The sequence below is a fragment of the Daktulosphaira vitifoliae genome, unplaced genomic scaffold, assembly GCF_025091365.1.
Source record: "Daktulosphaira vitifoliae isolate Bord-2020 unplaced genomic scaffold, ASM2509136v1 Scaffold_3, whole genome shotgun sequence".
Taxonomy (NCBI): Eukaryota; Metazoa; Arthropoda; class Insecta; order Hemiptera; family Phylloxeridae; genus Daktulosphaira; species Daktulosphaira vitifoliae.
Genome location: NW_026099574.1, coordinates 24,445,230 through 24,589,408, shown reverse-complemented (window position 1 = coordinate 24,589,408; position 144,179 = coordinate 24,445,230). Strand labels below are relative to the sequence as shown.

Below are 144,179 nucleotides of genomic sequence, written 5' to 3'. Positions count from 1 at the left end.
GACTAACCTAATTAGGATTTTAAAAAATAAACAAAGATTTTCCATTTTTTTTTACTATTTTAAAGTCGTTTAATAATTCTAAGCAATTCATACATTTTTGTTTTTATTACTTAAAAATTTATTTTGGAATTAGCAATGGTGATAACACATTTTACATGGGTATAATAACTAGTGATGTAAAATAATGGTAGTAATCTTTTTTTTAAAAATAATCTCGGGAATGTGTCTTGAGAATATTCTCAAAACACGACAAAATTCTTTTAACTTGCTTTTGTTATATTTTACATTATTGTAAAGTATAAGAATAGAAGTTTATCTAATTTTATGTTTTCAATTTTACAAACACTTATAAAAAATTGAGAAGCCATTTTAAAAGCTATAAAATAATTTTTTTACTCAAATGTTCTTTGAAGAATTTTTTATATTTTTGTTATTATGCGTCTATTGCCAAAGTTAAAAGATAATTATTTTTCTATCGTAAATTTTTGATAAATATTGATTATTTCAACTAATTTTCAAGTATGATTAAATATTCTCAAAGAAATTATTTAGTTATATTTTTTTAAAGAATAAATTTCCCCATAATAATCCACAGAAAAATATTCTTAAGAATATTCACTTTACCGAGAAAATTAGTTTGTTACATCATTAATTACAATGCTCTCTATTTAATTAAAAATAATTTAGAATCAATTAATATACATTTATTAATTAATTATCAACCTATAATTAAAATAAACATTTATACAAAATTAATTGTGTCCGATTATATCAATCGGACACAATTAATTTTGTATAAACGTATTATTAAGTATTATGCCAACATAAACTGATTAATTAGTTAAAGATGTTAAGTTTTGTTTAGAAACGTACTCGTATAATTTGTAGATTTATATGAAACGAGGAACGCAATCTGTTTTTGTATGTATATGTTTTAGAAGGAGTCATTTAACATGTTAAATGCAAGAATAGTGTCCAGTAGTCGCTGTCACGAGCAATGAATTTCCGGCTTAAATGTAAAAGCTATTGTGCTTCGTTGATTACAGCAAAATGCAATACGGGTATAGGTATCTTTTATGTTCAACGTACTTGAAATAGCAAAGTAAACTGATATTAATCAAGCTCTTTATACTTGCGAATGTAGTAACAATGAAATAATAATTTAAATAATATGTTTTAAATAGAATTCCTTAATTAAAAATATCAAACTAAACCTCAATGATAATACAAGACTAATGACCAGAAATTTTAATAATAGTTAAAATCTGAATAAAGACAATTAGATTTTTAAGAAAAAAATGTATGTTTAAATAAATATTGAAAATGTAATTTACAGTTTGATCAAATTGAACTAATTTTTTTTACAGTTTTGCTTATGAAAATAATAATAATAAAAAAATAATTAAAATACATATTAAAGTTGTTAAGATAAAATAATGATATGAAATAAAAACAAAAAAATTATATTTATTATAAATATGTTTATTTAATATCTATTCAAACAACTTTGAGAACCGTTATATCAATTAGTTTGTTGAGAAAATATTTACCTAATATTTATTATAACTCGTAAAAATGTTATTGTTCTTTTTGAAACAATTTAAGTTTAATCAAAATAAGTAAGTACTAAAATCGATACTGTAAAAAAAGGTGTTTTATAAACATTAGAAAATAAATTGAATTACATTGGGTTTCTATTATAATAAAAAGTAACCTCCATTTTTAACTTGCACCTAATTTTTGAAAGAAAATGTTGTTCTATTAACGATTTGGTAACAATAGTTAGTTATGTGTATGTTTTGAAATAAATGTTTATATTTATTAAAAAAAAAGAAAGCTTAATTGAAAATGACAGCATAGAATGTCTACCAACCGTGAATTTTATGCAATAGTGTTGTTCTAATTAACATTAATTAGATAATTGTATATATTAATAATTAGAAGTTAGTCTCCTAGTTACAACATGAGATCTTTTGAACAATATTTCTAATGAATGAATTCTTTGAGTTTATATGTATAAATACCAGTTAGATTATATGTAGTGCAAAATGAGTTGTAATTTATTTGTCATAACTACGCTTGCATAAATTTAGATTGAAAAAATCACAAATAGGTTTTGGACGTGTCGACAAACATTAGAGAGTAACCAACTTTTATTAGTCATCTCTCGAGTACAATTATTCTTTATGTAAATATTGTTTTAGGTAAATATATTTAGAAAGTGTACGAAGAATCTAAAACAATTAGTATAAGAGCTGTGGGTTTTTGAAAAGCTGTTCTAAGTTTAAAATAATATGAGTAATTTGTCAGATATGCGACATCTGTTAAAATGACTACTTTTTTAGTGTAATTATTATACATAAGAAATGTTATTAATGTAAAAGTTGTTGCATTTAAGTGAAACTATTTATATAATTATAATAATGTAATTATGTGGGTATATTATACATAGGCAATGCTTGTAATGTCAGAAAATATTGATTATTTATGTTAACTAATATATATATATATACAATAATTAAACAATTAGATTTAATTTGGTCCCACCAATAAATTATGAGTATCGTGTAGACGATAAGACTATAAGAATTTCCATCTTTATCTTTAACAATGAATAGTATATTTTCAATCTTTGATTAACTATATAAGTTTAATATCCAATTAGAGTAAATGTACAATTGCTTTGTATAAATTAAGAGCTTTTCAAATAATATACTTAATCTTTTATTGCGACGGTACTTTACATGTTTTAATGCATTATTATTATTTGAGGTAATTTATTATAATGAGGGTATAATTTTTTTTAAACAAATATTTTCATCTTTTGGAAATAAATATATACATTAAGCAAACATTAACAATAAAAAAATTAAATTTTACATGAATATAATTTTTTTTTTAATTATCAAATGGTTAATCCTTAAATTTCAAAATTTTTAATTAACACATTGATAAAAATAGAATTTCATATTACTAATGACGAATAATTAAAAATGAGATAACCAAAATGAACAAGTAACGTTTTGGTTTCCAAAAAATAATAATTAACATTAATATTTTATTAATGACCAAATATATATCACTCACGTTTACCGTGTTTATTTTAACTGTAATAATGTATAAGTATTCACGTCGGTGTTTTCACATAACATTTTAGTATCTACAAAATGATGATAAAGGGTCACTAGTCTCCTAGTTCATCAGATGAACAAAAAAGCTTTGACGTTGAAAACAACAAAACATTTAAAAATTGTTAATGTTATATTTTAAATTTGAAAATGAAACAAGAATTTCTAGTATTTTTTAGTGATAAATTGATGTTTTAAATGAACTGACGAAATTGAGAGACGTTATCTTGGCAATGAACACAACAAGCGAAGTATATTGAACAATTGTATGAAGCCCCTAAGGATACATTTAATAAATGTATTACATTGGCGTACTAAACTTGGTAGGAATCTTTTGTGCATACTCATTACATCTATAATTTAACATTCTGCTTTTGAAATTATGAAGTACATTGTAATATAACTTGTACATTGCGTCGATTTCCTTTCGGATCTAATGTGATTTCTCGGTACACATCAAGTCAATATCTATTTATATTATGATCTTATCTTTACTTATACGTGTATTACTCGTGACGAATGAAATATGTTAACATGTGTCACGTGTGTTATTTGCAATTTGATTGTCAATTATTTGGTCAATGGAAATTATGTGTCGACGGTTGATTAAAATACAACCGTACTTGTAGCGATTCGTTTGGTTCAGCTGATAAACTGGTTTGCTAAGTGTGCACAAATACATAAACGAATTTAATTCTGGAGAGTTCTGTACCACGTGCGAAATTGCAGCATGTTCACTGCGGTAAAGTTTACAACTCAAGTAGGAAACTCAGCATGGGGTCCAGTGTTGATGAAATTGACCGGTAGGCAACTGCTGAAGTGAATTGATTTTTTAATAGTAACAATACGTTTTCGTCATGCCCCTGGCTGGAGGAGGATATAATACAACTTGCAAGAAGCACAATTGGCGGCCAACGCCGCCGACAAGGTCATTGCGCTATTTTATTTGCTCAGTTTATTTAAAACGACTGTAATAATATCATTGCTATCATTACAATTATCTCCGTACGTATGTCATGAACACGTCACATGTGCATACAGTCGGCGAGTGAGACAGAGCACTAAGGAAATCAACAATAATGTTACTCGGAACTCAAACAATCGATGTGTCTATACAATGGCGCTAAAAACTTTTTTGCATCCACTGTATAGAAACCCGTATATGTACGCTAATACAATAACACCATAGAAGCTCTACCGTGTGATGATTTTCGAGGTTGATGCCGATTACAGTCCGTGCCCATAGATTATTACGCGTGTGCGTTTGTCTGTGTGGGTGTCACTTGAATCGGTGCAATGCACTTTGGTATTCGTGACCGTACTTTATCCTAAGGTCCAAATCCCAATTATGGATTCTATCCTTAAGTTCTTCTATTTTTTATATCTTCATGGCCCGGCGTCATGATGTGGGAAGCTTTCAAACAGGCGGAAAATGTCAGTATGGATATCCATTAGGTCGTTATAATTGAATTTGCGATTGTCATAATGCTCCGGCGCCGGTGGTACTTATTATTTGCATAATATTTATTACCTACCAGAACGACGAATCTTATAATAAAACGAAATGTGATCGATTTCTATGTTAAAATTTGTACACCGAGAGTTATATGCCCACATAAAAAACAAGACGTGTACATTAAGCAATAAATTTATCATTTATTAAGACAAGGACTAATATTTTGTATTCATTGCTTTGTGTTAGTATGTTTCGATTGGCAATTTAAATGGTCAGATTACTGAATTACTCGAAAGTATAACTGTCAAGTATACATATTTACAAAAAAAAAAATATATATATACTGTCATTTAGTTATGTCCGGATAGTGGATTTAAAACTTAGTGCTTTCAGTTGAATTTTACACATATCTCTTTGGCGATTTAATTAATTTTAAACCAAATGTGTCCCATAAAAATCGTGTCGGACCTTATTAATTTTTTTTAACCGATTTAAACTACGCTACGTGGATTAATTAAGATTAGGTATTTTATAAAATGTCCATTTTAGTGTAATAAGGATAGATTTAACATTTCGTACTATTTTTTGTTCGGATCTCATAGCAAAAGAGATTTATTAAACGAAACAAAATTAATTTTAAGGCTAATGGATTTTTGTTGACTTCACATTTGTTAGCTTTTGAAGGCTATTAGTATGCAGTGTTCAAAATTAAATATTTTGATAGATATCTACAATTTTTTAAAAATCTTTAATTTTATTTCTGATATTGCAAATATTTAAATCGATATATAAACCATAAGATTTCTATTGTTGACTTTTCTGGTAGTTGTAGATGACATTATAACGGTAATAATTTTATAATTAATAATATATAATGTATTAGATCAAATAATACCTTTCAAAATAAACAAAAATATAGAAAACAGTGTTTGCTAAGTAGAATCAGATCATACCATTAGATATTACTGTCACAAACACCTCCATTATAATGTAATAACGCTATAATTATCGACTGGTATTTCATCTCATCATAATAACCGATCAAAAATTCATTTAACTGTGACAGTGAATCCTCCATCCGTCTAGAGAGTGGAACTTGTTGCTGTTTTAGAAACGCATAATTTATTTCACTAACACAGATGACATTCGTTAAACGTGCTCCGTTTGCCATCAAAACTCCGTTATGACAATTCCATAAACGTATGTACGCACACGTAGGTCGCTAGATGATTGAATCAGTTTATTTTGGTATACGTTTGAAGAAGACAGGTAGGCGTACTTAGTTTAATCTTTATTAAACACGCGTTCTATCAATAAAAAACTGATTAGCCTATTAAACGCATTCAACAAATTCTATTTGACTAAATAGTGAATTCTTTCAAATCAATCAATTAGAATAGAAGCCAGTTTCCATCAAGAGTCGGGATTGACATTTAAATTTAAGTGCTAATATTTATAGTTCATAACACCTATCCAGTCACAACCATTCACTGATATTTGAAATATTAAACATTGATTTTGGTTAGGTACAATGTTGAAGAAAGTCAACAGGAAAAAAGTCAAGTAATGTGTTCACGTTATTGTGAAATATTTAAAGAGCTGATTTATTAATGTGATCAATAGCGAGAATAATATGTTGCCACTCTCACGACTGTGCTATGCTACACGGTAAGAATTGCGAAATCTGACAATCTGGTTGACATTAAAATCGAACGATAAATTAAAATAATCTGTCCGCATTAACTACGACGTTGATACTTCCATTGTATATTAGATGCTAATCATAAGGTATGCGCCGGATAAAACAAATGAGAATTAAATGTATTTTTTTCCAGGCGGAAAATCAGTTCTAATTGAAACGTCTATGCTTGACATATTTATAATTTTAAATTAAAAAATATAGCATAGATCAGTTGATTTATATTTTATGGAAAAATTTCTCATAACTTCTAGTAACAAAATATATAATTCGAGTTTGTTTTCAATGTTTAAGGTAAATTTGTCAGATTCCTTACGCAAAACTTATTTAATAACGCGAGTCAAATTCTAAGCTGTTAGTACTATAAGAATAAAAGTTATTGAACTCGAAGGACATCACATTATGTAAAAAAAATTGACATTATATATCATCTAATTATCTTAATACCATAAAAACTTTCAAGGAAACGCATTACAAATATTACAATGGGATAGTTGCATGAAAGAATTGCGATTGTGTTTCTCTACTAGACAAGATACGAAAATAATGAAATTTAGTTTGAGAATAGTTAATTAATAAACATTTGATCCTACTAGGCATATGTCGTTTCCTGAATGTGTGAGCTAAGGTCACTGTAAGTAAACATCTATCAACAATAAAAGGATTTGGATCAGAGGTAATAAAAAAACTAAAAATAAATATTAGCCAATACGCACACTGGTTTATTTGTTTAGAAGTCACGGGTGAAAGTTCAACGTTTCACATTCTGCAATGTAATCCCATGACATTATGTATCTGGTGTTATCATAAAACACACTTATACATTGTATTTTATAACATAAATTATATTCTAAGTATCTGTATGCATCGTCGACCTGTCAACGCGTTGATTGAGCTACTCTAGGCTGTTGAATTAATCACAAAATACACCAATGAAAGTGCATAAAAGGGCGTATTTGATTTTGACCATTGTAAAGTATGATACAATACACAACATTGGTAGTCATACTGACCTAGATTGCAAGGTTTAAAAATTGTATTCATATTTTAATTACTTAATATAACAAAAAAGCGTTTGATTACGTTTACGTATGTCAAGTATTAAATTTTTAAACTTGAAAATTAAGGTTTAAAAATTTCCAACATCAGAATATTATGTACTCAATACTTTTAATTTTTGTTCGAGTATTAGTAATATCTGGCAGCTTTTCAATTTATTGCTATCACTTTGTATAGCTTCTTAAAATTATTAATTAAAAAAACTATATTTAAGTAGAGCTAATGATGTTTAGTTGAAATTTATTAATTTTTTGATAAATTCAGAATTAGCTCAATTGTAAGTGGATGTGCATTGTAGTGTTTGTTTTATACGACTTGATCAACTAACATCTTAATGACGAAAATGATAATGTGTTTCTATTTGAATGTAAATAAAGTTAATTATTGTCACTACCGCTTTGCTCTATTTTCATGAATATTCGTATAGGAAGTTTAATCATTTAATGGGGTTATTTAAGTCAAATAAGTAAGGGTATTAACAGCAACATGAGCATAATAAAACACCTCTGCCGCGTCTAAACAAATTAATATATTTTTCTCAGTTAAATCTATAGTAAAAGTTGTCATGCAAAATGGATTAATTAATAATTATATCTGACGATCATTGAACATAACTCTGTTTAAGTTTACAATTATTGCATTAGATATGTAAGAAACCCTCGTACAATTATTAAGTTATGTCTATTCGTTCGAAATATGTATTTTATTGTATTTATTATTTTTGCAGATTTACATGTGTTTATTATTTGACATAATTTGTATAGTTGATGAAAATTTGTGATACTTTTATTGAACGGTTTTGATATCATAAATTGTAGATTTTTAATGAAATACATCCACACAAAATATGTATTAATATATTTCACTATCTATAACAACCATAATATGAAAAGCATTGGTAAGGATTTCATTGATAGGTTATTGTGTTATATGGAATAAAATATTAATGATGAATAGATTATACTTTACACGTTTAACGTTACAGGTCATTCGCGCCAATGACGAATCGCTAATATTTATGATTCACTGGTCCATTGAAACGTCGTTGAAAAAGATCGACCCAATGAGTCTTAGACTACTGTTGAATACCTCGGCAAAAAAACTCCAACGTATACTGCACACTGTGCATGCTAATAAGTCATCCGTCGATCATAATTGTCATATAGGTAGGATGATCCAAGGGCACAGGCGGCATAACACAGATTTGCGATGTGGCTTGACGTGGTAATTCGGAGGAACACTGAGGGGAAAGTTGTTATTTTTTGTTGTTGTAGCCCGATTTTTGCAATATTTATCAGATTACCATTATAATAATAAACACCCGGTAGTTAAATAGAGCGGTATATTTATTAGATTCAAAATGAGTTGGCAATAGAGACAGCCGCTGTCATTTTTATGCTTTCTGATTTTTCAATAAAAAAAAACAAATGTTATACATAGTAATCACTATTGTTATTCGTTTGGAGACTATTTCGAAAGTTTTAGTTTTTAGTTATTTTTGATAATATTTCAAAAAATATATATATTATGTTTATAATTCTTCTTTATTTTTCTATATTGAATCATATTTACAATGAATTATTCACATTTCAAAGAATGTTTTACATTTTAAAGTACTCTAGTCAGTCATATTTTTCGATATTTTATTAATTTAAAATTATAATAATGAAATATTTATTGAAAATGTAATCATTTTATGTATATGCAATCTATTAAACTATAACTAACAAAGCTTCTTTTAAAAATCCAATTATGACCATGTGAACATTTTTACTGTTCCATAGTTTTGTTGAAGTGTTTAAAATCAATATATTCATATATTTTGTGAAGAAACCCGTTATAAGTATAAAACAGCTCAGGGTTAAGATAAAATAAGTGGCCTTCAATTTTCATTGTCTAGATTTTAACAACCTCCGTGATTAGGTCACCAAAATGACGCATTATAAATTTTATCTAGTAAACATTTTTAAAAAGATAAAATAGATCTAGGTGATACTTTACTTTGAGTGTAATATTTGTTTGTAACACTCGAGTTATTTATTTCAATATCTTGAAACATTCAGTAGAAACTATAGAAATGTGCAATAAAGTTTTTGATAGAGTACCTTAGTTGTAATCCAAATATCCGCCAACGTTTTAAATTATTACCACAAGAGAAGTTTGCCAGTAGTACATTTATTAGTTATTTAATAATAAAGTTTCGAATGAGAAATGGATAGGCGACGAAAAAGAGCCAACTAGATAGAAAATTAAGAAATATCAGCTGTAGACTACAAATTTAACGTTACATCTCAGTAATTAAATAAGATTGCAGTATTGAGTGTTGCCATACTGATAGTTTTTATTTCTCGTTTACTTTTAAATTGAAATAAATTTGGTAAGTTAGTGAAATCGTAAATCTTTTCAATTATTGTCCTTTTCCGTTGGTGTGGTTTTCCGTTCATGTATCGTTTAAGACGACTTGGTTTTTCCGGTTACAAAGCTTTAGGCTTTGTCCGACCCGCGCGTTTCCACTGCCAAAATTATATTAACAATGACTGGTAGGTGAATAGTGTTAGAAAGAACAAGATATGGAAACTAGAAAAAGTCTCAAAAAAATCTTCATGACAAAGGAATATTAAAAATAAAATGTATGTGTTATGCAAGTTTTTGTATGACCAACCTACACCCGTCCGGGACTAGCGTGAGCGCTGGAAATACCACTTCCGAAATGTACATGGCGTGGGTACGACATCTCAACAATGAACGTTATAAAAATGTGCTATCAAAGTAGTAATAATAATTCACTAAACAATGGAAAGAATAACTTTGAAAAATTAAATTTCGTTTCGTCTTACTAATTTGAGTTTTCATATAACATTTTTCATATTTTTAGTTATTGTATTAAAAGAAATTAATTTGTATGTAATGTCTTGAGTTTTTTTGTTGTTATATTTAGTTTGTAATATTAAAATGTCAGACATTTTTTAGGTAACGTGTAAAATTTCATTATTAAAGTACGATCAAATTTAAACACAATAATCTGATATTTATTGTCATTTTTTCTCAACTCCGGAACTCTTTTTGTTTATTTTTTATTGTAACTCTATTATGGTTACTTAAAATATTATCTCTTGTACGAATTTTTTTGTTCTGCGAAACAATGAATTAGTAGAATTACTTTATAACCACAATATTAGTGCGGTTGGAAGTATAGACTACCACCCTGAGATGATTAATCCCAGCAGCCAACCGCACAACAGGTTGTCTAGTATTGTTGGTGTCATTTAGGGACATTTTAGTCATTTACTAATTACATACTAACTTCAAGCTGTCGTGGAATTCATTTAAATATATAATTCCAACGTTTAATAAGTTGTAAATCACCGCAGTTTTATTAAGCTTTTAGTTAATCACTTTCAGAACAGACATTAAAAATATCTAGTAATGCAAATGTATTTATATTAAGGTAAAAAGAATTTATTTAAAATAAGTATTGCTATTTAAAATTATTTGTATTTTTATAAAATTAAACTATGACCATTTTTTCACTTTCTAATGTCAAAGGTGATTTAGTATTTGCTATATTTTATAAAAAAATCTTTATCAAAATACTAAAACTATTATAACTTTCTTGAGAATTATTATTATTTTTTAATTCTTTTAAAATGTTGATATTTGAATCCATTCTTAAATAACAAATTATGCATGATTATCTCACTGGATTTGTATGTAATATATAATATTTATTGATACTGTATAATCAATAACAGAAAGTAAATGAAAAAGTATTTTCCTCGAGTTCCTGTCAAATTTAATTGTATTACCAATTAGAACTGAAATGAATTTTGAAAACAGATGACAATGGGCAAACGAATACACATCAACAGATGACACTGACGAGTGGTGTTCGTTAGGACAAACATTTGGACGATTTATTTTTAAAACATCTGGAGAAATGTCATCAGATGATAATGTTATATATGTGTTGTTTCAAGAATTAAATCGCTTAGAACAAGAGAAATTCGTGTTTTTCATATAGTCGAGTTTTGTTTAATATGTAATTACAACGTGTATATTTTGTTATATTTTAGAAATATTCAGATAAGCCGTGGACCTTATAAATCCACTCTAAGCTATAACATTTGTATGCATCCAAGAAATAACAGCTTCCGACTGTCGGGGATTTAAGAGATTGTAGCGCGCTAACGTTCGAAGGGTGAAAATAAAATAAGCAACAAATCTAGGGAGGGATTTTTCCGGTCGGTTCAGGCTAATGATATTTGAACCCTGAACGCGAGTTTAAAACGTCTCGTCGCATCTTATTCCAACTGAAATATATACATTATTTCCCTTTACGTACCTTTTTCAAACTTTTTTACAAAACTTTTCGTCCGAAGACAGATTTGACCAAACAGCCAAAGTAAATCCCGTTTTTTCCTATGGACTCTGGACAATGTGATATCGAGATATAAACAAAACAGCGTAACGCACGGTCTATTAATCGGTTAAATACAATTTGTTTTTAATTATCGAAAAAATAACTTGTTCCAAACCGATCGAGTTCGGCTGATTCCCTTTGATTAAGGCTCGAGTCGATCACGTGCGTGTGCTGTGCACTTGTGTCGCGTGTGCCGCGCTGTCCGGCCGAACGTATTTCGCGTACTGTCCGGATCGGTGCGTGCGGCGACAGTCTTCGGCGAGAGTTCACCGTCCCCACCGATCAGTCGCCCGGGCGGCCCGATGCAATCACAATATTGTATACATTACTACTACTACTACTGCTATTGTAAATGTGAGTATTGTTATACAGAGCGGTCCGTCGACGATGACACGAACTTGCCGCCCCATACGGTAACCGATCACTTGTGCAGAGCCGATGCGACCTGTATGCGGCCGGTGCAGCTCTGCTCGCGGTTACCCTGAACGCCCACTCGACGGACCAGTCGCGCGGCTCTCCTAAAATGGTCAACACGGCAAGATCAACATGCGCTCCACGTATGAAACGCTGTGGACCGGTCAACGGGCTCGGCATTCTCGCGTGTTTTTTATTACCTGTGGTAACAATTCATTTGCTCAACGCATAACTGTGTTGACTATTTAGCGATTTTCGTCTGGTCGTCGAAAATATTAAAATTGTATTCGCACTTAAAACGCGAGTCGCGCATTCACATAATGTCTTGTGCACATAACATTACGTAACACGTGCGTTCGACACTTTGGTTGGGCACCGTCAATTGTTTTAGTTTATCTAGACACGGGAAAGAACCTCACGCCGACAATTAATGGCACTTGTACGTCAGCGAGGGAGATGTTTTTCGGTCTGACCTCTATTGAAACTTTATCAATGTCCGAACAGATAATACGTGGGCATCTTCATGGCGGGGGCAAAAATAGAAACTATTGCTCTTCGTGTTTATCGTGCAAAGTCATTTATATTTGTATTCATTTTGTTATGTCTCCCCGTCCCTTTCGATTGTTGTTATGAGCGATTTCGATCTAAATCGAAACTATATTCATTTAATTATAAATAAATTATAAACTATATTTAACTGATGTGTTACACTTGTAGTTAATTTTTTTTTGTGTGTATCATCGCAAGTATCATTCGACAGGGGACGCGGTTTAAGCACACACATGCGATATGTCATCGTTTATTGCTATTTTCCAGTTGACCAAATCCGTTGCACAATTATGTCAAAATGCATCGAGGGTTATTACGATCACGTTTTAAGTTGCAATCGAATCACATAAAGATCGAACGATAACAATTTATTGTGAACGTTACCCCCCACCGCGTGTTTGCTTTGTATTTGTGAGTCTGCAGGGATTTAACAGGTGGCTACTGTTATCATATCGTTAATGGAAGACGCGTGGGTCTTCAATGAGACAATTGGAAGAGGATGGTTGTTAATAGGTTTTTATCGGGAGCGTCCGATTTTGGGTTCACACGATCCGCCTTTGGGAAATGTGTGTATATTGTAATTGAAATAAGTTAGTCTAATAATCAAACTAGTGTTTATTGTTGCATGTTTTTTTTATATTAAATTCAGCGTCTTTCCGGTTCCAAGATGTGACTGACCTCCACAATGTTATTACTGCCGCTAATGCACCGTAATAATAATACGAGAATTTTTATATTTTGCTCTATTAAATATTGAATGTTAATGTAGAACGTCAGGATACTCAGGGGGTAATCGCCCCAGGAGTTTTTTTTTTTTGAGGTATCGTAATTTTCTATGTAGTGTTCTTTTCGACTATTCCGAGGTAATTATATTAAATGACCCGGAGCATTGGGGAATGGAAAATTCTGAACACGCTATTAAACTATAGAAAATATTTAGCTGTTTCGGCTTAAATGTGTGCTGTTAAGTGAGTATATTTTGTCATAAAAATTCTTAATCACCTATTCAATTGTAAGTATCACGTCGTAATAATGGAACGATAATTCATTTAACTGATCAAATATTTTAAAAATATAATGTTTGGACTACTTTAGTATTGTGTATATTTTATGGCGGGGGTGTGGTACTATGCAAACTTTTTTTACTAAAATAATGGAAACTTTATCTCCTTATTGATTGTTTCTTAAAGAAAAATCAGACGTCTCGATATATTAACCATGTTATCTTATACCCATTGTTCTATCTGTATTTGGCAAATGTTACAGGTCACATAGATCAATGAGCAGAATATCAGACGGAGTAGGCAATAACAATCCGGTTGTTGTACCAGATCTCGATAGCGAATGCACCTACGATGTGTCTGCGTACGAGAGGAGTGCTGTGTATGATAATACTCATGTAGACGTCCTTTAATTTAAATATACTGTAATAAAATTCTGAACACGCGGAGATTGTTGTGCGGCGTCTGCTCGGGTAGCCTCGACTTGTCACTGCATTTAAAAAACAAAATAGGTAGCAATTATGCGGCTGACCGGGTAATAGTAGCCATACGATTCACTTCCAATCACAGACCTTGGTGACCAATTAAGCGAGAATTAATAAATTTGCGATTTTCCTACGGGGTTGGTTCGAACGGACCCTTAAAGCATCAATAAGTTTTTATATTCTAGAAGTTTTAGCGCCAAAATGATTCATGCGACAATCATAGTAAAACGATACGGAGCTGCAGCGGTTGGCTTTTTCAGAGACTTTAACGAATTGCCCGTAAATGGTCGACATTGGCATCTGTAGTATTAACATTAATAACGTTACACCGCTTTATTGCAATTGGAACGATTGTTTAATCGCCATCCACTCGGCTAACTATATAAACTATATTCTGTATTATTAATAAATGCATGTATAATATTAGCATAATATATAAATAACTCGTATAAGACATACGTGTCGTATACGCATTCTCTATTATGAGCGCGCGAGAATTGTACAAAACGATTGTGTTAAAACTGGTTTTCTGTACGCCCACGCGCCTGATTATGTGTACTGCACTTTTGATATCGTATTTCGCAGTCGTCGTATTCGTCACCATAATAATAGTAACAAAAACGGAAACGGCGACGATAATAACTGTAATTGTTTGAAAATGGGAAAACTCGAGTAACGGTTTTATGCGCGACAAATGGACTACGATATTATTACGCCGTTGTTGTTTTTATAAAAGGGTTCAAATTATTATTCCAATCGTGATAAGAAATATTCATAAGAGTGACTGTAATGTTTTTATTTTGGTTTTTAGAATAACAGATATGAATGATTTGATTTGTATCAGGTTAATCGTCAACAAATTATTTAAATGCTCCGGCGTTGCATTATTCAAATTTAAGTTTAGATTTTGAAGAATTTGTTACACAAACAAAATTGGATATTATACATGTATTACCAGTCTGTTATTATAAATTACTCATATTTATAAAAATATGCTTATATATTAATGCCCAAATTTATTTCGTTGTTCATGTTTTTTGATGTTTAAAGCAAAATATTGTTTTTAATAAACGTGTGTTAGAATTTTTTTATTTTTATTGATTTTTTATATATGTCTTGAGTAAATTATTTTAATTTCCTACAGTTCAATCTATTTATTAAAGTTAAATAGTGTCAACCGTTATAACTTAAAAGCTGATAGAAATCAGCCGTTAATTCTTACTGTAAAACGGTGTCAAAAAATGTCTTAGGGCTGAAAAAATTTTATGGAGTTTATCATGAAATAATTAGAAAACTTGTACATATTACATTATCGTGCATATTAAATTTGTTAACCATTATTAATAGATATAATAAATTATAATTATAAGATGCAATTATTCAAATTGCTTATGTAGAATTCTATAATATAAGGTTTAATATTGTACAATGTATTTATTCTACTTAAATAATATCTTGGGTATATTAAATATAAAATTGTATCAAATGGTGTCAAATTTTTCAATGTAAATATGTTAAAGTAATTAATCTTTTATTTATATACTTGATTTAAATCAGGCATTTTTAACTCAGAATTACAATAAAAATTAACCTTATTTTTTGAGTCTTTCATTTATATTTTTCAATATCTCAAAAAGATCTCAAAATGATCACCTTGAATCGATAAGTTTACATTATATGAAATTTACCGGTTAATGACTTCTTTGATTCTTTTTCAATTACAAAAAGTTTTAAATTTTTAGAAAAAATTTTCTTAATCGAGAAACTTTGCGCCATTTATTTAATCAATAATTTATTAAAAGTCATAAACTTGAAATAAGTGATAGGTAAAGTAATAATAGAATAATAGTCCTAGTTCATTGAACTATTCAAATAGTTTATAAATTATGATTAACATTTTATTCATGTTATTAACATAACGGAAATTTCAGGTGTAATAATACAAAATAGTACAAGAGTGGGCGATTCTATACAAACATTTTACATCAGTAATTGCTTAATTGCCTAATTGATAGGTCAGAATAGATTTTATAACGTAAACACTAGCAATAATAATTTATGTATTTTATTGTTATTGTGATGTTATGAAACAAAACAATGTAATTGTTTGTTCAGAGATAGACACATTTATGGAATATTCATGATCTTATAAAAAAAAATCAATGATTAAGGAACGGTTATTATTAACTAGCGCTTTTATAGTAATTTATTATTTTTATTTCATTATCTACAAAAAAAAAATAGCTTCCAGTCATATGTTTATGGATGTTAGTATTGTTTTTAAAGCGTTTATTGTCATTATATATGAAACGTTATGGCACTTCCGTTCAATTATTTTAGGAATATTGAATGTTTAAATATTTTGCTTTTTTTCTAAGTTGTTATAATAATTTTATAACCTTTAAAATTTTTTAATTATGTGTGATATGAATTTACTATTGAAAGAAATTAGGAAAGTATTTATATCAAATTTTTTTTTGACATTATACTTAAAATGTAATACCAGTATATGATTTTAAGTGACAACATTTATTTAACGCAGTTTATACATTAATTATTAAATACAGTATACTTTAACATAAGCTAATTGTTAAGATCGCAGAATGTTGTAAAAGCATCCAACACTCTTTGATACACAATTGTATCCAAAGCTCCCGAAACATTATCTAAATTTAACTGTATAAGCATATTGGTGAAATTAATTACGCACTGTAATTTTTAGTTGTTGATTATTTTAAGTATTAAAAAAAATAACATTCATTCCAATGTTTAAGGATTAAGTATCGCTAAGAATGAAATTTGGTATGACTAATATTGACCTCATTGATTAATTGGTTATGGATTTTTTTACAAGAGTAAACAACATCTGTTTTCTTCCTAAGAAAAGTCTTTTGGTTCCATACCCTATTGTCTTCTCACAAATGCGTGCGCAGATGATCAGTAAATATTGAAAATATTAGATTATAAATATGATGACAATCACAGTGCTTCATTTCTAAAAACGTAATATGACGTAATACAGAAACACCAAAAGACTTAATTAATTAAATAATTCATTGTAATATCATTAAATAATAATTAAACATATGTACTTTAACGAAAATCGTAACTTTGTATATACTATTATAGTATTAAATATGAAGGTTTTAATTGTTTTGGTTAGTAGTCATTATTACTTTGCCATTACATCTTAACAATAGTGCAAACGAAAGAACGTTTACAGTACTGTTATTATCACGTAAGTTCTACCGGTATCCTTATCGTATGTGAAGCATCTGGAACAAACGAACCGAATTGAAGAAAAGTATTTGTCGTTGTGTAATGGTCTATGGTGTCGACAGTTTTGCGGTAAATGTACAGCACATACGCATATTACTTTTGGTTCCAATGCACATAATTTCATTAACCAGGTCAACCATGGTCAGTTTCTGGGATATGATAAAATAATATTCTTTGTAGCTGACATCAACTCCGGCGAAATCGACATTAGTCTTCTGTTAGGTTTATTAATTGTCGATACTACACGGTAACCGTACAACATTTCATTGAAATCGTTATGAACGGATGCTCGTGGGAGGAAGTTTTTATACAACCGACATGACCCATTAATGAATAGAGTTTGCCAAGGTACGCAAATGATGAATAATATTTTGACGATACTTTAAATGTGTTTTATAATCATGCGTTTTAAATTCAATTCAGAGGTTCGGTAAAATGTTTTGCTTTTGTCACTTTTTACTTGGAAAAGTTGTTATGGGTTAATTGAATAAATCATATTTCCCTGAACGTTTAAACATTTTCGAATAAAAAGTTCGTTTGTGTGTGTTCAATTATGAAATTATTGCTATATATTTCATAAAACCCTCAAACTTAGTCTTAATGATTAAGTGTAATTATAAAATATGTTTGATTGCATTATACGTCTCGGTAACTATATCCTTTTACATTAACCTATTCCAATAGTAATTCCTTTGCTTTAGGAAATGCTACTCTGTTTAAAAAATAACAAGTTTATCAATATGAATTTACATCAAAATGTATATACAATAACATTTAATTAAGGATTTTATGAATAGAGAATATGAGTTATGTAAACCTTACAGCAACAGGAGTGATGAAGTTCGCGCAAGGAATTTCATTTATGTACACAGATAACATCATAATAAACTCTTTTGTTCTGATTAAAAATAAGTCATTAGAATTTGTACTTATCTTGGCGTAATTGGATTGCTATTGTTTCTTAATGACTATCATTTTATTTTTTTTTCTTATAGCGTATTAATAATAAGTTCATTTAAACGTATAAAAGTATACTTTGAGCAAGTAAAACAAAAGATAAATCGGTAATTTTTTACAAATAATTAAACAACGACAAAAAATAAAATTAACAGCGTAATTTCAGCATCCATTATTCATTAGTCCTAATGAATAATTAATTACTAACACTTTTAGATTATTATTTTACGTACTTTATTTTTGAATCTTAAGTTCAGATAAAAATAAATTTGAAGTAGTTTTAACGAACTTAAGTTAAAATGTTTTATTAAACCAAGAAAGCTTTCTAGATTACTTACCTGAAAATAATGTTTCATAATATATCTTGTGATAAAGTTATTACCGTTTTGCTTTTGTGCTTGTATACTAAACTACAATTAGTAATTTTGAATTATATTAAAAGTTACTACGTTAATATACCACAGAAATAACTACCAAGTAATTTATAGTATGAGTTCTCATTTGAGTGTTTGATAGTTCTTAATTAAATAAACGGCTTATTTCCAGTAAAGTTGGAGATGTTTAATTCAAATATTCTGTTATTATAACAATAATATAAAAGCGTTATATTTTTTTATAAACATATATAAATGCTTGTTAAAAACAAGAAATATCGTTTCCATCTGTGTATTTTCAAATTATTAAACAAATGGAACAACTTTGAAATATTTTAAGTCTATATTTAATTAAAGATTTTAAATAATACCTCGATGAGTGATTACTGTGGATTAAACTATTATCAGTTACAAAACAAATCATTTAAATTTTATGTTTGATTTATTTAGAATTTAAGCTAACTTATAATTGTTTATAAACAATCATGAGTTACATGAGATAATTACTATAGTTGTTAACTTCTATAACATAAGTATTTAAAATAAATGATTTTATAACTAAAATAAGTATACTTCAAAATCATTCATTTATAGAAAGTTTCATTAAAATAATTTAATACATGTATTACAAAGCTATAACAATATACAAAAGTAAAGTTCAAAATTAAACAATTTTATTTTAATATAATGTTGTTTATAATGCAAACCAAATACACCTGAGCGTAGGAGTCATAGTATTTTTTATTTAACTCAGAGACAGCTATGATTATTTGATCCCGCACTTGAATACATCATAACAACATTTGCTTGATAATTAATCATAATTTTTATTTGAATTTATATAACCCAAAGAAAAGATGCAACATTTTAATTAACAGTGGATAGTTGCTAGTATTACATTACTGACTATACTTGATTAATTTTTAACCAAATAATCATTTTTTTAAATTTATATCGTGAACATTTTTTCCTGATTATATAAAATGGAACTTATTTTTTTATTTATGGCATCCATCATCTCTTTTAGTTTTGGTATAGTTTAATTTAGTGTATGAAGTTTATGCGTTGAATAAAGAGAAATGGCAGTTTGTGTACAAATTTATTGCTTATTATTTAAAATTAAAATTTTCTTTTTGTCGCCAATTTACCATTCTATTAATTTGATAATAATTTATGTTTCTACGCGTACCACTTAATATTATGTGCGCCTGAGCAAGTTTACTGTTAATATTCCAGAAAATAATGTTTTTAAAACATCGTAAATCGTATTTATACAATTCAAATATTTGTATTAGTATCAAAGTATGCGACTTTTTAAGATTTTATCAATACAAACTTTAAAATAAAAAAGTTTCATGAAAAGGATTGAAATGAAGTATAATCATAATAGTATATCTAATATTATGTGAAAATTTAACATGAAAAAATATAAATTAACGTAATATTACGATTAGTGTTTTTGTTATTAAACCACACAGAGAAATAAAAATTTAAAAAGTATACATTTAAAGAATATTGAGGAAGTCATAAAATAATTTTATGATTATTTTCTAAGCATAATCATTATATTTAATAAGAAAATGAACATTAACCTTTCAATAAAAATAAAATTATTTTTTTTATTTATGAAGGATTTATCAAAAGTAATGATTATGCGTTACATTAAATTTAATATTTTTTACTTAATTATCTTACCATAAATTTAAAAATATTTGGTACAGATACAATGGAATTGAATTAAATTAAAAATATGATAAGTCATTTAAAAATTAAATATTAAATGTTAATAAGTTTTCATAATTCACCCGTATTGAAAATGATTTCATTTTTAACTATAAAAAAGTTATACAGGGATTTACCTTAAAATCATAGCCGCCAATTGAGGGACTTAGAGGGGCTTAGTCCCTCCAAAATTTAAGAAAAACTATATGTATTATTATAAAAAATTAGACAATTAATGTTTTCATAAATTTTGTATATAAGTGCCCATGTGAAAATTTTATTAAGAATAAATAATTAAAATAAATTCCATAATCGAAACAGGACCTTTTATTAAAAAATATTTTATTATATTTCACTGTGATAGTTTTATATTTCTTACAATAAAAAATTCTATTTGAACAAGAAAGTCATGTTGTTATTCTTTATGTTACTTTTTTATCAAATAGAAAATATAACGGTTTTAGGATAATACAAAACGTCCAAATACTGTTATGTCCAAACCATATTTCGTCCAAAGTATTACATCTAATAAACAAAAATCGAATGACCATTTACGTCCAACAAATTTTTAACCTATTTTATTACAAGTCCAGTTGAACATTAATTTTATTATTTGGCTACAAATAATGTAGTATACATTATGTAACAATAATAATAATGCTATATAAACGGCATGTGGTATAAATAATATACTCCATAATTATTTTGTAACGATATGCATTGTTTTTTAAAATTTATTTGCGTTTCTAATATTTCATTGGATCAACGATTCACTATGTCACTATGTCTACAAAAAATAAAGTCTTATTGATTTATGGTGGGTATTGTTATCATCATCATTCATTTAATAAGGACAATATTAAAAAGTATTGGAGATGTAAAAAATAACCGACGCCATGTAGTTGGGATTATGGTGAAGAAAAAAAAGAAGAAGATTGGAAATGTGAAAAACGCCAGTAATGCAATGCTCGGCGTATAACGAATACAGATTTGCAAAATCTACTGATACTCAAATGAGATTTAACTACCCATTTATACCTGTCAAATGGTGCTGAAATTCAGACGAGGAAAGTTGTTCATCGTATTAGAACATCAACTAGCAGTGATCCTAATTTGGCTCCTCCAGAAATAATAAGACAAGGTATGGTCTTAATAATGAAGAGGTGTAAGTTATTATACCAGACAGGAACCACAAGACGTAATGTTAATAGACAAAAACATAGATCGTGACCAGCAATACCTAATACGCTGACAGAAGTTGTATACTTATACTTTAACAAAACGAAATAAATCATTTTTAGTGTATGGCAGTGGAAATAATGATCCTTATACATCTAATAATATTTGCAATAAACGAAAATATTAGATTACTTGCAAGAAGTAGTACTATATTTTCTGACGGAACTTTTAATACTATACCCCGACAATTCATGCAGCAGTTTAAAGTTCATGGTATCTACATGGACAAAAATTTACCAATAATGTATACTTTGGTAGCTTGTATAACTAAACTTACTTATAGTATAATTTATCGTGAATTAAAAAATCCTGTACTGCATTTTAATGTAACATTAAATCTATATTAATATGCAGTGAGGAATTTTGAGTCTGCTAATATTAATGCTTTGAGAAATGTCTTTTATGATATCAACATAACAGGAAATTTGTTTCATTTGGGCAGTCATTATGGCTACAAATTGTCTGTAAAGGACTTAGAGAGTAATACTTAAACTACAGTGAATCAATTATAAGAAATAATTGATTAGAATTTATGGGAACCGAATCATAAAATGGCGTGGCCTTCTTTGTTGGTCCGACCCTAAGTGGGATCCGTTGTCTGGGCTGTACCACATGGATGCAGGGAGACACAGAATTGATGGGATTACCTTTTATAAAACTACAAAGTTTAATTGAAATATTCATTGATTTGATGGACTAAATCAACAAGGAACTTGATGAGTGTACCAATCATATCGAAGTTACATACATTGGCGGAAAGTTGGCTCGTAGTCGTAGACCAGATATAACAATCTACCAATTGTTTTGTGAAAGGGTTTCATTCAAAAGTAGTAAAATTATTTGCATCGGGATGTAAGTGGCCAGGTAATAAATAAGTCTAAATTTAATAATTAAGATGGTTTTAAAAATATTTTATAATTATTATTAACTAAATCAAAATTAATATATGCAATTAGGCTTCGTCTAGCTGGAACTCTGTCTCAGATCCGATGCTATCTATCCTTTGAGCTGTCCTTACAGGTAAGCCACTGATTCCGGTAGAGCTACGCCAAGCGCGATATGTGTTATGTAAAAAAGAATAATTCCAAAAGCATTTTACCCGAATATTATTTCCACTTACTAAACTTACTACTAAACTGAACAAAAATTTAAAAAATAGTAATATGACAACAAAATACTTATGTGTATTCACAATTATACTTCATAATAATCTATTAATTATTATTTCAAACAACAGACAAACTTAATAATTATTAAAAACAAGTTTTAACACGTGTTATCATGGATAACTACAAACACTTTCATTTATAAAATTTAAATGAAATTGAAATGCGCAATACAAAATCATAACTTAAAATGAACAAATTTCCATGAAATTTTCAGGGTACCTTTAAAATGTCTCTAAGTAGGCCTGATAAAAATTTCAGGATTTAAATCGAAAAATGCTGGCGGGAATGATCGTTTTTAATAGAAATTTTTAAATACTTATGCTGCGCTAAAAATAATGTTCAAATTTTAAGAGTAATTGTACTAGAATAACGTCGTCGAGTTCTTTCGTAAAAAAATAATTAAAAATAGTACGTTGTTAAGTAATTTTTCCAACATTGGCTAATTTTTCAATGTTTTATTATATAATACGATTACTTTACTCACAGGTACTGGTAATAATATAGAACTGGTCAATTGCTGTACAATCGTCTGAAACACACTTATTCATAATAATTTAAATATAAAAATAATACAAAATTTATAATTATCAAAAATAGGACTATATGTTTTAATGACAAACAACAAAATTACACTTGTGATAATTAATAAATTACAAAAACTATTTGCCTTTTCGCTTAACATAAAGTACAAAAACTATATGTCTTGATGGCGAAGAAAAAATGTAAAATTAGTAATTATAATCACTGTCAGATGTCATCTATACATGTTCCAANCTAACATAAAACTATATGTCTTGATGGCGAAGAAAAAATGTAAAATTAGTAATTATAATCACTGTCAGATGTCATCTATACATGTTCCAACTATGCTACATACCCCCACCCCATTGTGCCGTGTCGTTGATACGCCACGTATTAAGATATTTTATTTGGCCTTAATTAACCAAAGGAAGTATGTTGTGATAAATCTGTATTTTCCTATTTTTTTTATTGATCTAAAAATGTCGTTTGAAATATTGTTACATGAGTTACAATATGTAATGAATTTACTTAAAAATTAAAACAAATTATACATTATTTAGCATTATGTGATTTTAATAATCATTAATAATATTATTTTATATTACATTTGTTTTTATTTTGTTAAAAATACTTGTTTTTTCTTAATAATTAATTCTTAATTAATAAATTACAATAACAATTTGCCTTTTCGCCTAACATAAAGTACAAAAACTATATGCCTTGACGGCTAAGAAAAAATATAAAATTATAACAACAAAAAAACACTTAACCTTATTAAAATACCAAAAGGAAAAAAAAGAAGTGACAGAAGACGTGCTATGCCGTACGATTTGCGGGACGTCGCTATTACCAAAAACAAACGATAACTTTCATATCGTTGCGATATTAGCCACCGCGCACAACCGCTTGATTGACAACATTATGTTAATAAATTGTTTTACATTTTTTAATAAGAAATACTAAGTAGAATATCACTATGGAATAAGAAGTTGATGTTGCTTTTGGAATAATCCACTAATTTCTTCAAATTAAACACTATTTACAAATTTGCATCGAAGCGTTTCTTATGATATTAATTTTCATCACTGTCAGATATCATTTTAACTTGTCCCAACTATGTCACATAACCCCTTCTATGCCGTGACTTTATCACTGGGCTTATTTTTCATTATTTATTATTAAGTACAAATATAAGCCTAATTTAACAATGGCGTACATTTATACTTCAAAAGTTAATTGGTTTTTACATCATTTATTTGTGTTATAATTTTTGTTTTCATAGCTTTCTTCAATTTGTAGTTTACAATACATCTTCAATTGTACCTGTAGATAGATATTATTAAGAGTTGAAAAACTCAATTGTTTTATTTACTTTTGTAATTCAAGTGTTTGATTTATTAGATTTTAACTTTTCTTTTTCGTCAAAAAAAAGTTAAGATGAAAGAGTGAAAACTCGAAAAGTTTCCAGGTATAATGTAACGTAACTGCAAAAAAAAAAAACGTGAGAGAAACTTTTCGGATTGTAATATCGTATTTATAATAAAATGGATGTTTCACTAAAAGGTTTATAAACTTTTTATATCATATCATGAGGTTTTATGTAGTCAACTGTTTTCAAATGGAATATATATTTTTTCGAACTGAAACTTTAAATTATAAAAATTAAGTACTTGTTTTTTTTAACAAGTTAAATGGTAATTTAACATTATGATTTTTTGATAGGCTTTTTTGTAAGACTATTATAATTGTCCTTCACCCTGAGATCAGTTGACGGCTGGAGAATTAATTAATCGGCTTTATTGACCACAATGCATGAATGGACACTAATAAATGCCACAAATACATTATTAACATTACTCTCGCGTTGGTCAACTAAATGATTGCTTCCCGTTTCACCTAATACAGAATCGTATATAAGTTCTTAATAATTCATAAATCATCATCGAGTATTAAATATAGTAATTTATCACAATTAATCTTAGATAGATCATCTATTAGGGCAAATTTATGACTTAGTTATGAGATCATTAATTGTCTGAAGAAATTTATAGTTTTTACTAATTATGCGATTTTTTCAAGAAACTTTTTTGTATTCATAAATTGAGTTTTTATTTAAAAAGAGAAATTATAAAATTGAATCAATGTATCAATTTATATAAAGAAATATATTCTGCTTCCCAAAATCTTTAAATTAAAACCGTATTATAATAAAAAATAGTTGAAATATGTATAAGTGTTAGTATGTATAATTAGTTTTTGGGGTATTACCCCAACTCGTACATAATCAAAATCGGTGATCTTAAAATTACAATTAAGAACATTTCCAAGAAATTTTTTAATAGCTCCATTAAAAATTTTGTATGGATAATGCTAGTTAATTTTTTTTTAAATATGGTAAAACACTATTATAAAAAAGGTCAAATTTTGGATTTAACATTTATAATAATTAGTTGTAAAATAAGCAGTCGCCCTAACAAGTTAACCTTCTTCATTTATTTCATATTTTAACTTATTTTCCCTAAATCAATCAAATCTTCTTCTTTCCAATACAACTATTGGCCTCATTTTACAAATTAATTTTTTAGTGTATTTTTTATTGTGGTATAAATTATTGATGTTTAAAATCGTCATATTTTAATAAGAACAGTTAAAATTGTTATTTGTTTATAAAAAGTTAACAAGAATTTTTTTTTATTTTTCAACATTAATTTTAAGGCGCTCGTAGTCAATTTACAAGCTTTAGTGTTCATTGTATAGTAAATATTATATTGGCTCTGTTAATTAACTGAGATAAAAGCTACACAAAAAAATGTTATTAAAGGACTACTTTTTGTAGTTTATGTAGTTAAGTTGAATGGACTAGTCATTGGGCTTATTAATAAAAGAACAACATTTTTTTAAATTAAATAAAAGTTTTTTCGGTAACTATCATAATGATGTTTCAGCAATTTAATAAACGTAGTTTATATTTTTTCATAAAATAACCGAATCGGTGAGAAGTATATGCCTTTTTCACAATCGCGGGTAGTTTTGGGTTTCTATAATAATACAATTGAACAATAGACATTTTTTATTACATTTCTTAAGCGAATACATTTATATTTAAAATAAGATTTTTAGTTATTTTATTTTTACGTAGTTTTTTAAAGGTTTGGTTAGGTTTTCATTTACATTTGAGAAACACAAGATTATAAAGATGTTACGTTTATTTTAATATATGAGAACCTTTTTGAATTATAGTTTTCTACAAATCGATTTAGATTCCTGAAGGATAAAATATATTATACAATATTACTCAAGGCTTGGTAATCAACTATAAAATTGAACAAACATTTTAGTTTAGATGAAAATGATTGGTCATATCTTATTATTAAATAACAAAATCCATTTTCTACTAATAACATTTATACGACTGCATCCTCAGTAGTCGAATGAAGAGAAAATGAAGGATTGCTTTTAATAGAACGGTCTTCAAAATTTTATGGCCTCTCATTATTGATTAAAGAATATCTTGGGTTCGTAAACTTTACAACTGTCGTTGAAAAACATTTATACATAAAATCATGTCGGTTTACAAAATTAAACAATAATTACAAAGTTTGATTTATTTATTTATTGATAAAAAATTTTTTTTTCATTTTAAAGTTAATATTACCTTTATTTCTTATTTATTTCAGAATTGAATAAATTTGTATGCTTAATTATTTTGATTAATTAACCCTATCTATTTTAAAAATATGAGATTGAAATGTATTGTTTTAAATTTAATATAAAAACGTTGATAACGTTAATTGCTGCAAAAAAGTGCTTTAAAATTACACTTGTTAACTTTAATTTATTTTGAGTAACTTTCTTACAACTATATCCAAGTTTTAAAGATGCTACATTTTTCTTTGTAGTCATCGTCCAATTTATTTTCGTTTTTCATAACATTCTTTTAAAATCTAATATTACACAGTTTTCTTTTAAAACTTATCTCCAAACGTTAAATGACTCTAAAATAACTTTGCAATTTAGACTTTTTCAAGACTCTGGATAACATGATTTTAAGAAAAAAATCTGTAAATTGTATTTTTGTTTTCAACGGTGGAGGGGGAACATGAAAGTAAAAAATATTGAGTGGAATAAAGTAGTATAATAAATAGTGTAGTGACGAAATTAAAAGATTAATTTTATTTAATTCACAATACTTAATATTTGTGTATTGTTTTAAAAATGCTGATTTTGTAATTTTTAATCTCTTTAAGATTTGAATTTTAATTATATAAAATTTTTCTTGTACTAATTGAACAAAGCAAGTTATCACCAAAAATAATTCTTCTCTATACAATATATATATATATATTGGGGTGGTCCTTATATATACTTAATGATTTTTTTTTTTTACTAAATTTGATGTCAAGTGATCGGAATTTTGTTTCATAAAGCATATAGAAAATATTGGTGAATTTTGAGCGTCCTAGATCAACCCCTTCACGTGCCTAAAAGCAGTTAACAATTGAAAAAACAATGTAGGAACTTAGTTTTTTGTGTATATCTTTTCAATTTGTATATATAAAAAAATTCACAATAAATTTAATAAATTACAGAATTAATGATGCAGTGAACAATAATATAAAGAAAAAAGGTCTTTAAAATTGTTTGTTATATTGATTGTTCAACGTCTAACTAATAAGACCTATTTTATTTTATTATTCGTGAAATCATAGAATTTTTTGGTTTTTAATGTTTATCTCTATAAATATTACATCTAAGAAAATATTTTCAAAAATATATGTATAAAAAAAAGGTAACTACGTAATTTTTTGTAGTACTTCAATTTCACTGAAAAAAATTGAAAAAAAAAAATATGAATATTTCAATATATTTTGTTAAAAACTATTATTATACTAATTCAATCGAACAATTCCCATTTAACTATATCTGCTTTGTCAATGTTGAAATGCTATCTTGGTTATTTGACATTAATTACTCTTAATGGGATTATTTATTGGAAATTATATTTATTAAACCTATAGCCTTTAAAAATTGTAACTATAAGCTTTGCGTTTATTTTAATCAGTGGTTAGCTTAACTTATCTAAGTAGTGTATCTAAAAGCGTGTAGTGTTTTTTAAAACGTAATAAAATGTTGCGAAATATATATTTTATTGATAACGTGTGGAGTGAAATTACTGGTAATAAATAACCTTCGAACAGAGATTGCCTAAGTGTTTTATTTTATAATATGCGCAACTTAAAATTAAATTTGTATGACAGTTCTATTCTTGTTTAAGACAATGTTGATATTTAGGGATAGGTCAAGAATAACTACACTCGAATATTGTAATATTATAAAGAAAATTAAAACTTTATACGAAATTTGGCGTGGGTTAGATAAAAATAAACATAGAAAAAGTGAAACTCAAAAGAAAAATGAGGTTGATTTTGAAAATTCACTAAATGATTTATTTAATATTGCTCATATAAATGCAATAAACCTTATTAAAAACAAAAAAGACAGGGAATTTCTTATTCTTCAAAGACAAAGAGTTGGTTAAATTGCAGGAGTAAATAAAAAATTATCCGGTATTGAAAGATAGGAGTGTTGAACACGAGAAACGACAAGTCATGTTGAAAAAATATCAATAAATGAACTGGATAAGTTAAAATACATTAAAATATAAATGTGTAATTTAGGAATTAAATTATATAAAATAATTAATATTCAATATTATATATTTCGTAAAATGTATTAACTACTCTTAAATTTTTTAAATAATTTTTTTTATTTATAGGTCTATCTTGGTTTTGATCAGACTGAAATATTACCAGACCACTATTCTGACGATGAAAATGATGTAAATGATAACTCAAATGAACCACTTCAAAAAAAAAAAAGAATAAGAGGCAATAAAGACTTAATGATGAGCCAATTAGCATCAGCCTTAGATGAGTGTAAGGTCAGTGACAGAGATGCAATACATTTAATTGCAGCCATTGCTGAATCATTTAATATTGATATAAATGATTATGTGATTAATCGTAGTTCGATAAAAAAGAGCCGCGAATATTTTCGATGTCAAATAGCCAGTGATATTAGAAAAACATGTACTTCTTTAATTTTCCTTTTTTTAGTAGTTCATTGGGATTTAAAAATACTTCCTAAATTAACTGGTACAGAAATTGTTGACAGGTTACCAATAATTATTACAAAGCTGTAAACTGAACAACTTCTCGGAGTACCTGGACTGACATCAGGAAAAGGTAGTGAGATTGCATCTGTTGTTTATGACACTGTAAAAGATTGGGAGCTTCTAGAAAAAGTTCAAGCATTTGTATTTGATACAACGGCGTCTAATAGTGGTAGTTTAAATGATTCTTGTGTATTTTTAGAACAAAAGTTAAATAAATAAATTTTATTTTTTGCGTGTCGACATCATATATTTGATATGATCTTACAAGCTATATTTTCGTACTCTAAATTAACAGCAACGTTTGGTGGCAGATATCAGTATTTTCAAAAACTTTAAAAATAGGTGGAATGAAATTGATCAATCAACTTTTTTATATTTTCTAGTAATATAGAGCTCAAAAACACATTTTAAAGTGTAGCAGATAATATTTTAAAGTTCTGTACAAATACTTAAAATGAAAATCTACCAACAGATGACTACAGAGAGTTTTTGGAATTGGTAATTATAGTTTTAGGTGGAATACCACCTAAAGACATTAATTTTTAAAAATCAGGCGCTTACCATTGGACTAGATGGATATATAAAGCTATTTATTGCCTCAAAATGTTTATGTTTCAATAACAATGTTAAATGAACTCGGTGGTACTCATGCGGGTTCGATAACGTTCGTTGTTTTAGTTTGTCTTAAGTCAGGCTATGTCGAGGAAAAGGAATAAGGTGAGTGGACTGTATGATTTAATGTAGAATTAATTTTTAAAACATATAAAAATTAAATGTATTATACATAAATCATAAAATCTTATAGACACCAATGAGGATGGGGAGGTAGTTAATACTAATGCCACAATGGCGCTGATATAAACAAATAATAAATTATAAATGTGAGTAAATCTTAAGAAGAAGATGAGCATCATTATACCTATCGGCTAATTGAAACGGCTAATGATAATTTTTAATATTAAAAGGATCAATTGAAGTCGAATGCAAGTAGCTGACCAACGTGTACAATATGCTGTGAATGGTACTGTGATGTTTTTCAGAAAATATATAGACCCAACGGCGATATACTGAGCGCACGAGGGTGCAACAATCGCAAAGGTGATATTTTACTTTTACAGCAAAACGTATACCAACTTAGGCGACCCTGCCTTATATCATAACAAGGTTTCAAATCAATACTAATTTTTTAATTGAAATCCAGAAGGTTGAAGTATACATAAACATTATATCAATGGAAAAAGTATTTGTAAAGGCATAATAGTAGTTAACGATGCAACAAAACAAGGAGTAAAATTGATGGAGGAATTTAATAAAAAATTACTAAAAATGTAAATAAAAAAAAAATACACTTTACATGTAATTATTTAGAATTCAATTATTATTGTATTCTCTATTACTATTTATTATTTGTAGACCGGTTACCGACTTTATGTATAAAAATGTTTTATTTTATCATAATATCAAGTTAAAAATAGGAGTATCCATTTATAAACATTTAATTTAAGATTTTTTACCCTGAAGGGTAGAAAATAAAATTATTGAAATAAATATAATTAGAATTTTTAAACCAAATTAATTTTTTCTTTACAAAAATTAAATGTTTAAGTTTTTGTAAAAATGAGTGTCATATACAAAATCACTTCTTCTTTTTCTGTGGTTATAAGGCCACTGAGGATCATACCATTTTGCACTCAAACCTCCATCTTTCTTTATTTGACGCTTTTTCTTTTCAATCCGAACCTCCGCCAAGCAATTCAACGTCTTTCTTAACCTATCATCTTGTTTTGGGTCTTCCCAACGGTCTTTTTTGACACGGGTTTTGTTATATTACTGCTTTTATCAGTTCATTACCGTTTTGTCAAGCATGGCACGCCTATTGTAGTTTTCGCTTTTTAATTACGTCTAATATATTTGTATTCTAGAATAAAGTCTCCAGCTCAGTATTTTTCCTCCTTCTCCATTCTCAACTGATGCAATCCCTACAGGCTCCGATATTAATCTATCAACATTAACTTTCACCGTCGTTTCCATTACACATACTGCATTTAAGTTTCTTAGAAAAATGGAATTCCTTCAGGATGTTTACCATACCTTCCTATTAATACAGTCATATGTTTTTTTGAAATCTACGTAGAGGACATGTAAATTCTTATCAAACATCCATACTTTTTGGATTACTTGCTTTCCTATAAACATTTTGTCTACTGTTGACTTTCCTATTCAAAAACCACCTTGATAGTTTCCGATTGATTGTTTTGATTTTTCTTCCATTCTGTCTAAAATACAATTGGATAGTATTTTATGTTATATTTTATAACGAAATGCTTCTATGGTTGTTGGAATTTTTATAATCTCCTTTTTTATATATTGGACATATTATCGCAGTTTTCTATTCTTCAGGCTATTTTTCTGTAATCTAGATTATTCTAATAAAATACCATATGTCCGTCTACTTACTTAATTTCCTCTTTTCTTCAATAATTCTGCCTGTAATCCATCTCGAATGGAATGATTACTTATTACTTTTTATTTGTATTTCAATTTCTTGTAGTGTCTATTCTGGGCATTCGACGTTATTCTTATTTTAATGGTTGAAACTAAATACCTCTTTCATCGCAATTTAGTAGTTTGTAGAAATAGTTTTTCTATTATTGCTTCCTCTATAGCTATTAGCTAACGATCGTTCACTTAAAAATATCATTCAGTTTTTCATATTTTCTATTAAGCTTGTTTATTTGTTGTTTTAACTCTCTAATTCTTTGTTTTTGATTTTCTGTCTTTTCTGCTATGTTTTATAACAAATTTTCTCTTTTCACGTCTAAATATATTGTATACTTCTTTTTGTCTTGTTCTAAATTGTCTAATTGTTGATAACATCTTCTAGCTATTTTTTCTCCTATCTTTCTTCTAATGATCATATCCTCACATTTCGCAATGAATCAAGGTTTTCTTGTATTCTTCTTTTCCTTAACGTTGTATTAGACACTTCTTTAATATATTTCTTTAACCCTTTCCAAATTTTATCTTAATCCTCTATTTCTACTAATGCTTTTTGATTTAACTTTATTGATTTTTATATTATTATGTGTACTTGTAAATATTTATACTAGGAAAACTTGTATTTTTTATGTTCAGTCCTTTCCCTGTTGCATATTATATGAATATCTGACCATTAATGTTGGATTCTTCATGTAAATTTGGCCTCCTGTGATTGTTTTGTATTGTGATTTCTGTCCAACTTTTGCATTAAAATCTCCTACATTTATCTTAATGCTTTATGTCGAAGAGTCATACACATCTTCCAGCATGACATAGAATTCCTCCTTTTCATCATCCCCTTATCCTCTGTGAGTGATTGTGTATTGATTATCACTATGTTCAAATCATTTGTTTTTAATGTAAGAGTTGATATCCTTGGATGAATGTCTTTAAACTATTTGACTGTATGTACTATCGATACATGTACAACAAAATTCGTATCTAACTTGTATCCTTTTTTACAATTTCTCAATGCTTCCAAAAGGTATTGTCAATTATAATGTGAAGGAATTCCCCTACAACAACATTACCTTTTTTCCACTGGACTCACCAATCTGAGGCTTTCTAGAAGTAGGAGTTTGAGGCACCAGGTACGTTAAAACTGTACCACTTTGTGCCCTCCTGAGGGCGATCAATCTGTAATATCTACATGATTATGCTTCCTAATCAATAAATTGAAATAGTTCGAAATGTTGACAAATATTAAAATGAAATTGTAATAATAACATTTTTAGATTTTATTATATGAATTATTATTTTTTTCTTTTGAATTTGAAATTTTATGATAATTTGATAATTAATAATAATTTCTTTTCTTAGAAATAATTAAAATAATTACAAAAAATAAAAATTTAATCTGTTCAATTTCAGGAGAAAAAAAACAGTGGAGTCATCAGTTTAAATCTTATAGTTTAGATTGTTGTAAACATATTTTATAATTACAATTAACTAAATCTTAATTAATATATGCAATTACTTTACTCACAGGTACTGGTAATAATATAGAACTGGTCAATTGCTGTACAATCGTCTGAAACACACTTATTCATAATAATTTAAATATAAAAATAATACAAAATTTATAATTATCAAAAATAGGACTATATGTTTTAATGACAAACAACAAAATTACACTTGTGATAATTAATAAATTACAAAAACTATTTGCCTTTTCGCCTAACATAAAACTATATGTCTTGATGGCGAAGAAAAAATGTAAAATTAGTAATTATAATCACTGTCAGATGTCATCTATACATGTTCCAACTATGCTACATACCCCCACCCCATTGTGCCGTGTCGTTGATACGCCATGTATTAAGATATTTTATTTGGCCTTAATTAACCAAAGGAAGTATGTTGTGATAAATCTGTATTTTCCTATTTTTTTTATTGATCTAAAAATGTCGTTTGAAATATTGTTACATGAGTTACAATATGTAATGAATTTACTTAAAAATTAAAACAAATTATACATTATTTAGCATTATGTGATTTTAATAATCATTAATAATATTATTTTATATTACATTTGTTTTTATTTTGTTAAAAATACTTGTTTTTTCTTCTAAATTAAGTCCTGTTCACTAATTTATAAATTTATAATATTCATAAGTTCACAATCTACATGTTTTTTATAAAGAATTTTTTTAACCAGAATAATAACTGAAACTTTTTCTATAATTTATTGGTACTCACAAAAAATGTAAATAATAATAATTATTATTACCCTTATATAAGTATCTCTCTAGTATGTCAGTCTACAAATAAAAATGTATGTTGATTTTGTTCTTATATATTGTAACGTCACAAATTCGAAGGTGGACCGTTTATGATTTTTTGTTATGTCTACTTATTTATTTTATCGCGCGAAAGAACCTTTTTCTGACACAGCGGTGTCAACCACTCATTATTTTGCCTCTGACCGCTAGATAAGGCGATAAAAGAGAAATATAATTAAAATCGAATTGTTTATCAGTATTGATCCCTTCCAAAAAGACTGGCCGTTATCGATATGAAATTGCCGTTAGATCGGTGTTGACTCTTCTCTATTCTTTCTTCTGTCATTGACCGTGCTAGGGTGCACACATTTGTTGTTTTATTGACATATTTTTCAATGATGGAGTAGAACCTCCAACGGCGAACGGCCAGATCTTTTCGGCGAAGCATCCAGACCATCGGATGGGTCTCTTCGGAGACCGGGTATCGTTTTCTTTTTTATATTATATTTATGTAATGAGCTATATTTTATTAATTATTTTATTGTAAATTAACTTAATTTTGTTTATGTGTGGAGAGCACGTGTTTCCCTTTTCTTCTAGCCAACGCTAAGGAGCGAGTNTTTTTCTTCTAACCAACGCTAAGGAGCGAGTGTCCAGACCGCTCCTGGTGTTCTTCATTAATTTCCGATTAACATTAACGGATGTGTTCCAATACCGTCCGTGATGTTTGTAATATTATTTGTTTAAATATTTTATTTTATTTGTATTGCCTTTATTTGTAGACATGGTTTTTGATGCATTCGCATTTTTGTCCATGTTTAACTTAATTTTCTTTTTTTAACAATTAAATTAAATTTCCTTATTATTTTCAACTGTAATATTTATTTTATTGCGCGAGTAACTTAATTACTCGCGTGTATTTATCCCTATTACTTAATCTAGACACGGGCTACGGTATGTTTTACATATCAACCACATACAACTTTGATTGGCATAATTGTGTTCTATAAACCACGAGGCATTATAGTAATTTATACATATAACGACATATTAACTTAGATTATACTTTTAATTAACTTAAAATTAAATTCCACCTATGGTCCGGTAATCATATCTGATAGGTGTGACACCTCGCCTAGGTGGTGGCGACCCTTGCTACTCTAGCTAGTCGTTATGTAAGTGGCAAACCACGTTGTTGTTACAGGCCGAATTACTAATCTAAAAGCCCGCTTGCAATATAATTACTAATAATTTTAAAGGTATTATCTTAAAAATAACTTACAATTATAATAACTGAATATATAGTATTAATGCTTTTAATAAAGGTTACTATTAATTAAATAACTAAATGAAAATTTGTTTATATAATTAATAAGGCATGTAAATCATTATTAATTATACTACGTCACCATGGATACATCGATTAAAATTATTATTCAAATAAACAATTGAATTCGTTCTAATAATTGCACTAATAAACAAATAAAAGGTATATAAATTAATGTTTTGAATTAAGTTATATAATAATTAACATATACATAAGATATAAAGTTTAAGAAAAAATTTAAGGTAAAAATAATTTTAAGTAATGCTCAATCTTCCCATGGTCTCAATATATCTAAAATAATAACAAAACTGCCAACTTCAAATCCACTCTTTTTTGTAAAAAATAAATTGATCTTGTATGAACCATAAAAGAATTGTTTCGCCTTAAGTACTGTTCTTTCAAAAACTTCTATTGGATCCAAATTTGTCATTTTATAATTTCCCTAAAAATTTGCTGATATTTTTAAAAGTTAGTTAGTATGGTAATTAAACAATTAACTTACTAGTTTTACAGGACAATCATAATCACTAATATTTAAATGGTTCATAGTAAAGTTCCAACCCTCTCCTAACAATTTTTTCGAAATGCTACAAGCATTTTTAGTTGAATAAACAAATGCATTACTCTTCCACCCTCCAATTTTACTTAAAACAGCCATATTTACATTTGACTATAAATTAAAAAATGTATTAAATAATTTTTTTTTAAATACTTTCCAAGAATTCTTACGTTTAATGAATCGTCAAATGGGATTTTATTATTGATATTTCCAGTTAATACTGCTCTTGATGTTGAAGTTTTAGTCGCATGAAGATTTATGTCTATTAAATAGTTTATGCTTTCATTAAACTTAAATGCTGCTTTAACTTTTATTTTAAATTCACCCTAGTAAAAATTTATAATGCTTTAAAAATAGTTATAATTTAAAAATACGCTATAATGAGAATTAAATAGTCTAACATAAATATAATACAAAAAAAGAAGAAAACGAAATTAGTAGTTCTTTTTTAAATATTTGTCATAAATATTGAATAATATCTAAATAAATGTTCTAATATTGATGGAAACAAAAAGAAATAATTTTGGTGAAAATTAAAAAGTTTAGCTGAAATTTTTATTTTTTTTTCAATAGGATATACAGGGTGATTTTTTTATTATAACTCACTCAATTACTTACAGAATAATAATAATTTAAAATTTTTTTTTTATTATTATCTTTAGTTACACATTATTCTTGAATTATTAACTATGTAATACTTTTTAAGTTCATCCCTTATGCCTGGTAAGGGTGTCAACTTTGTTTTTTTAAATGGTAACACATATTTTTAATTTAATAAAATGTTTGAGTTTTTAATTCAATAATAAATGGCATTTGAATTTTTAATAAAACTTAATTTGTTTATTAGATATAAACATTTAAAGTTTCAAATTTTTGAGTTAATATATAGGTATAATACACAAGGGATTACAAATACAGGTAGCTAATTGGTTTTTTATGAAATTGCTATCACATTCACGGATTGTTTATTATAAATTATGACTATCAATAGATATACTTTTTGTATTGTCAGTTAGTGTATTTATAAACTCACAACAATGTACCTTACTATCATTGATAATAACAATGCTGTGTACCTGCTAATATCGATGTCATAAAAAATCAATTAGCTACCTGTATTTGTAATCCCTTATGTATTATACCTATATATTAACTCAAAAATTTGAAACTTTAAATGTTTATATCTAATAAACAAATTAAGTTAGACTAAAAATTCAAATGCCATTTACTATTAAATTAAAAACTCAAACATTTTATTAAATTAAAAATATGTGTTACCATTTAAAAAAACAAAGTTGACACCCTTACCAGGCATAAGGGATGAACTTAAAAAGTATTACATAGTTAATAATTCAAGAATAATGTGTAACTAAAGATAATAATAAAAAAAAAATTTTAAATTATTATTATTCTGTAAGTAATTGAGTGGGTTATATGATTACAATACGTATATTATTATTTTTTTGTTCAATTGCTCTAAGGAATAATTTTATTGCGATGATAATAAATATGTATATTTAAATATTATTAATAAAACATTGAAAAACAACCAATGTTGGAATAATTACTTTACAATGTCTAAAAATTTTTATTTTGTATGTGCTATTGCAATAATTGTAATGCACACATTTATATAAATAAATACTCAAATATAAATAAAATTATTTTGTTTATTTAAAATAGGGTATTTATAAATTGCAGTTTATTAATTGTAAAGTATTCTTAAAGTTATTATTAAATATGTTTTGAATACACAATTGTATTTTATTTTTGTATTCAAATAATAAGACATCAAACATTAAAGATATTAAGTTGTAGGATATGTTTTTCTAGTCATCTGTATTTTTTCGGGTACTAATACTACAGTATATTTGGTTTCGATATTTAGAGTATTATTAATTCATTGGAGTTTGACATGAATATAAAATTCTTTGTTATAGTAACAAATTATAGTCTATGACTTTGTAACACAATTTTGTTAATATTGTTGATATCAAAAATAATGTTAAAATTGAATTATTATTATGATGTCCTCGGAACCAAATGCCACTTTACTATTGAGCCTATTATCGTAACTCTAAAAATAATAAAAAGAGAAGATAATGAAAAGATGAAAGAAATGAGGAATTGGGTGAGTCTAGGATTTTTAGAGTACGATCTGTTATATCAGAAACAGTGTCCCAGGTTCTGTGTAGAATTAGTAGGATGAGGTTAAATACTTGAGTTTAAACTACTGAACATTTATTTCCTGTCAATAATCGGCTACTTCGAGTATCGATGTTTTCCTGACGATAGTAACTTGAGGACACTTAGACACACTTTATAAAATAGAAAGTTACCAAAAAAACAATATAAATTGAGAATATTTTATATAAGAAAAATTATAAGAAAAAGTTAACACAATATTGTTTTAATGTTTGACACTATACATAAGACGAACAATAATAGGTATAGCATAATATGAGAGCACATTCGAACAGACTGGTCACTAAGGGATTTCTCATGCAAAAATAAGATTTGTTTTCCCCTTGAGCTCATTGTCAGTTTTAACAAGGCTATTTTTATTGATAAGTTATCCAAACAATGTATAGAGTGTTCAATAAGTAAAGAAACGGATTTTATTGTTCTCATTTTTGTAAGAATTGACCCGTTTCCTTACTTTTTGAACACTCTGTATAACAAATACTGATGCATAAAGTACGTTGGTTTGTTATTTTCTTTTACAATTGTATATATGACTTATTTATTTTAAAATAGAATTGACAAATTTATATTCCCTATTTTTACATAAAACAAAAAGATTTGATAAGTGTAAAATAATCATTCTCATTTGAAAGAAAGACATCTTTAGTGAAGTTAATTTAGTTGACATATTTATGACATTTGTGTGAGATGTATATAAAATAAATACAACTGATAGTACACAAGTTTTAGATTTCATATTTCAGTTTAAATGACTATTTATGAAGAATAACCACTCCGTTGTTATTGGCGTGGACTAGGTTTTTAAAAATGTATTATTGAAAATTAAATGAATGATCAATATTGTGGACCTGGGCGAAAACTTATCGTGCCCAGATAGCCGGGTACTTTTACCGGAATCTATGATTTAACCTTAAGGACGTGTCCTATATGCGTGTGGCACGCAGTGCTCTAGATGTGGGGCAGATCCCCAGCTAAGTGGAACTAGTATATATACAGAATGAAACAGATCTAACTAACAACTCATATAAATTATAATATACATAATATTTTATACTTTTTTTTTTTAATCAATTTTTACTATAAATGTTTTATGTTATTTTTCGGAATTACAAAAAATATTTAAAAAATTAATTTTTTATTAAAATTTTGTTTAAGATTTGAAGATAGCCATTTTATAGATAGTTTTAAAGAAAAAATTTAATACCAAAAACTCTTATTTTAATTCGATAGTTACGTTTATACAGCATTTTGATGTTTGTTAAATTTTGATTTTTTACAATTTTCCTAAGGTATCAAATGTTAGTCCATATTATGTAAAGTATGGAAGTAAATACTTATTACGTTATATGAGTTATATGAGTTGTCAGTTAGATCTGTTCCACTCTATATAATATTATAAATTTAATTTTATAAATTATCAATGTGATATTTATAACTATTATACCAGCGAAAATAAATTTTGATTTTCGCTGGGAATGATAACTTTTAAAAGAAAATATAAAAATTTTTAGAGTTAACTTGAAAGTGTTTTTTGTATTCAAACGCTTAACATACTCAGATTTCTATAGATGATATAGTTCTTAGTCATTATTATTATAAAATGTTTGTTAATTACTTACAACTGGAAGATTAGGCCGAAAAAGTTGTTCACTGTTTATATTTTTTATCATCATAATAAAAATAACGAAAATGATTGTAAATGAAGTGAAATGTTTTATTTTAAACATGATAATGATCAATTTTTCTTTTCAATCTTTTTGTTTAATAAATTATAACCTTATAATAAACGTTTGTACTTAAATTTAACTTCACACAAATAAAAAAACTATTTCAATTCATTTTAGTATTTTATTAAAATGTTTGTAATAATATATTTTTATACAAAACTATTGTAATCATATTTCAGCGGAAATTTTCAGAATTAATTTTGTTTTTGATTATATGTATAATTATTAAAAATATGAAATAAAAATTATTTACATTATTTCATGAAGCTCATTTTTGCTAAAATGTTATTTTAATAATGCATAACAATATTTGTATATATTTTTTGAACAGGAAAAAATACAAATTGTTTATTAGCTTTTATACTATAACGTAATTTGTTTTTTTTTGGAGGACGAGTAGCACTTTGGATTTAATTCGTATATATTTGTAAAAAAATGCTTAATGTGTTGAAGTTGTGTAGATAAAAATATTTTTCAATTAATTTTTTTTTGTCTAAGCATAATATCAAAATTACTATGTGGAAAATATTATAGTAGTCTCATAATAATCATTTTTTTTTCTGTTGAAGTGAAGTAATTATGCAATATATTTAGACAATATAACAATTTCAATCAATCTTCATAAAATATTTTACTGATACAATTTGTTTTAAAGTCAATTTAAACTAAGTGAACACTCTGTATATAAATAATGATAAATAATTCATTATACAATTGGTATAGGAAAAATAAAAATACACCATCGTATTTATAGTTAAAAAATATGTAAAACTATATTATATCATTACTCAGTTATTTTAAAGTAAAATAATATGAGAAAAGTATACATATAAACCATATTTGTTGATAATCTTCAAGATTTTCCTGTATTAATAAATTTTTTTTTGCTTTATATTTACTCAAAATGCACAAAGTTTAAAGTTTATAAATCCTTATAAAATTATATATTTGTTGGTTAAAATTTCATAATAATAAATTAAGCCAAAAAAAAAAATTATACTTCAATTTCAGTTGTTTTTTTTAATTAAATAACTATGCCTAAAGACAAACAAAGGTTATCGTTGTGTCTAATATCTATTGTTTTAGAGTTCGGTGAAAATGTGTTTACTATTGTTAATATAGTCTTATTGCGCAAACTTTGTGTAATAAAATTTGATTTTGTAAGACGATCTAGTATTACCCAGCATATTAGAACAGACAAACATCAGCGAGCTAAGAACGTCAATAAAATAAAAAAACAAAAAACTGTTTACAACTGATAACAACCTTTCATAAAGTCGACTTTTAATAAGGATTTATGCAGATGTGTGATATCGGCTAATATTTCATTTCACAAATTAAGTAATATTTTTTAAGTACTTATATGCAAAAAGATATTGCCAATGAATCGACACTTCGAAAGTTTTATGTTGACGACTGCTATGAAGAAATGATAAAAAACATCAGAGGACGCATTTATTAAAAAAATTTGGATATCAGTGGATAAAACTACAGATATAGAGGGACGTTACATTGCTAATGTCATTATAGGTACTTTGGAATAAAATGAATTTGGTGAAATATTTCTTCTGATTACTAAGGCATTAGATAAAACCAATACTCAACTCTTAGTAAATTTATTGATAAATCATTTAACATTTTATGGCCTGATGGAATCAAACACGACGAGGTTCTATTGCTTCTATCAAATGCCGCACTCTATATGATCAAGTGTAGAAAATCGCTCAGTGTTTTATATTCAAAAATGATACACATTACATGCACCACGCATGGCTTCCATAGAGTTTCCGAAGAGTTGCGTGGCACATTTTGTACAATAGACAATATTGTATTAAATTTAAAAAAAAAATTGTAAAAAAACACTATCACGCATTAAGATACTTAATAATCAAGCATTAGAAATTCCATTGCATCCAGAACCTGTTGTAATTTGTTGGTGTACACAAATAAATGCTGCAATTTTCTATAGTGAACATTATGAAAAAATCTGTGAAATTGTTAATATGTTAGACTCAGAAGAAGATCTTTGTATAAAAATCGTGCAAAAATGTGTTAAAAGTAATTTGGTATACATTAAGTCAAATTTCAATTCAGTCAGATTCAATTTTAAAATTAAAAAAACAAAATATGTCATTAGAGGAACTTTAGGTATTGTAAATTAAGTTCAAAATCAGTTATAAGGAGCTCAGGATGATAATGGAAAATATATATATAAAATATTCGAAGCTGTATTTAACAAAAATATCGGTTTAACTACATTAAAGCAAATATATAAAATTATTTGTGGAACGAGTACTGACATGGAAGGTATATCTGAAGATTTAAATCTTAATGATATCAATTTTTACAAAGATGCTCCTATACATCAGTTGATGTAGAGAGATCTTTCACAGTATACAAAAATCTTTTAAACCACTACCAAAGATTATTCAAAATTGACCAAATAAAAAACACCTCTTACTAAATATAGGCAAGGAATCGCTCTCCTCGTCACTAGTACCGCTTACATCTTTTTCTGTAGGTGGTTTACCAAATAACTTGAGCTGTAATATATGCGCTTTGGTGGCATATCGACGGTTCACTGTTTCTTCAACGTCAACTACTTGATTTGTGTCCCCAAGGCGGCTCTCTATGACCACTAATGGTTCACGGAATTTAGTTTGCAGTTTCTTTGGTTCTTTTGTTGAGGGGGAGACATCTAAGGAGTACAATCGTTCTTGCTTCCAACTCTTTATGGTGATGATGTATATCATGGCACAATTGCCACTTGTCATAACTGTCTGCAATCTTTTGTCGAATCTCTTCTTGGACTACCTTAGGATGTGTATATTTTTTCTTCACGTCAACTATAGTATCGAGAACACCTCCAGGTAGGCCTGCTTCAAATCCATATATTGCTTGGAATGATGATACTTAAGTGGTAGCATTTTCCACAGTATTTAAACAAAAAATCATTTTATGTAAGTCGATATCCCATAATATCACGTTTTTTATCGCTGTGCTGATGACTGACAGAATTGTGGCATTGGCGCGTTCAACTTGTCCGTTGTGGATGACGAACGGCGACTAAATGGTGTTTGATAGCTTGATTTTGACAAAATCTAGTGAAATCTTTTGAAGTAAATATACTTTCTCAGTCTATAATAAGCCAACTCAACAGACCATATGTGTACATAAAATCATAAAGTCGTGTTATTACCTTTTTGGCATTAATCGTCCGTGAGGGGTATAATTTAACAAATTTTGTCAGATCATCTATGAGTACTAGGAGATGTTGATTCTCCCTAGTGCTGCGTGGAAATAGTTCCAAATGATCGGTATTAACTGTATTAAACGGGCGTTCTCCTTGTAGAATAGGATGTAACTGACCCGTTACTTCACTACAATATACCTTGTGAAGCGTACATTCGGGGCAGAAACGTATGTGCCTAGTCACGTAATGCCGCAATCGTGGAAACGTATAGATAATCTCTTACGTAGATTATTCGGCACCATAAACAAAATATAATATATATATAATCTTTTCTACGAATTTACACCCTTCTATACAAAATACAATTTCGTAGCTCGTAGTTTTGACGTAATTTATTATTATAAGTGTTATTTTCTTCGGCACTAATTATACTGGACAACTCAGCATCACTTGGTTGTACACAACAGATATACTTCTGATCCGACATAGCAACAAGCACACCCAAACGTTTATTAATTAAATCGTGTCAGACGGTTCTTCGACTGGGGCATGACTTAACGCGTCCACATGGCCTATACTCGAGCCAGGTTTGTGTTGTACCTGTATGTCATATTCCTGAATCAGGTCAAACCATCGCGCGATCTGGGGTTTTGACGTCCACATTGCGATCATATAAATAAGTGCTTGACAAACAGTAATTACCGCGGTATAAATACCAATCAACCATAAACGAAAGATACAATTTCCATCAATTCTAGTATACTGTAATGATATTTCATTTCCGCCCCATTTGTCTTCTTACTAATCAAGTGCATGTCATTGTTGTCATCAACGCTTTATATTTATTTGCGTCAAACAGGCGTAATACAGGTTGTTTTGTTAAAGCTGTCTTTAGTTTACTAAATGCCGCTGTTTATTTCTCTTTCCAATGGAATTTATTGCCTTTCTTCAACAAGTCTGTAATTGGTCTAGCCAAATTCGCAAAATTAGGCTAGAAGTGCCTGAATAAACTTACAAGACCCATAAATCAACTTAGCCAAGAAAGTCGAATTCTCGTCGCACAGAACACACACTTACTCGGTCGCAAAGTGAGTCCTACTTTTTGTAGTGTTATGAACGTCTGTTATTGTTTATTTTTCATATCTTCCCAATTAATGGCCGGTATAAAATAATCATCAAAATAATTGACAATTATTTTATTTTTCAATTCACCCATTGTTCGGTCCATCGTTCTGTCAAACTCTAATGGTGCATTAGTTAACCCGAACATCATACGGATGAATTGGCTTGTGGATCCAGAGTCCAATAGACAAACAATATTACACTTATTATTGATTTTTGCATCCTTCACATGCAACATTTGAATTACTGTTGATTGTTCATCAGATTTCACTAAATTAACATTATTATATCTTACCTTTCTCTCAATATAACTTGAACTAAATGGCTTTACTTCGTTGTATTGTCACTGTCATGTGTCCGCTTTGTCACACCGAAAACAAATAATTGTTCGTCTAATCGTTGGACAATCACGGCTAATATGTTCTGATTGATTACACTTAAAATACACAACTTCAGTGGACTTTCTGCGACATTTTTCAGTCTATCTGGCTGGTTTTGTAGTATTTTACCTGTGTTTAGTTACATTTTTGTTCTGAGTCTGCACTTGCTCACCTGTTCTGTTTTGCACCCTATTCAACTTATTAAAATGTGTAAAATGTGTGCTCGTTCTACTATAAACATTGTTATGCTATTCCTGTCGACCATCTTATATTCTTTCAATAGTTTTAATATCCTTTAATAATTCATTATTATTACTATGACTTTTCCATATCAGTGTACTAGCTATTCATCTGATGCTAGTCCCAGTAAAAAGTAATCACGGGTATCTTCAAACGTTAGTCCAACAGTATTACAAAATTTTACTTTTCTATGGAAATATGCAGTCACAGTTTTCATTTTAGATTGTACACATTATTGCATAAGGACAAATCTCTGTGCTAAACTAGCTTTAACAACAAAAGTATCTTAGAAAGCCCTTTCAAAGTCAGTACAAGTAGTAATTGCTATCAAATTACCCAAATACCAGTTATTTACAGGCCCGACTGTTTGTCTGGAAAGTTGTAATTTAAATCCTTCAGGCCAACTATGAAAAATTCTGGATGTATTAATATTAGTCGACCAATCTGCTGCTAATTTAGTGCAGCAATGTCGCCTTTATCATCAAATACATTTATAGTCTATGTCAAATACGGCATAACACGGAACGCACTTTCTCCATTGTCGACACCATTTGATTTCGTGCTTTTAATGCTTTTAATAAATTTGTTAAAACGTCAGTAGCCATTATAAACTCTTGAAATACAATTATACACGATTTAGATTTTAATTAACTCTCGTAAATTAACGACCGTCACTAACTAAACAACTAATGCTGATATCAAATAACATATATTACCACCATATATTGTCGCACCGTATAACTGGTTCGATCACTATAACATAACCTCGAAATGTTACCGACAATTGATCCCCAAGTGGTAAAACATAAAAAATTATTTCTTTTCGAAATTACGAAATACCCCGTACTTAAGTAATAAGATATACGTAAATAAAAAAAAACACAAAAATTAATACTTACTACCGAAGCTAACACCATTCTGTCTTCGTTTGAGGGTATGAGGTTTATTAATTCCATTTATGAAAAATGTTAACTTCCTTTAAAATAAATATTTAAATTTAATAATATAAAATATTTCAAAGTAAAAGTAGCCTTAGTAATAAATTAAAAAAAATATGCTTTTAACCTAGCCTAAAAGAACTATAATTATTTAAAAAATATAATTTAAACAAAATGATAATTGTATCAAAAGTTATAAACGTTGTCAATTATGTCTGTATACTTGTAAAAATAATTACATAGGCGTATTTATAAAAATGACATTCAGTAGTACCATTCGACAATCAGCAAACAAATTATTATAATTATGTTATAATATAAGAGCTTATTAAAATTGCATTTTTTCATGTTCATAAAATATTATTATTATTGTAAGCAGTATTAAAATCACATTAAAGTGAAAGTATGTAAAGTATAAAATAAAAATGATTGAAAATATATACTCAAAATGATTGCAATAGATTTATTAGTTAAATTTAAGTATACACGTTAATTATAAATTTGTAGTTATAAAAATAAAATAAATTAGAATTGACATTTTTCCAGTAACATGTTTGAATCAAAATATTATAGTTTATTTATAATCATTTTTGTTGCATTTATTATGACGATAAAAAATATACGCAATGAACAACTTTTTCGACCTAATCTTCCAGCTGTGAGTAATTGACAAAATTGTTAATTAATTATTTTTAAAAAATTATTTCATTCATACAAAGTATTTTAAACACAAAAAAAATGTTCATGTAGCTCTAAATCACTTCTATATCCTTTTAAAAATTATAATATTACGTAAATATATACAGAGTAATTATTTTATCATAACCCATTCAATTATTTACAGAATAAAAGTAATTAAAATTTTTTTTTTATTACCTTTAATTATGTATTATTCTTGAATTATTAGCTAAATATTACTTTTAAAGTTCATTCCTTATGCCTTGTAAGGGTGTCAACTATGTTTTTTTAAATGGGAACACAAATTTTGAATTTAATAAAATGTTTCAGTTTTTAATTTAATAGTTAATATGCATTTAAATTTTTAATAAAACTTTTGTTGTATATTAGATATAAAATTTTAAAGTTTCAAATTTTTGAGATATTGTACAAGTGTAAAACACGAGGGATTACAAATAGGATTTAGTATTATTATCAATGGTAGTAAAGGCACATTGTTGTGAGTTTATAAATGCACTAACTTGCAATACAGAAAGCATATCTATTTATAGTCATAATTGACAATAAAGGCTCCGTGGTTGTGATAGCGATGTCATAGAAATTCAATTAGCTACCTGTATTTGTAATCCTTCATGTATTATACATGTATATTAACTAAAAAATTTGAAACTTAAAACTTTTATATCCAATATACAAATAAAGTTTTATTAAAAATTCAAATGCCATTTACTATTAAATTGTAATCTCAAATATTTCATAAAATTCAAAACATATGTTCTTATTTGAAAAATCAAAGTTGACAACCTTACAAGGTATAAGAGATGAAATTAAAAAGTATTACATAGTTAATAATTTAAGAATAATATGTAACTAAAGATAACCAAAAAAAAATTTTAATAATTTTTATTCTGTAAATAACTGAATGAGTTATGATAAAAAAACAAAAAAACAAATTTTATGAGCGATTACTCGTTTTTACTAAATATATCAAAAATTTGAGGGTATAGAAAAAATTTAAATGCAAACTTAAAATTAGCACAAAAGTTTGTGAAGAAATGTATTATTTTGTAAACGAGTGTAATAGACTAATAAATAAAAATATTAATTTATTGATGTTAATTTTATTAAGGGTGAATATAAATTGAAGATAATAGCAGCTTTTAATTGTAATACAAGTAAAAATTATTTGATTGATATAAACCTGCACGTTTCAAAAGTTTCAAATACGAAAGTAATATTGACTGGAAATATCAACTATACGGTTCCATTTGACGATTCTTTAAATGTTAGCATACATTTTTTTTTTTTATAAAAATAAAATGTTTTTTTTAACATAATAAGGAAAACATTCAATTTTTTTCATAGTCAAATATCAACATGGCTGTTTTTAACAAAATAGGAGGATGGACAAATAACGCGTTCGTTTATACTACAAAAAAAGCATGTAGCACCACTAAATTTATGTTAAGAGATGGATGGAAACTTACTTTGGATAGTATGAACATTAGTAATTATAATTGTCCTATAAAACCTGTAAGTTTTCATAGTGAATAAAATTATTCACATCATTTAATGATTACACTAAATCATGCCACTTAAAAAATGTAGATGTATACTTATAGTTATAGAAGTACTACTATATCTCTACATTTTTAAAAATCAATAATTGATTTTTTTATTGATTGATTTTGTTTACAGGGAAAATATGAAATGACTAGATTAGATCCACATGAATTATTCCAGAAAATATTAAGGGCTAAAGATTTTTTTTATGGTACATACAAGGTTCAGTACTTTATAACGAATAACAAAAATATAGAAATTGGATGTTTAATTGTTATCTTAGATATACTTAGACTGTGGGAGAATTAAATGTATTCCGACATATCAAAAAATGTATTATTCCAGTTATTTATAACACATATGTTGATTCATTCAGGATAACATTCATTTTCTTGGTTAAATCTTGAACTTTTATAAAGGAAAAAAGTATTTAATTAAAAAATCTCTACAGTAACATATACTTTAATAAATTTTTTTATTCCTTTTAAATATAAAAAAACCTAAACTATAATTTTTGTTAATAGAACCATATTTTCAATTTATTGATAAAACAGAAAAAAAATGTTTTCAAAAATCGACAATTTTCGTTTTTGTAACCCTTTTGTTTTAACTAATAAATAGTATGACCATGCCTTTGCGGAAGGAAAAGAAAATATAAGATTTGGTATTTGAACCTTATAATATAGTAAATCAAAACAACGCATGTACAACTAATAACAAAATGATATTTCGTTAAAAAAAAAACAAACAAGAGTAAAAATTGATAAATAAAATTAGAACAAATTACTTATGAATAAATAACAGAATATTCTCTTTTCTAACTAATACATATATTATATATATGTGGACTGTATAATCTTTTAAACAAACAAAAAATTCTTAATATTTACCGACTGCCGTTTTGAGGTGATGAATACTGTGAAACTTTAGACACAAGGAAGGCAAATAACACCGTAACCGATGAGTTGCTCAATTGAACAATTGTGGCGACAAAGTAATACTCGTCACAAAACATTTGGCATTGATTTGGCTGAAACGATTGAATAACTGAGTGCGAATGAATTAGTTTTCAATGCCACACGTCGCAGTGACCGGTCTTTACAACAGCACCGTCATACTGTTACGACGGTGGAGGTGGTGGTTTTTAGTGAAAATTACGGAAAATTGTCAACGCGGAATCTTCGGTCCCTTAGAAGGCTGCAGAACAATAATAACTTGTTGGAAAGTGTCAGCGGCATACCTGTTGTGACAATCACAAACGTGTATGTTATGATCCACTGACTTGCTCATACCAATTACTGTATTTAATTTTTTAAACTAGTGTCACCCCATTTTAATGTGTACCTAAAATTACACCCTCCGTTGAATGACCTAGACGTCCTTCCAAGATTAGGGGAAGGGATGGGCAGTGAGTACTAATAATTTTTTTTTACAATAAAAAATTTAACTAGAGAATTTTATAAACAGTAGGGTTCCTAAAAAACTAAGAACAACTTGTATTATCAAATGGTCTCAATACCAAAAAGGAGTGCATTTTAGGAATGGAATAAAATACTTAAAATAAGGAAGGTTTTGCTAGTCTGTTACTGGTATTTAACCAGTTTCACGATTGGTCGCTTTAAAATACTGTTTTGCGTGCGTATAGTGACTACACGCATTATCTGATGGATGGACGGCAGTTATACGTTCCATTGGCCAGTCAGTAGGTTGGCGGTTGAGTGCTTCAACAATTACAAGGTCGCTAACTTGCATATTGGGTGTTTGTTGAAACCATTTGAGGCGGCTTTGCAGGGTGAAGAGGTATTCAGTTGTCCAACATTTTTAAAATTTTTGATAGCATTGTCGAATAAGGCACCTTATAATAAGTGCCATCGATCTAATCGGTCCATGGAAACGTTCGTTAACCCTTTCTTTGTCAATGAAAAAATTGACTGACCTATTAAAAAATGACCTTGTATAAATGTACACAAATCATTGGGGTCAACTGACATCGGTGTGAGTGGTCTTGAATTGAGGATTTCTTCAATACGCACGATTAATGTAGATAATTCTAAGACAGTAAATTTGGTTACCAATTACATGCTGCAGATGATATTTATAGCTCTTGATAGCTGTTTCCCACAGTCCACCGAAGTGAAGTGCTGCTGGCGGGTTAAAGTGCCAATAGAAATCCATGCCGACATCAAAAATGGGTGATGTAATTCAACACGATAGGATGATAAATCACCCATAATTGAAGCAGGGTGCAAAGCCTTAACCTTGGTACATGTTACACAAGTGTAAATAAATCGACGATCTGCATCACGGTCAAATAAAATCCAAAACTTACGTGAGAGCATGGCGAGTATCAATCTTGGGCCTCCATGCAGAAAACTAAGATTATAATGACGAATTAACAGAATGCTCGAATGAGACATCTCTGGCAGTAGTACAGGATGTTTCTGTTCCTAACTTATGAAGAGTAACGTACCTACCCAAATAACTCCCTGGTTATCGAGGAAAGGCGCAAGCTGAGCTATAGTCGGATGCGTGATCCGAACATCTAATCCTTGCAATTGTTTTAATAATGCAGAAAAGTAAGTTTGTTGTGTTATTTGTACTGCAACCATAATCGAATAGTCAAGCTCGGATCCCGTTAGTTTTCCACCAAGGCGGATTGCTATATGCCAGGTTAGAGAATCGCGCAATAAAATAAACGCAATTGCTCGTTGTTATCGAGTCAATGAGGAAAAACGTAAGAGTTACTTATCATTATCCATATCCATACTGACGTGCAGTGGAATCTCCGACGTGATTTTTGCTTTAGGTAACTCATGCGGTGGGATAACACAAAATGTTGATTGTACCCATTTTTCCTCTGGAAATTGAACAAATGGACCGTTCCAATGAAGCGAGCAGTTCAACTTGGCACTAGGCAAAAGACCACGAGAAGGAGGATCTGTCGGATGTAGACATATATTCCCACAAGCATTTAGGCAACAAGGTATGTATTTTGTTTATGCGGTTAGTGACAAATATCTTGAAGTTTTTTGGTTCTGTCTTAAGCCATGAAAGAAGTATCGTAGAGTTAGTCCACGCACGGACCTTCGAAATTTCTACTTCAGCTGATAGAGATGCATATAATTGATTAAGCAGTTGTGCTATAAGCAGGGCCGCACAGAGCTCTAGACGTGGAATTGATAACGATGCGTCTAGATAACTGGTCTTTAGTAGTGCAACCTTGGTTTTGTAGGACAAGAAAAATGCGGCGATTTCACCAGACTCATAAGCCACACGCAAATACAATGTAGCAGCGTAGGCTTTCTGCGGCGCATCAGAAAATCCTAATAATTGAATGTCGACTGCAGTACGGATATCGATATGCTGTGGTAAAGAGATGTTACGCAATAACGTAAGTTCAGACACAAATTTATCCCAAAATTCACTGATATGTGTAGGCAGAGTAGGGATGTCAATCAGCTTTTCCTGTTAGATCTGCTGCATTATACATTTCGCCCAAATAATCGCCGGTCCAAGCGCCCCAATAAAATCGAACAACCGTGCAATGGTTGATAAAATGCCGCGTTTCGTTTTAGGTGTGACACTAAGATTTGTGTGGTAAGCAAAAATGTCCTTTTGGATATCCCAATGTAAACCGAGAACCTTTACTGGTATATTCTTAGAAGGACATTATCATTTTCAAACAAAAAAATTTAAATAAAAATTTAAGAGAAATAGTCAAACAACGCATACTGTTTAGTTATATTGTAATATACACGATATAATCATAAATCAATTAATAGTCACTTTTAAAATCTTTCCTTCTGAAAAGAAATCTATAAATTATTTTTGTCATATTTTTTTTATGCTAATTTTAATAATTAAATGCATTGTATCAACCCTAATCTTATGTGTAAAAAACTGTGTTGATGTTATATATAAAATGTCAAAATGAGTTATATACTCTATTCATCTACAATAATTTATGTATTCCATGCTTACTTATCAATAAACAGTTACATTGTAAGAATAAGACAATGATGATTTTTGAGGGTACAAAGTATTATAAAAAGGCAGAGTAAACCCTCACTCTGGCCTGTTCTTTTCGTGCTTTAGACATCGCTACGCGAAAATTGTGATCATCATTGTCGAAGTTTTTACGTGTTAAAGTTGTGAACTAAATCGAATTGTGTTATTTTATTTGTCTATTATTGATTAATACTATTATTTAAGATATTATAAGAACTAAGAAAAAATTATCAGGTAAGATTTTTAAAAATCAATGAGAGTCTATATTTATGTAATTTTATGACCCCCGAATCACACCCCGAATTAAAAGTAACTCTCACTTTCAACTTTATTCTCACTTTTTTATTTTATTAAGTTTTGAGTTATAATAACTACGACACGTCTTACCACACGTAACATAACACAAAAAAAAGTGTCCGTAATAATACTGCAGTTACGCACATTCGAAGAATACGAGAGTGTGAGTAGGAAAGCCCACACATTCTCTACCCCATCAGTAAAATCGGTGATGGCAGATCGGGTTTATAACGAGGAAAACCGGCACTCTTTGCACCAACTTGCTTTGTACAATATAAAAAAAGATTTTAATAAAATCTATTTTCCTTTTCAAAATATTTATAATATATTAGTAGAATGAAATAGCTTAGAAAATAATTTTTCTGTACTGTACCATATTTTCAAAAAATAAATAAATTATGATTTATTATTGTGCTCAAACCCTATAGACACATTACTTGAGAGTATTAAAAAAAAATTTAAGTACTAAATAATAATAAAATTTCAAATTAAATTTATCTATTTTTTTTTTAAAGATATGCTAATTTATTTTTAGGAAACTATTCAGCTAAATTATCTATTTTTGTGTTAAAAATTATTAGAAGTATATACTTCTGTTCTAAAATTAAACAATATTTAAATATGTATTTTAAGTATAATAAATAAAATATTTTATTTTTCATAATTAGTAATCAGACCCTAGAGGGAGAAAGGACAACCATTTATTTGACACCTCTTATCACAACGACTGATTATAAAGTCCAATAATCAACATTCAGACTAATGAAGTCTAAGCCGTGGTTATTGAATTTTAATATTAATTAATAATGTTGTAGTTAGAAATCAGTGAATTATAACATCCAAAAAAATTGGAATGTAATGTTGTAACAATGTTATGTACATTAAAATGTTAACTTAATATCATCACATAGACGTCCGCATAACTTTTAATGTTAGTCTTTTAAGTTTGATGCGAAGTCTTGTAATTTCAAAGTTATAACTATTAAAATTCGCATAGAAGAGTTTATGAGAAGAGGAAGTTCACATGTTTTACATGACTAAACGAAGCATTTGGCAAATCATATACCAAGAAGTTAATATGATTTTTTTTTGTATCATTAAGAAAGAACTCTATGTAACCTTTATAAAATTGAATTATGCACACAGGGTTTATTAAATAGTAAACATATAAAGAGCAGACTTATATGAGATACTTTTTTAATTTATCCAGAATAAAAATTATTTTAACTAAAAATTATTTTCAAAACAGGTTCTTATTTGTTAATTAATATATATTTATAGAAATTAAAAGAAAAGTCATTCGACAGAATTTTTAAAGTTACCCGTGTAAGAATGTTTATAAAAATAATTATCAAATATTGAATAATTAATTACTTTCATTAAAAAATTTAAGCAATTATTAATTACTTTATTAAAACGGAAATATTTCATTGCAACATATCATCACGACAAAATTACACTTATTATTAAATCTGAAACATTTTGTAACATTGTCCTAGTCGTACTGAAAATAGTGGTAGTCATTGAGTTTAATTTTATAAATATATTATCGTACAACAGGTGATAGACAAAAGGGAAAAACGGCAGTATTGCGACGGGTGACGGTGGCAGTTAGCGTGTGCGCACAGCCGTTAGTGGACGTTGATTGTGAGATGACGACCACCACCAATCAGTCGTCTCGTGGCTTTTGCCGTGTGCATAACTTGCTTTAAACAGCTACCGTCGGGCTGTTCCAAGTAAAAGTTTGTATTTCGTTGCGTTAACGGTCAAAAGCGGTCCCGGTGCTACCGGCATGCCGGTGCACGCGGAACCCTCGTCACTTATACCGCCACCGCCGCCGCATCATACGGTGACGTTGGCATCCGAACCGCGTTTTCGACGATGTCTTCGTAAGTTTTTTGCCCACCTGTTTAGCAATTTGGGCCTGTTTGGACTGGTGGCCGGGTATGTGATCGTTGGGGCCTTTGTTTTTCGATTCCTAGAAGCGGGCAACGAGCGTCAGCAAAGGGATCGTATAGGCCGCCTTAAGAATGACTGTTTAGGAGAACTTTGGAACATAACAGGTATTTATATATCAATTGTCAAATGCCTAGCTTTTTTGTTTAAATTTAAATCCCAATGAATATTGTATCACGCTAAGAGGACTCGCGCGGAGTCTCAAAAATGTTAAAAACCATCATATTTAAAAAATATAACTGTTTAAATATTTCAAATGTAAAACCACTTTTGTAAAAAATCTAATTTCGATTATCTCGATACTTCTTTGCTAAAAATCTATTAATTTCGAAAAAAAATTTAAATTATCATATATAGAACGTTTACAATGAAATACTATATAAGTAATACGCTTTTGGTATTGATGGTGAGAGATAGTATTGTATAATAGCAACGATATCATTTAGTTAAACTGTTTGTTTAACTAACTTTTTCTGATAATTTACATTCCTTTTTATTTTAAATTGAAAATTCAAAATCAAACAAGTTTAGGCGCAATTAATTTCTTTTATCTTAGATTGGTGTAATTAGGTTTCATTCTTAAAAATCACGTTTGATATTATTTCATGACCACTATAATAGGCATTATATAAATATTTTTCGACGAAATCACGAAAGTGAAAAAATTTACTCTTACTAAGTCAAAAACCAACAAAGTATTTTCATTTTTTTTCTCGTAAACATGTTCAGATGTATTTCAAATTACAATTTATTTGAATGGAATATTTTTAACACGCATTCAAGTTTTAAATTCGTCTTGAGGGACTACTTAAGAGAGTAATAGTCTGGAATGATGTTCGTTTTATTGCTTAATATTTGGATGATTTTGAGTTTTGTTTTTTTTTTTAATTCTTTTTAATGAATCGTGTTTAGTTGGTGCAAAAAACACTTATCTTTTTTTCATTTTTATTGGAAAAAGTTAACAAATAAAAAAATGTTCTTTCTAAAAAATTAAAAACAGCTTAACTGATTAAGTTCGGACTTAAAACCTGGAAAACGGTATCTTGTCAAGACTAATTCGTCAACTAATGCCATAATAATAGAAATAATTTGATTTTAGGAATAAGATTAAAAGTTTATATTTCACGCTTGAAATGTCGAGCTTTTATAATATATAACGTTGGTAAGATTAAATGGTTGATTTAAACGAATTTTTTCTGGAACTTATCCAAAACCAATATTTCTTTATAATTTTACAAAGAACGAAGTATTATATTTTTTGGTAGAGCAGTCTAACTACTCTTTGAAGACAGTTTTAATGCAATGACGATAGGTTAATTGTTATGCTGAAAAAGAATTTATCTACTACTTTCAAACTATTTTTAATAAAGTATACTTATATAATATTTTCACCGTATAATCACCATTTTCATACAACTTACCGAAAAATAATTAATTTTGAACGTACAACTTGATCATAAAACATCATAAAAGAAAAATTTGGTCCATTTAAAACTTTCAAAAGTAGTTTAAAAAGGCAATTAAGTTTATATCATGTTGAAATTTTTTTAAATGTTTTTCAAATTATTCAAAATCTATAAATAGGGCATCAAAATCAATATTAACAACTGCCTAAAAATTAAGACTTTCCAGTAAAATAAGTCAAAAAATAAAATTTTTAAACTAATTAGGTAGGTTAAAGTTTGTTTTGTGATTTATAAAATAACAATAATGAGCCTAAAAAATATACTCAGTAACATAATTATTTAAAAAAATTAAATTGTTAATTTTTATTTGAAATGAAAAATACAAATTCCTTGCTAAATTATTATTTTTAATAGCGATTGAAGTTTTTTATATAATAATTGCCCGATTTTCAACAGTTTAATATTACCAACTGTAAAACAATATTCTGTCTATTAAAATACCTATTTTGTAAACTATTTAAAACAAAAAAAAAATTGCAAGATAACTTTAAACTAATTCAAATACTCTTGAGATATGAAAATAAACTTTAATGGATTTTAACTACTGTTAGTAATTTAGTTACACATTATTTAAAATATAAAAGAAAAAATTAACTATAAAAATCATAGTTCCAAAAATTGTATAAAAATATGTTATCAAACAAAAATATAATCGTATAATTATCATGTAATTTATTGTTTTTTAGCTATTAATAAATATAAATAAAATATACTCATTAATGTATCTTATCATAAGAGGTAACATAATCAAAATGTTAATAATTTAACAAGGAAATGTCAATTGACTTTTAAAAACTTCTAAGATAATTTTTTTCTAACTGTAGAAATAATATTCGGTAAAAACTACTGTTGATTACAAATTTATTCGAGTGAGATTTCTTACAAATGATCAAAATTTTTAGTTTATTGATATTATCTAGATATATCTAAAATCTAATGACAGGAGAACAAAACATATTTTTACAAAATTCTATGCTAAAAGCTTCATTTAATGAAAATGTAACAAATAATATAGCGCAATAGGTGCACAGGAGTGAACTAAAGCTCTTGTAAATTATGATTCTTTTAACATAGTGTACTTAAGTTTATACCTACTTTATCATCATATAACTCTAAAGTTTTACAAAAAGTTCATGCGTGTAAGTTTTTCTGAAAAACCCGAATGAAAATAGAATTGTAAAAAGTTTGCTTTTGTTTGGTGAGTAAATAAGTAAATGTATAGCATTACGGTTCTGTCTTTGAGTTAGTGTCACTGTCTAGAAGACGTTTCCGCTGACGAGTTTGTTTTTTTGCGATCTTGTCATTCACCTTATCAACTACTAGTTTAACTTTTATTTATACGAAGAAAAGTATGAATTGTACGGATAAAATATGTATAAATATCGAACAAATTATCTTCGAAGATGGCGTTCATAAAATTCTGTTAAATTTTTTTCATGATATTAAAGTTTATTTAATTGAAAATGGTAAATATTGAAAAAGATAGTAGTTTCTGAAAACAGTTTAAAAATAATACTTAAATAAAAAATATACTATAGCAAAAAAAGTTCTTTTCTTAAATTTTAAAACAAGAAAAGTTCATGTGATAACTCATTATGACCTAAATAGGATACAAAATGGTATGTTAATTTAAATTGTGTAGGGTACGCTACCTGCTGTAAAAAATTCTTAGATTATTATATAAAAAACAATATTTTCAAAAGTAATATGTAGTTTGATACTACACTGATATGTAATATCAGTGGACATGAAAAAAATATGTACTCGGTAGTTTACGAAATGAGTTTTACATGGTGAACTTTTTTTACTCGCCGAACAATTTCAATTTGAATATTGATTATAAATTCAATTAGAAAAAATAATTAACATACTAAATCTATATGTATGTATTGATATCAAGTGCTGAATTTAAAGTATTGCCAATCTCTGCACATAATTTATACCATCTCATCATATGTAGCAATTATAGGGTAATTAAATATATGATAGAGATTTTTATTTTTCTTACATTTAATATTTTTAATATGAAAACTAGTATTAAAATACTATTAATTAAATAATTGATATTTTTCTATTCTTATGGGAACCCTTAAATAGGTATTTGTTGATAAAGCTCTATTATATTAATTTTAGTTACATTATTTTTATTTAAAAGTGAGGGAATTTATTTTTAATTATACAATTTTTCAATGGTACATTTTAAAAATTAATTAATTATTTTAATCAATTTTTAATTAATTTTAAAATCCTAAGAATTATTAAAATTTTCCCTAATAATTTCAAAGTTGAGATGATATAAATTGAGGTCATCCATAAAACATTTTTAATAACTTATATACTTTCTATATGTTGTAGTAAGAGTAACACGTTAAATAAACAAGCCAGTAATTAAATTAAAAGGATTTTCAAGTAGTCAATTTTACACTCATATGCAAAACTCTTGTATAATTGGTAAAAAAAACAAGTTTATGGAATTTCATTATACTTTACCATTAAAATAACCCTTGTTAACATTTTGTTTCTTTTTATTCTATCTCGAGTTGTCTATAGTTAACTTTCGATTTTTATTTAAAAATATATTTCATTGTTTATTTATAGCATATAATAATTTTTAATATTTATTTGGTAGTTAATTTTATGAAAAGTCTTTGTTAATACATTTTACAAGTGTTACTACATGCACTTAAATAAATAATTATAAAAAATTTGTAAAATCACTTTAATAATTAATTTTATCAATGAAATATACATATTACATAATATATAATATGTACATTTTTATTTCTGATTGGTAGAAGATTGCGGCAGAGTAATTCATAGGATAAAAATAATATAACGATAAATTGATCAGTCTGTATAATTAAAACCTAAAATAAATTAGGATTTACCTTAAAGTCATAAAAAAAAATACACTGAATAGTATAAATATAGTTTCAACAAAATATTCATGAAATGAATGGGAGTGAAATGAAAAACACAATATTTTTTATATACTATTTATAGTAAATAAGACATAATCGTATTTGAATAATTTAAAAAATAGATTTCTACTGCCATGATTTTATTATTATTATTTTTTATTATTATAATAATAAAAACCATGGCGTTTACAACTATGAATTTTTTACAGGTAATTTACATATTTCACTGGTTAGTCTATTTGTTTTAGGATTTAAAACTTTAAGTTTTTGATAATAAACTATGTATTAGTGGTATCACTACTATTAAGTGATTGAATTATGATTAAATATGTTTTGATACATGTGATGCTTGTAGAAGCAAATATGATCTAAAAAATATTTGGTTGAGTTTATTTTTAGAACTCATTTTTAATTTCCTTAAAATTTAAGGGGATACTTTTAATATATTTCCTATCGATCATTACTGTTTAAACACACAGAATTACCACAGTGATGTGGTTTTGTGTCCTTCCTAGATATGGTTGTTATAATTTAAGCACAATTATAAAATTCGTATGCATATACTCTTAGTCAAATAAGTAAAATTATTCTAGACTATCTAAACATTTTACCGGATAACCGTTTATGTCTTATATCTCAATACAGTAAAGTTAGAGTTAAGAATAATCACAAATATTTGTATTCGGAAAAAAAAAATGCAAGTTGTTTAATTTTAAGGATCTCATAACCAAATAAAACAGAATGGAATGTACTTTTCTATGGGACTAACATAACTAAATTAATTATTTTCTACATACATGGAATACATACACGTTATATGACATTTGAAATTAATCGGATTATTTTGCCTTTCATCTCATTTAGTCACCAAGAAGAACGCTCGCAATATATTTCTTTTAAGGCACACTCTTAGTGGTGAAACGGATTACACCAAACACCTCCAAATTGGATTTCGGATGTTCTGTAAAATTATATTAAACCAAGAGTATTAAACAACTGATGGAATGCTATTTATATAGATTTCTCCGCTTTCTGTTAATGAAATTATATTATTATGCAATTATTTACTTTTAAATTACTTAAAATATAGCTTTGTACACAATTATTTTAATATTCTCTATAGTTACTTTGTACTACACAACAAAAATAACTAAGTTTTTGTTTTAACATTATTTGTGTGAAATATCAACAGAAATACCTTTTGAAAAAAAATTATTTAAGAACAGTAAAAGTTCTATTATTTTATTAACGAGAAAATCAATCCTTGCGTATTTGATTTCAGAAGAGCAAACTGAAAAATTATAAACTTGAATTTTAACTATTTTTTGTAGCTTCCAACATGCATTACAAATATATAAAAAACGCCTAGTTGTAGAGTATGTTATTGAATACTTTCAAAAGCTCGGACCTTGGTAAATACGATTGTTAAATGTTGACATACAGAATTTTATTTATTTCAACACTACCTACGATATTATATATATATATATTAAATTATAATAAATAATATTTTAACCGGTCGCCTAGGATAGGTTATTAAAAAAAAAAATTAATATTTACTAAAAAATAAATAAAGTTCAGTTTGAAGCAATAAAACATTATATGATATTTTCATTTATCTAAAATTTTTATTCTCAAAATTATAAGCCTTTATACTACAATATTTGATTATACTAAACACTGTAAGATGTAATGTTTCTTGTCGAGTTAGAACAATAAAATTATACTTAAGCATTAGAATATTTTATTTAAGTATATGTTTTTGTCGATATTATTTTATAATATTAATAAACATGTGTACGTTAAAAAAAGGATAAATTATTATAATGTTAACTTTTGTTTTTTTGCTAAAATTAAATTTTCAACGATCATTAAGTTTTAGTGGTAAAAAAAAAACTACTTACAAACAAAAAAAGTTTTGAAGTATTTTTTTTTTACTGATATTTATAGATAGATGTAGTCATTAAAAACTACCTTCAATTTGAGGGTAAATGAATTTTCCAGCAAAAAATTTGTGAATTTTATTTAAAATAGTTATAACACGACTATCATTTCTCTAAATTTCATGTATAAAGAAAGTCAGTTCTTTTTAGACAATTGAATAATACTATTATTATACAATATTTTGCTATCGATATCATTGAATATAATATAAATCGTCGTTTCCATGGAAAAAACCACGTTTATCAACGTTTTGAGGTTTTTATTTTTTTTGAGAATACTAAAATCAAAATGTTGCATAGGCATGATTTCAGTAAATTGTTTGGGTGGTCTAGTTTATCTTCTCCTCATCTTAATAATATAAATGTTATAATTATATAAAAGTACGTGTAAGTTTCATATTTTTTTAGAAGCTAAGCTCATTTTAAACCTAATCCGGTTTTAAGTGTTTTTGGAGTACAAAATATTTATCTGTCCTTAAGATAATCGATTATTAAAATGTTTCAAAATGGTGTATCCTCTTTTTATATCTGAACATTTACAAAAATTCAAACTACGTATTTTTTTTAATAAAGACGACTTTATACAATGTACACGTATATATATAAACGTTGAAATTCATTATGTTTCATTTTTGTATATTTTAATCGATGCGATCAATTATGGGGGTTATTTGATCATTGATATTCATAGCATTGATCACAATTTGAATTCGGATTATTTACTTTAATTAATTAAATAAATTCATATTTGTGAAATTATAGTGAAAGTTAAGTTCAATTCCTGTGAGTTGATTCTGTTTAATTAATTCTAATTCAGTCTTTTTTTTTCAAACAATATTACAAGTTGTTTAAGTTCATAACAACATGATATGACGTACTTATTAGTAGATATTATCTCCGACTGTGGCTCAGCACATATAAACATAAGGTACTCAGAGTATTAAATACATTTCGCCCACGCTCAATATACCTTAAAATATTTTAGAACCAACTATAACATACACGAGTAGCTTTTGTTGTCTATATTAAATTTTTTCTTATAACAAAACTAAACATAAAGCGTAATATATACACACAAATGATAATGTACTATGTGGTTTATTGTTATTATTATAGAGCACTAGTATTTTATTATACAATCGTTTGTTACCACAACGTACTAATAACAGCACAAAACTTTTATCATCAGGACATATAACAGTATTTTTGGTAGGGTACATACATATTTGGGGTCTTTATTTTACTATTTTTCCAGAAAATAACGCATTTTCACCTTTTTTGTCGAATCTCCTTAGATTCATTACAGAGAAAATACATAAAATTGAACTTAAGAAAAACTGTAATATCCAAAAACTATTTTCTGGTTCAACATCATAGCATTATATGAAGAATTTTTTTCTTATTATAACTAAGAGTTGGTTTTTTTTAAATGACGACATTTAAGTTTAAATTATTTACTTATATTTTTGTACAAAAATAGTATCACAAACAGTATCACTGTGCTGTTATAACGCAAACATTTTTTTTACGGTCAAAGAGAGCGATAGAAAAAAGGATAATGCGTTTTTCTTCATACCCTAAAATTGTAGGTGTAGGGTAACGACTGCTGTTTTACTCATTCAATTACGTGCTCAGACAAAAATAGATAAGAAATATCTATAATCACACAAAGTTTATTTTGTAATGTATACAGTTTTCTCATTAGTCTATTTTATATTTGAAAATACATGACAGTAAATTTAGCACGGCTTGTTAGAGCTTTCACGGTGCCTTCAACCGTATGTTTCACGAGAAATGTACTTCTAGATTTTTGGAATTGACAACTTGCCAACAGCACACTTCAATGTTTAACGGTCGTCAGTTCACGGACAAATGTTTATTTATTTTACTTTTGAAAATTCAACGTATATATTTTTAGGTTGGTGATAAATCTATAACCACTCTATATTTATTCAAATAAGAATTATTTCATTTTAGACAATGTTGTTTTCATGATGTACTAGCATTTTTCCTTTTTTAATATTCGGAATTTATCATTCGCAGCTTTTTAAATAAAATATATTGTAAATCATCAAATCAATGGAACTTCAATACATTCAAAAACGGCCTTTATCTTCTCGCTAATAAAAATATTGTAATACGTTTGTAATTTAAGTGTAAAATAAATAATAATATTAACTTGACTCAAGTTTGTTCGAGTAAATTCAAAACATTTAGATGTTCATAAATAAAAGCTATCACTTGCAGTTTCACACACAAAATTATACTTTAGAGCACTAAAAAAAAAAGTATAGATTTTATTTCAAGTTAAACATCTCGATATCACACAAAAAAATGCTCAAAATTCTAAGTTTTACTAGATTGTACCTGGTAAGCTATAGTGATAATTGACACTTAAAAGACTATAAGAAACGAAAGCTCATATTTTTAGTTTTAATTTACGATGTACTCGCCGTTAATAGTGATAATCCTTTTGTTTCATTCTGTAAAGTAAACTCGCATGACTGAAATCTCTTTAAATAATAACCATAATACATTTGACATAGTATCTCATTACACGTAAGAAGAGAGCAATACTTGTGTTATAACTAAGCAAAAGTATTTGAAGAGTAAGCATAGTTTCTCAATTTTAGAATTCAAACACTGAGAAGAGCAAACAATATTATATGTGAAATTGACTAAGGATATTCCTTAGACATCTTTAATACACTGAATAACTACAAATAGTAGTAGTCGAAGTAGTGTGTTAACTGTTCGTGTAAAATATATTAATCATTATGAGAAATTATAAAAGCCTAGCATTTGTACAAGTCTTTTTTAACAGCAAAAATCAATAAATTATATTCAAGAAAAATACTGATTTTTTTAAATAAAATATTTTTTTTAATTTTAATTTTACTGTTTAATTTATATAAGTATAAATAAAATAAAAGCACAGCTATTATGCATGTAATATGTTACTATGCAATAATAATTTTAAAGTCATTTTACTAATTTAGTTAGCTAAAATCTTATAAACCTGAAATATTCTATAGACTTTTCATGGAGGTACAATTTTGATCAATATCAAATTATTTATGTTGTCGTGCTTCCTTATTTTGTCATAAAAGTTCGCTTGGTAGAACATCAAAAGTAAAATATATCAATCAGTGAATGTTTGAATTTGGTTCAAACGTTTTATTACTATAAAATATACTAGGCCAAAAATATATACGTCGTTATACAAAAACCTAGAATTATATATTATAAATTTTACTATTAAAATACAAACCAATGTAAAGGGTAGATTATAGGTTTTATGATAAATGGATATTTCATTAATTTTATAAAATTTAGCTTGCGTTATTACGCATCATTGTATAGAATTATTTTAAATAAATTACTTGATAAATCATAATTAAATTTGTGCAATGGATATACGATAAATACAGAGTGATTGTTTAACTAATACTCACACAATATCTTAAAAAATAAAATATTATATTATTTTTTCGGAAGGTAATAGTATCTCACGTTTTATGATTAAATAAAATCTACCTAGCCTCTCCTTTTTCACCTTAAATATTTTCTTAAATTTAACTTAGTATATCGAAACATGTATGTTTCACCAACATCCAAACTAGAAAATTATCTATTAAAGGAAATTACTGGTCGATAACAACTTTAGGAAGTATTTTGGAAGATATTAACACTTTAATATAAAGACTAGAGATGAAGCTTGTTTATCTTTAGGCATTAATGTAGCGAACAATTCTTGCCACCTTGTTATAAAAATGGTAATATTTATTTAAATACTAGTCCATTAATTTTCTTAGATCAAAATTTACGTTTTAATTAATTATTTTTAAATTATTGAATATTACTACGAGTAGTTTTACTAAATTAAGTTTAAATATTAAATCAGTTATAATAGAAACAATATGTCTTGTAATATATTTTAATTTACACTAAGTTTGTTATTTGTAACGTATACTAAGTAATCTAGAAATTACTCAACAATTTTTGCACTAATTTGTTTTTATATTGTGGGTAATTGAACTTGGCAAAAAGTTATCTCAGTAGATTTTTTACTTATTGAGGTAAAATCGTCTGTCCGTTGAAATGATCTTGCTCTCCTTATCAGCACAGTCCTGTTAATCTTGAAATATCATGTGTATTATAGGTAATTAGTCGTTAAATTACTGTTATCTGTCTAAACTAATTACTTTGTTTAAAAATTTATTTTTGTAAGCTGTTGAGATTTCATAGAGTGAAATACAAGCTTAGTGCAATTGTCAACACGTTACTTCCACATCACTATGTTTGACGTTTAACAAAATAAACGGTGTAAGAGTCATGATAAACGTTTGTCTACTACTTTAAACATTAACTGTTTCTTTAAACTCAATACTTCCGTATAACATCAGAAACATTAGACATTTGAATCGCTAAAGACAAATTGATTTTAGCTCCAGTAGTCTTCTGTAAGTAATGTTCGACGATGAGATTTACTAAATAACTTAATATTAGTGGTATTATTCGTCATTATTATATCCAATAAATCAATGTCGTTTCTTTAATATTATTTACACATGAAAATAGTAGTGTAAAATCTTTAATTTTATTACAGTGATACTATACAAATTTGTACATCGTAGAAGTAACTTTGACTACAGTACTAAGTTTTAAATTACTTTAATATAAATGACTTTTATTTAATTATTTTTTGCTTTACATGGGTCTATTTGTGTTTTGAGTTGTATAACTTTTTTTTCATTGATTTTTTAACCAAATAATAAATAAAACTATCATTAGTAGTCAAGTCAAATGATGTGCACTTTAGTATATAACCCGTTGCGTCATTGCACATGTAATAAATATACGTTGTACAACTAAAGTCTTTTAATATGTTCTTTTTATGAAATTTTCTTGGTGAGTATAAACTATAATTTAATGTAAAGTGATATATAACAATGTTACTGATGTTTATAGTAAGTATAACTATCCTCTTAAAATTGTAAATTAAAAAATGAGAATTCTCAGTGTATAATTTGTAACATGATAACATAAATATTGCATAAAAATATTATGTAAAAATTTTTTTGGAAAGTTCATATTCAATAATTAGCTTCGATGCGAAGCTGAGAAGGTATTAGTTTTACTATGATGTGTTTTTTTTTTATTTATTAATTTTTTTTTTGTCTGTTACCAACTTTTTCTCGGCTCTTACCAGACCGATTTCTTTCAACGTACGTCAAAAGAACACAAATCGTATCTAATTGAAGACATTACCCTTAAAAATTGAAAAAACTTCCCTCGTTCCCCGTAAATGGGGGAAATCTTAAAAAAAAATTACAAATTTAAAAATCGCTAATTTGCAACATTTTTTAAATTTTTTTACTTAAAACTGCCATAACTTTTTTAAAAATAACCAAATCAATATAATTTTTTTTTTATAGATGTTTGATGTCTTTACCTATCATTTAGTATATTTTTTTCATAAATTTAACCCTTTACCTGCCCACATAATGGGATTTAAAATGACAACTTTTTTACAAAAAATTTACTTTTTCAACTTAAATTTTGAAAGTTTTCGGAAACTCTGACACTTTTATATATGTCTTAAATTAAAGTTAATGCAATATACATTATCATGGAAAAAAAATGTTGGACTTTATTTTGTCTTCACGGTGAAAATGTCTACCGAATGTTATTATTGTGTGAAAATTCTCAATTTTATTTTTTACATTTTTAACTTTATAATGCTATAACTTATTGAAAAGTGTATGGATCAATACAATTTTTTTATGGGAAATACTATTTTCTAATAATCTCTTTTTTNGTATGGATCAATACAATTTTTTTATGAGAAATAATATTTTTATCCCTCTTTTATTCGACATATTTTATCTTAATCATGATATAAATAAGGAAATAGGAGATCATGTAGCTTTAGGAATAATCCATCAATTTTTTAAAATTAAACACTATCTACAGATTTGCATCGAAGCGTGTTTTATGATAGTGATTTTAATCACTGTCAGAAATCATTATACTTGACCCAACTATGCCACGTTACCACTGTGCAGCGACCCCCCTGTGTTGGGTTTTTAATATTCAAAATGAGCGTTTAACCAGATATCCAATGGGAAACATTAATTTTCATACAAATTGAAGTTGCTGTTAACTCACATATCTTAACACAATATAAACTATGTATTTTATTTATATATCATTAAGTTTTAACAAGAAATAAATACATTAATATCACGTATATTGTGTGCTTGGTTATCAAATACGTGTAAATTATATGATTATGCAAATTCAACAGTATCGAATCTCCATTATTTTCATGTATAATTATAGGTTTCTGTTACATTTTAATTCAATGTGCTTATAGAAGCCATCTTATAAAAAATTTAATATTTAATACAGTATTCTAGTAGTAACATAATGTTAACGAGTAAAATATTTTCATATTTCCATATTTGGAAATGAGCCGTTATTTTTACATGAATCATAATAAATTGTCAAAAATACATACAGTATACAATTGATAAACAGAGTGTTCAAAAAGTAAAGAAACAGGTCAATTGTTACAAACAATGAGAACAATAGAATCCCTTTTCCTTAGTTAATAAACACTCTATATATATCGTACAACGAATACAAGTAATATTAATATTATGAAAACATTACATAGATTATTTAACATTTTCGAATATGTGAATTTAAAAAGTTTTCATTTCTTTTAAGCAATTATTGAGCTTTCCAAGTATACATAACTTCATATTAAATATTGACCTTTTAGCGGACAATTAGTTGACATCAATGTTAAAGGATATGCATAACATTATGAAATAATTAACTTCTGAGGTTACTTGGAATTTTAGAAGTTTTATATTCTAAACACATCTTCAAAAGTATAGTTTAATAGTTAGTTTTATAGTTCTAATGTATTTAACCTTGGAATAAATAAAAACGTAGAATAATCAATTCATAAGCATTTTCTAGTAGCGAAAATACTTTTCTACAGTATTACTTCTAAATTAAAATAGATTTCAGAAACAGTTAGTAAAACCTAAAAAATCTCAATTTGAAAGAATCATTTTTCTCTTACTGTATAAATTAAAAAAACAATTCTGAAAATATATAATATATACAAACATAATTATGAATCAAATTTAAACAAATAGTATTTTAATTAAAATAACTGCTGTAGTCGAAAATACCGGCAAAATTCTCATTGAATACTTATTTTATAAAGCAATATTGTATCTTATTTTTAAAAGCATAGAAAATTTTGGGTTACCCATACAATTTGTGGGTATAATTAATTTTGTTGTAGTACTTTTATACAACTTGAAAGTCTAAGACAAAAACGGTTAGTGTTGAACAAAATAAAACTTTCCTTTTATACTTTTGGCATTATACCTGGGTATTTAAAAATGAAATACGATAAAAATATGGTATATAAGGGCTTAGTGTTTGCCGAAATGAATTACGTGGCAAACTCCCATTTCCCATTCTCATTTTGAATATTATTTATATTATTGTACACAGATATTATCAACTACAAAGAACAACTTTACTGAATAAATACTGTAAGAAAGGGAAATTTGATTGTAAGCTAAATGAAGTAAAATAAAAACATAGAAATAATTAAAACCAAGAAATTTTAATGGATTAATTTACCGTTCCTCATCGTACCCTTTAAACAGGTGATTTAATTTGGGTAAGACACTCGTTTTACCAAAAACTATCGAATTTTTTTTTTTTTTTGCAAATAAATAAAATTTGAATAAATATTTGGTTTTAAAAAACTACAATATCATTATTAAATAATTCTTTTTTATCCTTAATAAATAACTTTTAAATAACTAAATAACTAAATTAATTAAATAACTTTTCTTGGATTCCTTTAAATGGTAACACTTGTTTTAAACTTAATAATATGATAGAAAAAATAATAATTACAAACAAAATTGGGTCTATAATCTTTTTATCCAATTAATTCTTTATCTGTTACAGCATATTTAAGCTTAAAAATCAATTTACTAATGATTTTTCATTGTTAAAAATAATAGTCTGCATTTTTGTCACAAAAACTAACTTTATTAACTAATGTATAAACCACTAACATACGAAAATCTTATCTTTAATTCATGTCTATAAAAGTCCTCTATAGTATAAATATATTATATAAATATACTTTTAAATTCAATACAAGTTTACTATAGAATGTGTAGATAATTTTATTGAAAATTATCATTTTTTCCTTTATAGTTAATGATAATTTTGCATTGTAAATTAAATAAAAATATTTCTTATAAAAATATTGTCTTTTGATGTACCTAGGTATTTTTTAAATTATAAATACAAAATTTATGTAATAATTTTCGTGAGTAAATTTAGAACTGTATAAAGTGATATTTCTGTTTAAAATGATAAATACATTTATCTTATTGAAATATGTTGGAATAAATTACCTAAGACGAATATTTTTTTCACGTGAGATGAAATTTATTTATGTTAATTTGAACATTAAGATATTGTATAGTTTAGACAATAAAACTAATGTTTCATTTTATCATAACCCTAAGAATTGAATATTTAAAATATTATATACAAGAAACATAAACTGTATTGATAATTGAAGCTTTACATTTTGACTACATGTACTTTTAAATTTAATTTCAGTTTTGTACAAATTATAAAATGAAGTGAGGCGTATTTACTCATTACCTTTGATATGAGAGCGATACTGCGGAATAAATTTCCCGTGAGATTACTAAGTTACATAAAAATGTAGCATCAAAAAGTGAAGTGTTTTACCTTTTACTTTAAAATGAAATAACATTTCAAGTAGCGAGTAAACCGCCGCATCATGAGATATGTTAGAACAAGTAAAAATAACATTTTTTTTTGCGGTAGACTACTAAAATTGGTTTGAAGGCGTTCAAATTTTTTAAATATTAATGATATTATTGAAAAAATGTTCGTTTTTAATTGTAAAATAATTACATAATGATAAATAAACATTTTAAAAACTTATGGCATATATGATTAAAATTTATGGTGATCAATTTATATTATGACAAATCTTAAAATCTTTGGCAGTAATATATTGAGAATATCATCCAACACAAACAAAATTGATGTTCTATGATTTCTAGATTGACTGATAAACTGTTAATGCTTCAACTCGAGGTGATACTATTTTGGAAACTATTTGCACAAATCATTGTAGTAAGAAATTAACAAACAAACGGGACACAAGATGAGTTTAGCTGTGGGTGGGCGAATCTCACATATTGCCGGAGACGACCCAAGAGAAATCTGTTTTTGCTGTGCAAAAATAAACGTTAAACGAAAGAATTGTTTTTACATTGGAAGTTTCTGGTACGGCAGTGACAAGAAATCATTTTAGGAGCCAGTCGTATAGTAGTACAATGAAATGCTTTGTGTTAAGTGATAAATTAGAGCGGTCACGTGCCGGTTAGCTGTGCCATTAATAATAACTGTGACCGAAAATAGTTATCTTGAGATTATGTGGGCGACATGCAAACGTAGATCATCACATATTTTTGCGAATTGGTTATTTCTTTTTAGATTTTCTAATTGTAAAATTTTTTATATATCGTTGACGCCAAACTTTAAAAACTTGTTTCGTCAACGTAAACAAGTAGCAAAGTAAATACATTCCTTATACTGGTAAAGTCAAAGTTGAAGTAATGTTTTCACAAAAACTTATTGTTGTCCTCAAGAGATCCAAAAAAACTAATGTTAGATCCATGTCAATAATTTGTACTTGTCTAAATAAACAAAACACAACTGCCACCATGCAAATATCTTCGAGGCATTTATCGGGTTACTCACAATTCGCTATATGTATTATTTACCGCCACGGAGGAAAAACAAAATAACTTGTAAAGTATCATTTTTGACAAAAAGAGGAAGATTATATTTTTAAACCACTATAAAAATATTTTTTTTTGAAGACATATGTGAATATTGCATATTTTATTAGAATTTTAATAAAATATAAAAACATTTAATTTTTATAAAATAATAATAATAATAATACATGTTTTATTTACTTATGCAGTAAGAAATTGTATTGTTTAAACATTGTTTATGCATTTAATAATTCAATAACAACAACAAACTATTACTATGTCTATTTTAAACGCAAAGAATTCATAAAGTAAAAGTTTGATACGATTTTAAGTACTTCAAGAATTCAAGAGTATATTCTTTTCAGTTTCTTTTCTTTAATACTTCTTTCCAAATTTCATTGACGTGGTAGAGTTTAAATAACTCTTTATTATAATAAAATATTACAATGAAAACTTATATTTTATAATTTCTTTTTCATTTAAAATTCATTTCAAATCAATTATTAATTATATTATAGTTAACGTTGAAAAATATCAACTCATTTATACTTATAACTATAAACAATATTTTTAAGATAATATGTAAGAATATAAAATATAATGAACAAAGTGGGACTTTGAAACAATAATATTATTTGAAATCCCCTAACTATAAGGTATTTTAATGAACTGTTTTATTTTATTTTTAATCGAATAAAATTGGATATAAGCTTAGATTAGTTCATTATTTTTTATTTTTTTCTAATGTCATTTTTAACTTATTTTATTTTTATTCAACTAAAAGTTCAAATTATATATTATAATCTCAATAAGCGAGAATAACATTGTTATACAGAGTGTTGAGTAAATAAGAAAACAAGTTAATTGTTACAAATAATGAGAACAATAGAAACCCGTTTCCTTACTTACTGAACACCTATATATATATAATTTTAACAATTCTACAATCTTTTTTCTAGTGTGTTATACTGTTATACTATAATAATAATGTTATATTATAATAATGTTATACTGAATATATTTTTTTTAGTTAGTGAAAAAATGTATAATATCATTATGACCAATTTTAAAATTATACAGTATTCATAAAGTATGGAAACGAATTTATATTGATCTTATTGTTCGTAACAATTGACCTGATTCATTATTTTTTAAACACACTATATAATTTCATATACATTTCACTGTTTTATTCATAGCGTTAACGAGGTCTCTTCAATTTGAACACAATGAGTTGAGATTGTTTTTGCTATTCAAATTATTAATTCATTATAAGTATTAAAACTTCAATTATAATATCTAGAGTCACTTAACATACTATATTATATTTTTTACTTTTTTATACTTATAAAAAATTAATTTAATGTCATTGTAGTATCCCTTTATGAGTCAGCATTTGGAGTGTGCAAAATATGTTACCTTAAGGGCCTGCGCTTGAAAGCATTTGATTAACCTTAAATACACTAACTAGTAGCTAAAAAAGAGTTATTGTATTATTCAAAATGTCATTATTTGTCATTTGCCAAATGGTTGCAAGCATTCACATATGTTAAGTAACAAATGTTTTTATATTGAATTTATTTTAAATAAAATATATACATGACAAGTATTAAAATTTATAAAGGGCAGTATCACCTTCTATAAGTTTTATAAACTAGTTGAATCATAAATAGTTTTAAATAACAAGATGGGATTATTTTGATAATGTTATACATAAAAATTATCTACTATTTACCATAAAAATATATATTTTTGCCATAGGTGGGATGCTGACTATAGAATGTCTCATGACTATAATTATTATTTGATATTTTTTATTCATTATACCGATAAATTAAACAGTATTTATTTTATAGTAGATATTATTAATTAGTCAAAACCAACAAAAATACATTTAAACAATTCATTAGAAATTATAATATAAAAGTTTGTTTGTAAAAGTATATCATGATAACAAATATTTCAAAAGAACTCATTAAAATAGATATAATTTGAGTAATTGATAAAAACTTTAGTTGTTTTACTTCACTAATAGAAGGTTATGTCTTCAACACATTTTGCCAAAAATTCAAATAATTTATAAATTAACTAGCTATACTTTAACATCCCATGATTCATTTAAATATTTACTTAATTTACAGTCTAAATATTCATTATTTGAATGTTTCAATAGTCCTACAGTTTTTCATTGATGATTCTTGTTTTCCTGTTTAAAAACACTAAACAAGCCCGTTCATTAAAGCTCATCAGACAAATATTTGTATTAGTTAATTAAATGGCATAGTGTGATTAGTGTTGTCTAATAATATTATCAAATTTTATTGTTAACAAAAACATAATAATGTATGTATAAACATTAATATTTATACATAAATCTTCGTATTTTTCTAAAATGCTTAAAGTGAATACTGAAACTTTAACTGTTTATCTTATAAATTATGGGTCCTTATTATCAATCTTTATTTTTGTAAAGCATTAGAAATAAATGATATAAGTACAATATAAGTAAGATTTGTGACTTAAATAAGTTTTACATAAAAGTATTTGTTTAAATTATAAAACTTTATTTAAAACTTTAAAATATAATCATCTAATAAGTGATATTTTTCCTTAAAATTTGTATATATTCAAATTTCCCAGTTTTTCAATTTTACTAATTTCCAATAATAATAATAAAACGTTAAAATTTCTTGTATTTTATTTTTTTTGTTTTTTACATTTTCAATATACATTATTTTTATAATAGCTATAGCATTTAAATTAATGTCTCTAACTTTTTCTCAATTATAATATTCAATTCATTCTAAAATAATATAACCGTCAGATTACTCAGGAATAATAACTTTATTAAGTCAAATAAACATTTTTTTTCCTGAAAAAATATCATATTTATAAAATTAACTGTTTGACATCGATTTAAAAAAAATAACTAGAAATTGCCAGTACCGTACAAACTTGCCAATCATAACAATTATTATGCATAAAATACTATTAAATATGTATAATATATATTTTTTTTATTAAAAATTGTTATGAAAGAAGCTAATTTCTAAAAATAAGTTCTTTTGAGATAGTTAAAAATTTTTATTGACAGCTACTTACCCAAATGAAATAGCTTTTACGTTATCTATTTAAACACAAAATTATTAAGTTTATTTTAAATTTTCAAAGAAATTAAAAAAATGATGATAAAACTAAATATAGAAATCATTGAACATTCATCGGTTACAATCATTCATGAAATCGCTACATTTTTATAACTCAAACAAAAATCTCGAGTTAAGCTAAAGATATAAAATGTTTTAAAAATATGATATTGAAAATACCATATTTATCATTTGTTTAAATGCAAGAGAAGAATTTATAGGTTTTATACTTTAAAAAAGCTTATAATTTTTAATTTGCCAAAGAATTGTATGGAAATGATTAACACTATAAATCAGTTTTTGTTATTGTCTAACACACTAAAAATCCTCCATCAAGTTTATTTCCAATTCAGATATTTTTATATTAAGTATTGAACTATAGGTCTCTTTGGGATGAATCATTCTATTATTTAGAGTTAAATATTCATTTTTAAAATTTTTGATTTCATTGTTTTTATCAGTGAATATCAGATCAGTGAATATCTCAAAAAATAGACACGATGAAAAAAAATATTAAAGGTAGATTTGAAATCAATGCAAAAATGGTTTAGAATCATGTAGTTTCATTATAATCAACTGCAATTAAGACAGTTGGAAATACTTGATATTTGGTTAAGCCAACCATTTATTTAGTCATTCTTATTGCTTTTATTAAAGTTGTACTAAAGAGTACTATATTACCCCATTAATTTTCTCTGTGCCGGTATAAAAACATGCAACCTTATAAGACACAGATCTAAAAAATATTTAACCATTCAAAAGTTGAGAAATAAATGTTACTTAAATAAGCTAAAGAGACATTTGTCAAAATTATTATAATTTTAGAAGAAATCTAGTGGTCAGCGATAAATCAATCACTGTGTATAAATAATTGAAAGAATTTAATGAAGTTTTTAAGTCTGAGTTTGAATTTCAAACTTCGGGATTAATCTTTAAATCTGGTTTTTTCGTAAAATCCGATTTTATTGTTAAATCCGGATTTTTTACATTGAAGTTTGAAATTTAAAATCCGGATTTTAAGAAAATCCAGATTTATTTCCCATCACTAAGTTTCATTAATATAACAAAATACGTGTCCACCAGTGTTATTGTTGAATTCGACTTTATGTTTTTTTTTCAGATAACTGTATTGTATATGTGATATTATATTTATTGAGTACTTAAATAAATAGATATAAATAATAATTATGTGAATTAATAACCCCCCGTGAGAGAAAATATTTATTTATGATAATTTTTATTGCGCATTAATAGATGTCACTATTTTGGTGGTATTAAATAAAATAATTGCCTAATTACGATGATAATACACATAATAGGCTATTTAAGGTAGAGGTATTAATTAAAATTAATTACCATATATGTTTAAAATTGATTATAATTAAAATTTTGCCAAGCTGTTTTCGTGGAAACATATAATATCAACATTTATCATTGAACCATTACTGGATTTGAAATTTAAGTGCCTTCGTTGTTTCTTAAGAGCAAGTTCTCTAATAATTATTCAAGTCAGTGCACTCTAACTTTTTGTTTGGGTGTGAAAACAGGTCATTGAAATATTACATGGTCTGACAATTAGACGGTTATTTTCAATTTCTGAAAGACAGTTTTCACACTTAGTACCATGTACAACATTTAACGCATCAACTCACGCAGCATCCACTTGGACATTTAAATAATTTATGTACATGACGCTATAAATAAAACATAATACAATGGTTTGAAAACTACCCACCAACGTTTTCCAAAATGCTGCAAATACGTTAACTATCAAATAAGCAAACAAATCGGTGAAAAAGTTTAGGTGCTTTCCTGAGATATTACGCCGGCAAACTGAGTATGGTGACGTGTATTATAGCAGTAATTTTTTACACAAAAAATATCCTTCTAGACTAAAGTATGTGATTTTACGGGTATATAAGAATATCAATCAACTATACAGTACCAATTTCTTATAATACATTAGTTACTGTCGGTTTTTTTTGTATAAATAAAAAACATTTTTTAAATAACCTTAAAACTATTTATTAACCTGATTTCTTATTCATTGCAAGTTGTAAAAGAAAAACTGTTTGATTTTGACACAAGAAAAATAAATTGTAATTCTTATATTATAATGGGTTGATGAATAAGTGGACATTTATAAAACAGCAATACTTACATTCAAAGAACTATCGGTAATATATATTTTTAAATGACAGTAATTTTGTATCGCAATGACTTGTATATAGTTTTTAAGGCGCAATACTTATACAAAATAGGTACACGAGTGTGTAGAATAAAATGAATTGCAATGTTTCATTTTATAAGAACAAAATAGTAACAGTAAATTGGATGAAAATTTTTCGAAAAATGTGTATTACTTTCGTTAAAATGTCGCTTATTATTTCTAAAATTGAAGACTATTGGCAAAATATGTTATTAATAAATGTTTCTTTAGTTGCCATCATAATAAAACGTCAATACTATCCTTCGAATCTGAAGACATGCTAAGAATAAAACCAAATCTTACATTATTGTCGAACGAAATTATTTTAATGATTTGTTGTTTTCTATTTGACAAGAGAAGTCAAAAAGCGAAAAAAATGTTTTATATCGTGACATGCCCTAAGCAATTTTTGAATTTTCCACTGAAATCGATATTTTACATAAAAAAACAACCGTAAACGAATGTAATCAAAAAAGTAATATATTTTACCAACGTGCTCTGCTTTTTAAACACTCACAAGTCCTATAGAATTTTAATTAGATTTAAATATTAACATTTGTTTTTTCCGATAAATTTTTTGTACTTAAAAATCAAGTACCTGACCTTATTTGTATTCTTGATTTTTAATTTACTTAACGGGAAAGTTAAAATTATCTGATGTAGTATCTGATTCTATTCGTTTTAAATTAAATTTCAAAATGCAAATCACGTCATCAAACACTTCGTCGTGCAGATTTGACACTAAGCACATGTATTATAAACACAATGTGATATCAGTTTGACAAGATTAAATTTTTTCTATCATACCACAAAACCTTTAGTTTAATTAAATTTTATTCTTCCTGTCCAAGCCGTTAATTTTCACTCAATATAATACACCACAATGACTTGTAGATTAAATATTCATAAATGTTTAGTTTTATATTTTTATGATCCTATCATTTTGAAAATTTTTCTATTGTCAATTATTCACTTATTTTAAGGAAGTGTATTCGTTTACATTAATTTACCAGGCGTATTAGTTAAGATATAACCATGGAAAAATAGCTTGTACAAATTATATTAATAAAGTATTATACTATTCGTTTAATATTTACTTTTCATCAGTTAAAGTATTTTTTTTAATTTCGTCTAAAAAAAAAAATTTTTAATTTTAATTAAATATAGATTAACTGTTTATTCTAATTATTAATTTAATTAATGGTCATTAAAATATTTTGTAGCCTCTTAAATTTTAATCGAATCTATTTATTGGAACTAAATAATACTATAATGAATAATTATAATATTAATAATAAATACCGTTTTTCTTAGATTAAAAAAAATATATTTTTTATAAATTAATTTAAAATGATATTATTTTAGAGAAAATTGTTCATTATTTTTATGAGAATAACTATTAATTTAATATTTTAATAATAAAAACAGCTTAATTCAATTTTTTGTAATGCCGGAAGCTGTAATAAACATTAACCAAAATAAAGCCTATTATTTTTATATAATTTTTCTTAATTAAATTCTGAATATTTGTATTTTGAATATTTAATATTAATATTTAAATTCTGTATTTGAAAAAGACATTTTAGTCGAACTTCATAGTTAAAATTAATATAGACAGTGCCTTTAAAAATAAAACAAGTTCAAATTAAAATTTATAAATTATCAAAAAATGTTTAATATTTGTAAATAGTTTTATTCATTCGTTTTATTTTATAAAAATTGATTTTTATTTGACAAAAGAATTTCATCATGTAAATAATAGATTTTTTGTAGTATAATATCTCAAAACAAATTAATAATTCCAAAACGTATATGCTATTTTTATAACCTATTTAACAACGAGTTTGTTTCTTGAGTATTATCATTCGTATTACTATATCAAAGGAAATTTAAATAGAAATGCTGTGAAATAACTATAAAATACACTCATAGCTTTTTCTTTATAATAAATTGTACAACTTGTATCCCTAATAAAATATACAGAGTCACGTAAAAATAAAAATAGTTTTTTATTTTAATAACTTTTGATGAATTTATTTTAATTAGTTGTTTACAACTTGAAACAATTCATCCAAAGTAAAATTTTAATCTTAAACTTAACATTTTTTTAAACTAATATGTATTTTTTTATTTAGAATTCAGTTTTTGAAACTATTAATCACATAAAATGTTAACAAATCCCATCTTANCAGTTTTTTATTTTAATAACTTTTGATGAATTTATTTTAATTAGTTGTTTACAACTTGAAATAATTCATCCAAAGTAAAATTTTAATCTTAAACTTAACATTTTTTTAAATTAATATGTATTTTTTTATTTAGAATTCAGTTTTTGAAACTATTAATCACATAAAATGTTAACAAATCCCATCTTAACTCATCTAAGGTAAAAATATTTCTACTCATTATTTGTATCAGTTTTGTAAACTAATTAAAATATTAATTTTGTACTAAAAAAGAGATAGAACTGTAGGGTGAGAGTGAATAAGAGTAATTGGCATACCCCGAAGTGTCGACGTGATTTAAGTGGGTCTTCGTATTATTCCACCCTACCTGACACTCCAAAAAAGCCAACTGTGTTCGTTAAGAAGTTTAATCTCTGAGTGCAGGAAACAACAGGCATTTAAGTAATTTCTCGTTAGCCTATAACGTTTCACTTGATAACATCAGCAATTCAGGCATTAGTAATGCCTAAGCATGTAATGCATTAACACATTACTGAACACAAAGGTTATTAATTATAGTCCGCGATGTCAAACAGTATGGCATTAACACAAGAAATTGTATTGTAGTACGTTTATGTGCTGGTGTGTGTATCAATAAGTAAAGATACATTAGAAGAGGTCATAGCAAAGACAACAGAATAGTGTAGAATATTTTCCATACAAGATAATGCCGTTAAGTTGCCTTAATATTATGACAAATAAATACATTTAGTTGTTAGTGAACTATACAGTCTTTAGCGTTCTATTAATATAGTCGTATACGACTAAGTAAATATCACATATTGCAGACATTAAAATGGATATATTTTATTCATACAGTACTCAAGAATACACATAAATAACACAAATATATTTTTTTTATGCACACATCTTATTTATTGTCCATAAAATCCAAGTTTTCATTGCTTGTATTATTATTTTCACAAAGACATTTATAGACTATTATTGGACTAAAAAAATATGGGCCCTGCTAAGTTATAACTTTATTTAATTGAATGTATTTATTCGAGTCTAAATGGAAATATAAATCATGTAATTAAGTGGCGAATGAAATGATACAGTTACAAAATTAGATTTTAAAAGTTTATGCTGATTAGTGACATTTAAAATAAAAGAACATTCATCAGATTTGAATTGTTTGTATTAATTCAGTTTTGATGAAACTCAATTGCATATTTTCTTTTAACGAACTAGTCATCATTAATTATATTCAACTATTTTGAGCCGTTATATTACATCCATATGCGCAATACAAAATTTAAAGTTTTTAGTAACTTATATTAAGTTAGTATTAACGAATAATGGTATATAAAATGTAACATTAATTTACTTGTAGTTTTATAAATATTTACTGAGAAACTTTTATATTACACTGAACATATATTTTTTTCAAGACAATATTTAATAGAAATTTATTAAAGGTAAAAGCGATAACAAACACGGACTCTATCGCCACTTATATATTTTTCATTTACCAAACGACTGGAAATTTTTCCAATATTATTATTTTATAGACATTGCACGATGGTAATATTTTCCTTGTTTTTTACGTTCCAAGTGACGCAACTTAAATAAGAATTTCCCATCACACGTAAACGTTGGTGCTTATTATTGATATGAGCTCATTCAATACATTGAATCTTACCAACAATTTTTTACTAAATATATAATTACTGAATTTAATTTTAGAATTTGTTTACTATGAATCATCAATTTGCCCTACTAAAATCTTTAAAATTCGTTTTATTTTAAACAGTTATTTTTCAATTCATAAAAACAACAATTTACATATCATAAATTTAACAAATAATATTAAGATTTTGATAAAACTATTTTTATTTCATATTCAATATTGGATATTTAAGTCAACACTTACATAAACTGCTTTTTTTTGCTTCAAAAATAGAAATATGGATGTTACAGATAAAAGTATTAAAATATGCGTTACTAGAAATGAAATGTTGACAACAGAAAAAAAAAAGTGAAAATAAACTATGATATATTTTGGAATTAATTTATACAAAGCGCCATTAAAAGAAAATTTTACATGAATAATCTTCACATTTCAATGCAAAGACATTAAGCATACAATTGATGTTGCGAAAAATTAAATACTATGAATTGACGTGCATTACATTGATGTTACATCATTAAAGTTTATTATTCTTTTTATTTTTGACACATGAAAAAATTGTATACAATTCTTCCAGATACAACTATATTTGTATTTATTGATTATTTGGCGTTAACTTCAAAAGAATATGTACAAAGCTAAATTTAGAGATTCTGCATATTGTATTGCGATACTTCAAATTTGTATGCGCATTAGTGCACAAGGGATATGATCCTATGGGATATGCTAAAAAATAATAATACCATAAATCTCATATATTTCGGTATTGAGTATTTTTTATGCAATGTTTCACGGATCAATCTACAATCTCTTTCTTCTTTTTTGTATTAACACACAAACTTGTACCCTACATAAATTGAACAAGCCTATGTGTTGTAGACCCATCTAATAATACATTATTGACACATAGTTGGAAATGTGTAGGTTTAAAACTTAATAATTAAATTTTGTTTATTATAAAATAATTATGAACAATGAGAGTAATGCGTAGTTTACATAATATTTAATTTCCTTCTAAATGTTCTTTGTGTATTTTCAACCGTTAACAAAAGCCGATCAAATTGATTTAGATGTCAGAATAAGCCTTCAGGGCAGTTAAACACAATATAGACAGATAAAATTAGTAACATAAATTTTAAAATTGAATAATACTTTTTTCTCTAAATTCGCTGCGATAAGTTTATTGTATCTGAACCCTTGATTAATAAAGAACACAGAGATGCGCAAAAATATAATTTTAATTGAAAACTTACTTAAGTATCACGAAAATATCTGTTTCATGGTTTAGTTTAAAATAGATGGTTTTACTTTTTGTTTAATCATATTACTGGATCTTTTTTTGCTATAGGTAATCAGTGTACATTGCACATCAAATAAAATTATCTTTGATGTACCATATTACATAATCTTACAATTAACCGTGTATAAAGTCAATAAATTTGAATTTCATATGTTTGTAAGCATCCAAATGGTAATATTAGCTAATAGTTTTCATGAATAACACCTAATTATATTAAAGACTAAATCACTATTATAATACAAATAGTAACGATGAAGAAATAATTTCGAGTCGAGTAATCACTCAGATGTAATAAGATTATGCAAAATAAGTTTTACCTAAGTTTTGTTAGTAACTGAATTTGGAGAATATTGTTTATCAAAATCAAGAATTATGTGTGTGCACGTACATACAATAATTATATCCTTTATAATATTATTTATGACAGAGAAGTCAGACTGTTTATGTGCACAGCTACAGTGTCGTGATTTACAATGCCCCGGAATGACATTATCATAAGTCTGAGTTGAGTCAATATATTTTTTGTTTCATACTCCATCTTCCCTAGAGGATGTAGAGAAGACTTCAAATTTAAGATTTATGCTATACACTCTAACAACCAATAGATTCATTACCCTGTCTTGTCCCCTTAGTCCGGTCAAAAATATGAGCATTGGATCAGGTCCAAAAGGGAATATTCTTGTTCGAATATACATAACCTCTATTATTATATTGTACTCTTTTTTTTATTTATCGTACCTATTAATGAGTTATTTTAGTGCCAACTTAGTTTTATTAATCCGATAAGTTTATTGATCGTTAATATATTTTAGTATACAACGAATATTAATTTTTAATAAAGGAGTCGTGTTCTAAATATTTTATCAATAAATAGAAAGTTTAAATGTAATTATTATTGTAGCCATTTCAATACATAAATTCGTAAAAATATAACACATAAATTATAAAATTAACACGTTTTATTAAACGATGTAATTGTATTATTTACATCAGCTTTTGTGTATAATTTTTGGTGAACTTTACAAAAATGATTACTTAAATTTTTTGCTCGTGGGTGTTAACTAAAAGCATTTTTAAATGCAAAGTTCTAATTAATTATAACTTTCCGAATAAAAATTATAAATGACTTAATAATTTTAATTAAATTTAATTACTATTTAGGCTGAAATAGTCCACTAACATAATTTATCTTTAACTTAAGTCAAATGTTAATGGGTGAAATTTAAGTAAAAGTTTTGATTTATTGAAAACTATAAGCGTGTTATGAGAATGTTGTTTTAAGAAAAGGTGTTGTCATTCAAAGTATTAACAATAAATAAATCTATCTCGTTTAACTTTAGCTTTAATTTTCAATGTATAAACAAGTATATATTTTAAATGGATAAATAATGCATAAACAACTATTCATATATTTTATTCAACTTGGAATTTAGCTTTTCATTATTTCAGTTCAGTATATATCAAAGATTAATCACTTATATTTAATTCTTGTGGGCGGGTTGATAATTTTCACTAACCACAGGCAGATATCAGATACATCAAATATTTTTGTACCACGATAATTTTATTAAAAGGCATAACACTACGATGATTATACTTTTATAGTATACTGGATTTTAGTACTGATAGACTGCATATGTTTCGATAAGGTATAGAATAAATGCTAATAATTAAATTCATAATTAATGCCATTATATGGTATATTTCTAGTAGGTCTCAAGTAAGCATAAAATTTTTCAAAATTTTTTTTTATGCAGTTTAGCTGATATTTATGTATATTATAAGTAGAAAAAAATTATTCACTTATCTTAAGAACTTAAGCTTTTTTTTTTAAATAAAGTGTAAGCTAAGATATATGATATTCTTGAAAATATTTATAAATAATGGTTGTTCATCAAATACTTTTCAATTATTTTTTTTTTCAAATAATTCATTTATATGAATCGAATTTGATTAATTTATATAATTATTTCAGTATTCTCAGTTCAACTTTTTCAAAATTATTATTTTTTATATCTCGAGTCGATCAGGTAGTTCTAACGAGAATTTTTTATATCCTGAAGTTTTAGTACTAAATACTGGTTTAGAAATAAATAATTTACTTTCTTTATTTAATTGATCTCTGAAGAACTAGCGATTGAAATATCAAAGACAGTATCTAATGACTTCAGAAATTTAATTTTTTCTATTTTGATAAGTATTTTTCTTTTTTAACTTAATTCACTTCTGATAGAGAAGTTTTATTTGTGAAACGATTTTTTATGTAAGTGTTATGAGACTGTCAGTTTTCAATTACATCTGTATTAATGGCTTTGAATAAAAATTTTGACTAATGGATATTAGTTTTTTGGCCACACTATGAAAATTTAAAAAAATTAGTTAAAATAGAACCTTTTAATAGAAGCTTTTGTTAATAATGTTTTTTTTTTGTCGTTAGATGATAAGATTTGGTTTTTGATTTTCCATTATACACTAAAATTAAATTTAACGAAAATTTTACTAATAATTTGTGAGTTATAATTGTTAAATGTAATACAAATTATAGACTAAAAATTGAGTTACAAAGACATTTTAAGTAAAAAAATGAAATGTTATGGCGTAAGTTACAGTTTATATTAAAACTTATATATCTTATATACTTATTTAACAGTTAACTAATACATCCTAAAACCATCTCTTATGACTTAAAGGAGTATCAACTTAATTTTTTTAAATAACAACATACATATTTGTCTAGCTAATAAAATAAAAAATAATCTTAACTTAAGACATTACTTTAAATTGTTAATAATAACTTCTAAATTACTGTTTCAAAAGTTATTATCCACTAGAAATTACATTATTTCCTGTTTTATAAGTTAGTTAAATATGTATGTTGCTATTAAAAAAAATAAAGTTCATACCCCTTTAATTTATATTCATTCTAAAAATAAGTTATTAGTTTATAAATTAAGAAATATATGTATCTAAAAAAATCTATTTTTTTTTTACAATATTGTATTTATTTTGCGAATAATCTTATGGTTTATATAAATTATATAAAATCTGTGCTTTTCTATGGGTTCTTAAAATTCGAGCTTTTCTATGGCTTCTTAATATTCGACCATTTTTATGGCTTCAAAAAATTCGTGTATTTCTATGGTTTCTTAATATTCCAGCATTTTTACGGCTTCTTAAACTTCGTAAATTATATGGCTTCTTTAAATTTGAGCATTTCTATGGCTTTTTAAAATTCATGCTTTTCTATGGCTTTCTAAACTTTATAAATTATATCGCTTCTTAAAATTTATGCTTTTTATGGCTTCTTAATATTCGAGCATTTGTATGGCTTCTTAAGATTCTAGCATTTCTATGGCTGGTTAAGGATTTTGTTATATTAATAAGAGCTAATAAAATTTCAATAAAATTATCATTTTTATCTGTTTGTATTTGTTATTTTAGAACATAAGCGAATGTTACATTTTTAATATTATATCTGATATAGTGTACCATAATTTTGTCTTTATTCAATGTAAATGTAAAGTTAATTACACAGAACATGGTTCAATTATCTTAATTTTTAAAGAATAGTATAGTTAAATCAATTATGTATTTTTAATATTACGTTAGTACGTAATTGCATTATATAATAACTCAAAAAAAATGTACAAATGTAGCATTCAATAAATATTAAGTATCAACAGTTAACCGTTTAATTAGCTGTTGCAATTAACAGCTATTCAAAGATTGTCTAGTGATACATTTCTTTAAAGTGTGTTAACATATTATAATTAGATAATAAATTTTAATATGATATGAATATTTAACACATTTTTCTCATTAAAAATGAAGAAACTTTAAAAATTGTAATACAATAATGCGTAATAAAAAGTTTTGTATTTATTATGGTTATTGTTTTTAAAACATTATCAATATATTATATATAAAAAATTTAACAAAATAATTTTGGCGGTATTATATTATGTAATTTTTATAAAACAGTAATAATAAGATTCAACTAAAGGTACAAAGAATTGTAATTCAAAAGATAAGTCTTTATATTTTTGTTATTAAACTTAACAGTTTAAGCTGATACACGTGTCGTTTAAAGTTTAAATGAACATGATGTTTATATAACACTTGGAAGTTGTAAAACTTTCATTCTAAATTCTTTTTATAAATAAATTTATAAATTTTTCGTTTATTTTAATTTTATTAATAATAATTTAATTTACCATAATAAATTATTCAAAATAAATTTTACAACTAAATTATTCGGTTTTAAAATAAGGTAATACTTTTAAAATTTTGTATACATTAATTTATTTTTTAATAAATATGATGAGTATTAATTAAATTTACTGTAAAGAATATCTGGGAAAAAATATTTAGAAGGCATTATTCATTGATTACAAGCTAATTAATTAGAGTTCAATAAAATAGTACTAGAATTAATAATAAAATTATTATACAATAAATATTTTTTATTCCATGACGATACAACATAATTATGAATTTTTTTTCATCGAAATTTATGAATAACGATACTATGATCAATGAAAACCTAAAGGAAAGGATGACATGTAATAGGGATCCTACACTATTTTTTATGACGTACCACGCCCAAAATTGAACACAATTACGGTTGCTAATGTCGACTTTGGATTTCATTAGTTTTAATTTCCTGCTCGAGCTTTCAGAAAGTTAATGGTAGTTTCGTGTACGGAAAACGCGTAAATAATATGTAGTCATAGAATTGTTCTAAGTAATAAGAAAAGTGGAATGCTATGATTTTGTAGAAACTTGATGTAGTGAAGACAAATATAAAACAATTTTAAGTATAATCAATCAACTAATAGAAACAAACTGTTTAAAATTTGAATAAAACTGAAATAAAAAATTCAAAATTACTTTAATTTAATAATTATAGTATGAAGAATCATAATATCAAACTTAGCATGGTAAATACCATGTTGTAAAATAAATTTTATACTTCTACTTAAGATTACTTTCTTTCTTCGAGGCATTTTACAGGACCTTTAGGCCCATTGCCGCAACAACCACTAGTCTCCTTCGGTCTCTGTATCTTGCCATTTCTTCGTCATTCTCCATTCCAAGTTTTTTTAAGTCTTTGGCCACTCTATCCTTCCATTGTTGTCTAGAACGTCTTCTAGGTTTTTTGTGTTTGTTATCCATCTTGTAATCTGCACTATGATTCCTCCAATCTACACACGTGTCTGATTCAGCTTAATCTACTAATTTTTAGGACTCTGTTGATGTCAACTTCTCCGTATAGGTATTAAATCTCCTGGTTTGTCCTTATCTTATATTCTTTTCCTTGTTAATTTTTGGTCCATAGGTATTTTAACTTATTTTAAAATAAATGCAAACTAAATTAGCTTAATTTTTACGTTTTTTCTATTACATATGAATAATCAAACTCATTGTACAATCATTAGTTATATCCCTTTTTCTTATACAATAAATAATTTATGTTGCAATTAATATGTGGAAAATAATGATTGCTCATAAAAGTGCAGTTCAATGTAAAATTTTATTTTATTTAGTATATAACACAAAAATTTCATTTTAAACATTTTATCATTTATATTTCATTGAAAAATTATTTAAATTACTTACAAATAAAATTTTGTTTAGATTAAAAACAATATTTATTGAATTTAGTTAACATAAACGTACATAAATTATGTATATAACTTTTTTTTTTGTCTAAGGTAACTTAATAATTAATGAGAATATTTAAAATAATTTGTTTTATTCCTTAAGTCACAACAAGTAATTAAACCAAATTTAATCACATCTTTAATTTGACTTTATCTATATTACATAACTTCAAAATGAACCGTAAAATCTGTTAACTGTTTTTATGTACTTATTTATTATAGTAATCAAAAATAGGTAGCTGATTTCTTCTTAAGCTGTAAATGAATGTTGAAGTTAAAGTATTTTGATATTTCTAAACTTAAATTTACTTAAACTAAAATTTTAACAAATCATTTTAAAAATTACAAGTACAAATTTAAATTGAAACATATAATATAAATATATATTATAAATATACCCTGTTTTTACACATTACAAATTTGTAAGATACGATGATCTACACACAATTATGTAGACCCACATAGTTAAATTAATTATCATACATGAGCTACTGAAAATAACTTTTTATTAATTTGATTAGGAACTTTGCTTTAACAGCACATCAAAAAAAGTCATTTATTTGTAGCACCATAAAAATAACATAATATAATTACAGATAATTTTAAATTAATATAATAAACAATATATGTTAATCAATTAAAGTGTGGTAGTTTAATATATAATGAACATCATTAAATTATAAAGTGGCTTTTATTTAGGTTTTTCATTTTGGTAGTATCCTCATATATTGAAAAATTGTGGACTAAAACAATAAAATATTATTAGGACGACAAACTTCCATGGTATTTTGTGTCCTAAATAGCAGACACGATGGCTATGGATCGGATTATATACATATATAAATATATATATTTATTAGTATAATTCTATTTTTTAATAAATTTTTATTTGCTATACTTAATCAATTAAATTTTATCGTTATTTATCAAGTTAACTATTTGAACTGTTTATATTTTCAGTTACAATGCATGTTCTTCATGAGCTAAATTGGACAAAGATGGTTTATGAACCACTTCATAAATTTGAAACGCAAATAATGTCTACAACAAATATACAGGGCTATGACAAAAATACTGAACAGTGGTCACTAACTGGTGCATTGTTATATTCTGTTACTGTAATAACAACTATTGGTAAGCACAACTATAGAATAAAAATTAACACTACAGTTATAGTACTATACTAGAAATTTAGTATTAATTTGATAAAAAAAAAATCTTTTTATAATACAATTTTAATACCATATAATAAATAGCTTTCAAATAAGATAAAATATTTTAATTATATGTTGGAAGTACCTTCTTAGCTTTATACAAAAGTAATACTTAAAAAATCAATACTTAAGTTATTTACAAGAAAAAAATAATGTTTATAAAGATACCCAAAGGTATATGGACAAAAATATACAAAGGTAGCTAATAAATTAAATAGATCTAATAGATCTATATATAGTTGTATATGAATACAACTTGATTTCTAATCACATTTTTAATAACTTTAAGTGTAAGTTAAAATTGGTTGGTACAATACAATTAAGAGTTTTAGAGTTAAGTTTAGAGTTAAGGTGAGAACCAAACAAATATGTGTTTGATGAATAATTTGAACGGATTTTAGAATAAATGAGTACTTTAATTACGCAAAGGAAGTTCAATATTAAAAGGAACTATTTTTATTTTTGTGTGTAATATATAATTTGCTTTATTATAATGTATTTCCAACAGGCTTCTATGTACTTGTCTCGATTTATACACTTTTCGAGTTAGTAGATTTAACACTTCTAAACTTTCATAATAATATAACATGATATATGAAGTGTGGAAGAATAGAAGTATAAAATTATAAGTTGACAACTTAAGCCTACAATACTAAATTTTATAAACTACTTATACTGCCAAGCTTTAATATAGGTGAATTTACAAAAACTTCTTTCAAGTTCTCAACTTTAGGCGGATCATTTTTTTGAATTACATAGAATAAAGAAATATAAATGCATTATTTAAACGAATTTAAAGACTGATACAAACTTTTAAACTAATGTTCATGTAAAATTTTAATGTTTTCAGTTTTGTAGTTGGTGAAACCAGATGTTTATAAGGTGCAATGTGAAGTTAAAAAATATTAGAAATAAAATCAATATATTTGGTTATTCCTTAACGCTTATCTCAACTATCATTTTGATTAATTTTATTGTGAAAATTATAAAAAAAAAATTTCATAATATATTATGCTGTGTAAAACATACTATGTTTGATTTTCTACCATATCTCTCAAATTTTGTGAAATAACAAATGTTACTATGCTCAAATAATTGTGAAAGTAATTTTTAGTATTTTATCTGAATGACATATTTAATTAAATTTATTATTCATAAATTATTAAAATTAAATTTATACTCTTTCCATATACTGTTTACGTTATTAACTTAGTGACATAAATGACCTTTTAACACGACAAATTTTATGAAAATAAGTTTTTAAAATCATATATGTTTTTCTTATAAAAACGGAAATTATTCTACATTTGTGCAACATTCTAATATAACATGGTCTTTAATTATTTCTAGGGTATGGTAATTTAGCACCAAAAACACCACAAGGTAAAATTGTAACTATGGTATATGCTCTGTTTGGCGTGCCTCTCATGTTACTTTGTATATCCAACTTGGGATCCTTGTTGGCAGGCACATTTCAGTTTGCATATTCCCATACGTGTTGTTCTAAAAAACGAAAATCAGGTAATACTATCAACTAAAACACTGTTTAAAATTTAATGCTTTAAAACCATCTACCTAAAACATTGTCGGCAATATTTATGTTATTATGATTGTTGTCAAGGATGTTTTCAATTAATTTTATAAGTAGGCAAAGTAACGCTTTTATGCACAGAGTTTACACTTTTTTTTAATTAATAAAATGTCATGTTTTCACTTCATTCATTTCAAGTACTAAATTCTCAAAAAGTAATTACAATAATGGTTATTATTCCTACGGAAATGTATTAAGAAATTTAATTGACCACCATGAACACTAATTAAAAAATGATACATCGATTTTATGGTCTACGATGTGAGCAGGTGATTAACTAACACTTAAATACACAGCCTTATTATGTTTTATGGGTAAATTTTAAAAAAATGGCAGCGTTTCGTTTTCCGAATATTGAGCAAATCAAAATTTTTTTTTTTTATTTAAAAAACAATCTGTACATAAAATTTATAATAAGTATTTTGTTGAATTATTCAATTACATAACATTAATAACGTTAAATGGAAGGGAGGATTGATAACACCTCGATAAATTAAAATTAAATAATAATTTGATCAGATTTTTATATTATCAAAAACAAAAACCCAGGATAGAGGGGTTGTGGCACAGTAGTAACGTGGCATAGTTGGATCAAGTATACTGATATCTGACAGTGATTAAAATCACTATCATAAAAAACGCTTCAATGTAAATCTTTAAATAGTGTTTAATTTTAAAAAATTGGTGGATTATTCCTAAACCCACATGATATCTTATTTCCTTATTTATATCTTGATTAAGATAAAGTATGTCGAATGAAAGAGGGATATAAAAATTATTTCTCATGAAAAAATTGTATTGATAAATACAATTTTCAATAAATTATAGAATTATAAAGTTAAAAACCCAGCACAGTGGGGTGGCGGCACAGTGGGGACGAGGCATAGTTGGGTCCAGTATAGATGATATCTGACAGTGATTAAAATTACTATCATAAAAAACGCTTCGATGCAAATCTGTGTATAGTGTTTAATTAAAAAAAAAAAAATTTGTTAAAAAAGCGTATTTTTGAATACGGTAGCCATTTGCGCATAGAAGGTAGGTCGTCGGGACAAATTTTATTTTTTTTATTTTATAGTACATAAAATAAGTTTTAATTTGACATATGTTTAAAGGNATAAAATAAGCTTTAATTTGATATATGTTTAAAGGGCGCAGTATTTCTGGAACATTTTCAAAAAATAAGTTGGAAAAGTTATTTTTTGTAAAAAAGTTACTATTTTAAATCCCCCCAGTGAGTAGAATAAGTGATAGATTTTCAAAAAAAATGATATCAAATGAAAGGGAAATATCTAAGGTTTCAATACAAAAAAATATTATTTTTATTTGTTCATTTTTGAAAAAGTTATAGTAGTTTTAAGTACAAAAAACATCCCGATTAAAGATAATTTTTATCGCAAACATTACACTTTTTTTTTAATTTTCGACAGCCATTTGCACATAGAAGATAAAATATCGGGACAAATTTTTTTTTTTCATTTGATAGTATATAACATAACCTTTGATTTGATATATGTTTAAAGGACGCAGTATTTCCGGAACATTTTCAAAAGTTCAGTTGAAAAAGATCTATGTTTTTTACAATATTTCAAGTTTTGAACGCCCCCTATATAAGGGGAAATTGTCCAATTTTAATAAAAAGTATGTCAAATGAAAGCTGTACTTATAATGTATTTATAAAAAAAAAATTGTGCTGATATATACATTTTTCAAAAAGTTATAGCATTTTTAAGTTGAAAATTTAAAATCGAAAATTTTAACACAAAAATAGTGTTTTTTTAACTACGGCAGCCGTTTAAATGTAGAAGAAAAAGTGTCGGGACAAATTTTTTTTTTTCATTTTGTAGTACATAAAATAAGCTTTAATTTGATATATGTTTAAAGGACGCAGTATTTCCGGAACATTTTCAAAAATTAAGTTGAAAAAGTTAATTTTTGTAAAAAAGTTGCTATTTTAAATCCCCCCCATGAGCAGGTTAATTGATAGATTTTCAAAAAAATGATATCAAATGATAGGTAAATATCTAAAGTTTTAGTATAAAAAAAAATTATGTTGATTTGTTGATTTTTCAAAAAGTTATGGAAGTTTTAAGAAAAAAAAGTGAAAAAATTTCGAAAATTAGCGATTTTTAAATTTGTAATTTTTTTGGATATTTCCCCCATTTGCGGGGAACAAGGGAATTTTTTTCAATTTTTAAGGGTGATGTCTTCAACTAGATACGATTTGTGATCTTTTGACGTATTTTCGAAAGAAATCGGTCCAGTGAGAGCTGAGAAAAAGTGGCAACAGACATAAAAAAAAAAAAAAAAACACATCATAGTAAAATTAATACCTTCTCCGCTTCGCATCGAAGCTAAAATGTAAAATATAAAATGGAGAATTTTCACACGAAAATAGCATTCGGTAGCCATTTTTACCATGAAAACAAAATAAAGTCCGAATTTTTTTTTTCTATAATAAAGTACATTATATTAGCTTTAATTTAAGATATATATAAAACTGGCAAACTTTCGGGAATACTTTCCAATTTTAAATTGAAAAAGTTAATTTTTTGTAAAAATGTTGTAACTTTTAATTCCTCCCTGTGGGCAGGTAAAGGGTCAAATTTATAAAAAAAAGTATACAAAATGGTAAGGACATCATGTATCTATAAAAAAAAATTTTATTGATCCACACATTTTTCAAAAAGTTATAGCATTAAAAAGTTAAAAATGTAAAAAAAATAATCGAGAATTTTCACACAAAAATAGCATTCGGTAGCCATTTTTACCATAAAGACAAAATAAAGTCTTTTAAAATAAAATAAAAGAAATTTTTTGTTCCATAATTAAGTATATTACATAATCTTTAATTTAATATATATATATAAGTATCAGAGTTTCCGGAACACTTTTAAAGGTTATGTTAAAAAAGTTCTCATTTTAAATCCCCCCCTGTGGGCAGGTGAAGGGTCAGATTTATAAAAAAAATTTATATTGATATGGTTGTTTTTAAAAAAGTTGTGGCAGTTTTAAGAAAAGAAATTTGAAAAAATTTCGAAAATTAGCGACTTTAAATTTTTTATTTTTTTGGAGGTTTACCTTATTTACGGGATCGAGGGAAATGTTTTCAATTTTTGAGACTAGATACAATTTATGATCTTTTGACGTATCGTTAAAAGAAATCTGTCTAGTGAGAGCTGAGAAAAAGTGGTACCAGACACAAAAAAAAAAACACATCATAGTAAAACCAATACCTTCTCAGCTTCGCATTGAAGCTAAAAAACATATCAATACTAGCACAATTGTTATTATGTATTATTGTAATTTACTCTATTTATACATTAGTTCAATGGCATTATTATTTTTTATTTTTATTAAATGAAAAAAAAAAGTTATTTAAAGTATTAGCGAGGAAATAGTTTTATAAAATGCGGTGAAATTAAATTTAATATAAAAACATTAAATAACTATTTCTATATTTATTTTTTAACGAGTTGTAATATAGGCAAAGTTATTTTCGTGTTTCTAATTCGTTTCTGTTAACTTAATATTAAGTTTTATTACACTATTGTCAATAACTTATATAATACTTATATGTATTATTAAATAATTTTTAAATCTATTCTCGATAAAAAACATAATTCAATACATCGTAGACAAAAAAAAATGTAAAAAATGTAGGTATTATTACATCAACAATGATTAACTATCTATTTACTCTAAGAAAATAAATGTTGATTTGATTATCTATATTTTAAATAAATTATAATTAAAAAATTTTTTATTAGATGTTGTAAAATTTGAATAAATATATATATCAGCTTGGTAGTTTATATTTCATTAAAAATGGATTAAGTATTATACATGTTGTATTTGTTTAGCTTGGTTATAATATATTAATAAAATAAAACCAACTGAGAGTTAGTACAATCAGTATATATCACAAACCGAATAAAATAATTTTTTATTTTTGACTTTGATGTGACATAAAAGGTTATAATAGAAAAAATAGTAATAAATAGTGAGGGCGTTAGGTAATTTAAATAACTATAATTTAAAAAATACTTATTTTTAAACAAACATTTCTATTTAATAAAAGGTCTGTTTAATCAAGGTAAAAATAAATAAATAAATAAACACCATAATCTTCCATAAATGATGGCCTCGAATAGTCATTATAATTTTATCATGCAACATTTTTAAATGAAATACATAAACAATATGAAGCAATATAATAGTTTCGCTTTAACTCGAATCATAACAAACAGCGTGATGACATTTTGAATTGGTCCATTGTTATTATTATATTTTACGTCATATCTTTTATGTATTTTTTTTTGAAAATCGAATATTTTACTTTGTTTTTATTAGCTCCTTAAAAAAAAATGAAATTATTGTATGCTCTTTAAACGAGATAGCGCCAATATTGTTAATATTTTTGGTTGCGATTCACACCTTTTTGACACGACTCAAGTCGCAATAATGTAGTCGACACTGGTCTTGATAATAGACACCGTAGGCCGTTTCCTATTGATGAGCGACAACAGTTTGTTTAAAAGGAACCGAAAAGACCAACACGATTAATTAAAGTATTCGCATTATATCGGAGCGGCACTTTCGCTGGCGTTGGCGCTGCGGTGTCCGGCGTGATCGTCGGTGTACCAAAAAGCTAGCAGCGTTGATGGCGACGGTACGCGGGTGCAGATCGGTTCGTCCAGTCCGGTCGTACGACACGTCCGGAGCCGATGGCGTACATTATCGACGTTGTCACTTTGACAGCGGCAAGGAGCCTCAACGTATCATTTGCAGTGGCCGTGCGGCACTTGCTGGACTTTGCACCGTAGCATATGGCTCGCGGTGTTGGTCAGACAAACTACCAAATACCCTCAACAGGGCGACAGCTGATAAAGGTGGCGCGGGTCGCGGAGCACTGTCTATCACGAAGCGACGCGAGACCGTGTCAGATTTTTACATATAATTCAAAAATATTAGATTATCTAGATTTTTTTTTAAAGTTTCTAGTACTTTGTGATATACTAACGATGTAGTATGAAAAAATAATTAATGATTAATTGAATTATTAATTATGCACGATTCTTAATAAATTTTACTAATAAATAATTTAATAGATGTAAACACGATTTATTTTATAAAAAAATCTAAATAATTCTTAATTTAAACAAATATTTACTGTATTAACACAGATATTTGTTTTATGAAAAATATATTTATTATGTTTTTAATTAATAATTATTTAAAGTATTTGTTTATGTAAAAATGTCTAATAAAATTCATATTTAGAAAGTCGAAGAGAAAAGGCAATGAAGAAGTGTAAATCGATGACTGAGGTTAAAATGTCCCCACATTCCGCACATTCTTTAAACGGACATCATAAAATTGATCCAGAAGTATCAAAATTGCGAAAACCTATAGGTATGACAATATATTCATAATTATTATTATTTTATTAGTGATTAATTTAAGTTGATGAACCCTATATAAATTTGAAGCGTAATAAAGGATGATGAAAGGCATAGTTTTATCAAAATAAAATAATTACACGGTTAAAACATTTTTTTTTATTTGAAGGGTGAAGTGAAGAGCTTTCTTATGTATATCTCCCTCAGAACAATACCCTGATTACATCTCTGATATTAGTAAAGGTGAAATCGAACATTAATGGATGACAAATAGTTGTATGAATTGTAAATTTTTTAATTACTTAATTATCATACATTTATCAAACAGAACTATGGTTTGATATAAATTATGTTAAACAATACGTTTGGTATAATCACTTACTCTCGGTCATTAAACTTATCTAGGAATCCTTTCCCAGCGGGCCAAATCAATACTGATTTAGCCAATGATTTTATTTAAATAAATAAAATCAATATTACAATATTTTTTGATGATATTTTGAATAATCAGAAAAATATGTTTAAAACCAACAAAAAAAGCTATTTGAGAAAATACGGATCTGATTCAATATTAAACCCGCTGAGTTAATCATTGCCTATCGAAAATGATAACATTTGTTTTTTTTATAATCAGAAAAATGAAACAAAATAAACTTTTTAGGAAGCAAGCCTGTGTACCGTTTAACTTCTGAGGCAAAAAACGTTCTATGTGAATGTGCAGAATACCAATTGGCAAATTCGCCCACGCACGATCATGTAGCTGCACATATTCTTAGACAATTGGGCGACAGTTCAGATTTGTCAACAGTTCCCGAAGAAGATTACTCCTACAACGATGAAAATGAAGACTGCTATGAATGGTATACATATTATGTTATTTATGTAAATTTTTACATTTGTATAGCCTCTAAAATGATTAAATTTGATTTGATTTTTTCAGTCGAATTCGCAATACTACTTACGGCACACCTTCTAGAATACCATTAATTAAAAACCACCATCAAAAAGAGCGGTCACAGCAGATTTTGAATGTACACACAATCAAACCATCTAAAAAACCAGTGAGAACCCCCGCGCCGCCTGGTGTACCGGTGATTTTGGTGTTGTTAGTTTTGGTCGGTTACATATGTCTAGGTGCCGCTGTGTTTGCCACTTGGGAAGATTGGACATTCATCGATGGCGCTTATTTTTGTTTTGTAACCTTATCAACAATAGGATTTGGTGACTTTGTACCTGGGAAATCTTTTAAAGGCACCGACACGCAAAACGGTCAACTGCAGTTAATTGCTTGCTGTGGATACCTGTTGTTCGGACTGGTCTTGATTGCCATGTCATTTTCACTGGTCCAGGAAGAAGTTGTCTCCAAGTGTCGAAATGTGGCTAGATACATGGGACTCCTAAAACAACCTCGACCGAACACACAGCCTGCTCCTTATGCTCTGTAACCAATGGCTAGTCTCCTTCGGCTAAAACGTTTAACTGACTTCGCATTTCTAGTGTACAATAATTTTGAAATGTGTGTGTGTGTTAAATTGACAATCAGAATTAACTCTAACAAGATCATACTGATGGCGTGAATTTGGAAATGAAGACGCTACATAACCTGTGATTAATACATTTGTATACGATGAAACCAAAATACAATATTGAATAAACTGGTTTTAGTTGAAATTTTTTTAAAATTCAAGAACTTACTTGAAAATTGAATAATATTTACATTTAAAGACAAAAATGTGCAACTTGATTTTTAAGTAGTCATAATTAGAATCACAGAAATAAATGTGAATGAATATATTTTTGTAACCATTTTGGCTATATTATATGAAAAAATTAATCAATGAAAATTAATGATCAACTTGTGGCTAATATTATTTAAAAATTCGTTATCATGTATATTTTTTTGATTTAAAAATAATAAAATAAGTAATAATAATAATAATACAGATTTCGATTGATAAATTTTCAAAATATTGTCGCATCTCTAATTTACTATTTTGACTTAATTACGTAAGAAAAAACAAGTTAAATAAATATTTCAGTTTGTATGATATTTTCCAAGTGAATTTCTAGGTTAAAATAAGTTTTTTTATTAATTAACAATGTTATAAAATCAAAATTTAATTGTATGAGTAAAAACAGTTGTTTTTGTTTATTATTCGACTTTTGAACATTTAATAATTCAGTTTTATTATTAAAAGATAAGGATTATTGAACTGTTCAACACTGTACTCTTCCAATAATTTATAACTACTTGTGAAAATACGTTACAAATAAAGAATTTATTTATTTATTTATTATTATCGTTTTTATTTATTAATTAATTTAATAAAAATAATTATATTTACAAAAAATCTTACCAAATAAAGTGGCGTTTAATAAAAAGAGCGTTCAGTAAATAAAGAAACAAGACAATTGTTATAAACAAAAACAACAATACAAATCCTTTTTCTTACTTACTAAACATTCTATAAATTTCATAAAGGTTCCAAATAGAATATTTAAAAAAAAAATAATTCAGTGGTTCCAACCTCAATATAAGTAATGAGCAAAAAAAAATTTGGAGGCGGTTCTTTTTTTATCGTGTAATACATATAAAATTGACGTCGATGACACTAAGGTGATTTGCCTTTGGTTTGTTATAAGTAGCTACTGTAATAATAATTTATAAATTAATTATTACTTTATAAATTTATTTATCTTTAGGCATCATAGTTATTATAGTAATTAATGTACACGAATATCAACAATTGAAAGTGATCATGTTATGAATAACATTAACATAGAATAAAATTGTGGAAAATTATTTCCCTAAATTATTTAATATGGTAAATTAAAACCTTTGAAGTTAAATATTGATTGGACATTACTTATTCAACAACTGACATATACGACAAGTTATTTTAGTGAACGTTAACATTTATTTTTATGGAACTAGTAATATATTTCCCCGTCCCATATTTTGTTTATGGGTATTATTTTTTGCAATAAATTTTCTTTTAACTTGATAGTCATTGTATATTAATATCGCTTATTTTTTGATTAATGACATAGTTATTTTTATTAGACCCCCACGACATGACGTGGAGTCTAATAAAAATAATAAAAACTAAAATAATATAGCTTATGCATTAATTTAATAATAAATGAAAAGTATCCAAACGCTTAAGGCAGTAATCGGGTACAGTTGAATGAGATAGATTGACACCATTATGTCAATTTTAGAGCATGGAATTTATAAATTTTATTAAAATAAATATTATTAAAATAAAAATAATTTATATTCTCAATTATCATCAATATTTAAAAATAAAAAACGCTCGAGTTTTTTCTAAAACATACATTTGTTTGTACACATATTTTATTGAAGCAAGTGCGTGAAAATTATCATCAAGGAAATAAAATATTTAATAACTTAAGATAAGAAAATAAAACAAGTGTAAAAATTATCACCTTATTTTTGTTGAATACGAAAAATTATTTATTCAGTATTATTAATTAGGGACTATTGCAAAAATTAAATGATATCTTCATTTAGTTTTTTCCATTGAAATGCTATATATCAAAAATATTAATTAAAATACGTTGGTCGTGGTATAATTGTACTCGACTTATACATAAAGTTTCAATAATAATAGCCAATACTTGAAAAAATAATAAAAACTCATTTAAAATTAAATTTAATTAAACTTCATTTTTTATTCTATACAATTATTAAGTTTCTTTCGAAATTTATTTAATCAAAAATCGTTTTTAGAAGAATAAGATTAATAAAGTTTTATTCAATTACCACTTGTTATTAACATCATCAAATTATTTTCAACAAAATTAAAATATTAGTATAAACTTAACTCTGGATGTCCCATGTTAAGTTAAAGATTTTTTTTTCTTTTAAGCCCTCTAAGGTCGTAAGCTGATATTATAAAAGATAATATTATTAAGCTACTTTTAATTAATAATTGTTTTTAATAATTCTCCTTAAAATATATACTACACTATTTAATGAAAAAAAACTGTATGATGGCTATATTAAGTTATATTATAACTATTTCTAACGTTAATTTTTATAAAAAAAACTTTGATTAAGAATTCGAAATAAAATCAAAAATGTATTAGTTTCGTAATTAATAAAATTATTGTTTTTCAATCGAAATCGACAAATTACCATGAAATAGCTTTATAACAACCAATCAAATGTGACTAAAACACATAAACAAATCACTTTTTCGTTTCTTGACAAAACACAACTATTAAAAACTTTAAATTAAATAATTTATAATTGTTACTTTATAAGCAAATAAAATAAAATAATTTAAAAAAATTGTGTATGAGGGAAGTGGTGATGATGAACAAACGATAGTCGACACAATCAATTAAAAACAATCAACGTAGAGTCGTTTATTCGAACACAATAAAAACAACAATTACAAATAATATAATAAGAAATTAAGAGTTGCACAGCACAAATAATCGAAAGATGTGTCGACGTTGAATCGGTGAGGGCAGTTTTGTATGAAGAAGGCGACTTTTTGCGGCGGGTCGTCGTTGGCCGTGTGGCACTTGCTGAACTTGGCGCCGTGGCGTATGGCACGAGGTGTCAGTCCAACTGCCATGTACACGCAGTAGGGCGACGGCAACAAAGGTGGCGCGGGTCGCGGGGCTCCGTGCAACACGAAGCGACGAGGGACCGTGTTAAAGTGTTTAAAAAAAATGATAAACAACTGGAACAGTAACATATTTTTTCACAATTTTTATTTTGTAATCAATATTGATGTTAGTCTATAGCAATTCTCCACTCTTTCCTGTTACTTGGTTCTGTTTATTCGGAATAATTACACCATTGGTTTGTCATTATTTGTTGCATACACTCTATTCGTCGTGGTCTTCCCCTTACATTTTTTTCTTCTATGCAGCTTTCTATAATTAATCCCAGTAACCAATCATGTTTCAATACATGTCGAATCCATTTATTTTTCTTTTCTTTTCTTTATACTTTTGTAGTGTATCATAGTAGCTGCAAATTATATTTGAACGTTTATTTTTAAGTTGCATACGGATTCAGATTAAGGGTGGCCCATTCCAAGTAGTTGGGATAGAGTAGACACAAATTGAATATTATACTCTTAAGTTTTTATGATATAAAAACTACTTAGCTCAATCAATAAGGCATCGTCCCTCGATGCGTGAGTACCGGTGTTCGAATTAGTTATATTAGGATATATAAGTTTTCTCGTTTTTCTGAAAAAGGCAATAGCTTTAAAAAAAAAACGTTAAATATAAAAAAAAAAATGATATCAAAACTATTAAATGTTTTTTTAAATACATCGTAAATAATTTAGTAAAAATTAAGTTGAATGCGTAAATGTAAAATAGGATTGCTGGCTTAGAGCTCCATAAATTTTCCGAGACTCGTTACTTTCAAGTATGAGAGAATAATAAAAAGTTATTCCAATGTTCATTCCAAAACCCAATGGTAAGTTTTGTCTATACATCTCAGCAACCATTGCAATTCTTCTTCGTTTGCAACTATTTCTGCTATATCATCTGTGAATCGTAGCATACCAATTTTTTTACCATTCAGCTTTATACCCAAATATATTTTCTCTCTAATTATGTTTTGGACATATGCATTGCATATGCTAGAAGAGAGAATACATCACTGCCTTACTTATTTTATTATGCATGATCCCTCATCATATTTGCTTATATTATAACAGCTGTTTTCATCAGATTTTGTTTAAACAGTAATCTTCTTTCAGTGTATTCTATATCTGTTCTATTTAGCATCTGAACATTACTGAGCCTGTTGATATTGTCAAACATTTTTTTTATATCAACAAAAACTGTATATGTAGGCTTTCTTTCTCAATAAGTGTTACTAGCACCACTATTGCCTCCCTTGTAACCATGTTCTTTTTAACCCAAACTGACCTTTTTACAATATGGCTTATTTTCCATTCTTCTTGTCATAATTACTGTCAGTATTTTCAATACATACGCCAGCAAGCTAATTGTACAGTACAGATCACATTTTTGTGCGACTGCTTGTTTCGTTCATTTTGTGAAAAATGGAGATCTTGTTGATCTATGCACCAAATGTATTCGATTTTAATCTAGCTGGTTCAACTGATAGGTTCTATAATCGCCGAAAGTTGAAAAAACCCTTAATTTTAGAAACTTAGAAAAATAATGTTCAATTCAATTTTTAAAAATAGTCCTAAATATATGACATAACTTTTAACCTATATTCAATTTTTGATGTAAACAACCATATTAAAATATATATATCCGACGATTGTTCTACAATAATAAAATTGCCGTCAAAGTGAAAGTAAAAATTATTTTATAATTTGAGTGAGATTTTGAAACATAACAAATGACTAAATTACAAATATACAAACTATTGTGAAATTTTACAGATTCGCATCGAAACGTTTTTTAAGATAGTAACATTAATCGCTGTGAGATATTATCTGTACTTGTTCTAACTATGCCACGTGCAGTCTGTATTGATTCTTTTCTATTTTCTATTTATAAATATTTATTTTATAATAATATAATAATTCTTCTTCTTCCTCGCCTTAACTTAATAATACTATAATAATTGTCTGTTTTATATCGGCATATAATTAATAGGTATTTAAAATGTTAGTTGCTACTTTATTTTAAATTTGTTAACTTAATAATATTTACTAAATAAACTATATTATTGTATATGTTTATGTATTATAGGACTTATTTTCTGTTTATATAAATAAAGAAACGTATTTAGTAAATATCTTAGAATATAATTGTTTTGTAATTATTTTAATTACATGAATTATAACTACAAAAATAATATTACAAAACATTATGACATAAATTATACTCACAATTTAAAAACACGCGGGACACTTAAAAAAATATTATTCTTTTTCTATTATATCACATTTAAAGCTTAAATTTAATAACTATTTCATCTACTAATTTAATATATATATTCTCAAGTGATTTTTTTATTTTAATCATATCCACTTCTTTAATTGGTCCGACATAACTTTGTGTTTTGTTTGTGTCATACAGTAGAAAATCGTAAATGAAATTTAAACTTTCAAATTCCATTTTTTTTTTTAAAGTTAAACAAGTATATTTGTTCATAAATATTAGTAAGAGATTTTTTATATAATATATATTGTCCATTATTATCTCGTGTTCTTCATTTTCAAGCGTTGAAATATAAAAATGTATATCGTCATATAGGTTCCATTCATTAACATAGATATCATTTACTAAAACACCGTTAAGATCAGTCACAATCATATTATCAGACATGTTGTCAACAAAATGTTTTAATTCTTCGTAAACTTGGTTAATTGTATCATCTACATTAGTGAAATCAACTAAAAAATCTAATGTACTGAATAACATTTTTATCATTTCATTACTTTCTTTTAAAATTAAATGATGCAACTCATAACAACGCGATTTTAAATCATGTCTATAATCGTGTGTATAATAATATCTACAATGTTCGCTTAGTTTTTCCAAAAATGCAAACAAATCTTGCAAAAAAAAACCATAATCACAGCTCAAAAGCATCGTTGCATGACACAACTTTTCATTGACTTCATGTTCCGAGTACGACACTATATCCGATTTTATTATATTGAGGCTATCCCATGTAATTTTTTGAGCTTCGATGGTATAACTTATACCAGAAAGTTTATCAACGTTAGAAATCGACTCAAGAATAGACCATTCTAGAGGTAATGATCTATCTCTACTATTTTCTACTGTATTCCTAAAGATATAAAATAATGAAACGACGGTAAAATAAAATAATTTCATTGTATGAGAAAAAAAGATAAATTAAATTACACTCTATTAACTTTAAAAAATATTACAATTACTTATTTATAAAGATTAAAAATAAGTATACATTTTTTTACATTAGAACGCAATGATAAAACAATAATTCACATAATGCCATCTTTTATATCAAAAAAAATTTGGTTCTAAAACTAAAATATTTTACGTCATAAGTATAATGTTTTAATTTTATCTTTGATATTTATTCAATGAAATTTTAATAAAATTGTTGGTAATACGAATACGATCACAAAATGTCAACGAAAAAGCTTTATTTTAAGCTAGCTCAAGCAATAAAAAAATATTTTTTTTTCTTGGGTATTAACTAGGACCATCCCGTCAAACAACCAATACTCCAAGTCTCTCTGTCGGCTTCTTTTGTTTTCTAATCTGAGTCTCCATTTAATGATTCTACGTCTCTTTTTATCACGTCTTCCTATCTTAAACGGGGTCGTCCAAGAGGCCTCCTCCCTTTTGCCCATACCATGTACAGTAGTGGGTTCTGACTTCGCCAGGGGTGACCAGCCCACTGTAACTTCCTACTCTGGATTATATTTAATATGTTTGAATGATAAAAGAGCTTCTCTAATTATTTGTTTTTTCTAATTCTTCTTTCGTCAGTTTCCTCGTCGTTTACTGGACCAAAGATCTTTCTTAGGATTTTCCTCTCCAGAATAATCAATTTATTTTCTTCCATTTTTCATTAAGTCCATATTTCTGCTCCTTATGTAATTATTGGGCGTAATGGTGTAATATACAAGTGTATGTTTATTTCTCTCGGCAGGGACCGTGACTCTAGTGTCTTTGTCAGTCCGTAAAGACATTTGTTTCCCGACAGGATTCTTGTTGCTACTTCCTTTTCAGTTTCATTTTTTTTGGTCAATACCTAATTATTTAAATTGTTTGATTCGATTGAATTCATGGTTACCCACTCTAAAGGAAGGATATATTCTCATATTATCTTTTCTTACCACCACCATGTCTTCGGTTTGCCTTCGTTTATTTGTAAGCCAACCATTTTCGCTGTCTCCTCCAAACGGCCGAATAGTGTTCTGAGGCCATCGTGTTATTTATTCATGAGGACCAAATCGTCTGCATATGCTAATAATGCCATGGAAAATCTTGTAGTGACACCCCCTCTTGGTGTCCGATGTTGGCCTCCCTTATAACTTTTTCCAATACTAGATTTAATAGAATAGGTGACAATGAGTCCCCTGTCTTAGACTTGATTTCACTATTATTGTGTCGCTTTCAGCTTCTCCTACTCTTATTTTAATGAATGTTTCCATAATGCTTGTTTCGCCTGACTTTACTAATTTTTGTGGGAAGTTATTCAATAACATTAAATATAAAGAATATTTATTAAGCTTTTGCCATGGATACTGTCGTATGCCTCCTTAANACTGTTTCACTAATTTTTGTGGGAAGTTATTCAATAACATTAAATATAAAGAATATTTATTAAGCTTTTGCCATGGATACTGTCGTATGCCTCCTTAAAGTCGATAAAGAGTACATGCATTTTCTTGTCGAACTCCCATGTCTTTTGGAATAGATGTCGGAAAATAAATATTTGGCCTACCGTAGATCTTCCTAGTCTAAAAAAATATTTTTAAAAACTTAAAAAATATTAAAACTTTTTTAATGAAGTGTATTTATTTTATTTTATAGAAAGTATCAAAGGTATTCGATTTTATATTAGTGTTTTTCATTTATGTTCTATATTACATATATAATTTATAAAAAATATCAAATTTTTTTTTAACTATGATAATTAAAAGTTATATCTTATCAATTAATTTATGCTATTAGTTATAATTTAATTAATTTAAAATATAAAGAAATTATTTAAACAATTTAAATAAAACATTACGCAAAAATATATTTTTACATTTATTTTTAACGATATAAAAATTTTTTTTAATGTGATTAACATTAATTTTTAATCTAATCGCGGCTATTAAAATATTTTTAAAACCTTTTTGAAACAAATCTTTTTTTTTATATGTTTTTTAAATATTAAAGAAATATTTTTTTGCTACTTGGGTCGTGTATTAAATATCCCAACCAAACAAAATAATTTTTTTTTACATTGCATTGACCTAAACAATAGTTTAATCGAACATTCTGATTCTACTTGATACATCTAATAATATTTTATTAATACATAATACACATTTTTAATCAATTCAAATAAAATGTAAAATAAACATAAAATAAAAGTGTATTTTTATAAGAGAAAAAAACTTCTGTTACACTAAAACAAGGCTTAATTCAAAAAAAAGTTTAAGAACATAATGAATAAAGTGAAATATGTATATAAAAAATGAATTAAATGTCCTCCTTTGTAAATACTTTAATATAGCTAAAAATCATATTTTTCATCTACTAAAAATATATTCCCTAAAGATTATGAGTTTAAAATTAAATAGATATGATTTAAAAAAAAAAATATCTTTAAGAACGTCATTATATTTGTCTTTAAATAAGATAACCTTAAATCAGTGTCATTCAAATTTTAAATTAAAATAATGAAATTTTTAAGCTAATTTTTTTAAAATTATAAAATGATTATGAAAACAAATAAAATATCCTATAATTTGTATTCAATAATCAACAACTAATACATTTACAATTAGCCAAAACAAATATTAATTTTTTTTTTTTTTAATAACTTTTAAAGGAAGTATGATTTAAAGTTTTTTCATGATTATATCACAAAAATTAAAACTTCTGAAAAAATAATTTTAAATAATACCAAGAAATTTATGAAATATAAAAACAAAATATTCCAGAAATGAAATTTTTACTATCAGCTCCGTTATCTAAATATATATTTAATTATCAATAAATAATTAAAAAAAAAAAATTCTATTCACAAAGTTGTATTATAAATAATCAGGGCATCGATACTTTTTTTACAGCGAAAAATTTAATGACTGTAATTGACTGTTACAAATTTAAAAAAGTGGTTAAAGCTTTTTTTGGTTTAGTATGTAAATAAAGTATTACATAAAAATCAATATTCACATTTACCAAAAATTTAATTGCAATTTTATTTTTATCAATAAAATTGATAATAGAATAACAATAAACATAATACTATGGGATATTTACAACATTTTTAATTTTAAGGTTTGCTCTCAGAAAACAATTGATGTAATACGTTAATATTGATAATACAATAACGTTTGCTATAAATAGCGAATTTAGTGAAGTATAAAAAAATTCATGAAATCAATGTTAGCATGTAAATTTTTATATGAAAATAATTACAGGCTAGGGTTCAAGTACAAGGCGCGCATCCAGCATAAATATATTTTTAATTTGAGGGAGGGATTACACTAATTTTGCTATAGGGAACCATTTTTAGAAAATAGTTCTAATTTTTGGGAGGTCCATTGCTTCTAAAACTCTCCTTGTAACCATGTCAAGTATATAGTATGAACATGACTGATTGATAACAGCTTTTGGACCGATATTTCGGAAGTTAGTAATAATTTAAATTAATGTCTCGAGTTGAAAAGTAAGTACCACTATTTTTATAACTAGACATTTATCTTCCTCTCACCAACATATAAATAGATCAATAACTACCGAAATAATGTTAGAAAAGGTGTTATGAACCAGCTTTTTACTTAATTAACTATTAAATAAGCTAGTTGATTATGTGTGTAGTCATTTGAGATATTAAAGTTGACTCCCTTACAAGGTGGTTTAAGAAATGAATATAAAATTTGTTTTATGATTGATACATTAAGAAGAACGTTGAACTAAAAGAAACCAATAGAATAATTCTTAAATTTTGATTGTGTGGTTAATTAAGAGGTTCATGATAAGAGTAATTCGTTCTGTATAAGTATATAAATATATATATGAAAAAATTACTAAAATAACATTCTATATAATGCAAACTTATGTTAAAAATATAACGCTATGTAACAGTAAGACGTGGCCATCGATACAGGAGAAAAATAAATAAAANTATATATGAAAAAATCTACTAAAATAACATAATATATAATGCAAACTTATGTTAAAAATATAACGCTATGTAACAGTAAGACGTGGCCATCGATACAGGAGAAAAATAAATAAAATCCTCGTCGGAGCATCCGTAAGTTGTCTCAAGATTTGGTTAAATTAATTAAGTTTGTAAATAAAGAAAAGGGAAAAATAAAATTTTAGTACCAGGAATTCATAAGATTCATCAATAAATAGGTGAAATTATTCGTATCAATGGCACCGAAGTGCTTTAGTATCATGAAAATAGAAATTTAAATAAATCTGAACTATTCCTGTCTTGACACACATTATCCCGTGTCTCGTCGATCGTCAACAACCCACTACAACACTAACGTCCCCGAATTTATATAGTAATGCAGTACCATTTTTCATTAGATTTCTATAAACATAGCGTAAGTGAACGGCGGTATAACTAACTAAAATTCTATTGAGTTAGTATATTGGTGGACATTTGAAAATCTCTAGCGCAATGCTGGGCCCTTTCTCAAGACATTAATTAAAATAAAGTAACGACTTACACTATTTAAGACGCGGTTTGTCCGTGTAAACAACCATCATAGCGTAAAGAGTTGTCCTACAAACGGAAAATCACTACGCCTTAATTGAATTTATATGTTTAAAATTTTTACGTTGGTGAATTTGTATACTGAGACTAGATGACGACGCCAAGATGTTAGTTGCGAGTAACATCATATGGTGTTATCTATAGGTGTAATGTAGCCACGCGTCGACCAGACTCATGCTGAGCCGCCTAACCACAATCGCGCACAGACGCCAATTTGTATAAATAACACTATGAAAAAACGATCACTAAGAGCCGCTGGACACCTTTTGGAATCACCTAAACGTATGACTGCTTATATTAGTCTTAATGAATTTATGTTGGTATATTTTAATATTTGTTAAGAATAACGTGTAAAAATATTAATTATTTACGGGATACCTAATGAATTCCTGGTTTGAAATTTTAATTAGCGCGAAAGAATCTTTCTTCTTCTTCTTTTATCTCGCCTCTATCGCAACTAATTGGGGTCGGCCACTCTTAGCGTAGAAGAGTATTTTAGAATTTTATCAAAATGTGTCATTCACACACAATGTTTAATTCACAAATTTTTTTTAGGAGGTGCTCAACATTGATGCAACCTGGTAAAAAGTATTTGCTATATTTTCATAAAATTACAATGCTCCCGATGCTCTCCAAGTAGAAATTTGATTAATGGTCATGTAAATAAAATGATTTTTTTTTTTGAGATATACATTATATTTTTATAATTTTTATGAGCATATTTGGACAAACTTTATTTATTTAATTAGATAAATAAAATTTGATGGAATACACATATATTTGAGAAGTATTAAAACATACATGTATGGTAAAAACACAATTTTAGTATTCAACAAAAATTTAAAAAAAGGCACGAATAATAGAAAGAATGAAAAAAAATTGTTTAATAGTATTGTTAAGATTACAAAAAAATGAAAAACAATTCTGAACAATACATAAGGAATTGAATAAATACTAATTTTTCTGTATAATATAATATACATGTAATTATATAACATATCATAATTAATAATTTAAGTCGTAATTCCAGTCTTAATTCATTAATATTAATTTCTTCCAAAATAAAAATATAATTTTTAATATTTCTAATCCTATATTTCACACTTTATCACGAATGACTCTTAAATGATTAATTGATCACAGATATGTTTTTATTTACTTCGATTGTGTTGGTTTTTACACTGACGCCAAAATTGTTGTAATCTTCCATCGGCGTTACCACAAAAATTTCTGAAGTCTTCTAAAAGACGATTTTGGAATTGTTCATCGCCCGTCGCTGGATTAGACCATTTCCACCGACGACTTACCATATGATTCCACGCCCACAAAAATCCAACCTTTACATCAACAATTTTAAATTTTGAATATAAAATGAGAATTGATCACTTATGGATATTATTATTATTATTTAAAATTAAAAATTAATTTTAAATATTAAAACTAAAAAATACAAAAAATATTTGACTGAAAAAGTACTGAAAAGTCGCGTATTAAAGGTGTCAGTCATCCCGTCACTGGTATTTTGTCACGCTAACATAGATGTCACTACTTGTAGCTGAGCAAGTAAAATAAATGGTTAACAGACAAACAATTATTATATTTTTATAACAAATACAATCAGTACGGTGACTAAGACACAGTATCAAATGTACGATTTATACTACTACGAGTTTATGATATTTGATCCATAGATAAAATTAATTAGTAACCACTTCTCTTTTTACTTGTCTAATTAATGATAATATTGGTTCCATCAGATCTAGACATAAATGAATAGACCATATAAACCTTTTACATGTATTACATTGGAGTATGGTTGTCACTAATTGTCGCTTAAGTAAAATATATGGTGATCCTAGTAAAATGTGGTAAAAATTATAGTATAAAAACAAAAGTAATGAATTAGGCGAGACGGCTGCCGGTCGCTTTAGTTGCTTTTGGATGATGACTTGATGAAATCGCCATACAGGTGAGTAGAATAAATGGTGACATTATATCACTATCTCCCTAATCTATCACGTGTATGTATTTCGAAAAAAACGTTACCATTATAAACGCTTAACAGATACTGACAGTCCGACTAAAAAAAACCTTTATATACTCCTAGTGATCTTATCACCTAATGGCATTATCACTAAGTAATATATTATTTTACCAGTTTACGCAAGTTTTAAATTAATTTTTCATTATTTTCAATAGCCCAAGATTCTAATCAATTAGGTAGTTTTTATTTTTAAACATTTCTATTAACCTTTTAATATTAAGTTCATTGTAGTTATTCAAGTTTTTAATTAGTCTTATGATTTTAATGGAGTAATTATGTGTCAATAAATGTTTATCAACAGGAGATTTACCAACTTCTTGATTTTTAATGTTTCTTAAATGATTTAAATAGCCCCTATGTTTTTTTCCTTTACGTTAAGGTACATTTGAGCATTGTGATGTAACTTTTAAATGTATAATATTTTAATTATAATATATAACGGGTTCATACTACGCTGGTAAAGTGTTTGTTTTAGCATACATCAAGCATACATTCATACTGTATTTTATAAATGCTCTATTTTCCCCTTCTTCTCCTTTATCTTAGGGTTATCTAACGAATCTTTTATATTATCATTCCTAGATGTTATTAAAGTAAAACCAAAACTCTTGAAAATTCTAGCAAATTCTTCGAATTTTATTGATAATAAAATATGGACGACCTAATTACTTTATATCCCCTCATGCTAATGACTGTGATAACTGCTTTCCTATCTTTATAACACTTTTGAATTACACATTATTAAAAAAAAAAATGAATACGATCGTCGTAACTGGACGTTAAGTACAAAATTTAATGTAAGTAATATATAATTAAAGCAAAACTATCAAACCCAACTATAGGCTATGAAGATAAACCCTTTTCTTGAGTGAGATCCATTATCAGAGTTCGAGGAGTAACGAAAATATTAGTTTAGGGACTTAATAGGTTCTTTGATAGTTATTGTTTACTTAATATATACAATGACAATATTATTTTACAGACAACCTTTCAAGCTAGTAGAAAACGTGTAGTATACAGATACCAACAATTGATTGTTACACTGGGGTTAATAAGTTAGCCCGTACTTTCTACTACTAGAGGGAACATCAAATCAAAGTTCGCTTTTGAATTAATCATAAAGAGAAAAAACAAAATAGATTTAGTATTCATATAATTGTTGTAAATTAAAAATAATACAATTACTGTATTATAATTATTATATATTTTAAATTTGACCAATAATTGTAATAATTTAGGGCTAGGATTTTGTTGTAATTCGTTATAAATATAAAGTAAATTAATAAATAATAAATAACACGTCTAGGGAGACTAAAAAGGATAAGTGCCCGTTCAAACATTCTAAGTACACCATTGAGTTCATCTATAATCTTTCGTTCAAAATTCTAACTCCTAATTTTTACAAGTGTACTTAACTGAAGACAAGTTAATTTATTTCTAACTATTGGTTGTTATAAATAGTGGTTCAAAACATTAACGTTGAAACAAAATTGTTTATTAAAAGAAATAAAACTGCATATAAAATTACAACACCTACCCTATTTTCTCGTTTTTGATTATTTTTTTTGGTGTCGTTGTTGGTTCCAGATCTATGATAAAGATGCCTTGTCACAACGTACTCCATATGAGGACTAAATTGTTGTTGTTGTAAATAGTGTTGTTCTAATTGTTGCTGATTGAGAAGTTGTTGATCACCATTACTACCTATCTCTAATAAATCTTCATTTGAATTCCCAACTCTATCTGATGAACATGTGTAAACATCATTGTCGTCTTTATCAACAGAACCACCAACATTCACAGTATTTGTTCCAATAATTTCTTCGTCATTAACTAAGTCTGACAGTATAAGAACAAACATGTTGCCTAAAAATAGAATATTTTTTACCATTAACTTAAATGTTATAGCTACACTTAGTAATCTTCTTAGTTTTCTATTTACATATAGAGAAAAACAGTAATACTATAAACAATGAGTCAATTTTAAAAATTAAGCATTAACTTACCTGTAGTATGTATGTATTGATTGTGGTAAGATTCAGTGTTAGGAGGCGAATTACAAATTATAAACCCAAAACGATACAATATGACTTCTTGAAATAATAATAACCTTCTTAACCATGTGTCTTCTGGATATTCTTTTAAAAAATGGAATTTAAATCAAATAAATTATTAAACCAAATTTTGGTAAATGTCTTATTGTGATAGTTTTGACATAAATCGGAGAATAAGAGTTTAAATTTCGCCAATTTATTATTGAGAATAACAGCTTTATGATCTTAAATTGTATCCAATTTACAATAAATGACCTTATAGAACAATATGTAATTATTTTAACACTCTCGTATTTAGATCAACATAATTATGGGGTATAATAGAAAAGAGTAAAATAAAACGTTATTTACTACATTTAAAGCAGTAAATTTACCATAAAAAAAAAAAGTATACTAAAGAATGATGAATACACAGCTTTGAAAGATAAAAATTATTACAGACAGGGCCGGATCTAACGGAGGGTTTTAAGGGCACTTGCCCGGGCAGCAGATGTTTGGGGGCAACCAGATGCCGAATACTATAAAAAAATTTTAAACTTTTTAACCCTCGGCTTATGAAAAAATCAACTTTAAAAAATAAATATTGTTTTGTATTTATATAATTTTGGCTGCAAAATTAATACCGATATACGTCATATGATAACATTATGACATTGGGGCATACAGCACACATTGACCCCCTTACAAGGCATAAGGGATGAACTTAAAAAGTATTACATATTTAAGAATTCAAGAATAATGTGTAACTAAAGATAACAAAAAAAAAAATGTTTAAATATATTTATTCTGTAAGTAATTGAGTGGGTTATGATAAAAAAATCACTCTGTATATGTTCATTTGTGATTTAAATATTGTCTACTCTCGTTACTTATTGGATATACCATTAGCCGTCATCTCCTAGGTGATCCACTCCCGCATCTATAATAACGATTTAAACAGGTTTAAGGTAAAACGGTATTCTAGTGCGGTGCACAACTAGCTGTCCTACGGTCTAGCTGCCTCGTACAAAACAACAATGAATATTTTCAAAATCAATTTTAATTTTATTTCATCATAATTCTGATTTTTAATATTGATTTAAATTTTTTTTTTTTGGTTTCGAATTTATAATCAAATATTGACTATAGGGAATTCGAATTTCAAACTATGAAAAGAGTTCAGGCAAGTGGCGCTGCTAACCGAAAATTAAAAAAGCAAAAAGAAGAAAAAATTGAAAATGAAATTAAAAAAACAAAATGCATACCTAGTTTTTTAAGTCAGACTTATTACAAAGCGAAAATAAAGCTTCTGATACTTCTGAGACAATTATTAATCCGACATTCATGAATGATACTAGTATTGAAAAATCAACAAACATTAATGATACTAGTGCTGAAAAAATAGAATCTTTGAATGTCGAAATATTTACAACAGATTCTCAAATTTGTGAAAATGTTTCTGTCATGCTTAATGAAGAAAATTCAAATTATGTGGACAGTGTTTCGCATCTTGTTAAATTTAATCAAATACCCTATTCTCTTCAAATTCAAGATACTTCTGAAACAGAGACAACTCAAAATTCTCCAATTGAAATGATGACTGATATTGGATTATGGCCTGAAAATATGTCAACATATGTAGATTATTGGATTAACAAAGGTATTATACATTTACAAAATTGCAATGAAGAGCTAATTAAAAAAAAATCTTTGGTGCAAAAAAATAGTACTGGTAAATGGACTCGTAAGTGTAACACTGGAATGTTTAAGCGAAAATGTAAAAATGGTGACTTAATTAAACGATCATGGTTATGCTTTTCTCCTTCCAAAGCCACCTTTTCTGTTCAATATGTAAATTAATGTCATCAACTACATTGCGTACACAGTTTAACACAGAAGGATTTTTCAACTGGAAAAATTCTAACGAACAACTTCTCGAGCATGAGACTTCAAAGAATCATCTCAATACATTTATAGCATTTAAAGATCGTTCAGTTATTCTAGGTCGTATTAATGCTGAACTTCAAAAACAAATGGGTGAAGAAAAATTTTATTGGAAAAAGGTTTTGACGAGACTTGTAAGTGTTATCAAGTTTTTATGCAAGCGTGGGTTGGGTTTACGAGGAGATAATGAGATTATTGGATCTCAAAGTAATGGGAACTATCTTGGTTTGCTAGAACTTATTGCCGAATATGACGAGTTTTTAAAAAAACATATTCAAGAAACCGGTAATTGTGGAAGTGGCAATACTAATTATTTATCCTCAACTATTTGTGAAGAACTAAATGTATGCGATATCAAGTATTTAACACCATAATTTCGCGCATAAAAAAATCAAAGTACTATTCCATATCTATAGATTCATCGCTTGACTAAGGTCATGTTTATCAACTAACCATAATTTTTCGATTTATGGAAGGCCCTAATCCTGTTGAAAGATTTTTAAAGTTTTTGCCAAATCAAGGACATAAGGCTCAAGAAATGTTTGATGGTATAATGAAATTTTTTGAAGAATGTAATTTAGACATAAAAAATTGTCGAGGTCAATCTTATGACAATGCGTCAGCTATGAGTAGGAAATATAATGTTCTTCAAAGCAAAATAATTGCTGAAAACAGTTTAGCTACGTGGGTTCCTTGTGCTGCCACCCATTCTTTAAACTTAGTAGGTAATANATTCCTTGTGCTGCCCATTCTTTAAACTTAGTAGGTAATAATAGTAACTAATTGTAATGGTGAACGCTCTTTTTCAAGGTTGAAGATCATTCAAAATAGATTAAGGACTTCAATGCATGAAGGGAGATTAAATTTTTTATCTATTATGAGCATTGAAAATGATGTACTAATTTTTTTAACATTTGATGAAGTTATAGAAGACTGCAGGAAAAAAATCAAGAAAAGTACCAAATTTATAAAAATATATTTTTATTTAACATTTTTGATTTAAATAATTTTGATTGTACTATTTACTACCTACTGCCAATAAAAATTTTAAAGTATTAAATTTAATTAAACTTTTATTATAATTTATAATTAATGTAGCTGTTATGGAGGTTGAATTTAAAATTTTTAATAAATTAAATTGTAAGATTATTATATTTATTTTTACTCTTCAAATTATGAAGGTTTAATAAATTTATTGTAATATTGCTATCTTTAAATGAATTTTGAAATTTGTGTTACATGAACAGCAGTGTTTCAAACTTGAAATAAACACGTTTTAGGTAGATAGTTATTAAGTGCAAGTTTGTGAATTTTAAAACTTTTATCCTTAACTAATTCGATAATGAGTATTTTTTTATTATTTTACTGTTAGGGGCCTCAAAAAAAAATTTGCCCAGGCATCCAAAAGTTTAAATCCGGCCCTGATTACAGAAGTATTATATCTCTAGAGAAAATATTTATATGCAAATACAACTTGTAGAGGACAACCGTAGGTGCAATTATAAATTATTTCTAGAAAAAATTTGAAATATTCATATCAAGCAAATCCGTAGTGGATTCTAATATCAAACTCCCCAGAACTTATTCCAAGATATCACATTTATATTACAATAAAATTCACTTATCATATCTACCCTTTTTTGTTATACTTCTTTTCTTAATAATATATTAATATTTAAACATTAATCCATCATAATCAAAAAATAGGGGTGCAGTGTGGTACAAAGGAGCACTCAGTTGCCGCTTAACACTAATGTTCAGCTGCACTGTTTGCTGTTCGTTCCCAAATAGATGATATGAGAACTTTAACAATGACACACATCTTATCCTAAAGTAATTATTAACTTCTTAAGTTTTTTTTTGAAAGTAAAGTGCCAATAAATGGCAATAATAAAACTTTGAAAAATTAAAAAATATTATTTTATTTTTTCTTATTAGAAATTTTTTACTAAAAAAATAAAAAGTAATGCAAAATATTTTTTGATGAATAAAAAGTTATTGATGATTTCAGTACTCAGTTGGATATCCTGTATATCTATAAACTTTTTTTTTTTTATGTTAGCTGAGTACAACTAAATTTCATTATTTATTTTTGTAATTTAAAAAATTATCTTGTCTATATTTTTTCAATCTAATAATATTAATCAAAGTATAATATTTAATTATTTGACACATAGTGCATAATTGATTTCCAGTTTCCAGTTTTCAATTAACAATTTTCTAAACAGCTTACCATAAAATAAATAATTCTTTCCATCAGTTGTCATTAAACATTCTAAATTAAGAGGAACAAAAACTGGACCTCTAAGAGGATCTGATTTTAATGTGTACGGTAATGCAAAAGGATCAGCTGGTAATGGTATCAATTGAAATCCACCAGATTGAGCTTTTCTTGCCCAGTTATATATCTAAAATGATTAGATAAAAATATATTATCAAAGAAAATCAAATTAGATTTAAACTATTTTATTATTACCAAATCAGCTACAATGGATCCAGAAGCTGCAACCCATTGAGCAATAATTTCATAAGCCCGATCACATCTATAAATTGTTTGATAACGAGCATGACCCCATTCTACCCGATCACTTTTACTATTTACATCCATCTCTAAATGAGCTTCTTTATACCATGGAACTAATTAAAATAAAATACATAAATCACTGTAAATCAAATTTATTAGAATATCACATGTTAATTATGCATCTAATACGCTAAAATGATTGAAAGATTTTTTGTATGGATAAAATTTATTACTCCCTAAAGTACATATATATTGAATAAATAACAAAATAAGGTTTAAAATTGTTGAGCATCTTTGGTTTACAATATTTTTAAAACCACGGAAAAGTTATTCAACTATTTAAATATAAAAGAATATAAGTAATCAAAAAGTGAAAATGGTTAATAGTTTTAAAAATTAGTAAAAAAAAACATTTGGTTATCTTAAATACCAAAAATAAAAACTCTTATGACTTTAAAATGAAAAAGTTACAGAAAAAAATTAGTTTAATTATGGATATTTATATGGTGATATTGATCATTGCTAAACTAAATACAAAAAATAATTTTTATTTTAACCAAAAATAAATAGAGTGGATTATTTTATCCTTATAAGTGTTAATATATTATAATTTTAATAAATGAGCGTGATTCCTGTGACCGTGGGTTCTTTTATAACTCCCACTCTTTTTTTGAATACCGAATTAGTATTACTGTTGGTAAATTTCTAGGATTCATAAAACGCAATATCAGCCTTTTCACGTTTGCCACCTGCCTACACACTCTTTATTTCTCTTTTCCTGGTTACCTCTCATGGTATCACCTTCTTTCAAAATTATTCTCAACATAGATTGCTTCTTCTTCTTAAAAATTCCTTGAACCTTAAATTAATTTTTGGCAACATTTTATTTTTTTTTGTTTTTAAATTTTTAGTTTGACATGTTCGCATTGTACAAATTAGATATTAATTATTTAACTTACTTCTAGTTATCTCATACATTTTTATAGATTCATTATATTTATTCTGTTATCACTATTGTTAAATTTAAATATATTATTATGTATTCTACTTATAATTTTCTTTTGAATTACCAATTGGCATCAAATAAATGAAATGACTAATTTAAAACTTATTTTTATCATAATGCTTTAATTTCATTAAGACATTAAAAAAATACTGATTAAATTTTACCTTTCCACCTACTATCATGATTGATATTATTCTCTTCTATTGGCATCAAGTTATCAACAAGGAAAGCTGTATTTTCTGGATATAAAATTGGTGGCTTAACCTCTACTTCTACCCATTCATTTTCAAAAGCTTGAAATTCATGTTGAGGAAATGGAGCTGTAATTTAGAGTTTAAGCCAATATTTTAAACATTATGATAAAATTAATATTATTATTTATTACACTCAAAATACACTTTAAAATATCGTCACATAAGGCACAACATCTCGCAACTCAGTTTTTACAATTTTTCAAAAAAATTAGTTTATTTATAATAATTATTTTATTATTATTATTTCATTGATGTTCTACTGATTTAACAGCAAAAAGGAAAATGTTAATTAAAAATAAAAAATTTGCTTATCTACCAGTCATTTTGACTAAAAAGTGATATGTAAAGTATTGTGCCTTAAGCAACGTTAAAAAAAATCTAATACTATTTCTATTATTTCAAATTTTTATGCTTGTTAATTAAATTTAACCATTTTTATTAGCTATAAATAAAATAATTTAATAATGATAAATAATCCATACTAAAATTTTTATCATTTAAATATTTTATGAGTCTACATAAAATATGTAAAATTCAGTAGTCTTTTCTCATAATTATATAATAAAGTATTTACTAGATATCTGAAGAAAAATAATAAAAAATTTAGTAAAAATTATACCGACTTACATTTTTCAGTAGGTGATTCAGACAAAGGAATATAATACATGTAAAATCCATCAATAAATGGGTGTTCATAGTTTCCTGATGCATGACAAATTAACTGCTCATTTAAAATTTCCTAAACAATTCATTAAAATAAAATGTCTGCTACAACTTTATTTATAACAAGTCACATTCCTTTCAAATTCAATTATTTGAATCAAATAGTAAAAATTTGCAGATAAATTTACCTGAAATCTATCAACTGCTTCTTGTCGGTTTACAAAATTTGAAACATTACTCATTAACCACGTGACTGCATCATAGCTAATAAACGTATGTCTAGGCAATCCTGCAGTTTGTTTATTAACAAACAATCCAATACCTACTTGCATCCATTCAATTAATTCAGTATTTGATATGCTCTCTTTTGAAATCAGCAATCCAGAGTTGTATGAATTAATAAATTTACTAAAATTACAATTTACTACATATTACAACAATTAAATAAAGGCTTTAGATTTTATCACCTTTCAACTTCTTCTGTTAAATCATCAGCAGAATTTGGATTGGTATCAGGAGTAACTGTTCCTCCTCTATCAAATACTTTAGATCCTGATCTAAAAAAAAAATATACAGTATAGCTTAAAATTTAGTATATATTAATACCAACCTGGGTCGTAATTTTTCTGTATTACGAACTGAACTAACTGTTCGATCTCTGAAAGGAGACATAGCAGCTTCATTTGAACTCTAATACATAAAAAAAATTACTCATTCTTGAAAAATAGCAATATATGGAAGTTTTTATTAAAAAAAAAACCTTTTTACGGACAATCAAATTTATTTAATGCATTTTAAATAACATTATTTTAATTTTTGAAAATACAAGGCTAAATTATAATATAGAATACAATTTATTACTAATTATTATTATTAATACTATATTTATAGCTATTTATTTATATTAAATATATTTACTTACAATTGTGCATTATTTTTTTTTTTTTTTAGAATTTGAATTATTAAATTATTTATAATTTTTATTAATTATTTAAATTAAAAAATGCAGTGCATTTTTTATATTCACACCAAGTAAATTAACTTGAAAAATTATAAATATATATGTATTAGTAATAAATATTTTAATATTAAAAATAAAGTGTAGGAATTTAAAGATTTATAGAAAGAATTGATGATGACTCCATCAGATAATTTTCGTTACATATAAATAATTATTTTTATTACATATCCAATCATATAAATAAGATATTGCTACTTCCATTCAATATATAATTATGTCTTTTATCATTGAGGATTGCCATAAATAAATTAAAATTAAAATAGTCAGAAAAAGCTATTACGTAATAAAAATTACAAACCTTAATACTAGGAGCAGCAGATCTTTTCAGACGATTCACCCATGTCTCAATAAATTTAATAAACTTATTAGTGAAATCATGTTGTTCTTCCATAGTTGGTGTTTTGTAAATATCACAATACACATTTTCATTTAGATGGTCCATAATTGTACTAGTAGCTTCAAGACGCCAAGGAAGAAGATACATGCGAAATCTCCAGTATTTAAGTTTCTATAAAATTATACACAATTTATTTAATGTACTGTATAAGTAAAGTTTTACTAAAAAAAAAAGTAATCATAAACATTTTACATCATGTAACGCATAGTCTGTATCTCCGCGAGTACATAAATAATGGTCCATGTAATTCCAATTATAATTTTCTAATTTTTCCGTAACAAATGATATCCATGATATTCCATAAGTCGAATGATCAGGAGCTTGAAAACGATATCTATATTGTATTTCAAATGAGGCATATGGAAATCTTGAAATTTATAAAAATATAAAAGAAACATAAAAAATTGATAAATTAAGTACGTACTACTCTTAAGCCTAATTTACTGCATATCAAAGGATGTGCTCCATAATTTAATTAATACTTAGAGCATAGATATCAATTTAAGCAAAACTTAGTATCTAAAAAAATTTAAGAATTTTTTTTTACTAAAAATAAAAGCTCTTAATTTATCTTTAATATCATGCAATAATTTATACATTGTACAAAAATATCTTTATGTAAAGATTGATAATTAAACATAATATTATTTATTCTTCTTCTTCTTCTTCCTCGTCTTAATCCCAATTACTTGAGGTCGGCCACCCTTATCCTAAACTTTCACTTGACACATCTCCCACATCATCTACGCTCACATCGGCTGTCCTCAAATCGCGCATTTAATAGCATCTCTCCATCTCTTTTTTGGTCTTCCTCTACCTCTTCTTCCTTCAACATTCATTTCCATAACTGTTCTTACAGCTTCCGGTTCTTCTCTTCTTATGAGAGAAGAATCAGATATAATCGAATTCTTTCCTCCTTGTAACCTTATTTCTACTACCTACATAAATGAAACATTTAATCAAAATTGTTAAGTAGATGTCATTTATACTGATTTTGCAAAAGTGTTTGATTAAGTAGATCACACACTGCTTATTAAAATTTGTTTGCATTAGTATTAGTTCTTTATTGCTTTCATGAATCCAATCAAATCTGACTAATAAAAAATTATGTGTAATAAACTCATGGTTACTATATTAGCATTTTCCCATAATTCTCTGGCGTTCCTCAAGGTATGATCTTATATCATCTACTGTTTGCACATTTTCTCAACTATACTAACTCTGTTCTCAAACACACCAAGATACTCATATTTGCTGGTGATATGAAATTATTTCTCAAAATTTCCATTGAAATAAATTGTCAGCTACTCTAAAATTACCTAAATAGATATGTTGTAAAGCCCTTAAACTTTTAAGACTTACTTATAGAATTTATAAAGAGTTACATTTATCAAAGTATCTTAAAGTATTATATCTACTATTGGAGTATGGTTGTGAGTTTTAGATACCATTTTTGCAATGTCCAGCTTGATGATTGATTGAATACAGAGAAAATTTTACTGACTGACTTACTTATCTCTCCTTAGCCACTGTTTTTAACTATAACTATTCTTTTGCTCAAAGTATACTTCAATTAAAAAATCTTTCATATTGTAGACAATCTTTTGATAAATCCTTCCCTATAAATCTCCTGAATAATATAGACTGTTCTAACTTATTCTTCTAAGTTAAAACTCAATTCACCCACTTATCTAAGTCCTTTATTTTTTACTTTGACTACTAACTACATTTTAAGTTAACCAATTAACTGTATTATGCATTTGATTAATACTGACTGGTTTTTTCCCTTTTGAAAAAACTTTAGTTTAAATCACAGTGTGTAATATATAAGATATCTTTTGTCATTTAATTTAAAATATTAAATTAGTATCATTGTACACAATTAATAATTATTTTGTAATTATACTTGTTGTAGTTGGTTTTAGCTCATAACTATATTAATTAATAAAAATAAATAATCAAGTTTTGTATAATTTTTTCTCACCTAGGTCTATATCGGGTGACACGAATTTCTGATCCACAAAGAGTTAAAATGTGAACAATTCTGCCTATACTAAGACGCATTTCAATGAAAGGTTCAGCCATAGGAAGAGTTGACCTCATAACAATACTATTAATTCTCTTTTTGGACTGATCTGTTGTTGAGTTTTCAGATTTATTCACAACTAACTGAAAGCCCTATAAAAATAAATTTTAATATAATAGTAATCTATATTTTAAATAAAACATAGAAATAAATGAATTTCATCTATAATAAGTAAAATATTTAGAAACAATACAATAATATAAATATAAAAGTAAACAAGACAAAATTATTTTTTATGTTTATGACTAAGTCTTGGATATCAATGCATATTACATATTTATTTTTTTAGGGTTATCTTAGACGATGCTTTCCAAACACGAAATTCGATTTATATAATGGAAAACAAAAATTGAAAAATTTATTTTGCATTTGTTCAATTAATAAAACTAAAATATTTATGTTTTTTTGGGGTTATTATAACACTTTACAACATATTTTTAGGTAAAAATTACTATTTTTTTTAATAAAATTGTACTTGGCATAACAACAAACAATTTCTGATATGTGTTATTTTTTTATGTTAAGTATAAAAATATTATAATATAATATTTATAGGCACAATCTGGTGGGTCTAAAAAGTTCATCTAAAATTATGAAATCGTATATATATAATATAATATAGATATTTATAGATAGAAATATTATAAAAAGAGGAAAGAAGTTAAATTAGACTTCCATAAAATTTTATTCTAATCATGATAATCATGATAATCAAAATATTGTGTTTAAAATATGGTATTTTTTAAATGTAAAGAATTTTTTGATCTACTAATAATTAGGATTCATCACTGATATATTTTTGGATATTGACATCGTACCTAATTTCAACAATATTATATTGTATGAATAAATAAATAAAAAAAAAAAAGAATTTTATTCAATAAATAAACTTAATATTAAAACGTTTTAACAATTTTTTTTATTTTCAAAAATACCATTAAGTTCCCATTGATGTAAAAAACAGACCAACCAAATCAGATGATATTAAAATCAAAAAAATATAGATAATAGCTATATCTCAAAATCAAATATTTTCAAGTTACTTTTTATTATGAAGAAATAAGTTTTTGTTATAAAACTTTATCATTATAAATTGATTATATCAAATGAAAGAAATTGTGATATTTTTTAATAATACTATAATAGTTTTAATGTTTTGGTTTTAAATAAAAAAAACTTTTAGTGTCGTTTTGAAGCATGATTGGAAATAGTACTATGAGGAGGATAGATCCTACCCTGAAAAAAAATCTTACATGATTAATCTATTTTTATTTAGAAAGATGATTTTCTAATATTTACCCCATAGGACAATACTTTAATTGTATCACTAGTATTATGTAATAGTTCGTAAATTTTAGAAAATTACAGGAAAATATAAATCATGATTTCTCAAAAAAAAAAAATTATAACTGCATGTTATTTTTCATCACTAATAATTTTTTAATTAAAATTTTCTATTTTTGAGTAAAATAACATATTTTGTTGCAAGTTAAAGTAATTTAAACAATAAAATAAATATTGTTGACTAGGTTCTGCCACGACAAATGAATATATGATTTTAAAATATACATTAAACAATGAGAGTGTTTAATTGTAATTATTGTAATGTTGTACTACTGGATTTTATAGTAATATATATGCATCGTGACAGAGAGATGCATAGAGTATAAAATAATTAAAACAACACTTTTCTTTAACCTAAAATAACAAATACATACATATTAAGTTTTAATTAATTCCATATTAAATATAGAATCTGACACTCGTAAATTTTATGAGTTAGAGGAATAACCTAGAACTGTGCTTATTTCAAAAATATATATATTTGTGATTATCAGATAATATTTCTCGAAATATATGAAATCTGTAATAGTGTTAAATAACATGTTATTCTTACTAAAACTTCATTTAAGGGATTAAATTATTTAAATATTTAAATTTCAAAAAGAAAAATGTGTTTAGAAATCTAAAAATTAATTAGCAAATCTTACAAAAAAATATTTATTACAATTTTAAATAATATATACATTAAATAGATCTGAAAATTTTTCATAATAAAATAAGATGCATTTGATTGTGATCTAATCTTTTAATTTAATAAAATTAATTTAAGGTTTACTATACTGCAAGACCAAAAGAATGCAGTTTGTATTATATTTATAAAATAATTTTTAATGTATTTACTTGAGCTAAACGCTGAGATACCATTTGGTAAAATACTTCTAAAGTAGATAAAGGCTGTCGGTAAACAGCTCTTTGTTGAGCAAAATCTGCATTTACATCTTCAGGTAGTAAATTATAATTGGAAAATACATAGTATGATTGAAGTGTGACATCGTCAGGAAAATAATCTGTTGTAATTGGGAGACAAGCTGGAAATACTAATGATTTCCAATCAACACCTAAAAGTTATCCTTAATTTCATTTTAAGATATTTTTATTAAACATGTTTAGTAATTAACTTGTTTATTTATTTTTTATTAATTTTCTTAGGAATATAACAAATAATACTAACCCGAAGAAAATTGACTTAACCAATCAAATTCACCTAATGATTTTTGACCGGCATTTTTTATATTTTGTTTTTCTTCAATTCTATTTTTTAGAAATTTTTCAATATTTATATTTACTATAAAAATATAATAAGCAATATAATTTAATTCATAGTAATAATTAGCAAAATACAATACCATCAAGATTTTTTTTTAAATTATTTAATTGATGAACAGTTTCATCTATATCCATTTCAGCATTTCCAACTAATTCAATATCATCTTGAACTTTTTGTATTTTTGGATATTCTACATTATAAAGTATTTAATTTACTTTTAATATTTTTAAAACAACATCAACAATAAATCATTTAAGATATAATTTATGTTTTACTTTCAGAAAATGTATGACTCCACCTTCTCCTATTTGAAGTCAATTTAAAAAGTGCTTGTGATTTATCAAATGGATTTATCAATCCTCTAACTCGATTAGGTTTAAAACTAGTTTTTGGAGGTTGTTCATCTTCCAGAACATCATATTTTTCCAACTTTTTTAAACCATCATCAATACTTAAACTTTTATTTCCTTTAGTAAAATATATTTATAAAAGTAAATGATAATAAAAGTGTATAGATTAAAATTCACATTATATTATGAATAAAACTATATAATTTAACTATTAATTTAAAGATGTACATACTATTCAAAGGGGATATACAAGAATCACATTGATTTTTTGGTGGTGGTGTAATGCTCCTTTGTTTTAAGGGAGAAAGACTGCGACTTGAAATAACTGAACGATCTGAACTTACTTCAAAACTACAAGTGCTAAATTTCTTTTTTCTCACAATAGTAGATGTATTTGATTGTTTATAAGAAAACGGAATAATATTGTTAATACTTCTGTAAATTAATTTTCAAATTTATTAGATAAGAATGTAAAAAAATATTACAATATATAAGTAGGCTAACAATATAATAGTATAAGTCAAAATAAAATATAATTGACAAAAATAAATTAAAATAAAATGTCAAGAAAATTATAAAAAGTACTTAAATAATAAAAGTACTTTGACTAAAAATAAATAAATGCAAAAATATCATTCAGTTGATAAATGATAGAAGGACTTACCTAAATCTTGGGAAATAAGATCTTTTACGTTTTTCAAAAACATCATTATCATAAGCTATATAATCATCAGCACAATTAGTAAAACCATTTTGCATGGAAGCTGGTAATGTAGTGGATAATACTACTCTCAACCCTTTTTTACGACGATTTAATTTTGTGTTAGAAAATTGACTAGGTACTTTAATACGAGGAACAAATGTAGACTTAGGTGGCATATCTTTACTTCCATAAAAGCTAGATAATATTTTTTGTTTTGTAAAATTATAAAGTTAATAAAATCTTTAATATGTACATTTATTAAAATATATTCTTTATCAAAAGCTCTTAAATGAGTAACTCCACAAGTATTTTAAGAATAGTAAATTTGTTTTCCTAGATTAGAAGCAAATCATATAATGTGTATCCTACCAAGTGTTGACATATTAATAACTTTTGATCCAACAAATATTTTGCATATTTTTTTTAAACAATACATATTATTTATTATTTTTCTTTAATGAGAAAAAATAATTTTTTCCAAATAGCCATTTATTTGCACTACACTTCAAAAAAATTTGATAAGTCGATAAGAACTTTAAGAAAATTATTTATTGAGAGTTTTTACTTTTATATACTATTAAAATTTCATTATAATCAGTGTATTTAAAGAGTTAGTTAAATGAAAAAAAAGTAATACATTTTTTTTTAAAGTGATGAAATTTGGGATTTTTGGTTACATGGCCTGGGTTTATACCTTTTAAATTATTCCTATACTTAAATTTTTCATTGTACTTTTATAAAAACATATAAAAAGAAAGTTTATTGCCTTTAGTACACCTTATTAAAATTTCATTAAGACTAGTATTTTTAAAAAAAAAGTTATAGTAATTTTAAAATGTAGAAAAAATATTTTTTACAATTCTAAAATTGAAGACGTTTTTTTAAATTTTTTTGCACTAATAGGTTCAACTAGAATTAAATTGGGTTATTTTGATGCATAGATTAATAAAAATGTTTCATTAAAAACTGGGAAACATTATGGACAGACATAAAAATTAATTCACACCATCACAAAACCAATACTGTCTCCTCAGCTTTGCATTAAAGTTAAAAAATGGTTTTAACATAGTTATAAACTCTAAAAATTAAAAACAAAATGCAAAAAATTTGCTGGATCGAATAAAATAACCCTGTATATCAATCCTATATTTCAATTTATCCAATAAATTTTGTATTTTAGAGTATACCATTTTAAAAACTGCAATACATTGAAATCTGCCAGAGTACACCATACCAATTTTTAACTTAAATTAACAAATAATAAAACTGTCAACAATTTGGTTATAAATAAGTATTTAAAATATTTGATTTAAATGTAAATTAATTAAAGTAAATACTACAATAAGTATAAATACCTTAAGTTTATCCAGTGAGGAATGCTGCAGTCATCTCCAAGTGATTCATCTCGATTTTGAAACTAATTAAGAAAAACATTACTATAACAATTATTTTACATAAAAATATTAAATATTCCAATATTTCTTACTGTGCTATTAAAAAAATATATTAACTTTCGACATAAAATTATTTTGAATAAATATCAAAATTCTTACAAGAAACAATGGAACAGCATATAATGGTTCTTGACCTACACAAATCAAATCTATACCAACTCCATTATCCATTACTCTTTGCTTAGTAACATTTGTCAATTGTCTATCAACATAAAATTCACCCATTCCCGGTGATATTACAATTGCTAGCTGTCCAGTACGATCTAAACTTCTTTCAATGTAATGTTTTTCAAATACTAAAAAATTTGAATATATTTCTTATATTATTTTTATTAATAATAAATGTTGTTCATATATCATTTGCAGATACTATGATACATTATAAAAGTATAAATATATGTATCTTTTTCTTTTACCTCGACTTTATCCTAACTACTTGGAATCAGCCACCCTTATCCTAAAGCTCCCAATTCCTCTCTCCTTATAACATGACCAAACCATCTAAGTCTATTTTCTCTCATTCACAAGTGACGCTACACCTATACTTCCTTTTATATGTATGTTCCTTTTCCTATCTTCTCTAGTCACTCCACTCAGCCATCTAAGCATTCTCATCTCTGCTCTACTTTCTTGTCATCCGCTCAACTCTTTGAACCATATATCAGTTGGTCTCACTACAGTCTTATAGAACTTACCTTTCAACCTCATTGGAATTCTCTTAACACATAACACACCAAACGCTTCTCTCCACTTCACCTACCCATAATTAATACTGCCAATATCACCATTCTTTTAAACAATTGATTTATAATACTTTTTAGTATTATAATTAGTATTTTAGATTTTTCAGTTCCCAAGTAAAATTGTAATGATTTTATCGATAACAGCACTATTGGTGTTAATTTAAAATCTCATTAAACACACAAATATTATTTTTAACACCATTAAAAACTAATTTAACTTTACCATTTAAAGCCATATTTAAAACTTCCAGGAAATTTCCTTGAGGAGCCTGAGATAAATAAGCTTCTGGTATTTGATCAGCAGTAACTCCAGATTCTTGAAGAACTTTAAAATGATAGTTAAGTACATCACTTTTGTAAGTGTAATAAATACGCCTAAGCAACATTAATGATGCAGCAGACCAATCTTCATATCTTTCATTCTGAATAACAACCCTATTTTTTAAAATAATAATGAAATTGTATACATAAAATAAACAAAAATTGCAAAAGCAAGAAAAACACTAACTTATATGTAAATACAATACTTACTGATAGAAATCTTCATAAAAACGATTCTTGTAATCTACTTGAAGACACTCCCTCATTGATTCAGGAAACTCTTCCAAATTTTTAGCTTTATAAAACACTCTAGAGAATAGAACAATTGTCACTTCATGATTACTTCCAAAACTCTAACTTACATAGAAAATAAATTAAAATATAAATGCAAATCATAATCATAATTTTTGAATTTGATCAATACTGACCTTCCATTTATCAAATAAATCAGTTAAAAATCCATCTACAGATTTTTCAAAGTATGTATCACCTAAAAAATTGAACTCCCACATTTCAGAACTCATCTGAAGGAATACATACACCATACTAGTTGCAGATCTAAAAATAACCTAGAAAATAGAACAAAAACATTAAAATTAGTAATAAAAATTGTATATTTTGTAACTCAAGTAAATCTTAACAAAATTTTTTAAATTTTTCTGTTCAATACCAAATTAAAAAAATAACTAACACAAAATAAAAGCATTTTTAATTACATAGAATAAATAACAAATAGTTAACTGAGAATAAAAATTATTTTAGCGTCAATTATTGACACTACATATTTTGATTAATCAACTTTATAATATAAAAATAAGTTAGACCTTTGTATCTTGATTAATGACACCACATGAAACCATTTTTCCTTTTACCCACATTTCATAAACTTGAACACGAATATATCCACCACAGAACTCCATTTTTTTATTGTTATACACACAAGTATCCATTAATGAATTTTTTAAGCGCCACATTTCTGATCTACCAAGATACTGATCCTTAAATGTAAACTCAACTGTATCAAGTAAAACAGATTCTGGCCGTACTATATTTACAGTAACATCACTATATGCTCTAAGTTGAAACAAACTAGCAATGCTTTGTTCAATACTAATGGTATCTATAAAAAATAAAAACATTTGTCCAAATAATAATTATTTTTAAGCAGAAAATTTAATCCCATGTCTATAAATTTTTGTTTGAAAAAATATATGTATACAAATTTATCACAAGTATTTCTAAAAATTTTATTTATTTTTTGTTTATATAACTTAAAAAAGGTATTAGTCAAAAAATATCAACTAGTAAGTTATCAATTTTTAATTGTATCTACCTTTGCTTTGGAGATCATCTTTGAAAGCCATAATTTGAAGTAAAAGTTTGTTATGTTCTGAATCTGAATGATACACTTCTACAATATCTCCTTTAATAGCATTTGGAAAATCTTTACGATTTACTATAAGTTCAGAGCCTATAAAATCATTTTATTTAAATATAATGTGTTAAATTATGAAAAAACAAATTATAATAAAAACATTGAATACTATGAGAAACTTACTACTAAAGGCTTTTTGATGAATAGTCAGTTTGTAAGTCTTCATATTGATACTTAAAAAAAAAAAAGATAAAAATCTAACAAATTCTCATTAAATATAACTATTAATTATTGTATAAAGATATTGGAACACAAATATATCATTATTTTAATTTTTTGTCTGGTATCAATTTACAAATTTAACTGAAAAAAATTTAATCACTTATAATTTACAATAAAAATAATATTATCAAATATGTTTAATAAAGATCTAAAGATTTAAGCATTTAAAAAATAAATTAATTTATTGTAGTTATTATAAAGTTTTGATAGTTAAATTTAATAACAAAAAGATTTAAATTTTTTAAAATATAGTGTCAGTTAAGTTTTGAAAGAAAATATCAAATAAAATCCTTATCAGATAAAACTGTTATCAAATTCGCAAATTTTCAATGAGATCACAATACTTACATTCATATTGCTAACATTTAGAAAAAAAATGTTACTCAAAACTGTTCAAAAAACATTCCAATTACTTTTAGGTTCAAATGTAATGCAACATCAACTCTTATTTCTATAATTATATCCTGATTAGTAGTTCTTTGATTTTAAAATATAATATATGAATAAATACTAATTATAGTTTTTAAATTTATTAAGAAATTGATATTCAATAATTTAATATTGTAATTTAAACGGAGAAATTATAAAAATAATAAATAAGTTATATTTTGCTTTACTTTTACGTGTATAACAATTTAAAGGGCTTGATACAATAATTTTCAATAAAAACTGTTTGTTACTATAAAAAAATGCACTGGACTACAAGGAACTTTCATCAGAAGCAAAAATATACTTTTCTAAATCAACTTTTTGCGTTGTTTTCAAATCTGCAATTAGACTTCTTCTATCACTTCTAATTTTTTATATTATTACTAATTATATATATAAAATAATAATTAAAAGAAAAAAAAATTTGTTTTCAAATTATTACTGATTTGATTTTTAATATGTTAAAAATAATCAGTCCAAATTTTCAATTTTAACCTATTTTTTTGGTTTTTTAAAGTTGATGAAAAATTTTTGATAAAGATTTATGAAAGTTTATAGTAAAATAAATTGAATATATTACCATAACTTTTAGCTCAATTACAAGTTTAAAATTGACATCTAGGCCAGTCAACAAAGGAAAAATTGCGGAAAAAATTTTGTTTTTTTAAAAGTTGAATTAAAATATGTATAATGACATACTAATAGTCCTCAAGATTGGAATTGAGCTTTTTTTTTAAATCCTCGCAAAAGTTCAAAAATATGAGCTTTCTTAATTTTCTCAAAAAAAAATATTTAACTTACAAAAAAAAGTTTCGCACAAAAGTTGTTTAAAAGACAATTATAAATAAAAATATAATCTTATATTTTTTCATTTAAACAAATATTTTTCGAGTTACATTACATTTAATATGAGTAATAAAATTTATATTCCATTTTTTTCATTTTACGGTTACTTTTTATCATGTTATACTTACATTAGACACAATGTTATAAATGCATATGTGTGTATGTGTGAGTTTATTTATTTATTGTATCATTAAAGTGTAGTGTATATTAATATACAACCGATAGAGTAGGAAATTGATTTGACGCTATATTGTTTAAACCCAACGAAACGCTAAATTGTACATTCCCAAACAACAATCATATTATGTCAATTGCCACCGGAATTTCTGGTAATCTTTTTCTTTTTCTTTGCCTTAATCCCAACTACTTGGGGTCGGCCACCCTTATCCTAAGCTTCCACTTGACACGATCTCCCACATCTTCTACGCTCACATCAGCTGTCCTCAAATCGCATTCAATAGCATCCCTCTCAATCTCTTTTGATCTTCCTCTAGCTCTTCTTCCTTCAAAATTCATTTCTATAACTGTTCTTACAGCTTCCAATTCTTCTCTCCTCATAACATGACTAAACAATCTAAGTCTATTTTCTGTCATCTTATCTACGATTGGTGTTACATCTAAACTCCCTCTATATGTTCGTTCCTTATCCTATTTTCTCTAGTCACTACANTCCTTATCCTATCTTCTCTAGTCACTCCACTCATCCAACTAAGCATTCTCATCTCTGCTACACTTATTCTCTGCTCTACTTTCTTATCAACCGCCCAACACTATTAACCATACATCATAGCTGGCCTCACAATTTCATACTGAATTTAAAAACTATAATTAGTATTTATTCATATATTATATTTTAAAATCAAAGAACTACTAATCAGGATATAATTAAAGAAATAAGAGTTGATGTTGCTTTTGGAATAATCCACCAATTTCTCTAAATGAAACATTATCTACAGATTTGCATCGAAGCGTTTCTTATGATAGTGATTTTAATCACTGTCAGATATCATCTATACTTGTCCCATCTATGCCTCGTCCACACTGTGCCTCGACCCCACTGTGCTACCGTTTTTTTTATATTGAAACCTTAAGTAATTTCCTTTTATTTGATATAATATTTTTGAAAATCTGACCCTTTAATTGTCCATAGAGGAAGATTCAAAACAGCAACTTTTGAACATCAACTTAACTTTATGAACTAAATTTTTGAAAATGTCTCGGGAATACTTCGTCCTTTAAACATTTATTAAATTAAAGCTTATGTTACGTACTACAAATTAAAAAAAAAATTTGTCCCGGCGACTTATCTTCTACGTTCAAACGGTTGCCGTATTTAAAAAACCTAGCTCAGTGAGGTCGCGGCAAAGTGGGGACATGGCATAGTTGGATCAAGTATAATAATATCTGATAGTGATTAAAATCATTATCATAAAAAACACTTCAATGCAAATCTGTAGATAGTGTTTATTTTTAAAAAATTGTAGGATTATTCTAAAAGCTACATGATCTATTTCCTTATTTATATTCTGATTACAAGTTTTATGATTTATAAGTGTCATATATGAATATATATATAATATATAAGGGGAAAGGGTCCATAAAAGTTGAATAAAAGAAGAATATAAATAGTACTTATCTTAAAAAAATACCCAGTACAGGGAGATCGCGGCACAGTTGTGACGTGACATAGATGGATCAAGTATAATGATATCTGATAGTGATTAAAATCACTATAAAAAAAAACGTTTCGAAGCAAATCTTTATATAGTGTTTAATTTTAAAAAATTGGTGGATTATTCCAAAAGCTACATGATCTACTAGTTCCTTATTAATATCCTGATTTAGATAAAGTATGTCGAATGAAAAAGGGATATAAATATTATTTCTCATAAAAAAATTGTATTGATCCATACACTTTTCAAAAAGTTATAGCATTATACAGTTAAAAATGTAAAAAATAAAATTGAGAATTTTCACACAATAATAGCATTCGGTAGCCATTTTCACCGTGAAGACAAAATAAAGCTCGCATTTTTTTTTTTTTTTCATAATAGATTGCATTACATAAGCTTTAATTTAAGATATATATAAAAGTGTCAGTATTTCCGGAACATTTTCAAAAGATAAGTTGAAAAAGCTAATTTTTTGTAAAAAAGTTGTCATTTGGAACCCCCCTGTAGGCAGGTAAAGGGTTAGATTTATAAAAAAAATATACTAAATAATAAGTAAAGACATCAGGCATCTATAAAAAAAAAGTTATGGCAGTGTTAAGTAAAAATCATTGAAAAATTTTTGAAAATTATCAATTTTTTAATTTGTTATTTTTTTCCCCATTTTCGGGGAACGAGGAAAATATTTTTATTTTTGAGGGTAATGTCTTCGATTAGATACGATTTGTGATCATTTGACATATCGTTGAAAGAAATCGGTTCGGTGAGAGCTGAGAAAAAATAGTAACACACAAAAAAAACCCATCGTAGTAAAATTAATACTTTCTCAGCTTCGTATCGAAGCAAAAATTTAATTAAATATTTCAATAAAATTTGAATAATATTTAATGAAAACAAAAATTGTATTGTATTTTTTTTTATTATGGTAGGAGCAAGAAATTTCTAAACCTGTTCAAAAAAGAAAAATGACGCAGTAACTATTAATAATGTAGCTTATTATTTAAAAATATATAAAATGACTTGTAAATAATAATAATTTATACATATTTTATTCAATTGGTGCAATAACTGTACAAACACGTATATGAAAAGAATTATATGAATTAGTACATGAATACAAATATCAAATAAATTATTTATGAACAAAAAACAAATTATTTTTTACTATAAAATCTAGTTAAAAAAAATAAATTTCATATTTAAAATTCAAAATAATTTCTATATATTTTTTTTTATACAACAATGATTGGAAAAAATACAATTGTGTTTTTATTTATCATGTACTTTATTGTGCCAAAAAATATTGTTGCTAAGATCGATAGTGTAAGTATAAACTTGTAATACTCACAATACAATAGGCTTTTTTATAATAAATATATTTTATAAAAAAAAACAATTATATTATTATTATTAAGCAAGGGTTAAATACAGAAATTCAGAAAGTTTATTGACTTCAAAATTAATTTTTTACTTTTATTATCATTCAAAATACTTTATGTAATTGTGTGATGATAGTCCAAGGAGAAGACTTGCGCCCCTTGGATCCACCACTGTATTAAGTAGTGGTTAAATGAACGTTTTCATAAAATCATAAGTATAATTTTGTAAAATATTATATTCGTTTATATAAAAAACTTAGCAAGCATAATCAATTTTTAGTATATTATCACAATTTTTTTTTTAGTTACTGTATATTTTTTAAATTTCATATCAAGTTATATACAAAACGAATCAATGTAACTTTTCTTTAAGGATTATTTAAATATTTACACTTATATAATACACAAAATATGTAAATTTATATAATTCCTACTCGAGCAACCGAAATTCAAGAGTTTTATATAATGTTAAAACAATAAATATAATAAACATATTACTATAAAAAAAAAAAATTGCTTAAAGTACTATATTTAATTATTACTATTTTTTTTTATGAATATCTTTACAAATTATAAATAAATATACAATTTATTTCACACTAAATAATTCGAAATAAATGATATGATTATTTTACAGTTAAATTAAAATCATTAAATTTGTTAAATAAAATTATCGGTATACATTCAAAGGCGGATAATTTTCATGTAAAAAAAAATAAAGATTATGTTACTTCTATTTGTCTATAATAAATTTTATCAATGTAAAATCATATAACTTTAATCAATGGATTATAGTTACATGATTTATTGGAACATAGTAGGACACCTGTACATACTTATATAATTAATATGATTTTTAATTTTAAATAATTCAAAATAATAATTTTCAGAATGAAAAAAAAAATGAGGTATTTATCTATGAATAAATCAACTATGATTACACATTTATATGTTTATAAACCTATAGTAATCAAATACTTAAAAAAAAAAAAACTTCTATCTTTAAATTAAAATTTAAAAAAATATGTAAATATTTATTTATATTGATGATTTATAGGTACAGTTTAGTTCAATCGATAAAAATGGTGATGATGCAATTACCCTTACAGAATTAAATCAATCAGTAGGAAATAATACTATAAGCGAAACAACTTTTAAAAAATACGACACAAATTGTAAATTATATTAATGAGATTTGCCTAGGTTTTACATAAATATTATTTATTGTATGGGTGTCTTTGTAGGTGACAACAAACTAGATGAAAATGAATACAACCAGCTAAAAGAAACAGAGGAATTAATTGAAATTATATTATTTGATACTGCATTAGGTAAAAATTATTTATTATTGCTTTTGCTACTACAAAATAGTTTATATACAATAACTACGTTCGGAAAAAATCAAAATGACCTGAGCCTATCATAGAATTTATGAATTTACAACAAATATATACAATTTTTGTGAAGGAAACCTATGCTATTGGCCTCCTTAAAAAAATGTAGACTAACAACATCACATTTTATATAGCAAGGAGTAAAAAAATAACTATAGTTATTTTTATATAACAGTTTGAATAAGTATTTTTTTTATGAAAAAAATATTGAGAGACTGAGATTCCCTTTTACTCCAGTGGATTTCTCTAGTAGCGTTTTTTGTTAATAGAAAAAATATGAGAAGTAATATTAAAAAAATTTGTTCAACATCATAACTTAAAAATTTCATACATAATAATAATAAATATTTGTAAAAACAAAGTTTTATAATATAAAAAAAACCCAGCACAGTGGGGATGTAGCATAGTTAGGTCAATTATAATGATATCTGACAGTGATTAAAATCACTAACATAAAAAACGTTTGATTCAATTGATTAATTGATTTCTTTTACCAATATTAACGAAAAACTAGGAAAAAAGTTCAAATTTTTACTTAAGAAATATAATTAAATATAAAATAAATATATATAATACACAGCGTTAATGTAAAAAACTTAAAAATAAAATGCATCAATTTATTAATATACAAACAGAAAACTAGTATTCTTGGAACATTTTCAAAACTTAAGTTGAAAAAATTAAATTCTTGCAAAGAAGTTGCAATTTTGAATTTTTAGAAAGAATAATGAAAAAAATGTCGCAATTTACTGATTTTAAAAATGGTAATTCTTTGGGGGAATTTTACTATTTACGTGGAATGAGGGCAAAATTTTCAATTTTTGAGGGTAATGTCTTCGATTAGATACGATTTGTGATTTTTTGACGAATCGTTGAGAAAAATCAGTCCAATGAGAGCTAAGAAAAAGTAGTGACAGACACAAAAAAAAAAAATTTAATTTAAAACAAATAAACACATCATTGTAAAACTTTGCACGAAACTAATAACAATATATTTATTTAGTATGTTAAATTAATAAATGTATAAAACTAATTTAGTGAAAAGTCATTAGTTTATCCAGACACTTCAAAACTTTGTTTTAGATCTACTGAATCCTTAATTTTATACTTAAAGACTTGTTCTACATGATAGAAGCACAAGCTTAGAAAAAATATACTTATAGTCATTAAAAACCTTTTAACATTACTCTCTAAATACTTCTCACATTTAACTTGAGAAATGTTAGCAAACTTAACTGCTAGATAACTCAGTTCAAGACTCATATAAATATTTTTAAATTCTAAATCTTTATTATTTATCTTTGCTTTTTAAAATACAAAAAAAAACTTTTTCTTACAGCACCCTACACCAATTTAGTAATATACTATACTATTATGTTAGCATTACTCTGATATAGCAACACCTAATTATAAAACTGGAATTTTTTTTCGTATCATCACTTACTGTAAATAAACATTTTTGTTTAGAACATAATTCTATTTCAAACCAATTAACTTATATTTATTAAAGATGTAATATTTGAAGAAATATTATTACATTATTAATGTATATTAGTAATAATATATTAATCATTTTTTTATTATGATAGGTTATTAGAGTTCAAAGAAAATCAAAAAATTAGTTCTCAAAAAATTGTTCTTTTTATTGAATCAAATAAAACTGTTTAATAAAAAATTATAGTGTAACTTTTTTTATCCTTTGTTCATTATTTACAAATCGTCTTTTGCTATGAATAATGACAATATAATTTCGATTTATTTTTATTTATTATATATTGTTTAATGTCAAGAAAAATTGTTTTTATAGGCAGTGGTGTGAGTATTAACTTTAATAAAAATTAATAATTTACATGAACATTAATATTCATGTAAAAGAGTGAGTGACAGTTTAAAAGTTTCCGATAAAAGTATTAAAATATAATCAAAACTATTTTGATAATACAAATCAAAGAACAATCATTTTGAAGATACAATAGTTTATAAATGAACACTTTAGTTTATAAATAAATCAGTTTAACGATCACATTTGTTGTTCATTGGAGTAGAGTGAAATAAAACAAAATTATAAGTTATTTCCATTTCCCACATAATTTAATATATTATTTAATATATATTTAATATATTAAAAAAATTATTAACAGGGCAATTTCTTATATCCCCTTAAATATTATTAAATAATTAATAATATTCTAGTTATAATAATTGTATCAATATCATAAAATAAATGCAGAAAAAATTTGTAGGTTGTTATTCCTGGGACTATATAAAAAATGTCAATATTGATAAGATAATTGGTTACTGTGATTTGACATTGTACTGCATAGTTATATTAAACTTACACATCATATTTGAGATAAATAAGATTATCAATACTATACTGTTCTGATAATAAATGTACAAACTTATACATTTATAACTGTTCAGAAATTTATATATAACTTATCATGCATTCCCTAATAAAATACACAAAATATATTGTTATGCGCAAAATCGTATCCTAATATAAATTCTGCTTAATCAAAAAAAAAAAGTTTTAAGTGAAAAAAATACATTTTAACAGTAAGTTGATTATAAAGCCAAAGTTCAACCAAAAAATATATATAACAATAAACTTGATTAAATATATCAACACATATTGTATTTAAAACATATTTTTAAAAAAATGGCAGAAAGTATCTTTAACTTAAAATACTAAACATAAAATATACAAATAACTAACATAATATAAAAAGATAATTAACTAAATTAAAAGATTAATAACTAAATGAAATCATATAGGAACACTATAACATGTATTAAGTATGAATTAAAGAGAAAAATTGACATAAAAATTCATTATCTACAAATTCAGAGTCAATATATATATATATATATATATATATGCGCGAAAATGAGACGATACCTTTATTCAAAATATGCACGTGAATTTAAAAAAAAAAATCTTGTATAACGACATTAAATAAATGGATTAAATTAATACATTTCATTAAATTACATTTTTAACTATATCTCAGAAATGTCTTTAGGCGGGTCTGGTAAAAATTTCAAAATTTAAGCTTAAGCTTCAAAGCTTAAGCCGTAAAATTCTGGCGTCAACGAGCAATTTTATCGAAAACGGTCGAAACTTTAAAACCCTTGAGGGCAGTGGCAAAAATTTTCTGACCTTCGCCAATAATTTTCCCGAAGTCTCGTAACTGAGTACTATCGTTGAAAAAAATTTTGAATCGAAGCATGCTAAGTAATTTTCAGAAAAACATTTTTTTCCTTGTTCTATTATATAAAAAAATACTTTTTAAAAACGTTAACTTTTTTATAAGATTGCATACCTATGTCTTAGTGACATTTTTTTAAAACTTATTTTAAACCCTGATAAAAATAGTAAAATTATGCTAAACATAATTTGGTTATTTTTAACGAATTTTTGCACCTTAATATCAATTTATATAATATATAGCTTATATAATTTAGCTCTTCCTGTTACATTATTTATTTTGTTTAAATAATTTATGCCATAAAGGGTAATAAAGTACAGCATTACTAAATTTACTTATTAATTTAAGTACATACATTAGCACTACAAATAACACAATTTGTGTAAATCATTTTAGAATCTTATTAAGTATATCTTTTAATCTAGCTAAAGCAAACATAAAAAAATGTAAATTATAATTATTTATTGCTTTATTTGAAGCCATTAACATTCGTTTTAACGGAAAATAATAACTATAGTCTAGTTTATAAAGCAATAAATGAAATTGCTTTTACGAATGCAGAATATGGAAGATTAATACTTAATATTTCTGGCCAGTCATTAGTACTATTAACTAGTGATGGACACTACCGAGTAATTAAGTAGTGCTATTGAACTATTCTATAATCTAAAACTATTGATTCATTCGATTATTTATATAAACTATCGATAGAAATGTACATGACGCAATTTTTACACACCAAAATTTTTTTACTCAACATTACTATTTAAGAAAATTTGAAAAAGTAAAAAAAAAAAAGGTTATCATATATTAAAAATTATTACATCGAAATTCAAAATTGACATTGGTCTTATAGGATATTTTAAACGTTTTAAATTGTTTATTTATGTTTTAAACACGTTGTGTATCAATATGTGATTGCGCCACAGAAAACGAATGTTTTTTAATAGTATTTAATTTTTGAATAATGAACATATTAATTTACTTAAGCTTAATACAAATGTACAAATATAGTAATACATAAAGTGACTTTTGTGTGGAGAGATTATTTGAAAATATGTATTCGATATATCCTTTTTTGAAACATGATTATCTTGCAGTGGTAGTAAAACACACTTTTAAAAGTTCTGTATTTTTATTTTCATCGAGCTTCTCAAATAATTTAGGCAGAGCATTTAACTTATGTTATATTCGTTTAAGTCAATTAAAATTTACAAAACAGAAAAAAATGCTAATGCATGTATCTGTAATACATGTTTTTTATAAACGAACAATTTCTAAATAGAACCATTCAAATAAAGTCTAAGAAGTTGTTATCCATGGAAAAAAAAGAAACATTTTTAAATACTTTAAAAATTGTAGTTTTCGGTGTATATGGCTTATAAGAAACTATTGATTCAATTGATAAATTGATTTCTATTACGAATATTAACGAAAAGCTAGAAAAAAATTTAAATTTTTACTTAAGAAATATAATTAAACATAAAATAAATATAATATAATGCACAGTGTTAATGTAAAAAAATTTAAAAGTAAAATATATCAATTTATTAATATACAAACAGAAAACTTTTTACTATTTTTACAGGAATCATTGGATATAAAAACGGTAGCACAGTGGGGTAACGGCATAGTATGGACATGGTATAGTTGGGACAAATATAGATGATAATTGACATTGATTAAAATCACTATCATAAAAANCGGCATAGTATGGACATGGTATAGTTGGGACAAATATAGATGATAATTGACATTGATTAAAATCACTATCATAAAAAACGCTTCGAAACAAATCTCTAGATAATAATTAATTGTTAGAAATTGATGGATTATTAAGAAGCTAAATTCTAACTCAAAAAGAATTACGGAAAAATTTCAAAAAAATCATTGTAACGGGCAATGATATATCCTGATTAATAGTTCATTGCTTTAAAAGTATAATACATGAGTGAATATTAATTATAGTACATAAATTTAGTATAAAATTTATTTTCAATAAGTAGTGAGAGATTGAATTAGTATTGACGCGGACATTGTACATTACATGAATTTGAAGCCAAAAACGACAATTTAAGCTAGCTCAAAATTTCAAAGTTGTTTTTCTTAACATAAAGGAGGTGAAATATTAAAAATTTGATTAAATTAAATTCATGTGACTTTTATAAAAATCGATGGCCTCATCACTAAGACAAACCCTTATTTAAAAATAAATAAAAATAATAATTTTAACACAAAAATATCATGTTTATGTTATACTAAGAAATTGGTGATATAAAAGTGAAGTTATTAATTTTAATTAAAATTAAAACAAAATTAAAATTAGAACAAATATCAGGAATAAAAAATATATTTTTAAAAATTAAGGCAAAGAAATCATTTTTTACAATTTTTTAATTAATTAACTGGTCGGTATCCTTAATCTGTCTTAATGAAAATACTTTGGCAAGCTCACTTTCATCCTCTGGGGGTTTTGTTATTTCTAAACGTTTAACCTTTAAATAAAAAAATGTAAAATAAGAAATTTATAGAGTAAATAAAAATTTATGAAAATAAATACTTTTTTCAATACTACTCCGTTTTTTAGTTCTTTTATTAAATTGTCATTCTGCATATTTCCTGGCTACATGAAATACAAAAATTAGCTAATTAATTGAGAAATGTGATACAATTTATATTAAGACATCATTGAGATTAATAGAATTATTTCATCAAACTTGGTTACTAATGAGATAATGTATTTTATTTACATGCCCTCTTCGTGTTTTAAAACTAAGACTAAGAGTGTATTTTAAAAACTGATGCTTCGTATTGGATTAAAAATTTTGAGCAATGATTTGTTTAGAGTACTCAATAAATAATTAGTAGATAAAACCATTTACCTTTAATATTTTTTTACTTTTGATCTCAGCACCTTTTTGTAATCTTAGATCATCACCATCCCCTTTATGCATAAAATTTAATGAAGGAGGCATTGGCGGAGGCCGTGGTATGAATGGAAAAGGTGGTGGCGGTGGCGGTGATGGAATAATTACTGTAACAATTTTTTTCTTAAATAATATCTAGATTAGATTAAACTAAATAGATTACTTATAACTTATTACTTATTTTGTATAGACTAATAAAAATTGATTATGTATAAATAAGACATCATAAATGATAAATAAGCTTGATGTTTTAATAAAATAAAATTACCTGTAATTATTAGAAATCAATTAAAATTTTATCTTTAATTTAGTTACAATATATTATTAATTATTAATTATTTATTACAATATTATATATTCTAATGAATAAACTATGGTTTTTATTATACTTCCACAAAAATGTTATCTAAAAAACAATTTTATGTAAGAAAAGGACAAATTATGTTTCAATTAAAAGCTACTGACATTTTCGAATTTTTGCGGACTTTAATTATATAGTTAACTATATAATAATTATTAATTATTAATAATTAAAATTATAGCTAATTATTAGTATTTAATGATTTGTTTTTTTCTAATTCTTAAATTTTTTGTGTAATTAATTTTCAATATGTAATAAAAAGTAATTAGGCTTTAAACCAGAAAGATCTACGGTGGACCAAATATTTATTTTCCGACATCTATTCCAAAAGACATAGGAGTTTGACAAGAAAATGCATGTACTCTTTACTGACTTCAAGAAGGCATGCGATAGTATCCATTGTAAAAGCTTAATAAATATTCTTTGAAAATATAACTTCCCACAAAAATTAGTAATTCTAGTCGAAACAAGCATTAAACGAAGGCAAAACCGAATACATGGTGGCGGTAAGAAGAGATAGTATGAGAATATATCCTTCCTTAAGAGTGGGTAACCATGAATTCAATCAAGTCAACACAATTTTAATACTTAGGTTCAGTGTTGACCGAAAAAAATGAAACTGAAAAGGAAGTAGCCACAAGAATCCTGTTGGGAAACAAATGTCTTCACGGACTCACAAAGATACTAGGGTCATGGTCCTTGTCGAGAGAAATAAACATACACTTGTATATTACACCATTACGCCCAATAATTACATAAGGAGCAGAAATATGGACTTAATGAAAAATGGAAGAAAATAAATTGATTATTCTGGAGAGGAAAATCCTAAGAAAGATCTTTGGTTCAGTAAACGACGAGGAAACTGACGAAAGAAGAATAAGAAAAAACAAAGAATTAGAAGAACTCTTTCATCGTCCAAACATATTAAATATAATTCAGAGTAGGAAGTTGCAGAGGACAGGTTACGCCTAACGTAGTCAGAACCCACTAATGCACATGGTATAGACAGAGAACTTAGAAGGGACGATCCCGTTTAAGATAGGAAGACGTGGTAAAGAGAGACGTAGAATCATTAAATGGAGACTCAGATTAGAAAACAAAAGAAGCCGACATAGAGACTTGGAGTATTGGTTGTTTGACGGAATGGTCCTAGTAGCCATTAATATCCAAGAAAAGAAGAAGAATGAAAAGTAATTATACAATATATATTCTTTTACATATGTGTAAAAGTCCTAAAAGACAAAATGTAAATAATCAGGCGTATAAAGATTTTCCTTTTAAATATTTTATTTTTGTTATAAAAAATAGTAATTATGAATACATTTTAAAATGTAAATAAAAAGCATTTTCAGTTTTTTATCAATGATTTTTAAATATACATTATAAATAAAGTTATTTTTACAATTATAGTTATTATTTACCTTTTGTTTCATTTTTTTGTACAAAATTATTAAACGATTCCTTCAACTCGATTAATTCTGATTTTATAAACTAAAATCATCTATAAAATGACACATTAATATAACGTAATATCAAGTAATAAGGTAATATCAACATAACTAATAATCACATTAAATAATTTTTTACCTTCAAGTTTCGTCATTCTTTGAGAGTTCAAATCAAATATTTTATAACCTTCTAAAACATAGAAATTATTAGATGTATAAATATTTTATGTAAAATAATGTATATAAAATGTTAAAAAATTTTATTTTAACATTATCAAAACTAAAATACTTTTAATTAATTACTTTTTCTTTTAGATTTTTTTGTGTCATTTTTTCCAAAATAACAAGAAGCTTTATTTAATTGAACCATTTCTAATGTTAAACTATGTACTACTTCTAAACAAAAATTAAATATTGATATAAATTTCTTACACATTGCCCAACTACGAAAAACGTCAAATAATGTTTTACCTTCGAGTTTCGTTAATCACTGAGATTTTGCATCTCCTTATAAAAACATAAGAATAATAGTTAAAAATAAAAAAACTTTAAATTAATTATTATACAACTTACCAAGAATTGGTATGTAATACTATTGGTTAAAATAAATTATTTGTGAGGTTTTAAAATTTTTTACAAAATTTTAATATTCATAACCGTCACTCAATTATTCGCGCTCTTTAAAGGTAATATAAGTACGGGAGTATAAAGTAAATAAATAATTCTTAAAAGCAAATTTTTTATATTGGCAAAAAATTAGCAGACTTATAAAATCATAATGAAATAAGATATACTGATTTTGGTTTTAAAATGTCCAAAATAAATACATTTTACAAGAATTTTTACAAAAGACAACAATTATTTAAATACTAAAAAATATAAGATAATTTTGTAAATATTCTACATTGGCGGTAATATTTATTATTATTAAGCTGGAGAATTGAGAACTTTGAAATACTCGTAAGTGAAATTTAGAGTTCTACCTAATTCAGAAAATAATCGAAAATCAACTATATTTTGTTGTCAATAAAATTGTTTTCAATACAAAAAAAAATTAAAGCAAAGCTCGTAGCT

The 144,179-nt window shown here is 26.1% G+C and overlaps 6 protein-coding genes and 1 long non-coding RNA gene across 13 annotated transcripts in view; 4 read left to right on the top strand and 3 right to left on the bottom strand.

Annotated features, from left to right (window-relative positions):
* The window catches only part of LOC126902215 (uncharacterized), a 13,559-nt gene extending 4,783 nt beyond the window's left edge, over positions 1-8,776 (top strand). The window contains exons 3-4 of the long non-coding RNA XR_007703174.1: positions 8,070-8,240; positions 8,328-8,776. This is a non-coding gene — a long non-coding RNA (uncharacterized LOC126902215). The remainder of the gene's footprint in view (positions 1-8,069; positions 8,241-8,327) is intronic.
* Positions 1-12,104, bottom strand: part of LOC126902204 (uncharacterized) — a 39,015-nt gene extending 26,911 nt beyond the window's left edge. The window contains exon 1 of one of the 2 annotated variants that reach the window (XM_050679237.1): positions 11,685-12,104. The gene's annotated coding sequence lies outside the window, so the exon portion shown is untranslated. The remainder of the gene's footprint in view (positions 1-11,684) is intronic. The other variant, XM_050679238.1, reaches the window with a different exon arrangement.
* A 23,688-nt stretch (positions 12,105-35,792) lies between these two features.
* Positions 35,793-49,292, bottom strand: LOC126902211 (uncharacterized). Of its 2 annotated transcripts, XM_050679253.1 has the most exons (5): positions 49,231-49,292; positions 46,061-46,137; positions 36,465-36,620; positions 36,238-36,405; positions 35,793-36,177 (listed from the first exon to the last, which is right to left on the bottom strand). In XM_050679253.1, exons 2-5 carry the CDS (start codon positions 46,115-46,117, stop codon positions 36,001-36,003), a joined length of 558 nt encoding a protein of 185 aa, XP_050535210.1. In that variant the 5' UTR covers positions 46,118-46,137; positions 49,231-49,292; the 3' UTR covers positions 35,793-36,000. The 2 variants fall into 2 exon arrangements, with proteins under 2 accessions (XP_050535210.1, XP_050535209.1); XM_050679252.1 differs by lacking the exons at positions 46,061-46,137; positions 49,231-49,292 and adding an exon at positions 40,119-40,260.
* LOC126902213 (uncharacterized) lies at positions 46,623-48,732 on the top strand. Its single transcript, XM_050679254.1, has 4 exons — positions 46,623-46,757; positions 47,907-48,062; positions 48,143-48,310; positions 48,476-48,732. Exons 1-4 carry the CDS (start codon positions 46,650-46,652, stop codon positions 48,647-48,649), a joined length of 606 nt encoding a protein of 201 aa, XP_050535211.1. The 5' UTR covers positions 46,623-46,649; the 3' UTR covers positions 48,650-48,732.
* Positions 49,293-54,266: 4,974 nt separating the features above from the next.
* Positions 54,267-97,216, top strand: LOC126902902 (potassium channel subfamily K member 18-like). Its single transcript, XM_050680614.1, has 6 exons — positions 54,267-54,708; positions 87,946-88,119; positions 89,550-89,720; positions 95,074-95,205; positions 95,854-96,052; positions 96,133-97,216. The coding sequence occupies exons 1-6, from the start codon at positions 54,438-54,440 to the stop codon at positions 96,635-96,637; spliced, it is 1,452 nt and encodes a 483-aa protein (XP_050536571.1). The 5' UTR covers positions 54,267-54,437; the 3' UTR covers positions 96,638-97,216.
* Positions 97,217-108,485: 11,269 nt separating this feature from the next.
* LOC126902900 (GATOR complex protein Iml1) lies at positions 108,486-129,942 on the bottom strand. Of its 4 annotated transcripts, XM_050680610.1 has the most exons (28): positions 129,788-129,942; positions 129,341-129,390; positions 129,116-129,253; positions 128,607-128,902; positions 128,211-128,351; positions 127,993-128,135; positions 127,685-127,896; positions 126,818-127,014; positions 126,620-126,681; positions 125,226-125,459; positions 124,794-124,996; positions 124,487-124,678; positions 124,291-124,401; positions 124,116-124,229; positions 123,785-124,002; positions 121,499-121,692; positions 119,707-119,881; positions 119,416-119,625; positions 118,707-118,786; positions 118,564-118,653; positions 118,285-118,504; positions 118,061-118,172; positions 117,344-117,499; positions 116,126-116,286; positions 115,883-116,057; positions 111,679-111,810; positions 111,210-111,538; positions 108,486-108,965 (listed from the first exon to the last, which is right to left on the bottom strand). In XM_050680610.1, the coding sequence occupies exons 2-28, from the start codon at positions 129,381-129,383 to the stop codon at positions 108,780-108,782; spliced, it is 4,524 nt and encodes a 1,507-aa protein (XP_050536567.1). In that variant the 5' UTR covers positions 129,384-129,390; positions 129,788-129,942; the 3' UTR covers positions 108,486-108,779. The 4 variants fall into 4 exon arrangements, 3 of the variants coding, with proteins under 3 accessions (XP_050536567.1, XP_050536566.1, XP_050536568.1); XM_050680609.1 differs by lacking the exon at positions 129,788-129,942 and having other exon boundaries at positions 129,341-129,558; XR_007703369.1 differs by lacking the exons at positions 108,486-108,965; positions 111,210-111,538; positions 129,788-129,942 and adding an exon at positions 112,971-113,323 and having other exon boundaries at positions 129,341-129,566.
* A 3,611-nt stretch (positions 129,943-133,553) lies between these two features.
* LOC126902905 (uncharacterized) lies at positions 133,554-140,010 on the top strand. Of its 2 annotated transcripts, none has more exons than XM_050680619.1 (5): positions 133,554-133,707; positions 134,654-134,671; positions 134,821-134,938; positions 135,008-135,094; positions 139,958-140,010. In XM_050680619.1, the coding sequence occupies exons 1-5, from the start codon at positions 133,627-133,629 to the stop codon at positions 139,993-139,995; spliced, it is 342 nt and encodes a 113-aa protein (XP_050536576.1). In that variant the 5' UTR covers positions 133,554-133,626; the 3' UTR covers positions 139,996-140,010. The 2 variants fall into 2 exon arrangements, with proteins under 2 accessions (XP_050536576.1, XP_050536577.1); XM_050680620.1 differs by lacking the exon at positions 139,958-140,010 and adding an exon at positions 136,747-136,860 and having other exon boundaries at positions 133,555-133,707.
* Positions 140,011-144,179: the final 4,169 nt, after the last annotated feature.

Excerpts from the sequence above, each read along its gene's own strand:
- LOC126902900 (XM_050680610.1), bottom strand. The coding sequence starts at position 129,383 with ATGAAGACTTACAAACTGACTATTCATCAAAAAGCCTTTAGTA. Across the intron at positions 124,402-124,486 it reads GAGTCATACATTTTCTGAAA|AATATCCAAAAATACAAAAA; the intron begins GTAAAACATAAA and ends TTTATAATGTAG. Across the intron at positions 119,882-121,498 it reads GTCACCCGATATAGACCTAG|ATTTCCATATGCCTCATTTG; the intron begins GTGAGAAAAAAT and ends ATAAATTTCAAG.
- LOC126902902 (XM_050680614.1), top strand. The coding sequence starts at position 54,438 with ATGCCGGTGCACGCGGAACCCTCGTCACTTATACCGCCACCGCCGCCG. Across the intron at positions 88,120-89,549 it reads TACTGTAATAACAACTATTG|GGTATGGTAATTTAGCACCA; the intron begins GTAAGCACAACT and ends AATTATTTCTAG. Across the intron at positions 95,206-95,853 it reads AAAATTGCGAAAACCTATAG|GAAGCAAGCCTGTGTACCGT; the intron begins GTATGACAATAT and ends TAAACTTTTTAG.
- LOC126902211 (XM_050679252.1), bottom strand. The coding sequence starts at position 40,226 with ATGTTTAAAATAAAACATTTCACTTCATTTACAATCATTTTCGTTATT. Across the intron at positions 36,621-40,118 it reads TTCGGCCTAATCTTCCAGTT|GGTGAATTTAAAATAAAAGT; the intron begins GTAAGTAATTAA and ends AATTTTTACTAG. Across the intron at positions 36,406-36,464 it reads CATTTGACGATTCATTAAAC|TCAAATGTAAATATGGCTGT; the intron begins GTAAGAATTCTT and ends TTTAATTTATAG.
- LOC126902213 (XM_050679254.1), top strand. The coding sequence starts at position 46,650 with ATGTTTGAATCAAAATATTATAGTTTATTTATAATCATTTTTGTTGCA. Across the intron at positions 48,063-48,142 it reads CATTTGACGATTCTTTAAAT|TCAAATATCAACATGGCTGT; the intron begins GTTAGCATACAT and ends TTTTTTTCATAG. Across the intron at positions 48,311-48,475 it reads ATAATTGTCCTATAAAACCT|GGAAAATATGAAATGACTAG; the intron begins GTAAGTTTTCAT and ends TTTTGTTTACAG.
- LOC126902905 (XM_050680619.1), top strand. The coding sequence starts at position 133,627 with ATGATTGGAAAAAATACAATTGTGTTTTTATTTATCATGTACTTTATT. Across the intron at positions 134,939-135,007 it reads TAAAAAATACGACACAAATT|GTGACAACAAACTAGATGAA; the intron begins GTAAATTATATT and ends GTGTCTTTGTAG. Across the intron at positions 135,095-139,957 it reads ATTATTTGATACTGCATTAG|GAATCATTGGATATAAAAAC; the intron begins GTAAAAATTATT and ends CTATTTTTACAG.